This window comes from Procambarus clarkii, chromosome 31, assembly GCF_040958095.1.
Source record: "Procambarus clarkii isolate CNS0578487 chromosome 31, FALCON_Pclarkii_2.0, whole genome shotgun sequence".
NCBI lineage: Eukaryota > Metazoa > Arthropoda > Malacostraca > Decapoda > Cambaridae > Procambarus > Procambarus clarkii.
In genome coordinates, this window is record NC_091180.1 from 41,672,301 (window position 1) to 41,816,479 (window position 144,179).

Sequence of the window (144,179 nt, forward strand, 5' to 3'; positions counted from 1 at the left end):
TGCAGCCTAAAGCTCCCAAATAATAAAGGTGACGCTGAACCCCTCTCCCAGAATCAGACGCTTACCAGGGTGATCTCCCAAATAATTGCAAGCACTCCAGTGTCCATTGGTGGTCGACCGACGGTAGCAGAAGTGTGGCGGCCGGAGTCGGTCATTTTTTTGTTAGGGAGTGGTTGGGGTGCCTGTTTGACGGTAAGATAGTGTCAGGTTGGTTCAAATAACCAAGTTTCATTGCAACCCCCCCCCCCCCCGATACCAGGCAGATAGCCCGTCACCAATACTTGTATCTAAAAATGTGAGTATGGACGAACATCTGCTCTTATGTTATTCGTACCACATATGTGATCATACGAACCAATGTTCCATTCTCTTTTTGTTTTCACAGTGCACACACTATTTTTTTTGTGTGTGTGTGTGTCAGCCGGTGGCGTGGTGATATATAATCAAAACGAGGTAAATCTGTCCGAGAAAATTGGAACCAATTGTCAATATGAAAATATTTTTTTTCCAGTATTCTTGTCACAATACTCAGAACAATCCTTATATAAATCATTTATTCATTTACTATTTTTTTCACCTTGGTTCGTTTGACAGTGGTGTGTCAATCAATGAAACAGGTACGTCCACATTTATGGCAACTCACAAACCGAATCACTGATGTCAGGTATTTTTTAAAATGTTAAAAAATCTAGATTTTCTAATAAATAACATTTCCAGATTAAATTTTTGTGAATTTGCTGACTTACTCACAAACCATTTACTTAGAATAATATGTTACTTCGCCTGGTCTTACACAAGTCTCAACTTTCACTTACATGTTATTCAATCCATTTGCTGTCCAGCGGTGCTAGACGACTTGATGTATCCTTACGTGATAATGTTGATGTGAGGCACTTGGAAACGTTCAGTAAAATCTTTCTCTTATTCAAAATGCTCTTTAGTTATCCATGACGTATACCTACTTCTGATATTAAGTTGTATTCGAAGAATAAGTCTTGATTTGCAATTAAAAATTTTTCTCGATGAAATCTGTAATATTACTTGAATGATCTTAATGGAGAGAGAGTTAAAGTGCTTCGGAGTTCAAATGGTGCACCACAGTGGTGAACGTTTACATGCTGCACAACAGGAGCAAGAGCTCCACTGGTGCACTATTGGGGTGAGAGTTCCCATGCTGCACTATTGGGGTGAGGGTTCCAATGGTGTACTATTGGGGTGAGGGTTCCCATGGTGCACTATTGGGGGGAAGGTTCCCTTGGTGCACTATTGATATGAGGGTTCCCATGGTGCACTTTTGGAGTGAGGGTTCCAATGGTGCACAATTGGGGTGATAGATCCAACGGTGCACCATTACGGTGAAGGTTCTTACGTTGCAATAATGGGGATGAGGGGTTCCCATCGTGCACTATTGGGGTGAGGGTTCCAATTGAGCACTATTGGGGTGAGGGATCCAATGGTGCACTATTGGGGTGAGAGTTCCCATGGTGCACTATTGAGGAGACGGTTCCCATGGTGCACTATTGCGGTGAGGGTTTTCATGGTGCACTATTGGGGTGAGGGTTCCAATGGGGTACTATTGGGGAGAGGGTTCCAATGATGCACTATTGGGGTGAAGGTTCCCACGGTGCACTATTGAGGTGAAGGTTTCCCGGGTGCACTATTGGGGTGAGGGGTTTCAATAGTGCGCTATTGAGGTGAGGGTTCCCATTGTGCAATATTGGGGTAAAGGTTCATATGGTGCACTATAGGGGTGAGGGTTCCAATGGTGCACTATTTGGGTGAGGGTTCCCATTGTGCACTATTGGGGTGAGGGTTTCCATGGTGCACTATTGTTGTTAGGGTCCCCATGGTACAAGTGGGGTGAGGGTTCACATGATGCACTTTTGGGGTGAAGGTTCCCGTTGGGCACCATTGGGGTGAGGGTTCCCATGGTGCACTATTAAGGTGATGGTTCCCATGGTGCACTATTAAGGTGATGGTTCCCATGGTGCACTATTGAGGAGAAGATTCCCATGGTGCACTATTGAGGTGAAGGTTCCATTAGTGAACTATTTGTTTGAGGGGGTCCAATGGTGCACTATTGGAGGTGAAGGTTCCCATGGTGCACTAAAGGGGGGAAGGTTCCCTTGGTGCACGATTTGGGTGAGGGTTCAAACGGTGCACTATTGAATTGAGGGGTTCCAATGGTGCACAATTGGGGTGATAGTTCCAAGGATGCACCATTTTGGTGAGGGTTCCCACGGTGCACTAATTGGGTGAGGGTCCCATGGTGCACTATTACGGCAAAGGTTCCCATGGTGAACTATTGTGGCGAGGGTTCCCATGGTGTACTATTGGGGGTAAGGGTTCCCTCGGTGCACTATTAGGGTGAAGGCTCCCACGGTGCACCATTGATGGGTGGGTTCCCACGGTGCACTATTAGAGGGCGGGTTCCAATGGTGCACAATGGTGCAAAGGGGTAAGTATTTTAATGAAGCACTCTTGGGGTTAGGGTTCCCATGGTGCACTATTGGGGAGAAGGTTCCTATCGTGCACTATTGAAGTGAAGGTGCCCATGGTGCACTATTGAGGTGAAGGTTCCCATGGTGTACTATTGGGGTGAAGGTTCCAATGGTGAACAATTTGGGTGAGGGGTTCCCATGGTGCACTATTAGGGTTAGGGTTCCCATTGTGCACTATTGGGGTGAGGGTTCCCATGGTGCACTGTTGAGAGTGAGGGTTCCCATGGTGCACTATTGGGGTGTGGGTTCTCACGGTGCACTTTTGGAGTGAGAGTTTCAATGGTGCACAATTGGGGTGATAGTTCCAACAGTGCACCATTATGGTGAATGTTCCCACGGTTCACTAATGGAGTGAGGGGTTCCCATGGTGCACTGTTGGGGCGATGGTTCCCACTGTGCACTATTGGAGTGAAGGTTCCAATGGTGCACAATATAAGTAAGTTTACCTATGAAGCACTATTGGGGTGAGGATTCCCACGGTTCACTATTGGGGTGAGCGATCCAGCTGTGAACTATTGGGGTGAGAGTTCCTATGGTGCACAATTTGGATGAGGGATTCAATGGTGCACTATTGGGTGAGGGTTCCCATGGTACACTATTTGGATGATGGTTCCTAAGGTGCACTATTGGTGTCAGGGTTCCCACTGTGCACTATTGGGGAGAAGGTTCCCGGGATGCACTATTGGGGTGAGTGTTTCCAATGGTGCACTAGTGAGGTGAGGGTTCCCATTGTGGAATATTGGGGTAAAAGTTCTCGTGGTGCATTAAAAGGGTGAGGGTTCCCATGGTGCACTATTGGCGTGAGGGTTCCCATTGTGCACTATTGGGGAGAAGGTTCCCGGAGATGCACTTTTGAGTTGAGGGGTTCCAATAGTGCACTATTGAGGTGAGGGTTCCCATTGTGCAATATTGGGGTAAGGGTTGACATGGTGCACTATTGTGGTTAGGGTCTCCATGGTGCACTATGGGTTGAGGGTTTCCATGGTGCACTATTGGGGGGAAGTTATCTTGAGGTTATCTTGAGATGATTTCGGGGCTTTTTAGTGTCCCCGCGGCCCGGTCCTCGACCAGGCCTCCACCCCCAGGAAGCAGCCTGTGACAGCTGACTAACACCCAGGTGCCTATTTTACTGTTAGGTAACAGGGGCATAGGGTGAAAGAAACTTTGCCCAATGTTTCTCGCCGGCGGCTGGGATCGAACCCAGGACCACAGGATCACAAGTCCAGCGTGCTGTCCGCTCGGCCGACCGGCTCCCTCCGGTTCCAATAGTGAACTATTTGAGTGAGGGGATCAAATGGAGCACTATTGGGGTGAGGGTTCCCACGGTGCACTATTGGGGTCAGGGTTCCCATAGTGCAAAATTTGAGTGAGGGGTTCCCATGGTGCACTATTGGGGGTGAGGGTTCAAATGGTGCACTATTGAAGTGATTGTTCCAATGGTGCACAATTGGGGTGATAGTTCCAATGGTGCACAATTATTGTGGGTGCCCATGGTGCGCATGCGCAATAGCTTACCGTGAGGGTTCGAGCATAAAATATATTTATTTATTAAAGCTAAATAAGGAAGGGAGCGTTTACGAACACTCCTTATATTTTATGTGGTGATATTTGATTCTCACAGTGCAAGTCAGTTAATGTAAACTGCACAAATAAATCAGACTCTTTGTGGTGGAAATAATTTTAGATTATGATGTTATATACTGGAACAGCGATCAAGCTGGGTACAGGAATTTCAGTAAACTGTTGGATACTAAAAGTAAACCTATTACTTAATAATTATTCCTAATAAAGGAAAGTAATTGGTTACATCTGTGTTAGATCTACAAGTATGTGGAAATTTAGTCTCCGTGAGTGGCTGACGCAACACTACACAATTGGAGGAGAAATTACATGATGTTCCACAACCTAATACAGTAAATTCCACAATACTAAGCTACATATTTGTAGTGCTAGTTAACTATTACGCTTAATACAGGAAATATATCCTGTTATATTTAGGATTAGTAAATGAATATAAGATGTGTATGAAGCCTAATACAGGAAATACATCCTGTTGTAATAGGGATGAGAATAACTGTTGGAAATTTCCAACAACTATTGGAGTGAGGGTTCCAATTGCGCACAATTAAGGAAAGGGTTCATATGGTGCACATTTGGGGTGATAGTTCCAACGGTGCACTATTGGGATGAGAGTTACCATGGTGCGCTATTAGGGTGAGGGTTCCTGTGGGTGCACTATTGGGGTGAGGGCTCCAATTATGCACCATTGGGATGAAGGTTTCCATGGTGCACTATTAGGGTGAGGTTCCAATGGTGCACTTTTGGGGTGAAGGTTCCATTGGTACACTATTTGGGAGAGAGTTCTCATTGTGCTTTATTGGGGTGAGGGTTCCCATTATGCACTATTGTCGTAAGGGTGTCCATGGTGCACTATTGGGGTTAAGGTTCCCATGGTGTACTATTGGGGTGAGGGTTCCCATGGTGCACTATTAGGGTGATGGTTCCCATGGTTCAATGTTGGGGTGAGGGTTTTCATGGTGAACTATTGGGGTGAGGGTTCCCAAGGTACAATATCAGGGTAAAGGTTCCAATTGTTCTCTATGAGGGCAAAGGTTCCCAAGGTGCACTATTGGGTTGAGCGTTCCCATGGTGCACAATTGGGGGTATGGGTTCCCATTGTTCACAATTAAGGTGAAGGTTCCGATAGTGAACTATTGGAGTGAAGTTTCCAATAGTTCATGATTGGGGCAAGTGTTCCCAAGGTGCACTATTTGGGTGAGGGTTCTCATGATGCACTACTGGGGTGAGGGTTCTCATAGTGCACTATTAAGGTGAGGGTTCCCATGGTGCACTATTAGGGGAGAGAGTTTCCATGGTGCACTATTGGGGTGAGAGTTTCCATGGTGCACTATTGCGGTGAGAGTTCCCATGGTGCACTATTGGCGAGAGAGTTCCCATGGTGCACTATTGGGGTGAGGGTTCCCATGGTGCACTTTTGGGGTGAGGGTTCCAATGGGGCACTATTGGGGAGAGGGTTCCAATGATGCACTATTAGGGAGAAGGTTCCCTGGGTGCACTATTGGGGTGAATGGTTCCAATGGTGAACTATTGAGGTGAGTGTTCCCATTGTGCAATATTGGGGTGAGGGTTCCCATGGTGCACTATTGTGGTTAGGGTCCCCATGGTGGACTATTGGGGTGAGGGTTCACATGGTGCACTTTTGGGGCGAAGGTTCCCGTTGGGCACTACTGGGGTGAGGGTTTTCATGGTGCACTATGGTTTGAGGGTTCCCATGGTGCACTATTGGGGGAAGGTTCTCATTGTGCACTATTGGGGAGAAGGTTCCCATGGTGCACTATTAAGGCGAAGGTTCCCATGGTGCCCTATTAGGGTGAAGGTTCCAGTAGTGAATTATTTGGGTGAGAGGTTCCAATGGTTCACTATTGGGGTGAGGGTTCCCAATTTGCAGTATTGGGGTAAGGGTTCCCATAGTACACTATTTGGGTGAGGGGTTCCCATGGTGCACTATTGGGGGTGAGGGTTCTTATGGTGCACTATAGGGGGGCAGGTTCCTTTGGTGCACTATTGGTGTGAGGGTTCAAACGGTGCACAATTAGCGTGATAGTTCCCATGGATCAATATTAGGATGAGGCTTTTCATTGTGAACTATTGGGGTGAGGGTTCCCAAGGTGCACGGTCGGGGTGAAGGTTCCTATGGTTCACTATTAAGGCAAAGGTTTCCATTGTGCACTATTGGGGTGAAGGTTCCCATGGTTCATAATTGGGGCAAGTGTTCCCACGGTGCACTATTTGGGTGAGGGGTTCCCATAGTGAACTATTAGGGTGAAGGCTCCCACGGTGCACTATTGGTAGGTGCGTTCCCACGGTGCACTATCAAAGTGCGGGTTCCAATGGTGCTCAATTGGGGTAAGTATCTCAATGAAGCACTATTGGGGTGAGGGTTCCCATGGTGCACGATTGGGGAGAAGGTTCCCATAGTGCACTATTGAGGTGTAGGTTCCAATGGTGCACTATTGGGGTGAGGGTTCCCACGGTGCACTTTTGAAGTGAGGGTTCCAATTGTGCACAATTGGGGTGATAGTTCCATCGGTGCACCATTATGGTGAATGTTCCCACGGTTCACTAATGGGGTGATGATTCCCATGGTGCACTATTGGGATGAGGGATTCAATGGTGCACTATTGGGTGAGGGTTCCCATGGTGCACTATTGGTGTCAGGGTTCCCACTGTCCACTATTGGGGAGAAGGTTCCCGGGGTGCACTATTGGAGTGAGTAGTTCCAATGGTGCACTATTGGGGTGAGTGTTCTCATGGTATACTATTGGCATGAGGGTTCCCTTGGTGCACTATTGGGGAGAAGGTTCCCATGATGCACTATTGGGGTGAGGGTTCCCATGGTGCACTATTGTGGTTAGGGTCCCCATGGTGGACTATTTGTTTGAGGGTTCACATGGTGCACTATTGGAGTGAAGGTTCCCGTTGGGCACTATTGGTGTGAGGGTTCCCATGGTGCACTATGGGTTGAGGGTTCCCATAGTGTACTATTGAGGAGAAGGTTCCCATGGTGCACTATAAAGATGAAGGTTCCCATGGTACACTATTGAGGTGAAGGTTCCCCATGGTGCACTATTGGGGTGAAAGTTCTAATAGTGAACTATTTGGATGAGGGGATCCAATGGTGCACTATTGGGGTGAGGGTTCCCACAGTGCACTATTGGCGTGATGGTTCCCATAGTGCAATATTTGGGTGAGGGGTTCCCATGGTGCACTATTGGGGGTAAGGGTTCCCGTGGTGCACTATAGGGGGGAAGAATTCCTTGGTGCACTATTTGGGGTGAGGGTTCAAATGGTGCACTATTGAAGTGATTGTTCCAATGGTGCACAATTGGGGTGATAGTTCCAATGGTGCACAATTATTGTGGGTGCCCATGGTGCGCATGCGCAATAGCTTACCGTGAGTGTTCGAGCATAAAATATATTTATTTATTAAAGCTAAATAAGGAAGGGAGCGTTTACGAACACTCTTTATATTTTATGTGGTGATATTTGATTCTCACAGTGCAAGTCAGTTAATGTAAACTGCACAAATAAATCAGACTCTTTGTGGTGGAAATAATTTTAGATTATGATGTTATATACTGGAACAGCGATCAAGCTGGGTACAGGAATTCCAGTAAACTGTTGTATACTAAAAGTAAACCTATTACTAAATTATTATTCATAATAATGGAAAGTAATTGGTTACATCTGTGTTAGATCTACAAGTATGTGGAAATTTAGTCTCCGTGAGTGGCTGACGCAACACTACACAATTGGAGGAGAAATTACATGATGTTCCACAACCTAATACAGTAAATTCCACAATACTAAGCTACATATTTGTAGTGCTAGTTAACTATTACGCTTAATACAGGAAATATATCCTGTTATATTTAGGATTAGTAAATGAATATAAGATGTGTATGAAGCCTAATACAGGAAATACATCCTGTTGTATTATGGATGAGAATAACTGTTGGAAATTTCCAACAACTATTGGAGTGAGGGTTCCAATTGCGCACAATTAAGGAAAGGGTTCATATGGTGCACATTTGGGGTGATAGTTCCAACGGTGCACTATTAGGGTGAGGGTTCTCATAGTGCACTATTAAGGTGAGGGTTCCCATGGTGCACTATTCGGGTGAGGGTTCCTATGGTCCACTATTAGGGTGAGGGTTCCCATGGTGTACTGATGGGTGGGGATTCCTATGGTGCACTATTGGGGTGAGGAGTTCCCATTATGCACTATTGATGTGAGGGTTATCATGGTGCACAATTTGGGTGAAGGTTCCCTTGGTGCTCTATTAGGGTGAGGGGTTCCCATGGTACATTATTGGGGTTTATGTTCCCATGGGGCAATATTGGCGAGAGAGTTTCCATGGTGCACTATTGGGGTGAGGGTTCCCATGGTGCACTTTTGGGGTGAGGGTTCCAATGATGCACTACTGGGGTGAAGGTTCCCACGGTGCACTATTGAGGTGAAGGTTCCCATGGTGCACTATTGGGGTGAGTGGTTCCAATGGTGCACTATTGAGGTGAGGGTTCCCATTGTGCAATATTGGGGTGAGGGTTCCCATGGTGCACTATTGTGGTTAGGGTCTCCATGGTGGACTATTGGGGTGAGGGTTCACATGGTGCACTTTTGGGGTGAAGGTTCCCGTTGGGCACTATTGGGGTGAGGGTTCCCATGGTGCAAGGAGGCAAGAATCGAGGCAATTACAGAAGCACCATACTGTCCCCCGAGCTCAAAGCGGCAGCTAAAAGCCTTCGTGAGAACAAGGAGATAGTTGTCAGAAGAGGTGACAAGTCGCCAATATATGTCATTCTTAAAAAAGACGAATATCTGGCGAAAATGAACATCATACTCTCTGACCAAACTAAGTTCCAAAGGGTAACGAAGGACACTACAGCCGAATTAAAAGCAAAGGTCAACAAACTGATCGAAACTGTGAACGCCAAGAAATCCGGACTCCACCTGCCAAAGATCATTGGGGAATATAAACCTGGATATGCGTATGGAAATGTCAAGACACACAAGCCTGGAAACCCACTTCGGCCAATCATTAGCCAGATACCCACACCCACGTACAGACTGGCGAAGCGACTCAACGGCCTGCTGACTCCTTATGTTCCCTGCGCCTTCAGCCTGAAGTCTCCAAAGGAATTTGTTGACTTACTGCGGGGCACACGGGCCACAGGGATAAGAGCCTCGTTGGACGTAGAATCGCTGTTTACCAACGTACCTGTGGACGAGACAATCGGGATGATAGCCGACAGAGTGTATCGTGATCCAGCCTGTACTCCTCTTGACATACCAGAAAATTTTCTGAGGAAACTACTCCAAGCTTGTACTAAATAGGCACCCTTCTTGAGCCCGGATGGGCACATGTATAAGCAAGTAGATGGGGTCGCCATGGGTTCTCCCCTAGGTGTCCTGTTTGCAAACTTCTACATGGGTACCATCGAGCAAAAAGTCTTAGTCGACATGAACTTGAAACCGGCCATATACTGCAGGTATGTTGACGACATTTTTACACAGGTACCTGATGTCAGACATCTGCAGGAGCTGAAGGAGGCATTTGAGCAGAGTTCCGTGCTGCGTTTCACTTACGAGACGGAAAAGGATGGGAAGCTGCCTTTTCTAGATGTAACAGTCATGGAAAAGGGCGGAGGTTTCCACACTGCAGTCTACACAAAGGAAACAAACATAGGAATGTGCCTAAATGCCAACAGCGACTGCCCTGACAGGTACAAGAGGAGTGTTGTTAACGCATACGTCGACCGTGCTCTCAGCCACAGCTCAGAATGGAAGCAAGTCGACGAAGAACTCTGTAGGGTAAGGCAGGTTCTAGTCAATAACGGCTTCTCCAATGGTTTCATCGAAGACATCATAAGAAGGAAAGTGAAAAGCCATGCAACCTCTGAAGAGACAACTAACACAACACCTATACCCCCTATTAGACTATTTTACAGGAACTTCTTTTCCACAGCTCATAAAACAGAGGAAAGGGTCCTGAAAGATATTGTTAATAGAAACGTTATCCCTACAGACAAAAATCAGAGGATACAACTGACGATTTACTATAAAACCAGAAAAACGGCCAGCCTACTCATGAGAAACTCTCCAGACACGAAACAGAACGCTTTAAAAGAGACTAACGTCGTCTATGCCTTCAAATGCCCACTTGGGGACTGTAAGCTCCAAAAAACCCAGTATATAGGCAAGACAACAACATCTCTTTCTAGGCGTTTAACGATGCATAAACAACAGGGCTCCATTAAGGAACATATAATCTCTTCCCATAACCAAACCATCGCCAGAGAAATCCTAGTAAACAACACAGAAATCATCGATAGATACAGCGATAGCAGGCGGCTTGACGTTTGCGAGGCACTACACATCAAGAAGTCAACACCAGCAATCAACAGCCAATTATTGCACAACTATATTCTACCCACCTCAAGACTCCGCTCCAATATAGAAGCATCAAGAAATATGGACCAATAGGCTTTCTACAAACACTTCTATTCAATATCCATTGTTTCGTGTTCTGTCTTGTGTTGATACTTTTAATACCCTATTAATATCCTCTAATGCCACATCATCCTTCCCACCTCACTCAAATGTAATGCCACATCACCCTTCCCACCTCACTCAAAAGTAGATATAAAATCAGGGAAATGCAAGTTCTAATCAGTTGTGTATTTGTGAAGTCTTTGAAAATGTAATAAGTTTTACGAAACGCGCCCGTGTCGCGTCAGACTAGAAATAAAAATGAATTTTGGAGAAGTGATTTTTGATTTACCTCCAACAGTGAAGCATAATGTACGAAAGATTGAGAAAATTCGTGTTAGAATTATTAATCTTACTTTTTCGGTCATATTTAATAAAATATATATATATATATATATATATATATATATATATATATATATATATATATATATATATATATATATATATACATATATATTTTATATTTTTATAATTTATCATGTGGTGTGGCAATATCAGTGAGACAGGAGCGCGGTTGCTCTTCACATGTCTAATTCCTGTTAGATTCGGGGGAATTAGATTGCTGGACCTGTTCAGTTATGGGAGTTCCAGACGTCACCTTTTAATTTTCACATATATGTTAATTTACTATAATTAAGCAGGTAGCATTTTAACTTATATTATTTGAAAGAAACTATTATATTTTATTTGCATTCTTATGTATTTTGAGAACAATTGTTTGTTCAATTAGTTGTAAATAATTAAAAGTCCTGATTTACCATCCCTCATCCTGGATGAGGCGGAGAGAGAGTGCATTGTGGGTAGTGGCGACGAGAGTCCGTCAGTTGGCTGCCAGATCTCGTCTGGGTTACATAAGGTGAGTATTGCTATCTCGAGTATATAGGTAGATTAACTGTGTCTAGAGGACAAATTTCTTTTAATTACGCAACCATTTATTAAGTGATTGCCATCTGAAATACATTTAATAATATATGTTTTGAGTTATATGAAAATATATTACATTCTATATTAATGTTTGTTATAGTTTTAACCCCATCTGGTGAACACTGATTTATCTGTTTTTTCTTGTCTTGTGCCATATCATGGGACACTCTAGGAAATCATAATAATATACCGTTTTCCCCTAGAGTATTTAAATTATACGGTGACAGATGTCTGAGCTGTGTGTACGATAGGTAACAGCGGCATACTCTAAGACTGGTCTCACGTACCTGGTTGATACCTGGTTGATGGGGTTCTGGGAGTTCTTCTACTCCCCAAGCCCGGCCCGAGGCCAGGCTTGACTTGTGAGAGTTTGGTCCATCAGGCTGTTGCTTGGAGCGGCCCGCAGGCCCACATACCCACCACAGCCCGGTTGGTCCGGCACTCCTTGGAGGAATAAATCTAGTTTCCTCTTGAAAATGTCCACGGTTGTTCCGGCAATATTTCTTATGCTTGCTGGGAGGACGTTGAACAACCGCGGACCTCTGATGTTTATACAGTGTTCTCTGATTGTGCCTATGGCACCTCTGCTCTTCACTGGTTCTATTCTACATTTTCTTCCATATCGTTTACTCCAGTACGTTGTTATTTTACTGTGTAGATTTGGTACTTGGCCCTCCAGTATCTTCCAGGCGTATATTATTTGATATCTCTCTCGTCTTCTTTCTAGTGAGTACATTTGGAGGGCTTTGAGACGATCCCAATAATTTAGGCGCTTTATTGCGTCTATGCGTGCCGTATATGTTCTCTGTATTCCCTCTATTTCAGCAATCTCTCCTGCACTGAAGGGGGAAGTGAGTACTGAGCAGTACTCAAGACGGGACAACACAAGTGACTTGAAGAGTACAACCATTGTGATGGGATCCCTGGATTTGAAAGTTCTCGTAATCCATCCTATCATTTTTCTGGCTGTCGCAATATTTGCTTGGTTATGCTCCTTAAACGTTAGGTCGTCAGACATTATTATTCCCAAATCCTTTACATGCTGTTTTCCTACTATGGGTACATTTGATTGTGTTTTGTACTCTGTATTATGTTTAAGGTCCTCATTTTTACCGTACCTGAGTACCTGGAATTTATCACTGTTAAACATCATGTTATTTTCTGATGCCCAGTCGAAAACTTTATTAATATCAGCTTGAAGTTTTTCAATGTCCTCAGCCGAGGTAATTTTCATACTGATTTTTGTGTCATCTGCAAAGGATGATACGTAGCTGTGACGTAGGCAGAGTAAAGCGCCCTAAAAGCCTCCTCACTTAGATTTCTAAATGAAGTTCCAATTTTCGCAAGTGTAGAGTACGCTTCTGTCGTTATCCTATTTATATGTGCCTCAGGAGTTACATTAGGTGTTACGTCCACTCCCTGGTCTCTTTCTCGAATCGTTACAGGGGGGCAGTTCCCCCTCGCATCTAAGTGTGTGTGTGATGTGTGTGTGTGTGTGTGTGTGTGTGTGTGTGTGTGTGTGTGTGTGTGTGTGTGTGTGTGTGTGTGTGTGTGTGTGTGTGTGTGTGTGTGTGTGTGTGTGTGTGTGTGTGTATGTGCGTGTGTGCGTGCGTGCGTGCGTGCGTGCGTGTGTGTGTGTGTGTGTGTGTGTGTGTTGAATGAAGTGGAGTGACCACATTAACCTTAGTGGAGGGGGGGGGGGTTTGGGCATGAGACCTGCAGTGTTTCGTAATTATTTGGGAGAGGCGAACATGAAACATCGGAATGAAAAAGTGAATGCAAGTGAATGAATATTTGGTAAACTGATTGAAATCATAAGAAGTCAAATAAATAAATAATGTATTTGAAAATAAGTGTTGTATCACATTGTGACTCGTGGGACAGGGTGTGTCGGGTTGACCTCTCATTGACTTCTCACTTGTCCAACACAAACAGTGACCAGGAGTACCATGACGCCTGCCAGTATCATGGATGGCCAGGACACCTTGGAAAAGATACCTGGATATTCACTAACCTTCTTAGTAGGGCAAGACAAGGTAATTGGGATGTCTATTGGTAAAAGTAGTATATGGAAATGATAAAAACAGGAAGGGCGGCCAGATCAAGCGGAAGCAGGGAAGAGGAGGATAGGATTTTAGAGAAGGTGACAGCGGAATATGTTGAGAGCAGGTGCGATTGGATGGAGGATTTTATCCTCGAAATTAAAAGTAGATAATTCAACAAATACAATTTGAGATGGAGAAGCAAAGGCAGGTGCTTGAGGACTATATTAAGGAAGAAATCAGGAAGGTGAGGAAAGAGTGGGAAGACACAAGTTCAAGGATTGACAACGAGTTAGATGCGAAAAGCAAAACAGATGAAGAGATCGGACAAGTGAGGGATGGATTAGCAAGTAGGGAAGGAGCACACTGCAAATGGTGGTAGACAATGAGACAATGCACGACATTCAACTAGGAACGACAAGCAAGTAAAAAATACACAATCAGTAAGGACTGCACACACTGAGGGGTAAGAACCAGTATGGAAGTGGGTCACAGAGGAGATAGACAATTTTCCTCCATGGATTACTTGAAGTAAAGGCAACATCAAAACATTAGAGAATACAAATCAAAAAGCTTGAACTACGTGATATATTGAGGGGTATTATTGTTGAGATGGAATGAAACGAGATTGTACTAAGACACCTAACTGGGCCTTATAATGGTACAAGAATTAGACCTGTTCTGCTTCAGTTTTCTAAAGAAGTGGCAGTGGACTACATATTGAAGCACAAACCTTTACTAAGGGGCAGCAAAGGTTTTGCAATGTGTTTATTGACAGATACATGACCAAGGAAGAACAGCAAGAGTTCAAGGCAGGCGAGCTGGACGCCTCCGTGACCTGACCCATCCTTGCCGTAGCACTGAGCCAGGGTTGTAAGATACGAATTGCTGAAAGTAGCGAGTTGATGGTCTTAAAGTACCGAATTTGTAATTAGGGTTCCCCAGTTTTTTGTTTAATGACTGATACGGTTTTCAAAGTAATATATTTTAATACATAGAGTACACTGCACGATTTTAATGGTTTTAATAATATTATTTCTGCATATATATAATAAACAAAATATGATAATAAAATATCTTACAAATATTGGCTGAATAAAGCATAATGAGTGTAGAGTCCTCCCACGTCTTCACAGTTGAAGATTATCACGATCTTCTTCGTCTGCATCCACAACATCGTTCTTGTATATTGCAAACTCATATTTAAGCATTGACATGAGTGGTTCAAATGATGAGCAACAAGTTCCGTTTTCTTCAAGATATGTTTTGAGTTTCATTATTGATGTCAAAAGCTGAAGTCTCATTCGATTTCTCACTTTAGTTTTCACAGATGTTACTCTCGAAAATATCCGTTCAACCAGGGCATTACTGATTGGTAAACTGTATATTTACAATGCAAACTCAGCGAGACCAATCAGTATGGGCTCGGCAGCAACGTTCTTGACAGTTATTGCCTTTGTCCAAAATGACGATCCAGATGTTAGAATTTGTCCTTCACAAATGATGGCCCAGTCAATGGTTAACAGTAGGCGACACTGACTTTCAGTTTCACCAAGCATAGAATGGTCAGCTAGTACGAATGGAGTTCTGAAAATGGTGGCCGTGTGTGGCTAAGGCATATTCTAGGTGACAGATTTTTCATCTTTTTGAAAGTCTCAGCATCACTAGGAATACGAGAAAGAAGCTCTTTGCATGCTTTCACTAAAAAATTATGGCTTCTTTCTTGAATATTTTGAAACTTTTCCTGGGTTATGAAATTGTTTTGTCTGTTACTGTTGAAAATTCGTAACTAATGTTCACTTTCTCCAGGGGCAGATATATGGAATTGAAGTCCAAATTAACATGAAGCTTTGCCTGATAAGGATGCACGACTCATCTGAGCATTCCAAGAGTGAAGTTTTCTTCACTCTTGGTCAGGTGTAAAGGCAACACTGATCTGCTTCATCTTCTTGATAAAGTAAATTCATCCCTTCAAAGTCATTTAGGATTGGTTTGAGAAATGTGAAATGTAGGTTATTTGCGGGATCAGAGTACATTGAAATAGTTGCCTTGCAACATATTTATCACAAGAGGAAGAAGAGATTAGGTAATGAGTTGTTAAAGAATCCCACCGGTGTAAAAGCCGCTTTACACTTCCGTTCTTTGCCAACCATCGTGTTCCTGACAAAGGTATTAACTGTAAGGGATCTTTCCCATCATTTCAATCTGCAAATTTCTAGATAACTTTCTATCCTTAATGAAGATCTGTGGAACTAGCTGTAGCTCTCTTTTATCATGAACTCGATGTTGGAAGGCAATTCGTCACATGCATAAGAACAGGCCAAGTACAAGATGCTACGTGCACTTGATAAGAAACAAATTAAGGATATCCTTCTTCATCAAGGTGTAGAGTGAATGATGAGCTCCACACCGATTCAAGTTCATTGTATGCTAATCCACCTTAACGACAGTCATTTGATTCTTGAAAAACCAAAAGAGAAACTAAATATTTACAGTAGGCAACAGTGGGAAGTCACTTAACACAGACAGTACCCGGGATGAAGTATTAATGGCAATTAAGGTTGAGAAATCTATGGCCCCCCTGGGAAGGGTTACCTTGCCTTGCGATTACCTTTTATTTCGGAGGCTTCTAGGATAAACGTCCCCAAGGGGCCGGTCTCTCACCAAGCCTCCTGCGGTAAGAGGTCTAGTTAATCACGCTGTTGGACGCGGCTGTGATTTGAACACGCCCTAGTCAACTAAGAAAGGCATGGTCAAAAGGATTGCAACCTCGAGTACTACTGAGCTCACACGGGTTTTCTGTGGCTTCTACTTCCAGATTCCTTTAAGGCTTCGAAACTTCCAGGTTCGAACCCTCATCACGGCTCCTACGGATTTTCTCATTGACATATCACGTTAGTGTGATTACTCTATGTATAATATCAGTATTCCTGGTCTGTAATTCAGGTGGGCTAACAGAATGGTAAAACATTCCACTGTACCAACCCCTTTCCTATAAGCATTCATGTCCTGGTGCAATTTAGGCTTATCATATTATTAGGGCTTATTGCACTCAAGTCTGTTGAGTGCAATTTTGCCAGCCGTCTTGGCTGCACAGCTTTGGAGAGAGATGGGTCGTGGATTAGCTGGATCTTTGGATTTTGGGATCGGCCCTCTATCTGCCCTATACTAAGCTGTAGGTCTATTTTGAGAAGGGCAGGCTAAATTAATTAACCTAAGGTATGAAGCGTCTCCCTCTGGGCCGAGGTTTCTAATCATTTTATTGACTGTTTTGTCGTCTCCAGGGAATGTATCTTTGGAGTTTATCTTAGCCCGATTGAGCTCATTCAGTGTGAAAGGGGCATTAGTGTCAGAGACTTCTGCACATGCTGTTAGGATTCTGTGCCATCTTTCTTCTTATAATCTTTTCTGCGCTGCTAGTACCTCTGGGGGAAGCTGATTACTGGCTGCTCTGTCTGCAAATTTGGTAGCAAGTACTTCGGATTCCCGTTGAGGATCCTTAGGGTGTGGGGCTTTTGGTGTTTTCATTTCCTTTGACCCTGTTGATTTGCTGCCACGTCTCTCCAAGAGTTGTGTGTTCATTCAGATGTGAACACCATTCCAGCCACTTTTGTTCTTTGATTATTATGGGCTCATGAGGTACATGTTCCTTGACCTCACAAAGTAAGATTCTATTGCGATCACTTGGATGCTTTTTGTACGGCTTCCGAGTACAATTGACTCTATGATTGAGTTCTTTCACACGTTTGCAATAGTACCAGTAATCTTTGTGGTGTCTGGTGGACTGTTTTTTCAGTGGAATTGAGTGGTTGGCTGCAACTTGAATTACTTTTACAAAATGCTTCATCTACCAAATCAAGATTGAAGATCTTGATGTGTAGATGTGTAATGTCTTCAGGAACAACAGTTTCTATGCCACTCTGACATGAAGTTTTGAAAGCGGTCAAATTTTGCTTGAGCGAAGTTCTAGGCGTCTGGTGGAGGTGGGGTGGAAAGATCCAACTTTAGATCAATTTGGACCCCATAATGGTCGATTGTGAGTGTGGGTTCAACTGAACATGTTGCTGCGACTACGAGGGAGGCTGAAATAAACGTATGGTCTAGTCTACCTCCTTGGAAGTGGATGGGTTCATTCTTGTTTAGGATTTGAGTTTCTTGTAGCATGGAACTGTACTGGGCGTATTGAAATTATACCATTTGGGAGGTCAGGTACATCGAGCAAATAGGTGAGGAGTACGACGTAATGGGAGGAAGAATTGGGCATAAATAGGGGACGTAAATGGTGATGAATAAAACAGAAAAAAGGGATGAAGCACGTACAAAGATTAATCAGGTGAAGTGGGCGTGCCGTTTTAAGCATTGTCGTCTACGTTGGCATCTTCGTGTTCCGATGTTGTCCTTACTCTCAAAGTGGGTAGAGTGAATAGTTCCGTTATTTGTTTATTGTGGGTTGTTCAGCTTTTATATGAATGGCTTCAAGAATTTGTAATTTTCTTACATCCTTAGTTTTGTCATTTATGTAACTAAATATTATTTTGTCTATTATCATTATTTTTTATTATTATTAATATTATAATATTATTATTTTTTTGCCTATAACTTGCATAATAGACAAAACACAGGATGTAAGAAGACTACAAATTCTTGAAACCAGAAGACATCTACCTTACAATATATATATATATATATATATATATATATATATATATATATATATATATATATATATATATATATATATATATATATATATATATATATACTTATATATATATATATATATATATATACTTATATATATATATATATATATATATATATATATATATATATATATATATATATATATATATATATATATATATATGACTATTGCTGACTCCTTATGTCTCTTGCACCTTCACCCTGAAGTCTCCAAAGGAATTTGTTGACTTACTGCGGGGCACACGGGCCACAGGAATAAGAGCCTCGTTGGACGTAGAATCACTGTTTACCAACGTACCTGTGGATGAAACAATCGGGATGATAGCGGACAGAGTGTATCGTGATCCGGCCTGTACTCCTCTTGACATACCAGAAAACATTCTAAGGAAACTACTCCAAGTTTGTACTAAAGAGGCACCCTTCTTGAGCCCGGATGGGCACATGTATAATCAAGTAGATGGAGTCGCTATGGGTTGTCCCCTAGGTGTCCAGTTTGCGAACTTCTACATGGGTACCATCGAGCAAAAAGTCTTAGTCGACATGAACTTGAAACCGGCCATATACTGCAGGTATGTTGACGACATTTTTACACAGGTACCTGATGTCAGACATCTGCAGGAGCTGAAAGAGGCATTTGAGCAGAATTCTGTGTTGCGTTTCACTTACGAGATGGAGAAGGATGGAAAGCTGCCCTTTCTAGATGTAACAGTTATGGAAAGGAGCGGAGGTTTCCACACTGCAGTCTACACTAAGGAAACAAACATAGGAATCTGCCTAAATGCCAACAGTGACTGCCCAAACAGGTACAAGAGGAGTGTTGTTAACGCTTATGTCGACCGTGCTCTCAGCTACAGCTCAGGATGGAAGCAAGTCGACGAAGAACTCTGTAGGGTAAGGTAGGTCCTAGTCAACAATGGCTTCTCCAATGGTTTCGTTGAAGACATCATAAGATGGAAAGTGAAACGCCATGCAACCTCTGAAGAGACAACTAATACAACACCTATACCCCCTATTAGACTATTTTACAGGAACTTCTTTTCCACAGCTCATAAAATGGAGGATAGGGTCCTGAAAGATATTGTTAATAGGAACGTTATCCGTACAGACAAAAATCAGAAGATACAACTGATGATTTACTATAAAACCAAAAGAACGGCCAGCCTACTAAGGAGAAACTCTCCAGACACAAAGCAGAACGCTTTAAAAGAGACCAACGTCGTCTATGCCTTCAAATGCCCTCTTGGGGACTGTAAGCCTCAAAAAACTCAGTATATAAGCAAGACAACAACATCTCTTTCCAGGCGATTAACGATGCGTAAGCAACAGGGCTTCATTAAGGAACTTTTATTTACCTGCCTGAAACGCTGCGCGTACTAGTGGCTTTACAAGACTGTAATTACCATATTATGTATCCTCACATTCCCAATGTACATTCTTGTATATGCATAAATAAATAAATAAATAAATAAATAAATATTCTCTTCCCACAACCAAACCATCACCAGAGAAATCTTAGCAAACAACACAGAAATCATTGATAGATACAGCGATAGCTGGCGGCTTGACATCTGCGAGGCACTACACATCAAGAAGTCAACACCAGCAATCAACAGCCAATTAATGCACAACCATATTCTACCCACTTCAAGACTCCGCTCCAATATAGAAGCATCAAGAAATATGGGCCAATAGGCCCCCAGCAATTACTTCCATTCTTACCTTCAATACCCATTGTTTAGTGTTCTATCCTGTGTTGAAGGTTTTGTTCACCTCATCCAAAACTGTTGTAACATATCACCTCACCCAAAATGAGGGTATAAAATGAAAAATGAAATCTGTTTAAATCATAGCATAAGTAAGAACTCTGTTTAGTGTTTGCAGGTAATAGTTGTGTGTGTGTAAACTAAAAGTCTTTGAAAATGTAATAAGTTATTACGAAACGCGTTCAAGTGTTGCGTCTGACTAGAAATAAAAATGAATTTTGGACAATTGATTTTTCAGTTACCATCAACAGTAAAAAGAAACATAAGAAAGATCGAGAAAATTCGTGTTAGAATTATTAATCTTACTTTTTCGGTCATATTTAATAATATATATATATATATATATATATATATATATATATATATATATATATATATATATATATATATATATATAAGTATATATATATATATATATATATATATATATATATATATATATATATATATATATATATATATATATATATATATATATATATATATATATATATATATAAGTATATATATATATATATATATATATATATATATATATATATATATATATATATATATATATTAGTATATTTTGGTAGCAGTCTTTCCTGTAGACATATATTATTAAATATGACCGAAAAAGACGAATATCTGGCGAAAATGAACATCATACTCTCTGACCAAACTAAGTTCCAAAGGGTAACGAAGGACACTACAGCCGAATTAAAAGCAAAGGTCAACAAACTGATCGAAACTGTGAACGCCAAGAAATCCGGACTCCACCTGCCAAAGATCATTGGGGAATATAAACCTGGATATGCGTATGGAAATGTCAAGACGCACAAGCCTGGAAACCCACTTCGGCCAATCATTAGCCAGATACCCACACCCACGTACAGACTGGCGAAGCGACTCAACGGCCTGCTGACTCCTTATGTTCCTAGCGCCTTCAGCCTGAAGTCTCCAAAGGAATTTGTGGACTTACTGCGGGGTGCACGGGCCACAGGGATAAGAGCCTCGTTGGACGTAGAATCGCTGTTTACCAACGTACCTGTGGACGAGACAATCGGAATGATAGCCGACAGAGTGTATCGTGATCCAGCCTGTACTCCTCTTGACATGCCAGAAAGTATTCTGAGGAAACTACTCCAAGCTTGTACTAAAGAGGCACCCTTCTTGAGCCCGGATGGGCACATGTATAAGCAAGTAGATGGGGTCGCCATGGGTTCTCCCCTTGGTGTCCTGTTTGCAAACTTCTACATGGGTACCATCGAGCAAAAAGTCTTAGTCGACATGAACTTGAAACCGGCCATATACTGCAGGTATGTTGACGACATTTTTACACAGGTACCTGATGTCAGACATCTGCAGGAGCTGAAGGAGGCATTTGAGCAGAGTTCCGTGCTGCGTTTCACTTACGAGACGGAAAAGGATGGGAAGCTGCCTTTTCTAGATGTAACAGTCATGGAAAAGGGCGGAGGTTTCCACACTGCAGTCTACACAAAGGAAACAAACATAGGAATGTGCCTAAATGCCAACAGCGACTGCCCTGACAGGTACAAGAGGAGTGTTGTTAACGCATACGTCGACCGTGCTCTCAGCCACAGCTCAGAATGGAAGCAAGTCGACGAAGAACTATGTAGGGTAAGGCAGGTCCTAGTCAATAACGGCTTCTCCAATGGTTTCATCGAAGACATCATAAGAAGGAAAGTGAAAAGCCATGCAACCTCCGAAAAGACAACTAACACAACACCTATACCCCCTATTAGACTATTTTACAGGAACTTCTTTTCCACAGCTCATAAAACAGAGGAAAGGGTCCTGAAAGATATTGTTAATAGAAACGTCATCCCTACAGACAAAAATCAGAGGATACAACTGACGATTTACTATAAAACCAGAAAAACGGCCAGCCTACTCATGGAAACTCTCCAGACACAAAACAGAACGCTTTAAAAGAGACTAACGTCGTCTATGCCTTCAAATGCCCACTTGGGGACTGTAAGCTCCAAAAAACCCAGTATATAGGCAAGACAACAACATCTCTTTCTAGGCGTTTAACGATGCATAAACAACAGGGCTCCATTAAGGAACATATAATCTCTTCCCATAACCAAACCATCGCCAGAGAAATCCTAGTAAACAACACAGAAATCATCGATAGATACAGCGATAGCAGGCGGCTTGACGTTTGCGAGGCACTACACATCAAGAAGTCAACACCAGCAATCAACAGCCAATTATTGCACAACTATATTCTACCCACCTCAAGACTCCGCTCCAATATAGAAGCATCAAGAAATATGGACCAATAGGCTTTCTACAAACACTTCTATTCAATACCCATTGTTTCTGTTCTGTCTTGTGTTGATACTTTTAATACCCTATTAATATCCCCTAGTGTTCTGTCTTGTGTTAATGCCACATCACCCTTCCCACCTCACTCAAATGTAATGCCACATCACCCTTCCCACCTCACTCAAATGTAGATATAAAATCAGGGAAACGCAAGTTCTAATCAGTTGTGTATTTGTGAAGTCTTTGAAAATGTAATAAGTTTTACAAAACCGCGCCCGTGTCGCGTCAGACTAGAAATAAAAATGAATTTTGGAGAAGTGATTTTTGATTTACCTCCAACAGTGAAGCGTAATGTACGAAAGATTGAGAAAATTCGTGTTAGAATTATTAATCTTACTTTTTCGGTCATATTTAATAATATATATATATATATATATATATATATATATATATATATATATATATATATATATATATATATATATATAGATACATATATATATATATATATATATATATATATATATATATATATTTATATATATATTTATATATATATATATTATATATATATATATATATATATATATATATATATATATATATATATATATATATATAAATATATATATAAATATATATATAAATATATATATATATATATATATATATATATATATATATATATATATTTATATATATATATTATATATATATATATATATATATGTCGTACCTAGTAGCCAGAACTCACTTCTCAGCCTACTATTCAAGGCCCGATTTGCCTAATAAGCCAAGTTTTCCTGAAATAATATATTTACTATAATTGTTTTCTTATGAAATGATAAAGCAACCCTTTTCTCTATGTATGAGGTCAATTTTTTTTTATTGGAGTTAAAATTAACGTAGATATATGACCGAACCTAACCAACCCTACCTAACCTAACCTAACCTATATTTATAGGTTAGGTTAAGTTAGGTAGCGGAAAAAATTAGGTTACGTTAGGTTAGGTAGGTTAGGATGCGGAAAAACAATTAATTCATGAAAACCTGGCTTATTAGGCAAATCAGGCCATGCATAGTAGGCTGAGAAGTGCGTTCTGGCTACTAGGTACGACATATATATGTATATATATATATATATATATATATATATATATATATATATATATATATATATATATATATATATATATATATATGTCGTACGTAGTAGCCAGAATGCACTTCTCAGCCTACTATGCAAGGCCCAATTTGCCTAATAAGCCAAGTTTTCATGAATTACTAGTTTTCGACTACCTAACCTAACCTAACTTTTTCTGCTACCTAACCTAACCAAACCTATAGAGATAGGTTAGGTTAGGTTAGGTAGGATTGGTAAGGTTCGGTCATATATCTACGTTTATTTTAACTCCAATAAAAAAAAATTGACCTCATACATAATGAAATGGGTAGCTTTATCATTTCATAAGAAAAAAAATTAGAGAAAATATATTAATTCAGGAAAACTTTTCTTATTAGGCAAATCGGGCCTTGCATAGTAGGCTGAGAAGTGCTTTCTGGCTACTAGGTACGACATATATATATATATATATATATATATATATATATATATATATATATATATATATATATATATATATTCTTAGCATCAGGGCTTAATTGAAATAGGAGTTCTCCAAAACTCATTTTCGTACTTTTAAGGTGAAGAAAAGAAGTGATTTACTATAGAGTGTATTACACTTATTTGTATAATTTGCACGACGTTTCGAACCTCCATGGTTCATTCTCAAGTGAACAGATCTTACAATACTAGTTGATTTTATACCCGCATTAGGTCAGGTGATAATACAATGAAGGTGAAAACATGGGGGGATACATAAGGGATAAATGTGAGGTAAAACATTGAGGCTGCAGAAGGCTTATTGGCCCATACGAGGCATCTCCTATCTAAACACAAAGATTAATCCAGTGTAATTGGCCTGTTATGTTGGACATTGTCTTCTGTGTTGGCATCGATATGTTCTTGTCTTGTCCTTACTCTCATGGTGGGTAGAGTAAATAGTTCCGTGCACGGATTAATATTTAAATACACGGAACTATTTACTCAACCAACCATGAGACATTGCTGACATTGGGGTTGCTAATAGGAAATCACCTGCATGGGGAGCTGCTACAGCTCTAAGTCGGGCAGTGTCATGTGATGTTGTCGCAGCTTCTAGCAAAGTTGCAGCTTCTTGGTCGGCAATGGGGCGATCCCAGCTGGATTGCTTATGGGCTTCAGAAGGCGGTGGTTGGGGTGCTGGTCCTGCGAGAGAGATCCATTTGGTTGTGCAGTCTGTGAAGCTGGGATCATGCACCCCTGCCTGTTGAACTAGGTGCTCAGGTAGGATTTCCTTCACCAAGTTGTCAGACCCCACTGAAGAGGACAGGAACGCTGGTACAGCAATTTGTGTTGCTGTGCGCACGCCGAGGCCCCCGAGTCTGACAGGAAGGGAGGCCTGTTTCCACTGAGTCGCTGAGGGAAAGATTGAGGGCTTTTTCTAGTGTTGATTTCAGCAAGCTGTCATACTCTTCTAATTTAATATTGTTGAAAGATGGCGAACATCTTAGAAAGTAGGTCAAGTAGAAAGTAGAAAGTAAGTAGTGTGCTGTCCTCAGGGTTGGTTGTATGAATGTCAGGCAAAACAACCTTTATTTGCTCTATTATGTGCTGGTTGGTGGAGGTTATTTCGCACTTGGAAGGGTTCAGGGTGAGGCCTAGGCTTGCTCCTTGCTCCTGGATTATTCTTATGTCGTCCAAGAGTGAGGCTGGGGAGCCGGCTAGAGTACCATCGTCCAAAAACCAAATGTTGAGCTCACTGGACAGGTTATCGGTGACTTCCTTGATAACTAGGCAGAACAGAAAAGGAGCAAGGGGGTCACCTTGTTGGACACCTTCTTGTGATTCAATTTCATGTTCCCCAAAAAGCAGAGTTAGATTCTTGCTGTAGCATGAGTTTACAAACGGGTAGAGGGAAGGAAAAAGGCGAAGCACTGCACTGAGTACTGCATCCCTTCTAACCCGATTGAAAGCATTTTTGAAGTCCAGCTTTATCAGGGCTTTTTCATTCGTAATGTTGGCAATGTAGGCTCTAGCTGCACGAGCCGCTGCCTCACACCCTTGGGGAATGCCAAATCCAAGCTGTTTTGGCTTCAGCATGTCGGCTGCTGCCTGACTAACTGCTCTAGCAGCAGCCTTAGCGACGAGACGCCGGAGTGAATTGCCCACAGCTATCGGTCTGATTCCTCCATCTTTTTTCCTCAGAGCACAGAGGGTAGCGCCAAAAAAGAGAGGCCGTATGGTCTCTGGTATGTTGCCAGCTAGACATGTGTTGGCGAATCTAGTTAGTTCCACCAGGAGGCCCTGTGCAATGTCTCCCAGTGCAGGGTTGAGCATTTGTTTGATGTGGTTGGGTCGTAGTCCTGTGAACCCACCTTACTATCGTAGGTTTGTGAAAATTTTTAGTACGGTAGCGACACCATTGATTAATCTGACCAGCCCCAAGCAACGGTATCAATGGACCATTCAACAGACCGTTGCCTTTGAACAACTAAAATCTCTGCTTTGTTCTGATCTCATTCTCGCCTCTCCAGATATTACGAAGCCCTTCATCATCAATGACGACGCAAGTGGCATCGGCATCGGGGGCGTCCTAATGCAACATCGTGGCGAAGAGGTTCTTCCTGTCAGCTACTACAGCTACAAGTTGAAGCCTCACCAGAAGAACTATAGCACCATAGAAAAGGAACTCCTCTCCATCGTTCTGAACCTGCAACATTTCGAACCTTACCTACAGGGTAATCGGTCTAATACTATCTACTCAGACCACAATCCCCCTACGGTTCCTACAACAGGCCCAAATCAGCAATCAACGTCTTCTACGCTCGGCTCTGTACCTGCACAATTTTAACCTGGAGATCTTCTTCATAATGGGCTCGGATAACATCATAGCAGACGCCCTCTCCAGAGTCTACGAGGTAGAGGCTGCTACCTCTACCACTCTACCATCTACTGAAGTAACTTAACCCGTAAGAGCAGGCTTCGGGGGAGAGCTGTGACATTAATCTCTTTCAAGAGAGATTTTTGCCTGCTCTTTCCTAAGTCACATTACTTCAGTACGTCTGCAACATCAAGATACTACATGCAAGAGTAGTATATATAGTAGAATACGTTTCTACAGGGGGTAATGCGTACCATATACGTATCACTCACTCCACTCCCCCCCTCCTCGCTGTCGCCACATCATCCTCGTCAATCACCAAACGACCTCTTCAAGCCAGCACGCTTCCCATTGGTGAATCGGCGACTTCACGCGACAACAACGCCATCTGCTCCCCTATAAATAGTCTTGCACATGCAAGTGGACTCAGAAGTATTCTGTGCTCTCAAAGCTGACACGTCTACCTAGCGTACGTCATACGTATATTAGTGGAGGTCTTAGCCAGCCAAACATTCTCAGCACCATTTACTAATTTTTTGTCCTGTTCATTGTAGAGTAACGAAACCATTATTTTATTTTATATTGTGTTTTGTCTTTGTATTTACTCACACTGTACATAGCCAAGGGATTATCTTTGTTCATATTTATTTCAAGTCAATTAAAGTTTCATTGTTTATACGATTTGTTTTGCGTGTTTTTTCCCTTTCACATGACCACAGGAGACAACAGCCAAGCAGTCGACTTTTTTTTGTCTAATTTTTTTTCTACTAATGTGATTGGCATTTACACCAGCCATAGGGAGGACTGCCGTACACCTACATTTTCCCATCACAATATATATATATATAATATATATATATATATATATAATATATATATATAATATATATATATATATATATAATTAGTATATTTTGGTAGCAGTCTTTCCTGTAGACATATTTTATTAAATATGACCGAAAAAGTAAGATTAATAATTCTAACACGAATTTTCTCAATCTTTCGTACATTATGCTTCACTGTTGGAGGTAAATCAAAAATCACTTCTCCAAAATTCATTTTTATTTCTAGTCTGACGCGACACGGGCGCGTTTCGTAAAACTTATTACATTTTCAAAGACTTCACAAATACACAACTGATTAGAACTTGCATTTCCCTGATTTTATATCTACTTTTGAGTGAGGTGGGAAGGGTGATGTGGCAATACATTTGAGTGAGGTGGGAAGGATGATGTGGCATTAGAGGATATTAATAGGGTATTAAAAGTATCAACACAAGACAGAACACGAAACAATGGATATTGAATAGAAGTGTTTGTAGAAAGCCTATTGGTCCATATTTCTTGATGCTTCTATATTGGAGCGGAGTCTTGAGGTGGGTAGAATATAGTTGTGCAATAATTGGCTGTTGATTGCTGGTGTTGACTTCTTGATGTGTAGTGCCTCGCAAACGTCAAGCCGCCTGCTATCGCTGTATCTATCGATGATTTCTGTGTTGTTTACTAGGATTTCTCTGGCGATGGTTTGGTTATGGGAAGAGATTATATGTTCCTTAATGGAGCCCTGTTGTTTATGCATCGTTAAACGCCTAGAAAGAGATGTTGTTGTCTTGCCTATATACTGGGTTTTTTGGAGCTTACAGTCCCCAAGTGGGCATTTGAAGGCATAGACGACGTTAGTCTCTTTTAAAGCGTTCTGTTTCGTGTCTGGAGAGTTTCTCATGAGTAGGCTGGCCGTTTTTCTGGTTTTATAGTAAATCGTCAGTTGTATCCTCTGATTTTTGTCTGTAGGGATAACGTTTCTATTAACAATATCTTTCAGGACCCTTTCCTCTGTTTTATGAGCTGTGGAAAAGAAGTTCCTGTAAAATAGTCTAATAGGGGGTATAGGTGTTGTGTTAGTTGTCTCTTCAGAGGTTGCATGGCTTTTCACTTTCCTTCTTATGATGTCTTCGATGAAACCATTGGAGAAGCCGTTATTGACTAGAACCTGCCTTACCCTACAGAGTTCTTCGTCGACTTGCTTCCATTCTGAGCTGTGGCTGAGAGCACGGTCGACGTATGCGTTAACAACACTCCTCTTGTACCTGTCAGGGCAGTCGCTGTTGGCATTTAGGCACATTCCTATGTTTGTTTCCTTTGTGTAGACTGCAGTGTGGAAACCTCCGCCCTTTTCCATGACTGTTACATCTAGAAAAGGCAGCTTCCCATCCTTTTCCGTCTCGTAAGTGAAACGCAGCACGGAACTCTGCTCAAATGCCTCCTTCAGCTCCTGCAGATGTCTGACATCAGGTACCTGTGTAAAAATGTCGTCAACATACCTGCAGTATATGGCCGGTTTCAAGTTCATGTCGACTAAGACTTTTTGCTCGATGGTACCCATGTAGAAGTTTGCAAACAGGACACCTAGGGGAGAACCCATAGCGACCCCATCTACTTGCTTATACATATGCCCATCCGGGCTCAAGAAGGGTGCCTCTTTAGTACAAGCTTGGAGTAGTTTCCTCAGAATACTTTCTGGCATGTCAAGAGGAGTACAGGCTGGATCACGATACACTCTGTCGGCTATCATTCCGATTGTCTCGTCCACAGGTACATTGGTAAACAGCGATTCTACGTCCAACGAGGCTCTTATCCCTGTGGCCCGTGCGCCCCGCAGTAAGTCCACAAATTCCTTTGGAGACTTCAGGCTGAAGGCGCAAGGAACATAAGGAGTCAGCAGGCCGTTGAGTCGCTTTGCCAATCTGTACGTGGGTGTGGGTATCTGGCTAATGATTGGCCGAAGTGGGTTTCCAGGCTTGTGCGTCTTGACATTTCCATACGCATATCCAGGTTTATATTCCCCAATGATCTTTGGCAGATCCCCAATGATCTTTTGCATTGAACAACACCTCGACATCCTCACAGACCAACATCACCTCAGCACTGAAACAAGGATTATCAAGAAACTAACAACATTATATGGAGGACCTATGGCAATTCCACGACCAAGAGATGGCTTCCTGAACCTTGCAGGAATTAACCTCACTGAGGACCAAGTCACTCTCCTAAATCTGGGCATAAACTGTCATGTTATGTCCAGACCGAGTGAAATGGCCCGGAAAGTGGAGTTGGAAATTCTGTTGGACGACATATTCGACCTCGAGACACAAAAGAAGGTCACTACCAAAGATACCTTACAAGCAGAACTTATTGCAGAAGGAGGAAAGAATCGAGGCAACTACAGAAGCACCATACTGTCCCCCGAGCTTAGAGCGGCAGCTAAAAGCCTTCGCGAGAACAAGGAGATAGTTGTCAGGAGAGGTGACAAGTCGCCAATATATGTCATTCTTAAAAAAGACGAATATCTGGCGAAAATGAACATCATACTCTCTGACCAAACTAAGTTCCAAAGGGTAACGAAGGACACTACAGCCGAATTAAAAGCAAAGGTCAACAAACTGATCGAAACTGTGAACGCCAAGAAATCCGGACTCCACCTGCCAAAGATCATTGGGGAATATAAACCTGGATATGCGTATGGAAATGTCAAGACGCACAAGCCTGGAAACCCACTTCGGCCAATCATTAGCCAGATACCCACACCCACGTACAGATTGGCAAAGCGACTCAACGGCCTGCTGACTCCTTATGTTCCTTGCGCCTTCAGCCTGAAGTCTCCAAAGGAATTTGTGGACTTACTGCGGGGCGCACGGGCCACAGGGATAAGAGCCTCGTTGGACGTAGAATCGCTGTTTACCAATGTACCTGTGGACGAGACAATCGGAATGATAGCCGACAGAGTGTATCGTGATCCAGCCTGTACTCCTCTTGACATGCCAGAAAGTATTCTGAGGAAACTACTCCAAGCTTGTACTAAAGAGGCACCCTTCTTGAGCCCGGATGGGCATATGTATAAGCAAGTAGATGGGGTCGCTATGGGTTCTCCCCTAGGTGTCCTGTTTGCAAACTTCTACATGGGTACCATCGAGCAAAAAGTCTTAGTCGACATGAACTTGAAACCGGCCATATACTGCAGGTATGTTGACGACATTTTTACACAGGTACCTGATGTCAGACATCTGCAGGAGCTGAAGGAGGCATTTGAGCAGAGTTCCGTGCTGCGTTTCACTTACGAGACGGAAAAGGATGGGAAGCTGCCTTTTCTAGATGTAACAGTCATGGAAAAGGGCGGAGGTTTCCACACTGCAGTCTACACAAAGGAAACAAACATAGGAATGTGCCTAAATGCCAACAGCGACTGCCCTGACAGGTACAAGAGGAGTGTTGTTAACGCATACGTCGACCGTGCTCTCAGCCACAGCTCAGAATGGAAGCAAGTCGACGAAGAACTCTGTAGGGTAAGGCAGGTTCTAGTCAATAACGGCTTCTCCAATGGTTTCATCGAAGACATCATAAGAAGGAAAGTGAAAAGCCATGCAACCTCTGAAGAGACAACTAACACAACACCTATACCCCCTATTAGACTATTTTACAGGAACTTCTTTTCCACAGCTCATAAAACAGAGGAAAGGGTCCTGAAAGATATTGTTAATAGAAACGTTATCCCTACAGACAAAAATCAGAGGATACAACTGACGATTTACTATAAAACCAGAAAAACGGCCAGCCTACTCATGAGAAACTCTCCAGACACGAAACAGAACGCTTTAAAAGAGACTAACGTCGTCTATGCCTTCAAATGCCCACTTGGGGACTGTAAGCTCCAAAAAACCCAGTATATAGGCAAGACAACAACATCTCTTTCTAGGCGTTTAACGATGCATAAACAACAGGGCTCCATTAAGGAACATATAATCTCTTCCCATAACCAAACCATCGCCAGAGAAATCCTAGTAAACAACACAGAAATCATCGATAGATACAGCGATAGCAGGCGGCTTGACGTTTGCGAGGCACTACACATCAAGAAGTCAACACCAGCAATCAACAGCCAATTATTGCACAACTATATTCTACCCACCTCAAGACTCCGCTCCAATATAGAAGCATCAAGAAATATGGACCAATAGGCTTTCTACAAACACTTCTATTCAATATCCATTGTTTCGTGTTCTGTCTTGTGTTGATACTTTTAATACCCTATTAATATCCTCTAATGCCACATCATCCTTCCCACCTCACTCAAATGTAATGCCACATCACCCTTCCCACCTCACTCAAAAGTAGATATAAAATCAGGGAAATGCAAGTTCTAATCAGTTGTGTATTTGTGAAGTCTTTGAAAATGTAATAAGTTTTACGAAACGCGCCCGTGTCGCGTCAGACTAGAAATAAAAATGAATTTTGGAGAAGTGATTTTTGATTTACCTCCAACAGTGAAGCATAATGTACGAAAGATTGAGAAAATTCGTGTTAGAATTATTAATCTTACTTTTTCGGTCATATTTAATAAAATATATATATATAATATATATATATATAATATATTGTCACGTGGAGGTGGGCGGTCCGGGGCTCTGCTAACACTCGGCTGCTAGGGGCTCAAAAGGCCCAAATACTCAGCCCCTCCGACTCCCTGGATTCACCGGAGTCTCCTTGGTCACACAAGAAGGGACCAACAATGCCCACCTCCGCAGGTCTTTGCTTCCACCACAAAGGGGTGCCACTGATTCACCCTGGAAGCCCTTCAGTCAACCACGGGGAAACTGCTGTTAACAGTTCCGGCCTAGACCCGTGGGGGAGTGAAGGAAGACTCAGGCTTACCTATAAACATAACCTCCCTGAGTCTTGCCTGCCAGACAAAAAAAGGTTGCAGGAACTCCTTTCCCGCCTGTCTTCTCTATCTTCCTCTTAGCAAGGTCGCCAGCTGGGTTATTATATCTGCACCCCAGCAATGCAGTTCAGTGGGTGTATCATATATCGTTTGTAGCCAGAAATGTATGCTCATAGAGAAATATCACAAATGGAGGCACACTCAAACACAGTAATAAAATGTGTGGATTTACTGACGCAAATTACATGAACGCACACACACAATCACAAGTAATACATGAATATGGGAATATGGATAATAAGTCTGGAGATCGTCAGCCTCTTCTTCCACGACCTCCAACACTCCTTCAAATGGGCAGGAAGACCGGAGTCTCACACTCTCACAGGAGGGCCTCTTCACCACGTCGGCACCTCTTCTTCACTGTCCTGCCATCCATACACACTGTCCTCTCTGACAGTCCTGGACACAAGCTGCCTTGCAGCCTACTCTACTATTAAAGTAATAAAGTCTTGCTGCCACATACACGAGTAAATATTGTGGCCTAACTAGCCTACTCATACAAGGGGTAATGGGAGGGAAAAATGATCTACCTTACACTCCTGGCTCACGACGCCTGTCCCTCGATGGTGTGAGGTTCCCACGCTTCCTTGGGTCGATCCTCGACGATCCAGGGCGTTCCACAGGTCCTCAGGTGTCGTGAAGCCTTCGCGTCGTCGCCGTTCCAATCCCTGAGGTTCAGCTGCCCCAATCCTGGTTCATCGATGGGCGCTGAGCTAATCACTATTTTTCCCCACACTCGCCTCTCCCACAGGGCGTCGCTCCTTGTCCTAGGCACTGTGTCGTCCTTCAAGATTCTCAGTGGATGTGACCCCAGTCACAGCTAGCTTGCTCGCCCACCTTCCAGACCTCAACGTCCAGCCAGCGGCGCCGCCCAGCGTCGTCGCCGACTATTTTCCAAGTTTGGGCACTTCTCTGCTCACTGAACTTGGTTCCTCTTTGGCTTCCCAGAAGCGCAGGGTCTCCAATAACTATGTTGGCGGCGATGGTCAGCTCAATCCACTGGACAAGGCTTGCAGAGCCTCCAATTCTTGAGAGCAGACCGAGGCGCGTCCTGTCGCTTCCACGGTCAGTACAACTCTGACGTTGGCGCCGCCCGGGGCACTCGGTGACGTCATGGCGGGCCCTGATTTGTCGCCCGCGACCTACGTCGGCCAATCCGCGATCGGCATAGTGTCCCTTCCACAAGGTCACATCTGCCGTAGGGGATACTGTTTCATTTATAACAGGGCGCCAATTTTCCTTTATTTACAACTTATAATATAACTTCTTCCATTAAATGGCAGCCGGTCTGGTCGCCACATATATCATTAGACTCCCTGAACCTCAGAGAATCAGTAGGGAGAGCTGATATGACTCTTTAAGCCGGCAAACGAAAGAAATAGGAGAGGGCACCGTAACAATATGTATATATAATATATATATAATATATATATAATATATATATATATATATAATATATATGTCGTACCTAGTAGCCAGAACTCGCTTCTCAGCCTACTATGCAAGACTCAATTTGCCTAATAGGCAGTCATTTTCTTTATTTTCAATAAATTGTTTCCAATTCGTTTATTTGAATTATTATTATACTAGCGGTACCTGGCCACGCGTTGCTGAGCCACAGCAACTATCCTCGTTCCCCATTCTCTCCTCACCCGTCTCCTCGGCCTCCCAACCATTCCCCAGTCCACCATCCCTTTTCCTTCCCACTATGTCCAACTCCCCTGTCCCTTTGTCCTCCCCACCATTCTCCATTCCCCCTACTTCTCGTCCCCACCATCCCAAACTCCTCCGTCCCTTCGTCCTTCCCCACCATTAACCCCTCCCTTGTCCCCTCTTCCTCCCCACAATCTCTCACTTCCGGCCCCTAGTCAACCCCACCATTCCCCACTCCCTCGCCCGATGCCTTCCAAAATGGTTTGATGTTCACATCAGAAAATTGGGAACATCAAGTGATCTGATGTTCCCATCACTGAAATATAAGAAAAACAGTTAAAAAATTATATGAAAATATTAAAAAATAGATAAAAATAAGTATAGATCCCACACCTGTGACGGGTAAAACTATGCTTTTCCTGACAAACAGCGCCATTTTTTGCCTGTAAGAGCAACACACATGCTTTACTAAATATGGTACAATTCTATTTCAATGTTTCTGATTGCATTGATAAATTGATTTTTCATAGATTTTGATTTATTTTCATTTGGATTTAATTATTTTGTGTGAATTGCATTGGAATTGAACTGTGTTGTTTACCATACCATTCATTTCATGAGTATTGTTAATTTTTTTATATTTTAATCTATATAAATAAAAATGGAAATGTTTGATTGTTCAAAATCACTAAACTCCGAAAGTTTTTCACCAATTGCTTTGAAATTTTCACCTAAAGTTCCATTCGCGTCCGGCCAGGTTTTTATATACATACTATATAGATATGTGTGTATATCACAAAAATAAACACATGATTAAAAATGTGACAGTGTCAGACCACGGAGGAAAATTGAAACAGGAATTTCCTTAAGTACTTTCATATATATTTGTCCTTCTGAAGATGTATTAATATACGAAAGTACTTAAGGAAATTCCTGTTTCAATTTTCCTCTGTAGTCTGACAGTCACTATATAGATATCATGTCTATACCGGTAAAACATGTATTTTCTGAAAAACAGATTTTTTCATGTGAGGGAAATCTTCGAAACCTCTATACCGATTATTTTGAAATTTTGACACAATGTTGCATTCGAATACGCACGTCTTTTTACATATTTACTATATACATGCCTCACGTGTGTCAGTAAAAATCATGTTTTTTTTTTTTTTTAAACAGTACCATCTGTTGGACATAAGAGCAACACACGCTGTAATCTCCGAAAGTTCTTCACCGATTCCTTTGAAAATTTGACACAACGTTGCATTCGAATACGTGTCTTTTTTTTATACCTACTATATAGATGCCACACCTGTGACAGATAAAAATATGCGTTTTTGAATAACAGCGCCATCTGTTGCACATAATGGCAACATGCACGCTATACTAAATATGTCATGAATTCCATTTCAATGTTTCCGATTGCATTGATAAATTTAAGTTTCATATATTTCGATTTATTTTATTTTTTACTGAAATATTTTGTGACATTGTGTTGGATTTGAGCTGTGTTTACCATACCGTACATTTCGTAAGTATAAGTATAGATCCCACACCTGTGACAGGTAAAACTATGCTTTTCTTGACAAACAGCGCCTGTAAGAGCAACACACATGCTATACTAAATATGTTGCAATCCATTTCAATGTTTCTGCTTGCATTGATAAATTGAATTTTCATAGATTTTTATTTATTTTAATTTTGATTTAATTATTTTGTGTGAATTGCGTTGGAATTGAGCTGTGTTGTTTACCATACCGTTCATTTTGTGAGTATAGTTAATTTTTTTAATCTATATAAATAAAAATGAAAATGCTCGTTTGTTCAAAATCGCTAATTTCCAAAAGTTCTACACTGATTGCTTTGAAATTTTCACACGATGTTCCATTTGCATCCGGCCAGGATTTTATATACATACTATATAGATATCACGTCTGTGACGGTAAAAAAAATGCTTTTTCTGAAAAACTTTTTTTTCATGTGAGGGAAATCTTCGAAACCTCCTTACCGATTGCTTTGAAATTTTGACACAACGTTGCATTCAAATAGGCGCGTCTTTTTATATATCTATTATATACATGCCTCACCTGTGTCAGGAAAAACATGTTTTTTAAGGGGGCGTCTGTGGATTATAGATGAAAGTTGTTCAATGTCAACCAATATTAATTTTCAAGTTGTATATGAGAAGTGCTGAAATTGTCCCAAGTTTCAGTACTGCAGCCCCCTCCCCGCTCAGCTCGTTGTCGCCGTGTGGGGGCTTAGTGGGCGGCTGCCGGAGTGTGATGCTCCTTGGGACAGTCCTCTGTCCTTTTCTAGCCTTGTGCTCCTGCTGCCGTCCTCTCCAATTCTGCTGGGCATCTTTTCCTTTTCCTTCTGTTTCGTTTTTCTCCCCCCTCTTCTCCTATCTGCTTGCCGTTTCCTGCCGACCTTTTGCTCGTTCTGGTTCTTCCCTTGGACTTCTTCTATTTTGATGCCCGGTGCTTGAGGAGGCATACTCTTGCACCCGTAGAACTGTAGTACCCGACGTCGAGAGCGAGGGGAACCTTTTATTGTCAATCCCCCTTTCGTCACTGAACCTGATCTCGACGGACTGTCGGTTTCTTAAGGTGGCGTTTGTGCGGCGTATACTCACGACGCACCCCTAGGAGGCCCCGACAAGTTCGGCGATAGCTTCTTGTTGGGTGTCCTGCCTCTAACTGTGGCTCCATGGTGGGTGTGGGGGCACATTCGTGAATGAATTCTTCTTTTCGTCAAGATGATAACCCCTGTTTCGGCTTCTTCTGGTTTACCTTCTCAGGCTCGTGGGGTGGGCGACCAAGCCCCCGAGTCGGTCCGTATTGGAAGACCGGGCTCTGTAGCCTCCACTGCATTGGGCCCCGACCTTGCTCCTCCTTTGGCCTCTCTGACTCCTTCCCCTGGCTCCCCTCCCTCCTCTGTGGTTGGGTCGAGCCCCAAGCCCCCAGTGGTGACTACCTCGTCCCCTGGCGCTGCTCCTTCTCTAGTTGTAACTACTGCGCCTTTTAACCCCTCTCTCTCTGGGGGTTCTCACCGCCGTCCTCGTCACGGTCGCCCTCGCTCGATTCCTTCCAGTTCTGCTACCTATCAAGCCTTGTTTGGTCCCGCTTCGTGGGCCAAATATTTTGATCTCCTCCCTCTTGATTCTGCGCCTCCTGACGATTTCTCCCTCCATCGACATCTCATTGATTCCGTGGATGCCTCCATTACTTTCAACCCCACTCGTCTCGGTACACGTGTCGTTGCTGCTCCTTCTCAGGATGCTGCTTCCCGCTTGGCTGCCTTATCCTGCCTTGGCGAGACCCCCGTTCGGGTCTCGAAGAACGCTCAGTTGAATGCCAGTGTTGGCACTATTTTGCTCCCGCCCCATTATTGCGACCGGTGTTCGGGACCTGCGCGACTGCCACGACGATATTCGACATATCCTCGCTGCCCAGGGCCATTCTATTCTCCAGGTGGACACGTTTACTCGTCCCCCTCGTGGCAGTCGCCGTCAACCCCTCCGGGTTGTGAAGATTACCTTTGATGGTAGGACCCTTCCACCCTCTGTCATTCTTGCTGGTGCCAGGTGCTCTGTCCAGGAGTATATTCCTTCTCCTCGGCTCTGCAACAAGTGCTGGAGGTTTGGGCATGGTGCCCTCCGCTGCTCCGGGACTGTCTCTCTCTGTCCTTTGTGTGGTGGCGAAGGTCACTCTAAGTCGGAGTGCACTTCTCCCCAGGCTCGTTGCCTCAACTGCGGTGAGGCCCATCCTACCTTCTCCCGTGCGTTTGTCCATTACAAGCTTGAGGCAGCCGTCCTCAGTTTGAAGCACCGGGAGCGTTTATCTTTTCCTGAGGCGAGGCGCCAGGTTCGCCGGCTCCCGCCTTATGCTAATATCTCTTATGCTCGCGTGTTGCGCTCTTCCTCTCCTCGTCCTTCCCGCCTTCCTCAGACACAACCGTTTCCGGGCCTTGGACCCTGATGCGCCCACTGCCCCCTCCTCTGTTCCTTTGGGTTCTCTCCCGAAGGATCCTCCTCCTGGTCCTCTGTCTGGGGTTCCCCTTCCTTCTACCCGGTCTGTCGTGTCTTCTGTGTCTTCTTCCTCGTCCCCCTCCGATCCTCCTTCCCATCCTCTTCCTCCATCTATCGGCTCTCCCCACCGCCTGTCGGTGCGGGCGGATGTCCATCGCTCTCCTAACGGCCGTCGTGTGTGCTCTCGTTCGGCTTCTCCTGTTGAGACACTGGAATCCGTTGCCCGGTACGTAGTTGCTGGGACACCGGTCTCTTTAAGTCAGAAGCGTAAGCCTGGCTCCTCTCCTTCCTCTTCCCCGGCGGGTAAGAAGGCTTCGCTTTCTTCCTCAGCTCCTCCTTCTGGCTCTGTTGCTCCTTCCCCTCCCGTTTCAGTGCTTGCGCCCCCTGTTCCTGCTATGGAGGTTTCTTTGGCCCCTGCTTCCCTTTCGGTTGCTGCTCTTGCTGGGGTGCGCTCCCCTCTTTCTACTCCCCCTCTTCCTGCTGCTGTCCTTGACTGCTCCTCTCCGTTGTCTCCTCCTCTTCCTCCGGACCCTGCCCGCCCACCTCTGATCTGTTCTCCTGTTTCCTTCCCTCCGTCTTTGCTCAGTTTACCCATGCCCCATAACCCTGACTTTGCTGACCCTGATCCCGACCCTGATATTCTTTAACGTGCTCTGTTGCTCTTTCGCCTTTGTTTCTTCCTTGTTCTCTGTTTTTGTCCTTTCTCTTCTCGTCGTTGTCCATTCTTCAATGGAACGTTCGAGGTTATTACGCCAATTTCCTCGAACTCCAACTTCTGATTTCGCGGTTTTCGCCCCTTTGTGTCTGTCTCCAGGAGCCAATGCTTGGTGCTCGTCCTGGTCGTTTTCGTGGCTATTCCTTTCTCTCCCCCCCCCCCCAGCCATTGCTGGGGCTTCTAATTCTTCTGCTCTCTTGATTCGGGCTGATGTTCCCTTTGTTCCTTTACTTTTTCCTTCGCCTCTCCATTGTTCTGCTGCTCGTATCTTTGTGGGGAAATGGTACACAGTTTGTTCCATTTATCTCCCCCCAAGTGTCCCGCTCTCTCTTCCTGATTTGAAACACCTCCTAGACTCCTTGCCGGAGCCTGTGCTCCTGCTGGGTGACTTCAATTGTCGTCATTCTCTTTGGGGTGACGTTCTGACGAATACCCGGGGTCGCCTCCTTGAGCCGTTTCTCCTCTCTTCTTCCCTGTCTCTTCTGAATTCTGGTGAGCCCACTCATTTGGACTCTCGTACTCGCACCCTTTCTTGTCTTGATCTTTCTCTCTGCTCTTCTTCTCTTTACTTAGATTTCACGTGGCAGGTTCTTGATGACCTCCATGGAAGTGATCATTTCCCCATCCTTGTTTCCTTTTTCTCTTTTCGCCCTTCCCTCTCTTTTCCTAGGTGGCAGTTTGCTAAGGCAGACTGGACCCTATTTACCCTCAGTGCTGCTCTCTCTGACCTCTCCCTTCTGCCTCTCTTTCTCGCGCTCTCCTCCTTTTTCATGACACTGTCTTCAACGCTGCCCTCCGCTCTATTCCTCGCTCTTCTTCTCGGGGTCCACGGAAGTGCGTTCCCTGGTGGAATGCGGACTGTGCTCGGGCTGTCCGCTGTAAGCGTGCAGCCTGGAAGAGGCACCACCGTAGGCAGACGACCGATTCTTTTCTTTTCTTTCGGAAAGCGAGTGCGGTGGCCCGTAGGGCCATTTGTACGGCTAAACGTGAATGTTGGGCATCTTATGTCTCAACAATTACGTCCGAAACCCCACTGGCCCAGATCTGGAAGCGTATCCGCAAGATAGTGGGTAAGTTCGTTCCCGATGTTTCACCGGTCCTTCACCTCCATGATACTCTTGTGGCGGACCCGTTGCAGGTCGCTTCCGAACTGGGTTCCCACTTTTCTTCTGTTAGCTCTGGTCTTCATCTTCCCCAATCTTTCCTTCTTCGTAAACCTGTCCTTGAGTCTCGTCCTTTAGATTTCTGCGCTCATCTTCAGCTTCCCTATAATGATCCCTTCTCTCTCTCTGAACTTTGTTCTGCTCTGGCCCTCTGCGGTTCTACGGCGGCGGGCTCCGATGGTATTCATTATGAGATGCTTCGCCATCTCCCTCCGAGCACGTCTCAGTATTTACTGAGTCTGTATAATCGGATCTGGGAGTCGTCGTCAGTCTCTGAGGACTGGCTCGATGCCGTTGTCCTCCCTGTTCGCAAACCGGGGTCTCTGGGTACTTCCCCTAAGGACTTTCGCCCTATTGCTCTCACAAGTTGTGTCTGCAAACTCTTTGAACGTATGGTTAACGTTCGTCTGATGTGGTTCCTGGAACACCATCACCTCCTCTCCCCTTCTCAATTTGGTTTCCGCAAGTGCCGCAGCACGACAGATGTCCTGGTGAACTTGGAGGTCTATATTCGTACTGCTTTTGCTGCGAAGACCTCCGTTGTTGCCGTCCTTTTTGACCTAGAAAAGGCTTACGACACCACTTGGCGTTATCATATCCTATCTCAACTTCATTCTTTTGGCCTTCGTGGTCATCTCCCTCTCTTTCTCCGCAGCTTCCTCTCTCGTCGTTCCTTTCGGGTGCGCCTTGGTACCGCTCTCTCTCCCTCTTTTCAGCAATACGAAGGTGTGCCCCAGGGTAGTGTTCTGAGCACTACTCTTTTTCTGGTTGCCCTCAATGGTCTTCTTTCCTCTCTTCCTTCTGGTGTCTTCTCCGCTCTCTATGTCGATGATCTTACCCTGTGTTGTCAGGGTGATGATTCGCCTCTCCTTCAACGCCGGCTTCAACTTGCGATTGATGCCGTGTCGTCTTGGGCCACAGGTCATGGCTTCAAGTTCTCTACTTCTAAGACTTGTGCCATGACTTTTACGCGGAAACGGGTTGTTCTTCGTCCCTCTTTGTCACTTTATGGTCATCCCCTTGAATACAAAGATTCCGCGAAGCTTTTGGGGTTATTCCTTGACACTCGTTTGTCTTGGTCTCCCCATATCTCTTACCTCCGTGTTGAGTGCTCTAAGGCCCTTACCCTCCTTCGGGTCTTGTCCCATACTTCTTGGGGGGCAGATAGGCGCACTCTCCTTGCTTTACATTCCTCTCTCGTCCTGTCTAAGCTCGATTATGGTTGCCCTGCTTACTCGTCTGCTTCTCCTTCTACTCTTCGCCGTCCTGATGCTTTGCACCATACTGGGTTGCGCCTCAGTTCTGGTGCCTTTCGTTCGACTCCCATCCTTAGCTTGTATGTTGACACTGGCTTCCTGTCTCTCCAGGACCGCCGTGATCGCTACTGTCTTCGCTATCTTGCGCGGTCCTTGCAACATCCTTCCTCTCGCCTCTGTCGTGCTTTAACTTTTACCCCTCCTGCGGTTCCTGTTCCTCTTCACCACCTCCCTCTTTCTGTCCGGTTATCTCGCCTACAGGATTCTCTTTCCGTTCGTATTTCTGATGTTTCTCCTCGTGTTGTTCCTTTTTTGCCCCCGTGGAGGGTCCCTCTTCCGCGGTTTTGTACATCCTTGACCCGTATCACTAAAGCTTTTACCCCTCCTACGGTTCTAAAACGCCTTTTCCTCGAGCACTTTTCTTCTCACTCCCGCTCCGTTTCTGTCTTCACCGATGGGTCTAAGTCAGCGGACGGTGTTGGCTACTCTGTTGTTTTTCCTGATCGCACTTATATGTGTCGCTTGCCTCCAGAGACTAGCATCTTTACAGCGGAACTTTATGCTATTCTCTATGCTCTTCGTCTCCTGCTTTCTCGTTGTCAGTCTTCCTTTGTGGTTGTTGTTGACTCTCGTAGTGCCCTCATGGCTCTCGGGTCCTTTAATCCGGTTCATCCAGTAGTTGTCGAGATCCAGCATTGGCTGTTTCTCGTTCACAGTAAATTTAAGTCGGTTGAGTTTTGTTGGGTTCCCAGCCATATTGTTGCGTCTTTAAATGAGCGTGCGGATGCTGCCGCCAAGGAAGCTGTCCGCTCTTGTCCCATCTCTCGTAAAGGCATCCCGTATTCCGACTTTTACCCGGTTATCCATTCCTCAGTCCTTACCCGTTGGCAGGCTTCTTGGTTGTCTCTTACTGGTAACAAGCTACGTACTCTTAAATGTTGTGTTTCCTCGTGGCCGTCCTCCTTCCACCGTAACCGGCGGTGGGAAACAGCTCTGGCGAGGTTGCGTATTGGCCATACTCGCTTAACCCATGGTCACTTGATGGAGCGCCGCCCTGCTCCTTATTGTCCTAGTTGCATTGTCCCTCTTACGGTCTTGCATGTCCTTCTTGAATGTCCTGACTTCCAGGACGAGCGTGTGTCTTGCTTTCCGACCGCCCCTCGCGGTCACCTGTCCCTCGATAGAATTCTTGGTGACTCGGATACTTTTGATATCGTTCGCCTTATGCGTTTTTGTTCTCGTATTGGCATCCTTGGTGATATTTAGCGCCCTCTGATTATTTTGCGTATTTGATGGTGCTACATAGCCTCCCGGTTTGGTGCCTTCTTTTGATTATTACTTACTTACTCAGTACTGCAGCGTAAATAGAAAGGGAGTTTTTTTTTTCAACGTTTTATTACACATTTTCAAGTTCACACTTCAGAACAAACGTTTCAGATATAATTATTCTGGGACACTTTTCTGACACATTAGCATATAATAAAGGATTTGGGGCTTTAGAATTTCTAAAACATCTTTAGTTTTCCTAATACAAATGTTCAAAGTTCCCCCGAATTTTTTTGCAAATATGGCATGTTTATTGCTATTATAAAATCAATAAATGAACTTAGAGAAAAATGAAAGCCCCCCAATGTAGAGACATGCCCTCCACATATACTGTGTAAGTTTCATGTAAAATGAATAAAAAATGAATCAGTTTTGTAAACGTTTGTGTCAATTGAAAAAAAAACAGAAATGAATAAAGTCTAAGGTTCTAAAATCTGTGGCTGAGGTTGACATCAACCAATTTTCTCCAAAATTGGCATCCTTACAGATAGGCTTACGTTCAGTCAGGTGTGTAAGTTTGATGCAAATCGCCTTAAAAAAATGAAAAAAAAAAATATTGAAACAAAAAAAAAAAAAATTTTTTTTTTCTTAAATTTTTTTCCAAATAAATTAATTATAATATTTGTTTAATATATGCTATTGTGATAGCAAAGACTCGTAGCTATGATTTCAGTTGACACTTTTAATTGATAATCGATTTTGACCATTTTTGCATAATTTTCACAACTACTTCAATATTTTTTTCTCCCTTCCTATTTATGCTACGATGCTGAAACTTGGACCAGATGAAACACTTTTCATATAGAACTTGTCAAAAAAGTTTGATTGAAATCGAACGAATTTTCATTTTTGCATTTTTGGACCCAGATGCCAACCAGATGCCCCCTTAAGGGGTGATTTTATAGTTTGGTGACTACGTTCAAGAGAACCCTGTGAAGCAGGATGATAGGGGCTGGACAATATCTGAGTGATGTTGAATTCTTCCAGTGTCTTCTTGAAGAGATCACTGGTGAAGTTGGTGCCACAGTCACTTTGAATCTCCCGAGGAAATCCATATTGTGTAAAGATCTTCAACAAGCGTTTCACCACCGTAGCAGCCGTAATGTTCTTTACAGGAACTGCTATGGGAAATCTGGTGGTTGGACACAGGATGGTTAGTATATAAGCGTTGCCAGAGCTGGTCCGGGGTAAAGGACCAACACAGTCTATGATGAGTCTGTGAAAAGGTTCCGAAGGCACCGGGATAGGAATCAAAGGAGCCTTGGTAATCGGGATGTTAGGTTTTCCTGCCATCGGACATGCATGACACTGTTGTACATAAGTTTTTACATCTTTAATCATACCTGGCCAGTAATAGTCTTGTCTAATGGCGTGATTGGTTTTATTAAAACCGTAGTGAGAAAGCACTCCGTGGGCCCGGTGTAGAATATCGGGCCGTAGGCTGGTGGGAACTACTAGTTGATCGACATTAGCCCAATCGTCATCCTCCGTTAGTTTACTGGGTCGGTACCTGCGGTAGAGCAACTGATTCTCTATAAAGATCCCAGGAATACTGTCAGATTGAGTCTCGGCCTGGAAGAATAATGGTGTTAATGAAGGATCCTCCCTGTGTAACTTACGGAACTCCAACATAGTAAGATTCGGTGGTAGATTCTGATGGTCTTGAGGGACAGCTGTTGTAATAGAGTCAGCTGGTTGCGGGCGTGCAGCTTGCGCACGGGATGTCACCAAAACCGGTGGAGAGACTTCATCACTTTCTTGGACCTCTGCTGGAATATACTTCAAGATGGGGTTTTCCACTACAGAGTCACATACCTGGGGTTTGTTCATGATGATCAAGTTGGAAGGTTGCAGATCTTCGGCCAAGTCATTGCCCAGGAGAAGTTGTACCCCTGACATGGGAAAAGGCTTTTCCCGGATGGCGACTTGGACTTCACCTTGTACGAAAGGACAATCCAGGTGGACTCTGGTGAGTGGATACGGAGTGGTAGCAGTGAGGTCAGTGATAAGGACTGTCTCCCTGGTGTAGGTGATGTTAGGCACAGCCGATTTCAAAATGATAGACTGAAGAGCAGCTGTATCCCTCAAAATCTTCACTTTAGAACATCCCTCTGAATCTGTGCTGTTGGCAGAGACAGTTCCAGGGTATAGGTGTTTGCTGAAGAGAGAAAGATCATTAACAGGAACACCAACATTCATCACAGGCTTACCGGACTTAGGAGGAGTCGGTTTGGGTTTAGGAGTTTCACTATAGCCTTTGTATTGGGCTTTTCCACATTTATCTATGGTATGTCCATACAGCTTGCAATACCTACAATACAATTGAGAGTTTGCTTGATTAGTACTCACTTCGTCATAATCAGACCAAGACTTCTTACTGGAAGATGTATCAGTTGTTAACCTGTGTATAAGACTGTAGGTGTCAGCCGACTTCGCACATATGATGAGGTCGGTTTCCTCTTTGTCTGCTAAGTATAGACTGATGGAAGTGGGAACACGTCTAAAGAACTCCTCGACTAGAATGATGTTGACGAACTCTGAAAATGTAGAAACATGGGCTGCTTCCAGCCATTTCATGAAATATCTTTTCTCAGTATTGGAAAATTCTGAATAGGTGGTGGAACTTGCCTTTAGATAATCACGGAATCTTCGTCTGTAGCTTTCGGTGGAGAGAAGGTAGGCGTCTAGAACGGCTTGCTTTAGGATCTGGTAAGTCATTCTCAGACGCTAAGGTACTGAGAGTAACCGCAGCTCTGCATGTGAGATGCACTCTGAGAAGTATAGACCACTGATCTTCAGGCCAGCTAAGCTTTTTAGCTAGGGCCTCAAAAGTAGTAAAAAACACATCTATGTCTCAATGAATGGTGGCATTAACTTACTTGACTGAGAGACATTGAAGCTTACTGGAAGACTGGCTGCAGCTTGTTGGCGCCGAGTGTGGTGTGAAGTTTCCAAATCGAGTTCTTTTCTACAGTATTCCAGAACACTATCGGCTTGCTTCTTGTTGTGTTCACGTTGTATCTCTAGATCGCGTTCTTTTACTTCAAGCTGTTCCCTCTCACGCTCACGTTGTAGGGCAGCTTGTTCTTTCTGGAGCTGAAGAACTTCTTTCGCCTCGCGTTCTTTTAGGGCGGCCTTACGTTCCTGTTCTTTTCTTTAGGACAGCCTCGCGTTCCTGTTCTTCTTTCTTTAGGGCAGTTTCGCGTTCCTTTATCTGGAGAGCTTCTTTCTGCTGTTCACGTTCGATTTTTGCGAGTTCTTGCTTTAACTTCATAGCTGCCATAGCATGCCGGTCTGTAATAGAATACTTTTCGTGAGAATCAGAGTCTATAATTCCATTATCTAAAAGGTGGTCCAGGATAAGGTTATGAATTTCATTTTTGTTGGCTCCATGGGGAACATCTAGTTGGTACTCAAGTGCTAGAGTTTGTAATTTTGTCCTCTTGGCACGAATTAAGTTCCCTACTTCATTGACTGGATCACTACGAAATGCTGAGAGACGAAACATTTTGAGATAGCAAACAAATGTACAGAGAATATACCTGTGATATTATAAATGTCAGTAAAAGGATGACGTGGCAACTGGTGACTATCCTGTGGAAATTCAATCATTAATGTGAAAACAATTAACGTTAATATTAGATGTTAAATTATTAAATAATCAAAACGCAGGAAATCTTGTACCCGGTACTCAATATAAAAGAAATATAAGGGCAAGAAAATAGTCCTAAAATTAATGGAACTTGATAGTTTCAAAAGTGAAAGGGTAGTCCAAAAACGTAGGGATACCTTGCCGGGTCTCTATGGGACAGAAGCAAGGGGTTTCCTACCTAACTAAATGATACTTACAGAATTAGCGTTCTTTGTTCTCTGAAAAACAAAGCCAATATCCTACCTGAGTAAATATCATAATCTCTGACCGATGCGCAGGGGTGCGAGTGTCAGCTGGTGACGATAACTGCTGTTGAGGTCCCAACTCAACAGCGTAGTCCGTGCTAGAGGAACTATGGCCCTCTGTATCCTCCTTAGGTCGGATTGCAGAAGATAGGGTACGTGGCCCGAAGACAAACCAAAGTACCAGGGTACCAAAGTGATGATGTGCCGTAATTGAGATATATTCTAGGGACGAGAATAAGGTGGAATACACAAGTAATAACACCGAGGGATGAACAACCAATTAAGAGAGTGACTGAGGCCTCCAGACACCACGTAATCCACAGTCATCCAACACTCATAATGTGTTACACTCTGAAAGCACAAAAATACACAGCACCATAAAAATATTGAAAATTATGAAATTATTGAGAAGCAACTGTATCAAAGCCAAGTACACTTACCACAAATTGATTTTTTTTTATTTTTATTTTTATTTTTACATGCAAAGCATGCAACTTAAATACAATAAAAACAACACAGAATACAGAACAGAACAAAAGAAAACAATAGACCACCGGCCAGAAGGGCCGACAGCATGTCACAATAAACCACAAACACGAGAAAGGCACAGAAAAATACAGCATACAACAAGGTATAATACAATGGCATACAAGGTATAATACAACAAGGTATAATACAATGGCAAAGTATAATACAATGGCAAACTAGCAAGCACAATAACATCACAAAACAAAACCGTCATAAAACAAAACATACATCAAAGGCACAACAGGGAACATAACAGTACAAACACAATACATCCCAAACAAAACAGAAAGAACAAACACGTACAACAGGTAAAGCACGCCATAACAAACGGAAGGCAAAACAAAATGGCACAACCGAACAAAGAGCACTCGCCAACAGCCTGAAGGGCACACAATATGACATACACAAGCGCATACGACATCCACAACTGAACACACAAATACACAGGAACCACACACCCACCCACCAGCCATACAAAGAAAACCTACAACATACACCAGAGCACACAGGAACCGGGAAACAAAACCCACCCCACCCACTCACACACACACACCCCATCCGCACCGGACACAACAGGAAACAGAATACACAGAAATCATTTGCGAGGAACAGCGTGAGAAATGTACTTCTCCGGGAAAACAGCGGAGGGATACTTCGCCTTGTAAGCTTCCCAGACCAAATCTTCAAGGTCGGTAGGGTTTTTGATTCCCCTCTCCCGAGGAGGTATCATAAACTCAGGAACATCTATATCGGGCGGCATCGGCCAACGCCCGAGGTCACTGACGCAAGTCGCATAACGAGGCCGGGGAGCGCCATCCACGCCCATCGAGGAAGCAGACGACACTGGAGAAGCGGACGAGGGCCGCCGAGACTGCCACGCCGTCGCACACATAGGAGCAGGGGCCGGACGACGAGACTGTAGCACCTCCATGGATACCGCAGGAGACACAGAAGAGACGGCTGGAGACGGAAGAGGCGGCAAGACCGCTGCCGAGGAAACGGGTAACGAGGAAGGGGCCACAGAACTCTCAGAGCGAGCATTCTTTCTCAACACCATCACCAGGCCACCCCGCTCACCACCAACCACAGCAGGGGGAACCACTCCCCACGAAGAACCGGAGCCACCCCACGCAGGCAACGCACCTGAAGCAGGACCCTCGGACACCAGACCAGGAGGGGAAGCCGAAACGCCGGCACCGGCATCCTCAGGCAAGTGTACCTCTGCCACCACCGTAGTGTGCACCACATCCGGAGCCACCCCACCGTCAACGGAAGGACGACACTTGTCGAAGTCGCCAACTTCAGCCCACGCCGAAGAACGCCGGGAACGCTTAGGCTCGGGCCGCACATCATCAGACCTGGAGGCAGACTCAGCGACTCGCGCAGCACCAGCCGAGCGAACCGACGCACGCCGCAGTACGGCAGCCTCCTCAACCACATGGGGCACCAGGCCAGGCACAGGAGGGAATGCCGGATCCACCCCAGCTCCCAGCACAGCCGGAACAGACGGCGAGGGTGCAGGGACCGGGACAGACACAGCAGAGGAATAACTGGAAGACGAGGGGTCCGAGCAAACGGCAGTTAGAAGAGGTGCAGGGACACCAGCCGGAGCAGGCGGAGCACTAGGCGAGGACACAACCTCCGGAGGAGATGCGGCAACAACCGGGGGCGCAACAGGCGGAGCAACAGCTGATACAGAGGGCACCTCCTCAGCCGAAGTGACGTCCACACCCACCGAATCATCCCCCACAGGAAGGGGCGGAAAATCCTCCTCACTGAAGAGATTCACTGGTGCAACAGCAGGCGCAGAACAGTCAGCAGCCTGATGGCCCAAAAGACCACAACGATAACACGTCCGCGGCTGGCGGGCGTAAAACACCCGAACGTTGTACCCCATAAGGCGCACAGAGGACGGAATATCCGCCTGGAGTCTCATGCCCAGGGTGCGAATGTTGGACCTCACACCCTTAAGAGGACTAGAAGACACCACGTTCACCCTCACACTAACAACTGCGCCAAACCAGCCGAAATACCGCCGTAGCAGAGCCTCTGGAAACTCCAAGGGAGCCCCATGCACACTGATGTAAGTAAGTGCACCACTTCTATCCGAGAGGGTTACAGTGCCCGCACCATCCGGCAGGGGTAGTGTCCGCCCCTCGTATCGCCGGAGAAAATCGAGATATGCCACCTCCTCTGTGAACTTCACAATTGCCCTACGGGCTGTTACCAACTCGACCCCATAAATCGCAAACACAGGGACAGAGAGCATTTCACAAGCCAGGGCAATCTCCGGGTAACCAGCCCGCACAGAGAACTCTAGTCCCACAGACTGAGCCCGGACGACAGGGGGTAGAGGGACCCCCATCGTAACGCCACGTCAGCACAGGCGAGCAGAGACACACCCGCCCCCAACCGGCCAAAACTGGCAAACAATACCAACTGCTGGAGCGCCGATGCAACACGTCTGTCCCCTACCGAAGCTAGGGCCAGACTCTGAGTGTGGTGTGTAGTTTTCAAGGTGAGTTCTTGTCGACGATATTCTAAAACACTCTCAGCTTGCTGTTTATTGTGCTCACGTTGTATCTCCAAGTCACGTTTTCTTGTTTCAAGCTGTACCCTCACACGCTCACGTTGTATGGCAACATCTCGTTTCTGTTTTTCTTTCTTTAGGGCAGCCTCGCGTTCCTGTTCTTCTTTTTTCAGGGCAGCCTCGCGTACCTGTTCTTCTTTCTTCAGTGCAGCCTCTTCTTTCTTTATCTGGACAGCTTCTTTCTGTTGTTGTAGGGCTTCTTTTTGTTGTTCCCGCTCTATTTTCGTTAGTTCGAGCTTTAACTTCATAGCTGCCAGAGCATGTCTACCTGCAATAGGATAGTTTTCGTGATGCATCAGAGTTTATAATTCGTTCATCGAAGAGGTGATCCAGGATAATATTGTTCAAGTCATTTTTGTTGGCTCCATGGGGAACATCTAGTTGATACTCATGTGCTAGAGTTTGTAATTCGGTCCTCCTGGCATGAATTAAGTTCCCTACTTCACTTGCTGGATCACTACGAAATGCTGAGAGACGAAACATTTTGAAATAGCAAATAAATGTATAGCGAATATACCTGTGATATTATAAGTGTCAGTAACAGGATGATGTGGCAACTGGTAACTATCCTGTGGAAATTTAATCATTAACAATTAACGTTAATATTAGATGGTAAATGATTAGTCAATCAAAATCGCAGGAAATCTTGTACCCGGTACTCAATATAAGAGAATAAGGGCAAGAAAATCCTACTAAATAAATGAAACCGATAGTTTCTAAAACAAATGAAAATTTTAATTGTTTCAAAAGTGAAAGGTTAGTCCAAGAACGTAGGGATACCTTGCCGGATCTCTATAGGAGAAAAGCAAGGGGTTTCCTACTTAATTATATGATACTTACAGAATTAGCGTTCTTTGTGCTCTGAAAAAGAAAGCTAATTCCCTATCTGAGTAAATATCATCATCTCTGACCGACGTATAGGGGTGCGAGTGTTAACTGGTGACGAGAACTGCTGTTGAGGTCCCAACTCAACAGCGTAGTCCGTGCTAGAGGAACTATGGCCCTCTGTATCCTCCTTTGGTCGGATTGCAGAAGATAGGGTGCGTGGCCTGAAGACAAATCAAAGTACCAGGGTACCAAAATGATGATCTGCCGTAATTTGAGAAATATCCTAGGGACAAAAACATGTGGAATACACGAGTAATAACACTGAGGGAGGGATGACCAATTGAGAGAATGACTGAGGCCTCCAGTCACCACGTAATCCACAGTTATCCAACACTCACAATATGTTACCCTCGGAATGCACAAAATACACAGCACCATATAAATATTAAAAGTAATGAAAATATTGAAAAGCAACTGTATCAAAGCCAAGTACACTTACCACAAATTGATGTTCTAGTACTAGTACCTGAGTGAGGCTCCCAGACAGGCTCCCATTAAAGGTGAAAGTGATAATAAGTGAATATATTGATAAAGGATGAAGTGTCCTATTCTTTTCAACTCCCCCCTTGTTTTTTTTTACTTGCATTACCAAGCCTACTCCTTGAAAGCCACTTCCGACTTGGAATTGGATACTAGTACTTTGGTTCCTCCAGCAAAGAACCCATAGTAGCCATAACAAAAAATTATTACTGCAATGTTTCAAGGTCACTAACGTCTTCGATCGAAGAACAAGACAAACACGGCTCAGCGGTAGCATGGCGCAAGAGCTATTGTCGTTTACCTGATACACGTGTTGTTTAGGCCCAATAGGCAAGTGAGAAGGGGACGCCTGAGGCCTCATCAACAACCTCCCCTCGCAAGTAAGCAACACAGCTACAAATGCCACTTGTAATTCCCCAGTGCAGGTGATAACCAAGTTTCAGACACACCTGGTGTGTATGTGTGTCCCAGATTGGCTATTAGGCTTTGTAACTGCAGGAGGTACACTTACACCCCCCCCCCCCCCCCGATAACGAGTGCAAACGCAGGGGAGGATCCGCAAACGTTCGTCCCCTACGCTGCCTATGACACGACTGTCATAAGAACAAAATAAAAATTTTTATAAATTCAGGAAAACTTGGCTTATTATGCAAATAGGGCATTGCATAGTAGGCCGAGTACTGCGTTCTGGCTACTAGATACAACATATATTTATGTTGTACAACATATATATATGTTGTACATATGTACGTAAGTAGGGATTTTGGTGACAGATAGAGCCACCTATGTATGTAGATCAGATAAAAATCAGAAGCAGAGTGCCACATAGAGCCACTCCATATTAGGTCATCAGAGGTGGGTGTGTTGGTGGTCAAAAAAACTGTGAAGATAGGTATCTATTATGTGCTGCTATGACCATGTTCTTTTATACAGTAAAGTATGGTGATATGTCTAGGTAAAAAAATGAATTTAATTGTATAATAAACACACACAGATGAGTGCCAGTTACACCCCACATTCCTCTATGGGACAGGTGTAAAAACAGGTTTTCTCAGTAGGGGTGGTCGTCCGTACCCTCCCTCGCACCTAATGACCTTGACTTTACCGTAAGAGAGTTCCACACCCAGTGGGACCGTGTGGGCCTTATATAAGAGTATTTAAGGAGTATTAAATTATAAATCTCCCTGGGGTTAAAAAAATCAAAGAATTTATGAATGCTTTATTAGGTAAAAATCACAAATGATGTATAAGAAGTTAATTATGATAGTTAATAATTGTAGTTATGGATTCCTCACTCTTATTCCTCACTCCCCTCCACCTCCCCATCCTCATCTGTGTAGAATTCTGACGTCTCCCTGTCTGTGGTGAGTGGAGGAAGGTCTTGACCCCCTCCCCCCTCTTTTGGGGGTGTGAGGTGAGTTGGGTGGTTGCCTTTTGGCTGAGTTTCCTTCTCCCTTGCATCTGAAGTGTTCTGGAAAGAGATGGGAGAAATAATTTATAGTGATTGAAGGTTTTTATAGGATTATATCTTTTATTAAAAAAATATTCTATTTCCTCTAAGAACAGCTAGTACATACCTCCTTCCCTCTGCAGGAGCTGCCTTGTGTCCTCTACAGCAGGCCTTGTCAATTAGACTACGTAACAGCATCTTGTTTGGGGCAGACCCCCCCCTCCCATAGAATTACTACTCTACAAATGTGGACAGGTCCCAAGAACTGTACTGAGGAAATATTAGGAGGTAAAATAGAGGATATACAAACTTTTTATTGTGGGGAAAAAAATAAATAAAAATAAATCTTTACCAGAAAGTGAGGGTAATACTAACCAGGCCCTTCAAGGACTTCAATCTTCCCTGTGGGTGTTTTTGGAGAGACACCTTCCATTTTGTAGGAGGAGGAGGTGGTTGACGGTCTTCTGGGGAGGTTGTGGGGTGAGAGGGGTTCTTATAGGGGGTAATCCCCTCCCCGTGTTAGGTAGGTTGCCTAGCTAACAAAAATATTCTCTACATCACCTATAAGAACCAACCCCTACACCTCTACAAAATGTCTTAACTCAATGATGTTTCATAGGAAAATATCGTCTCGCATAAGCAAGGGCTCGTTTACCGTTTAATTTTAAAGTAACGCTGGAAAATACGTTATGTAAGTAATGTACTGTTGAAGGCAACCCCAGGTGGCTTATTCTGTAGACAAACATGGCGCAATAAAGCCCGCAAGCAAGAGTAAAATCACTCTGGAGTCTGTAGCACATTTCAAACACCTATGTTATTTTGTTAGTTTTAATAAATGCTTTAAAATAATGGCCTTCAGTAACTGCCGACATTGCATAACTATCGAAAAAAACATTCGACGTTTAACTTTATCAACATAAATAGCTACCCAATGGCCCATAGTTAATCTGCTGTGTGATGGTAAAATATTAGTTATGAAGACGATAGGTTTCCTTGATGAGATATTTAAATGTTCTATCTCGTCTGCATTATAACAACCTAGGTAGAGTAATCGATCCCCTAGATTATTTTTTAAATTAATATTTATATCATAACAATTCATTATGATTTTAAGCTCGCACGTCACATAGAACAGTTCTCTGTCCGTCGCTGGATAGTACACCGATCGTTTCTACAAACAGTAAAACCAGTCTGTTATATGTAACACCGCTACCAAATTCAAGCTCCATACACAAGTTGCCAGATTTCTCCACAGGGAAGGAATCCTTCGTTTGAGTGGTGCTTAAGGTAAAGGCGAATATTGATCTCCCTTTATTAAAAGTGTCATAGCCTAGTAGTGAATCACGCTCTAACCCTAATGTCTTCAATGTTTCGTAATAAAGACAGGAATAATGGTTGTCAAAATCACCGCCAATTCGTTAAATTGCATTATTGTTCAAATACATAGCAATATTTTTCAGCTTTGCATTTTCAAAATATAACCCATTACCTTGGTGAAGACCGGCATAATAATTCATTGGGACCATTATCATATATAACTTGTGTGGAATTACTTGCACCCAAGGCTGATCAATTAAGAGGCTAGTTTGATTCCCCGCTCAGACATATGTTTTAGAAATGGTTCTATTGAAAGTATAGCTTATGGGGTCAGGGGATGCTAACAGTGAGCTGTTTAGGCTAGGTAGGCACTTGGGTAGGGGAACACCCGCGTTACCCATAACTTAGCATAATCCATATGCAAGCGATACTTAGAGCCATCGACCACGCTTGTATTTAGTACCCAAGCGTGGGGGGAGAGCTCCAATCTTAGATGCACATCTATATTATCTAATATGTATTGGTCTAGAGTTGTTACATCCAATACTAGGGGAAAACACATTGACAAACCTTTACCTTTTAAATCAGCCATAATTGTTTTATCCTTGGTGGTTGCTCCAGTAAAATATTTATTTGTAAATTTGTTAGTGATTATACCATCATCATCACTCCAGTCCCTACGAAAGGCCCTAATTCTCCCCAAGGAAGATATTTTTGATGGAGGCAGGGAGGTAATTAATTTAATTAACGACCAATAATTAAAATTAGAATTTGTTTCAATTACCTGCTCTCCTAAAAACCCCTGAACACCTTTAAACATGGTATTTGACAACCCATTCACAAATTCCACATAGTAATCCTCTTCCAATTTTGAGGTATCGTCATCTTTCGTTAAAGATACCTTAAAATCTATAACAATATTAGCTAGATCTAAGAAGGCGCCCTAGGTACCAGGGATCCGGAATTCTGAGTAATTATCCCGCAAACGTTGATTGATGGGGAGGTTGACAGGTAGAATGTCTATTTGCTGCAGAGGCAATTGAACTTTCCACATTACGTATTCTGTTACTTCTAGGAAATTGGTCAATAATACTGGAGCTATAATATTCTAATGGTATTTTCACCCCTGCTCCACTAGCCTCCGCCATGATCCCCTCCGAAAGGTGACGTATGACTGCTTACTATAGTGAAAATACGTCATTTTTATACCCAAGACCTCGTTTACATTTTTCTTTATTCTCCAAGAGAGTCTTTAAATTTCCCCCCCTGTTACCAATTTCTTCCCCACAGTCTTAAGAGCACCAATACCGTGAGTTCTCAGAGCACTCTTTACATCGCGTTTACCACTGGTTAAATCACCAAGAACATTTTTCCCAAAATCGATAGCACTCGGTGTTACAGCTTTCATGAAAAATGATATGGCCCGTCGAGCCAAGCCGGCCAAGGTTCCAAAAAAGCCGCCACCAGATCTGACATAAGGTGCTTGGAATGTGCATATGTCATTCATCGCTCCCCCTCTCAAGCCATATCTCCTAGCAACCCGTTCTCACACAAGACAGCACATATATGACTTAATGCTTAAAGTCAATATGTTGAATGTGATTTAGTACATATGTGATATATTTCCAGTTACCTTTTTTACCAAGGCCCAAACTCTTCCTCACGTACCAATTTACGTCTCACAGTAACCGTCCATCAACGTAGATAGCAGAAAAGTCGTGATTGGTTCAATTATAAGGAAAATTGTAGTTTTCAGGTCCCACATGGGTTGTGAAATTTACCTACTATTGTCCATGCTCTTAGAATATGACAGATCAGCTACATCCTATTGAAGGCTCGTAGTTTTGTTTTGAGAAATATTAGTTGTTCTTAGTAAATTATAATAAGCACTATAAATTATTACATAGAATAACAGTGCTTCACCAATCAATATTATATACCATAGTTTGCGCTTTAAATATCTTTAAAGAATGTTTTGTAGGAACGCTAACAGAAAACGATGTTATGTTGGAATGTTTATGGGGTAAACTACTGCAAACTTGGGGATCACTTCCACCCACAGCAAGGGTATGGGGTCCAATACCATCCACTGGATGTGTATGGCGTCCACTACCACCGACAGGATGGGTATGGGGCTCACAACCACCCACAGGGTGGGTATGGGGTCCAATACCACCCACAGGATGAGTATGGCGTCCACTATCACCCACAGGATGGGTATGGGGCTCCAACCACCCACAGAATAAGTATGGGGTTCAATAACACCCACTGGACGTGTATGACGTCCATTGCCTACCACAGGATGAGTATAGGGTCCAATATCGCCCACAGGATTAGTATATAGGGTCCACTACCGCCCACAAGGTTGGTAGGGAGTCAACTGCCTCCCACAGGGTCGGTAGGGGGTTCACTACCGCCCACTGGGTCGGTATGGTGTCCACTGCCACCCACAGGGTCGGTATGGAGTCCACTGCCACCCACAGGGTCGGTATGGGGCCACTACCGCCCACAGGGTAGGTAGGGCGTCCACAGGGTCGGTAAAGGTCCACTGCCGCCCACAGGGTCGGTAGGGGTCCACTGCCGCCCACAGGGTCGGCAGGGGGTCCACTATGCCCACAGGGTCACTATGAAGTCAACTACCGCCCATAGTGTTTGTATAGTGTCCACTACCGCCCATAGTGTTATTATGGGGTCCACTACCCCTCATAGTGTCGGTATGGGGGTCCATTACTACCCACAGGGTGTCTGGGGTCTATTTTTTTCTGTATAGCAGAGGTGGCAATACTGCATTTCCAATCTCATTTGTTGTTCAATGTAAAATATTTGTTGCTCGATTTGCAACAATTTATATATATATATATATATATATATATATATATATATATATATATATATATATATATATATATATATATATAAATATATATATATATATATATATATATATATATATATATAAATATATAAATATATATATATATATATATATATATATATATATATATATATATATATATATAATCTTTGGACAACACCCACCAGTGGGACTCGAACCCAGAAAGCACAACTACCTTCCAGTAGCTGTCATAACTAGTATGCTTTAACCCACTACGCCATCAGACCTTACAAAAGAAGTAGATAGTTCGAGATATATATATCTCAAACATCTCTACCTCCCGAAGGCACCAGATGAGTGAGGGGTCAGTCTGCAATTTTCGTCAAGCCACTGTCAATGTGAGAGAACTCGTGTCCAGCTTATAAGCCTATACTTGCATAAACCACAAGTGAAGATAAACAATCTTTGGACAACACCCACCAGTGGGACTCGAACCCAGAAAGCACAACTACCTTCCAGTAGCTGGCATAACTAGTATGCTTTAACCCACTACGCCATCAGACCTTACAAAAGAAGTAGATAGTTCGAGATATATATATCTCAAACATCTCTACCTCCCGAAGGCACCAGATGAGTGAGGGGTCAGTCTGCAATTTTCGTCAAGCCACTGTCAATGTGAGAGAACTCGTGTCCAGCTTATAAGCTGGACACGAGTTCTCTCACATTGACAGTGGCTTGACGAAAATTGCAGACTGACCCCTCACTCATCTGGTGCCTTCGGGAGGTAGAGATGTTTGAGATATATATATCTCGAACTATCTACTTCTTTTGTAAGGTCTGATGGCGTAGTGGGTTAAAGCATACTAGTTATGCCAGCTACTGGAAGGTAGTTGTGCTTTCTGGGTTCGAGTCCCACTGGTGGGTGTTGTCCAAAGATTGTTTATCTTCACTTGTGGTTTATGCAAGTATAGGCTTATAAGCTGGACACGAGTTCTCTCACATTGACAGTGGCTTGACGAAAATTGCAGACTGACCCCTCACTCATCTGGTGCCTTCGGGAGGTAGAGATGTTTGAGATATATATATCTCGAACTATCTACTTCTTTTGTAAGGTCTGATGGCGTAGTGGGTTAAAGCATACTAGTTATGCCAGCTACTGGAAGGTAGTTGTGCTTTCTGGGTTCGAGTCCCACTGGTGGGTGTTGTCCAAAGATTGTTTATCTTCACTTGTGGTTTATGCAAGTATAGGCTTATAAGCTGGACACGAGTTCTCTCACATTGACAGTGGCTTGACGAAAATTGCAGACTGACCCCTCACTCATCTGGTGCCTTCGGGAGGTAGAGATGTTTGAGATATATATATCTCGAACTATCTACTTCTTTTGTAAGGTCTGATGGCGTAGTGGGTTAAAGCATACTAGTTATGCCAGCTACTGGAAGGTAGTTGTGCTTTCTGGGTTCGAGTCCCACTGGTGGGTGTTGTCCAAAGATTGTTTATCTTCACTTGTGGTTTATGCAAGTATAGGCTTATAAGCTGGACACGAGTTCTCTCACATTGACAGTGGCTTGACGAAAATTGCAGACTGACCCCTCACTCATCTGGTGCCTTCGGGAGGTAGAGATGTTTGAGATATATATATCTCGAACTATCTACTTCTTTTGTAAGGTCTGATGGCGTAGTGGGTTAAAGCATACTAGTTATGCCAGCTACTGGAAGGTAGTTGTGCTTTCTGGGTTCGAGTCCCACTGGTGGGTGTTGTCCAAAGATTGTTTATCTTCACTTGTGGTTTATGCAAGTATAGGCTTATAAGCTGGACACGAGTTCTCTCACATTGACAGTGGCTTGACGAAAATTGCAGACTGACCCCTCACTCATCTGGTGCCTTCGGGAGGTAGAGATGTTTGAGATATATATATCTCGAACTATCTACTTCTTTTGTAAGGTCTGATGGCGTAGTGGGTTAAAGCATACTAGTTATGCCAGCTATTGGAAGGTAGTTGTGCTTTCTGGGTTCGAGTCCCACTGGTGGGTGTTGTCCAAAGATTGTTTATCTTCACTTGTGGTTTATGCAAGTATAGGCTTATATATATATATATATATATATATATATATATATATATATATATATATATATATATATATATATATATATATATATATATATATATATATATATATATATATATATATATATATATATATATATATATATATATATATATATATATATATATATATATATATATATATATATATATATATTTTATTAAATATGACCGAAAAAGTAAGATTAATAATTCTAACACGAATTTTCTCAATCTTTCGTACATTATGCTTCACTGTTGGAGGTAAATCAAAAATCACTTCTCCAAAATTCATTTTTATTTCTAGTCTGACGCGACACGGGCGCGTTTCGTAAAACTTATTACATTTTCAAAGACTTCACAAATACACAACTGATTAGAACTTGCATTTCCCTGATTTTATATCTACTTTTGAGTGAGGTGGGAAGGGTGATGTGGCATTACATTTGAGTGAGGTGGGAAGGATGATGTGGCATTAGAGGATATTAATAGGGTATTAAAAGTATCAACACAAGACAGAACACGAAACAATGGATATTGAATAGAAGTGTTTGTAGAAAGCCTATTGGTCCATATTTCTTGATGCTTCTATATTGGAGCGGAGTCTTGAGGTGGGTAGAATATAGTTGTGCAATAATTGGCTGTTGATTGCTGGTGTTGACTTCTTGATGTGTAGTGCCTCGCAAACGTCAAGCCGCCTGCTATCGCTGTATCTATCGATGATTTCTGTGTTGTTTACTAGGATTTCTCTGGCGATGGTTTGGTTATGGGAAGAGATTATATGTTCCTTAATGGAGCCCTGTTGTTTATGCATCGTTAAACGCCTAGAAAGAGATGTTGTTGTCTTGCCTATATACTGGGTTTTTTGGAGCTTACAGTCCCCAAGTGGGCATTTGAAGGCATAGACGACGTTAGTCTCTTTTAAAGCGTTCTGTTTCGTGTCTGGAGAGTTTCTCATGAGTAGGCTGGCCGTTTTTCTGGTTTTATAGTAAATCGTCAGTTGTATCCTCTGATTTTTGTCTGTAGGGATAACGTTTCTATTAACAATATCTTTCAGGACCCTTTCCTCTGTTTTATGAGCTGTGGAAAAGAAGTTCCTGTAAAATAGTCTAATAGGGGGTATAGGTGTTGTGTTAGTTGTCTCTTCAGAGGTTGCATGGCTTTTCACTTTCCTTCTTATGATGTCTTCGATGAAACCATTGGAGAAGCCGTTATTGACTAGAACCTGCCTTACCCTACAGAGTTCTTCGTCGACTTGCTTCCATTCTGAGCTGTGGCTGAGAGCACGGTCGACGTATGCGTTAACAACACTCCTCTTGTACCTGTCAGGGCAGTCGCTGTTGGCATTTAGGCACATTCCTATGTTTGTTTCCTTTGTGTAGACTGCAGTGTGGAAACCTCCGCCCTTTTCCATGACTGTTACATCTAGAAAAGGCAGCTTCCCATCCTTTTCCGTCTCGTAAGTGAAACGCAGCACGGAACTCTGCTCAAATGCCTCCTTCAGCTCCTGCAGATATCTGACATCAGGTACCTGTGTAAAAATGTCGTCAACATACCTGCAGTATATGGCCGGTTTCAAGTTCATGTCGACTAAGACTTTTTGCTCGATGGTACCCATGTAGAAGTTTGCAAACAGGACACCTAGGGGAGAACCCATAGCGACCCCATCTACTTGCTTATACATATGCCCATCCGGGCTCAAGAAGGGTGCCTCTTTAGTACAAGCTTGGAGTAGTTTCCTCAGAATACTTTCTGGCATGTCAAGAGGAGTACAGGCTGGATCACGATACACTCTGTCGGCTATCATTCCGATTGTCTCGTCCACAGGTACGTTGGTAAACAGCGATTCTACGTCCAACGAGGCTCTTATCCCTGTGGCCCGTGCGCCCCGCAGTAAGTCCACAAATTCCTTTGGAGACTTCAGGCTGAAGGCGCAAGGAACATAAGGAGTCAGCAGGCCGTTGAGTCGCTTTGCCAATCTGTACGTGGGTGTGGGTATCTGGCTAATGATTGGCCGAAGTGGGTTTCCAGGCTTGTGCGTCTTGACATTTCCATACGCATATCCAGGTTTATATTCCCCAATGATCTTTGGCAGGTGGAGTCCGGATTTCTTGGCGTTCACAGTTTCGATCAGTTTGTTGACCTTTGCTTTTAATTCGGCTGTAGTGTCCTTCGTTACCCTTTGGAACTTAGTTTGGTCAGAGAGTATGATGTTCATTTTCGCCAGATATTCGTCTTTTTTAAGAATGACATATATTGGCGACTTGTCACCTCTCCTGACAACTATCTCCTTGTTCTCGCGAAGGCTTTTAGCTGCCGCTCTAAGCTCGGGGGACAGTATGGTGCTTCTGTAGTTGCCTCGATTCTTTCCTCCTTCTGCAATAAGTTCTGCTTGTAAGGTATCTTTGGTAGTGACCTTCTTTTGTGTCTCGAGGTCGAATATGTCGTCCAACAGAATTTCCAACTCCACTTTCCGGGCCATTTCACTCGGTCTGGACATAACATGACAGTTTATGCCCAGATTTAGGAGAGTGACTTGGTCCTCAGTGAGGTTAATTCCTGCAAGGTTCAGGAAGCCATCTCTTGGTCGTGGAATTGCCATAGGTCCTCCATATAATGTTGTTAGTTTCTTGATAATCCTTGTTTCAGTGCTGAGGTGATGTTGGTCTGTGAGGATGTCGAGGTGTTGTTCAATGCGGGTACGGATACTATGGTCGATGTTGCTATTTCTCCACTCGTTTGTAGCATGAAGTAGTTGCGTTTTTTTGTCTTTGATTTCATTCTCCGCCTTGTATATCTGATCACGAATCAGATCCTGGCGATATTTTATCGTGAAGGCTTGATTCCTTGCTGCTGGGTCGTGCACTTTAACATTAGTATATTTTGGTAGCAGTCTTTCCTGTAGACATACTTTATTAAATATGACCGAAAAAGTAAGATTAATAATTCTAACACGAATTTTCTCAATCTTTCGTACATTATGCTTCACTGTTGGAGGTAAATCAAAAATCACTTCTCCAAAATTCATTTTTATTTCTAGTCTGACGCGACACGGGCGCGTTTCGTAAAACTTATTACATTTTCAAAGACTTCACAAATACACAACTGATTAGAACTTGCATTTCCCTGATTTTATATCTACTTTTGAGTGAGGTGGGAAGGGTGATGTGGCATTACATTTGAGTGAGGTGGGAAGGATGATGTGGCATTAGAGGCTTTAAAAGAGACTAACGTCGTCTATGCCTTCAAATGCCCACTTGGGGACTGTAAGCTCCAAAAAACCCAGTATATAGGCAAGACAACAACATCTCTTTCTAGGCGTTTAACGATGCATAAACAACAGGGCTCCATTAAGGAACATATAATCTCTTCCCATAACCAAACCATCGCCAGAGAAATCCTAGTAAACAACACAGAAATCATCGATAGATACAGCGATAGCAGGCGGCTTGACGTTTGCGAGGCACTACACATCAAGAAGTCAACACCAGCAATCAACAGCCAATTATTGCACAACTATATTCTACCCACCTCAAGACTCCGCTCCAATATAGAAGCATCAAGAAATATGGACCAATAGGCTTTCTACAAACACTTCTATTCAATATCCATTGTTTCGTGTTCTGTCTTGTGTTGATACTTTTAATACCCTATTAATATCCTCTAATGCCACATCATCCTTCCCACCTCACTCAAATGTAATGCCACATCACCCTTCCCACCTCACTCAAAAGTAGATATAAAATCAGGGAAATGCAAGTTCTAATCAGTTGTGTATTTGTGAAGTCTTTGAAAATGTAATAAGTTTTACGAAACGCGCCCGTGTCGCGTCAGACTAGAAATAAAAATGAATTTTGGAGAAGTGATTTTTTATTTACCTCCAACAGTGAAGCATAATGTACGAAAGATTGAGAAAATTCGTGTTAGAATTATTAATCTTACTTTTTCGGTCATATTTAATAAAGTATGTCTACAGGAAAGACTGCTACCAAAATATACTAATATATATATATATATATATATATATATATATATATATATATATATGTCGTACCTAGTAGCCAGAACGCACTTCTCGGCCTACTATGAATGGCCCAATTTGCCTAATAAGGCAAGTTTTCCTGAATTAATATATTTTCTCTAATTTTTTTCTTATGAAATGATAAAGCTACCCATTTCATTATGTATGAGGTCAATTTTTTTTATTGGAGTTAAAATTAACGTAGATATATGACCGAACCTAACCAACCCTACCTAACCTAACCTAACCTATCTTTATAGGTTAGGTTAGGTTAGGTAGCCGAAAAAGTTAGGTTAGGTTAGGTTAGGTAGGTTAGGTTGCCGAAAAACAATTAATTCATGAAAACTCTGCTTATTAGGCAAATCGGGCCTTGCATAGTAGGCTGAAAAGTGCGTTCTGGCTACTAGGTACGACATATATATATATATATATATATATATATATATATATATATATATATATATATATATATATATATATATATATATATATATATATATATATATATATATATATATATATATATATATGTCGTACCTAGTAGCCAGAACTCACTTCTCAGCCTACTATGCAAGGCCCGATTTGCCTAATAAGCCAAGTTTTCATGAATTAATGTTTTTTCGTCTACCTAACCTACCTAACCTAACCTAACCTAGCTTTTTTTGGCTACCTAACCTAACATTACCTATAAAGATAGGTTAGGTTAGGTTAGGTAGGGTTGGTTAGGTTCGATCGTATATCTACGTTAATTTTAAATCCAATAAAAAAAAATTTACCTCATACATAATGAAATGGGTAGCTTTATCATTTCATAAGAAAAAAATTAGAGAAAATATATTAATTCAGGAAAACTTGGCTTATTAGGCAAATCGGGCCTTGCATAGTAGGCTGAGAAGTGAGTTCTGGCTACTAGGTACGACATATATATATATATATATATATATATATATATATATATATATATATATGTATATATATATATATATATATATATATATATATATGTATATATATATATATATATATATATATATATATATGTATATATATATATATATACATATATATATATATATATATATATATATATATATATATATATATATATATATATATATATATATATATATATATGTCGTACCTAGTAGCCAGAACTCACTTCTCAACCTACTATGCAAGGCCCGATTTGCCTAATAAGCCAAGTTTTCATGAATTAATGTTTTTTCGTCTACCTAACCTACCTAACCTAACCTAACCTAGCTTTTTTTGGCTACCTAACCTAACCTTACCTATATATATAGGTTAGGTTAGGTTAGGTAGGGTTGGTTAGGTTCGGTCATATATCTACGTTAATTTTAACTCCAATAAAAAAAAATTGACCTCATACATAGTGAAAAGGGTAGCTTTATCATTTCAAAAGAAAAAAATTATAGTAAATATAATAATTCAGGAAAACTTGGCTTATTAGGCAAATCGGGCCTTGAATAGTAGGCTGAGAAGTGAGTTCTGGCTACTAGGTACGACATATATACATATATATATATATATATATATATATATATATATATATATATATATATATATATATATATATATATATATATGTATATATATATATATATATATATATATATATATATATATATATATATATATATATATATATATATATGTATATATATATATATATATATATATATATATATATGTCGTACCTAGTAGCCAGAACTCACTTCTCAGCCTACTATGCAAGGCCCGATTTTCCTAATAAGCCAAGTTTTACTGAATTAATATATTTTCTCTAATTTTTTTCTTATGAAATGATAAATCTAGCCATTTCATTATGTATGAGGTCAATTTTTTTTTATTGGAGTTAAAATTAACGTAGATATATGACCGAACCTAACCAACACTACCTAACCTAACCTAACCTATCTTTATAGGTTAGGTTAGGTTAGGTAGCCGAAAACGTTAGGTTAGGTTAGGTTAGGTAGGTTAGGTAGTCGAAAAAACATTAATTCATGAAAACTAGGCTTATTAGGCAAATCGGGCCTTGCATAGTAGGCTGAGAAGTGAGTTCTGGCTACTAGGTACGACATATATATATATATATATATATATATATATATATATATATATATGTCGTACCTAGTAGCCAGAACTCACTTCTCAGCCTACTATTCAAGGCCCGATTTGCCTAATAAGCCAAGTTTTCCTGAATTAATATATTTTCTCTAATTTTTTTCTTATGAAATGATAAATCAACCCATTTCATTATGTATGAGGTCAATTTTTTTTTATTGGAGTTAAAATTAACGTAGATATATGACCGAACCTAACCAACCCTACCTAACCTAACCTAACCTATCTTTATAGGTTAGGTTTGGTTAGGTAGCCGAAAAAGTTAGGTTAGGTTAGGTTAGATAGGTTAGGTAGTCGAAAAACAATTAATTCATGAAAACTTGGCTTATTAGGCAAATCGGGCCTTGCATAGTAGGCTGAGAAGTGCGTTCTGGCTACTAGGTACGACATATATATATATATATATATATATATATATATATATATATGTCGTACCTAGTAGCCAGAACGCGCTTCTCAGCCTACTATGCAAGGCCCGATTTGCCTAATAAGCCAAGTTTTCCTGAATTAATATATTTTCTCTATTTTTTTTCTTATGAAATGATAAAGCTACCCATTTCAGTATGTATGAGGTTAATTTTTTTTTGGAGTTAAAATTAACGTAGATATATGACCGAACCTAACCAACCCTACCTAACCTAACCTAACCTATATTTATAGGTAAGGTTAGGTTAGGTAGCCCAAAAAGCTAGGTTAGGTTAGGTTAGGTAGGTTAGGTAGACGAAAAAACATTAATTCATGAAAACTTGGCTTATTAGGCAAATCGGGCCTTGAATAGTAGGCTGAGAAGTGCGTTCTGGCTATTAGGTACGACATATATATATATATATATATATATATATATATATATATATATATATATATATATATATATATATATATATATATATATATATGTCGTACCTAGTAGCCAGAACTCACTTCTCAGCCTACTATTCAAGGCCCGATTTGCATAATAAGCCTAGTTTTCCTGAATTAATATATTTACTATAATTTTTTTCTTATGAAATGATAAAGCAACCCTTTTCTCTATGTATGAGGTCAATTTTTTTTATTGGAGTTAAAATTAACGTAGATATATGACCGAACCTAACCAACCCTACCTAACCTAACCTAACCTATATTTATAGGTAAGGTTAGGTTAGGTAGCCCAAAAAAGCTAGGTTAGGTTAGGTTAGGTAGGTTAGGTAGACGAAAAAACATTAATTCATGAAAACTTGGCTTATTAGGCAAATCGGGCCTTGAATAGTAGGCTGAGAAGTGCGTTCTGGCTATTAGGTACGACATATATATATATATATATATATATATATATATATATATATATATATATATATACATATATATATATATATATATATATATATATATATATATATATATATATATATATATATATATATGTATATAGTATAATGCCTTAGCAATAATGTACCAATGTGTGTATTTGTTGTATTGTATTGTTGAAATACATTGTTCACATGAAATACATGTGAAATATTGTTTAAAACATCTTGATGACTTATTAAACCAAAATTATTTATTAGTCAGAAGAAAGACAAAAACGCGATCTATATGTTAAACCTCTACCAGACAAATATTTTAAGTAAAACCGAAGATATTTGTAGTTTTATACAAGGGGCAGTTTTCATTGCTCGTCGAGCTCAAAAGGAATGAAATGAAAACCGCAGCATTCATTTCAGAACCATGCCTATTTCACACAGATTCCTTAATAAACGTAAGAGTTTTATATGTCACAAGAAAGATATAAATATAAGCTTCATTCTAAATACCTTACCATGGGCATATTTAAATTTAAAGCGAAGATACGTGTACTTTTATAATAGCCGAGCTTTGACCCCGGACAGATTGATCAACCGAGCAACTCTCTCTCAGAACAATGTTTATTTCACGTGAATTCGTTAATAAACATATATGTTTTATATGTCTTAAGTTAGTTAGTTTAGTTCATTTATTATGCACCCCATACCCATCTTGTGGGCGGTAGTGGAAAGGGTTACAGAGGCACATAATGGGCTAAGGGACTGAATCCCACAATTCATTTAGCTAAGCAAGTTACAAAATTCAATATAAGTCATCACATCAACAATGGGTTCGAGATCGACCTCAAGTACAAGTTCTAAATTAAGCAACTGACATATGTGGAGAGCTAGTGTCAAAATTTATATGTTTGTCCTGCACACCGCCCCCCATCCAGTGGGCAGTGGTGGATAGGTTACAATCACTTAGTTGTTATCTACAGTTAGCAAACTGGGGATATTTGGCTAAAATTTCTGGTAGCAGATCATTTTGAATGAAATATTGACACATCGCGGGAACATTGGTTATAGAATTGTGTCTAAATTCACGTATCTTTTCGCACTCCATCACATAGTGACGGAGGGTGTACGAATAATTTTGTTGACACAGTTTACATTTGGTCAGGTCTACATCAGCAGATAATGAGAATTCTCAGAGATACTTCTAACCGAGTCTAAGCCGAGCAGTAGTAACATCTAGAAGTCTGCTGATTTTATTGGATGATCCATAGATGTGTTAAGCAAGATAGAAATTAGAGCTTCATTTTAAATACATTACAATATACATATTTATAGCTCAAGTGAAGATACATATGTTTTTATAGTAGCGCTCAGTAGCTTGTCGGGCATGGAGTGCAGACGCCTACGCACTTGCCGATATATTGTATAATTAACAAAGATACGCTAATAAAGCCTAAAATCTTATATGCCTCCAGAAAGACCGAGATATGAACATTATTATGATTGCACCAAATGAAATATATCATGTTCGAGAACAAAGATATATAAATTTTTAATTAAGTTTCGACTCCTACTCGGGCGAGAGAGATGGGGGCGACTCTCGCCCGAAATTGGAGATTCTGTCCACTATAGACCCAAAGCTATTCAAACCCTCCTAGCATTATTTAAGTAATGAAGGAATATGGAATATTTACTCACTATAATGTGGGTGCTGAATACAGAACATGAGAAAACATATATTTACTCCAAACTAATATAATTTCATTATAAAATAAGTAAATAAGTAGCATCAAAGGAAGTCGACAGTCCAAGCGTCAATGTTGTGGAGCGACTTATCCAAGATATATCGTTGTTTGGAAAGTGTTTGTTGGCATATCCAGTTGTCGCACTTCTCTGCACAGATTATCACAAATAACATAACTAGCCAGAAAACATTTAACATTTTTTAAAAAATATATGTTTGGAAGTTAAATCGACTTCATAGGACAATAGTTTTGTTATATATACTCGTTATTCGTTGACATGCGTTCGCTACTTAAACTACCATGTACAGTACTTATGTAAAATCTCCCATGTCTCTTCGCTCATCTCACCGAACCATACAGGCTCTGTGATATATTGTTTAATTAATTGAGATTCACAAATAAAGCTTATAATTGTATATGTTATCAAAAACGCAGAGCTTAGTTTAGTTCATATATTATGCACCCCATACCCATCATATGAGCGATAGTGGAGTGTTACAGAAGCACATAATGGGCTCAGGGACTGAGCCTCACAATTCATATAGCCAAGCAAGTTATAATCTTGATAAGCTAGTTACAAAAGTCAATGCACATTGTCACATCAACAATGGGCTCGAGACCGACCACAAGTACAGTTTATAATTTAAGCAACTGACATATATGGAGGGCTAGTGTCACAATTGATATGTTTATCCTACACATAACCCCCTCTCCCCTATCCAATGGGCAGCGGTGGATAGGTTACAATCAAGTCGTTTTTTGCGTTTTATTCAGAGATTAGATCTTATTGGGTGAGGAAAGATATTCATATTTTAAAGAAGGCTTCTTGGCTGATACTCTCCATTGATGGAAAATATACAACCTTTTGAAAATCAATGTTAGTTTGATCTAGATATTGTAATTAACGAAAGTATTTATGTCATCAGAAAGATAGAAAGATAGGCTACATTTAAAATCCTTTGTCATAAATATAACTGAAGTGAAAGCGAAGATATATGCCTTATGATAGTTACTTGATGGCTAGCTCTGAGAGTGTGAAGCCCTGTACACCAGCCAATAAATTGTATAATTAGTTTCCATATATTTTAATTAATCTTAAAAACCTATATGTCAGAAGAAAGGAAGATGTAGCCGTTAATGTGACAACATTTAAAAATATATATATCTCTTAAGTTAAATAAATAATACCACCTTATCGCCGGTGTCCGGACACATGAAAACTAGCTAGGTATCAGTATCCAGCCAGGCGGGGATAACAGGCTGCACAATACTGATAAATTATGTAATGCACTACTTGTGGTCCATCTCGAACCCATTTATGATGTGACGACTTATAGTGAATTTTGTAACTAGCTCATCAAGATTGTAACTTGCTCAGCTAAATGAATTGTGGGGTTCGGTCCATTAATTTTCTTTCTTTATTATGCACCCCATAATACACATCCCGTGGGCGGTGGTGTAAAGGATTACAGAGGCACATAATCAGTTCAGGAACTGAACCCTCTAGTTCGTTTAGCTAAGCAAATAACAATCTTTTGACGCTAGTTACAAAATTATTAATGTACACATACTTATGCATACATGTACATATTCATATGTATACATATATACATACACATACATATTTAATCACCCACACAAATACACACATCAGTAGTCTTTTGTGTCACAAGTGATTCAACAAGAGGCTCACAACAGTCACTATACAAGGCACTTTACATCTATGAGGAGTCGCACAGTTACTAGTCTTGCTCCACACCCACCCAACTGGGCGGCAGCTTTACAGTCATGTGCTCCACACCCACCCAACTGGGCGGCAGCTTTACAGTCATGTGCTCCATACCCACCCAACTGGGCGGCAGCTTTTCAATCATGCGCTGCACTCTTACCCAACTGGGCGGCAGCTTTACAGTTACCTGGTGTTATTCTTCACCTATATCTTTTCTGGTTAATCCCTATTTACATTATGCAGTTCAGGTTTCGTCGCTATACTATAGTTTTTAGTTTAGTTAATTTATCACATAATGGGTTCAGGGACTGAACACACAATTTATTTATCTAAGCAAGTTACAATCTTGAGGAGCTAGCCACAAAATTCATAGAACCTCCTAGGTACTATACTGTATATATATACTGGTAAGAAGTATAATAATCCTGAGAAATCGTGTAAATTATGTTGTACGAGTGCTTCCAGTTAAGTAACATAGTTCATTTGTGTGTGCGTGCTTGAAGAGGAAATGTTATCCACCCCCCCCCCCCCCCATTGTAAATATTTGTGGGTTTCAGACCATACGGCCGCGGCTAACCCTCGCCCCGGTCGAGGGTAAGAACACTGGACTGGATGTTTATACACAGTATTACAAGTAAACATTATCAATAACAATTATGGAAAGCTCCTTCACCTATACATAGACAAGAGACTGAACTTCAGCACCCACATACAACACATAAGGGAATGCTCAGAGAGAAAGAGAGAGGAAGAGTAAAAATATCCACTGAGGTCTGATTAAGTCCTTTTGGGGACCTTAATCATTAGGACGTTCAATGATTAACGCAAAGTGAAGCGTATTCAGATGGTATATTGACAATATTCAGCATATCTCATAATGACCTAGTAGTACTTGGTGCACAAATACTTTTACCAAAGGAATTGCAAAATATAATTAAACACAACTGTACCGTACAGTGTTATATATTTATTTCAGTTTGAACAATTTTTAACATTAAAGGATAAATCCTTTAATTGGTTGAATTTGGTTATAATATTCGAAATCTAATTTGTTGATGTTAAATAATATAAGGTTCAAATTTATTAAGATACATACTTTAAAAACTATTTCTATTTGAAATTTAAATAACAGAAAAAGAGTACAGAATATAACAAATACCGACTATATAAAAGACCTGACACTTGCAGCACTTAATTATGCTATTGTAACACATTGAAAGTAATAACATTATTTGATTCAGCAAAGCATTTGGTAAGGATATATAATAATAATAATAATAATAATAATAATAATAATAATAATAATAATAATAATAATAATAATAATAATAATAATAATAATAGTAATAATAATGTATCAATTAATTATTTTAAATTATAATTCACAATTTGCTAGCGCACAAGAAACAAATCCACGAATCATCATTACATTCTGTAACACCTACACATGATCCATGGTTCCAAATATTGCAACGGTCACAGCATACCATCAGCTTCAAATCATTTGGCTTTCTGCAAATGCAGTACACTTCCATCGAGCATGACCAGATAATTCGTTTTCTTCTCAGTGTCTGAGCTGCAGGGAATGAGATGAGACACTTTCCTTTAAAGTTCTCTTGAAGATGTTGTCTCATTCTGCACATCATACGAGGTTCACCGGATCTACACCACTTGCAAGTGATGCAGCAAACGCCACAGCATATACCCCACTCATACTTGAGTCCCTGTGTCTGCTGACATTCATTATATTGCATATCAGCTTATCATCCTGGCAATTAGCAAGAGCACACAAGATAACTGCAGTAGATTTGGATGGTAATTTATGCCTGGTGTCGTATATGTTAATTTGTCCAGTTACTCCAATGTTGGAAACGTTGATGGTTGGTGACCCAGTGACAACCATCAACTTGGATAATTTGAATAAATTTACCAATTGTAACTGGCCAGGAGAGGTCCCGCTACAACGCTGGGTCATGAAGGCCTTCTACGCTTGGCACAGTTTCATGAGGTCACATGCAGATTTTATATGAAGGTCAGAGAGCTGTACATTTGTTCCAATGTTCATTATCTCGTCATCTGTTAAATAATTTAACATTGTCGAATGTGAAGCACTGTTATCACTCTCCTTATTGTTACATTGGTGTGAGGAGTGGCAGTGATTGGTACAGTTTATTTTTCTTTAAATAGGGACATATATTTGTACTCCAGATACCAGTACAGTTGCACTGTTTCTTTATATATTTTATACTTGGGTTAGCAAGGCGAGACGCTTCTCTTAACGTAATACTGTTGGTATCAAATAGAAATAGTTTTTAAAGTATGTTTCTTAATAAATTTGAACCTTATATTATTTAACATCAACAAATTAGATTTCGAATGTTAAAACCAATTTCAACCAATTAAAGAATTTATCCTTTAATGTTAAAAATTTTTCAAACTGAAATAAATATATAACACTGTACGGTACAGTTGTGTTTGCCTGCCACAGCCTGCCACAGCCTTGAAAGCACGGAGCCTCTCTCTACATTGGTGACCCAGTCTGGCTAAAACATTGCGATACAGTAGAACCTCAAGACCAAGGTATTTGTATCTGGTAACATAGTCGAGCAGAGAGCCATCATCCAACTGCATTTTGCGAACGGCCCCACTCCGTCTGGGTGGGTGTCGGTTCAGGATCTTTGTTTTCTCTACTGAGATGACTAAGCATAGTTCCTGACATGTGTACAATACAGAGTTCAGAACATTTTGGGTGTTGGTATACCCATTGGTGTGGATCAGTATATCATCCACATAGCTAATGATGTGTTCGCTGGACCTTCTAGTTACTAAGTTTAAAAGTGCTCAGATGGCTCAATGAAGGCTCAGATGAACTGCACCAATCTGACACATGAACAACAAGATTGTCTCGTTGATCGATGGGCACAGCCAGCCTCTTCCGCTTGAACATTCCACCGGGGAGGATAGAGCTGCCAATGCTTACAGTGGCTAATATGGCCAGATGATCAGACGCCATATCTGGCACTATTGACGAGGCGCACACGGTGTGGGAGACGTTGACACCGAGACATAGATCAAGAATACCTCCATAGATATTCGTCGGTTCAAGGTCACCCACAACCTGTGCATCATCGTGACTACCTAATAGTGACACCAGTTGGTTGCCGTTACGATTATTTAACTGCGAATTACCAATATTCCTATGCCTAGCGTTATAATCACCTATAATGATGGTAGGCTCAGTCTGAATACAGATAGGACGGTCAGCATAATTAAAGTTACAAGGAGTTGATTATTTAGTACATAGTTGTTTTTCTCTTTAATTGGATAATAGAGGGGGAGTCTTTAACGTGATTGGGAATACATACATACACACATACATACATACACATACATACATACATACATACATACATACATACATACATACATACATACATACATACATACATACATACATACATACATACATACATGCGTACATACATACATACATACATACATGCATACATACATACATACATACATCCTTACATACATCCATACATACATGCATGCGTACATACATACATCCATCCATCCATACTGTGACGATAATCTCCTTCAAGAGATTGAGCCTGCTCTTCCCTCCAAAAATACGTCGATACATCTATATAAAACTACTATGGAAGAAATGTCCAACAACGACAACAACACCAGCAAGGTTTGCCAGAGCGCAAAACGTATGCAGCCAGGAACACCTGCTCAGCCTCAAACTGCCAAACTACCTGTCTTGCTGCCGGCTCCTCGCTGATTGGCCGCCGGTCTGGCTGCAACTGCACTCCACCCCCCCATACTACTTGATGTCTGGGGCCGCCACGACCTCAGTCCTCAGAATATTCAGTGCTTTCATACGATTAACACTTCTTCCTGGTAGACTAAAGCTTTGGCTTACGTGTACTGAGAGAGGTGATAGCTTAAAGCCAATATTCCTGCACCCATTTTTTGTATATTGCACTTCTTGTTATTTTGCTCACTTGTCTTAACGTAACTTTTCATTGTGTCATTTAATTATTCTTATTATTTTGATTGATTGATTTTATTATACTAATTTGTATGTCCATTTTATTCATGTTTTGTTTATCTAACGTAATTAAAATTCCATTGTTAAAATTTACTTGTTTTGTGTGTCTTCTCCTTACTTTACCACAGACGAAGTTCCAGATTTTCTATTTTTTTTTAATACTATGTGACGAGGCCATACCCCTAGCTTTGAACAGCCGAACACCAACGCGTTACCGTCACAATACATACATGCATACATGCATACATACATGCATACATGCATACATACATACATACATACATACATACATACATACATACATACACACTCATACACTTACACCAGTTGATTGACAGTTGAGAGGCGGGACCAAAGAGCCAAAGCTCAACCCCCGCAAGCACAAATAGGTGAGTACATACACACATATATACATACATACATACATACATACATACATACATACATACATACATTATATACATTATATACATTATATACATACATACATACACGTCCAGTCAGCATATAGCTATTTCGGGACAAAATCGAATACAGTTTAGATTGGTGAGACGCCACTGTGATGAGGAGTTTAAATATCACAGGAACTGTAGGTTAATGTGTGACATAGGTGAGGTTAGATGAGGCATCTACAAGCATCAGCTGGAGGCTGATGGAGTGTTGTGGAGGTTGCTGGTACTATGTCCAGATGTTGGAGGGTGGATTTGACTCTCCCCCCCTCCCTCCCCCCCACATTGACCACAGAACGTCTAAGGTTACTTTCCACTCTCGCTTACCAAGGGTATAACCCCCCCCCCCCCTCAACACACACACATGCATCAGATTCTTAACTTACAATATTTATGATTTACCAATTTATGTTACTACACTGACTCTCAATTTCACAATATTGTATAAACTTTGATGAATCGCACGTCTATGGGTCATCCAATAATGTTAGCAGACTTCTAGATGTTACCACTGCTAGGTTTAGGCTCGGCTACAAGTACCTCTGGGAATTTGTAACATCTGATGATGTAGATTTGACTAAATGTAAACTCTGTCAGCAGAACTATTCGCATACTTTGCGTCATTATATAATGGAATGTGAAAAAATCGCGGAATTTAAAGATAACAACATCAATAGTGTCCATGAAATGTGTAAGTACTTCATTCATAATGATGTGCTGACCGAAATCTTAGCAAAGTATCCAAAATTTGCTTACTGTAGGTAATGCATGCACATGACTGTACAGCTGCCGCCCAGTTGGGTAAGTGTGCAGCACATGACTGTAAAGCTGCCGCCCAGTTGGGTGGGTATGGAGCACATGACTGTAAAGCTGCCGCCCAATTGGGTGGGTGTGGAACACATGACTGTAAAGCTGCCGCCCAGTTGGGTGGGTGTGGAGCACATGAGTGTAAAGCTGCCGCCCAGTTGGGTGGGTGTGGAGCAAGACTAGTAACTGTGGGACTCCTCATAGATGTAAAGTGCCTTGTATAGTGACTGTTGTGAGCCTCTTGTTGAATCACTTGTGACACAAAAGACTACTGATGTGTGTATTTGTGTGGGTGATTAAATATGTATGTGTATGTATATATGTATACGTATGAATATGTACATGTATGCATAAGTATGTGTACATTAATAATTTTGTAACTAGCGTCAAAAGATTGTTATTTGCTTAGCTAAACGAACTAGAGGGTTCAGTTCCTGAACTGATTATGTGCCTCTGTAATCCTTTACACCACCGCCCACGGGATGTGTATTATGGGGTGCATAATAAAGAAAGAAAATTAATGGACCGAACCCCACAATTCATTTAGCTAAGCAAGTTACAATCTTGATGAGCTAGTTACATCATAAATGGGTTCGAGATCGACCACAAGTAGTGCATTACATAATTTATCAGTATTGTGCAGCCTGTGATCCCCGCCTGGCTGGATACTGGTGCCTAGCTAGTTTTCATGTGTCCGGACACCGGCGATAAGGTGGTATTATTTATTTAACTTAAGAGATATATATTTTTAAATGTTGTCACATTAACAGTTACATCTTTCTTTCTTCTGACATATAGATTTTTAAGATTAATTAAAATATATGGAAACTAATTATACAATTTATTGGCTGGTGTACAGGGCTTCACACTCTCAGAGCTAGCCATCAAGTAACTATCAAAAGGCATATATCTTCGCTTTCACTTCAGTTATATTTATGACAAAGGATTTTAAATGTAGCCTATCTTTTTATCTTTTTGATGACATAAATACTTTCGTTAATTACAATATCTAGATCAAACTAACATTGATTTTCAAAAGGTTGTATATTTTCCATCAATGGAGAGCATCAGCCAAGAAGCCTTCTTTAAAATATGAATATCTTTCCTCACCCAATAAGATCTAATCTCTGAATAAAACTCAAAAAACGACTTGATTGTAACCTATCCACCGCTGCCCATTGGATAGGGGAGAGGGGGTTATGTGTAGGATAAACATATCAATTGTGACACTAGCCCTCCATATATGTCAGTTGCTTAAATTATAAACTGTACTTGTGGTCGGTCGAGCCCATTGTTAATGTGACAATGTGCATTGACTTTTGTAACTAGCTTATCAAGATTATAACTTGCTTGGCTATATGAATTGTGGGGTTCAGTCCCTGAGCCCATTATGTGCCTCTGTAACACTCCACTATCGCTCATAGGATGGGTATGGGGTGCATAATAAATGAACTAAACTAATCTCTGCCTTTTTGATAACATATATAATTATAAGCTTTATTTGTGAATCTCAATTAATTAAACAATATATCACAGAGCCTGTATGGTTCGGTGAGATGAGCGAAGAGACATGGGAGATTTTACATAAGTACAGTACATGGTAGTAGCGAACGCATGTCAACGAATAACGAGTATATATAACAAAACTATTGTCCTATGAAGTAGATTTAACTTCCAAACATATATTTTTTAATAAATGTTAAATGTTTTCTGGCTAGTTATGTTAGATTTTATTAAAAATACGTATTCCACTTGTTAACATTATAATTTAAATTTGTGATAATTTGTGCAGAGAAGTGCGACAACTGGATATGCCAACAAACACTTTCCAAACAACGATATATCTTGGATAAGTCGCTCCACAACATTGACGCTTGGATCGTCGACTTCCTTTGATGCTACTTATTTACTTATTTCATAATGAAATTATATTAGTTTGGAGTAAATATATGTTTTCTCATGTTCTGCATTCAGCACCCACATTATAGTGAGTAAATATACCATATTACTTCATTAATTATATTCATTGCTAGGAGGGTTTGAGTAGCTTTGGGTCTTTAGTGGACAGAATCTCCAATAGATGGGGCGAGAGTCGCCCCCATCTCTCTCGTCCCGAGCAAGAGTCGAAACTTAATTTAAAAATGATATTTCTTTGTTCTCGAACATGATATATTTCATTGCATGCAATCATAATAATGTTCATATCTCGGTCTTTCTGTAGGCATATAAGATTTTAGGCTTTATTAGCGTATCTTTGTTAATTATACAATATATCGGCAAGTGCGTAGGCGTCTGCACTCCATGCCCGACAAGCTACTGAGCGCTACTATAAAAACATATGTATCTTCACTTGAGCTATAAATATGTATATTGTAATGTATTTAAAATGAAGCTCTTATTTCTATCTTGCTTAAGACATATAAAACATTTGTGTTTATTAACGAATTTACGTGAAATAAGCATTGATCTGAGAGAGAGTTGCTCTGTCGTTCAGTCCGTACGGGGTGGAAACTCCATAATTTTTAAAATACATGTATCTTCATTTGAACTTTAAATATGCCTATGGTAAAGTTCTTAAAGTGAAGCTTATATGTCTGCTTTTCTTGAGACATATAAAACATATATGTTTATTAACGAATTCACGTGAAATAAACATTGTTCTGAGAGAGAGTTGCTCGGTTGATCAATCTGTCCGGGGTCAAAGCTCGGCTATTATAAAAGTACACGTATCTTCGCTTTAAATTTAAATATGCCCATGGTAAGGTATTTAGAATGAAGCTTATATTTATATCTTTCTTGTGACATATAAAACTCTTGCGTTTATTAAGGAATCTGTGTGAAATAGGCATGGTTCTGAAATGAATGCTGCGGTTTTTATTTCATTTATTTTGAGAACGACGAGCAATGAAAACTGCCCCTTGTATAAAACTACAAATATCTTCGGTTTTACTTAAAATATTTGTCTGGTAGAGGTTTAACATGTAGATCGCGTTTTTGTCTTTCTTCTGACTAATAAATAATTTTGGTTTAATAAGTCATCAAGATGTTTTCAACAATATTTCACATGCATTTCATGTGAACAATGTATTTCAGCAATACAATACAACGAATACACACACACACACACACACACACACATATATATATATATATATATATATATATATATATATATATATATATATATATATGTCGTACCTAGTAGCCAGAACGCACTTCTCAGCCTACTATGCTAGGCCCGATTTGCCTAATAAGCCAAGTTTTCATGAATTAATTGCTTTTTCGACTTACCTAACCTACCTAACCTAACCTAACCTAACTTTTTCTGCTACCTAACCTAACCTAAGCATATAAAGATAGGTTAGGTTAGGTTAGGTAGGGTTGGTTAGGTTCGGTCATATATCTACGTTAACTTTAACTCCAATAAAAAAAAATTGACCTCATACATAATGAAATAGGGTAGCTTTATCATTTTATAAGAAAAAAATTAGAGAAAATATATTAATTCAGGAAAACTTGGCTTATTAGGCAAATCGGGCCTTGCATAGTAGGCTGAGAAGTGCGTTCTGGCTACTAGGTACGACATATATATATATATATATATATATATGTCGTACCTAGTAGCCAGAACTCACTTTTTGGCCTACTATTCAAGGCCCGATTTGCCTAATAAGCCAAGTTTTCCTGAATTAATATATTTTTTCTAATTTTTTTCTTATGAAATGATAAAGCTACCCATTTCATTATGTATGAGGTCAATTTTTTTTTATTGGAGTTAAAATTAACGTAGATATATGACCGAACCTAACCAACCCTACCTAACCTAACCTAACCCATCTTTATAGGTTAGGTTTGGTTAGGTAGCCGAAAAAGTTAGGTTAGGTTAGGCTAGGTAGGTTAGGTAGTCGAAAAACAATTAATTCATGAAAACTTGGCTTATTAGGCAAATCGGGCCTTGCATAGTAGGCTGAGAAGTGCGTTCAGGCTACTAGGTACGACATATATATATATATATATATATATATATATATATATATATATATATATATATATATATATATATATATATATATATATATATATAAATATATATATATATATATATATATATATATATATATATAAATATATATATATAAATATATATATATATATATATATATATATATATATATATGTCGTACCTAGTAGCCAGAACTCACTTTTTGGCCTACTATGCATGGCCCGATTTGCCTAATAAGCCAAGTTTTCCTGAATTAATATATTTTTTCTAATTTTATTCTTATGAAATGATAAAGCTACCCATTTCATTATGTATGAGGTCAATTTTTTGTTATTGGAGTTAAAATTAACGTAGATATATGACCGAACCTAACCAACCCTACCTAACCTAACCTAACCTATCTATATAGGTTAGGTTTGGTTAGGTAGCCGAAAAAGTTAGGTTAGGTTAGGTTAGGTAGGTTAGGTAGTCGAAAAACAATTAATTCATGAAAACTTGGCTTATTAGGCAAATCGGGCCTTGCATATTAGGCAGAGAAGTGCGTTCTGGCTATTAGGTACGACATATATATATATATATATATATATATATATATATATATATATATATATTTATATATATATATTTATATATATATATATATATATATATATATATTTATATATATATATATATATATATATATATATATATATATATATATATATATATATATATATCATTGAAACGACAAGGGACCCAAGAGCTGCAAGCTTTCTTTTCCAGCGCCTCAGTGTGGCGATACAGAGGGGAAATGCGCACTGCATCCAGGGTTCCTGCCCGCCATCTGAGGAGCTGGAGGAACTCGACAACCTATGATAACCATCTTTGTAACCCATATGTAACTTCTTTTTTGTAACAAAGTTCAAATAAAGTAAATATATATGTGTACATACAAAAGAATGGGGGTGGTAGGAGAAGATAATATTAGTGTTCAGTGAGAAACCACAAGGTCTCCTCTGAATACTTTTTATTTTCTTCTCCGAGGCTATGGGTCCCCACATTGGCACCAGAGGTGGTACCCTTTTTATATACATATATATATATATATATATATATATATATATATATATATATATATATATATATATATATATATATATATATATATATATAGGGAAGGGAGTACCACCTCTGGCTGGAAGAAGGGGGACCCATAGCCTCGGAGGAAACCACACATAACGCATTGGAGGGAATGTGGGTCCCCTCCAATACAGTTTCTGTGTGCTTTTCTCCTACCACCCCCTTCCCTTTTTTTTTTTTTCCTTTATTGTGTATTTAAAGGTTACAAAACATACAAGACCAATGCCTAAAGGTTATGGATCTCTTGAAGCTCCTCCGCTTCTGGACAGGAACCGAGGACGCAGCAAGCATTTCCCCTCTGGATCGCCACACTGAGACGCTGAAATAAAAAAACTGGAAGCCCTTGGGTCTCTGGTGACGTCAATGAGCTTGGACCCCAATTCCTTGAGAAATCCCAAGGCACTCTTGCCCCAGGGGCCATGCGTCTCAGACGCTATGGGAACAAAGAGGTATTGACCTTCCAGTCGCCTGTACTTGAGTGATTTTGCTGTTTCCCTGTGGTTGGCCGCCCCACCTGCTTGATCAGCTCCGAAGTGTACATAGGTGTCAGCCAGGGTGGATACACATGTGTAGTCCCACACCAACTGTCTACCCTCCTTCCATGAGTATATGGTGATGCCATCAGGGCGAAGTGCTGGGAAATCCGGGTTTTGGACCCCTAGGATGCGAGGTTCTCTCTCCACTGGGCACCCAGCTGAGACGAGGCTTCTCTTGATGATGTCATTGACCTCGTTGTGTCTTGCATGCCAGCCCTTTGTGCTTCCGCAATGCAACCCATGCAGTCCGTATTGGTCTGCTTCCACCCTGTTGCAAATACACTTGTATTCAGTGTGAATTGGGGCACCAAGGCGGAGGGCCACTGCTACACGAAGGGATTCTGGATCTCTATATATATATATATATATATATATATATATATATATATATATATATATATATATATATATATATAATATATATATATATATATATATATATATATATATATATATATATATATATATATCTATATATATATATATATATATATATATATATATATATATATATATATATATATATATATATATATATATATATATATATATATATATCTGGATCTGGATCTGGATTCTGGATTCTATATATATATATATATATATATATATATATATATATATATATATATATATATATATATATATATATATATATATATATATATATAAAATATATATATATATATATATATATATATATATATATATATATGTCGTACCTAGTAGCCAGAACGCACTTCTCGGCCTACTATTCAAGGCCCAATTTGCCTAATAAGCCAAGTTTTCATGAATTAATTGGTTTTCGACTACCTAACCTATCTAACCTAACCTGACCTAACTTTTTCGGCTACCTAACCTAACCTTACCTATAAAGATAGGTTAGGTTAGGTTAGGTAGGGTTGGTTAGGTTCGGTCATATATCTACGTTAATTTTAACTCCAATAAAAAAAATTTACCTCATACATAATCAAATGGGTAGCTTTATCATTTCATAAGAAAAAAATTAGAGAAAATATATTAATTCATGAAAACTTGGCTTATTAGGCAAATCGGGCCTTGCATAGTAGGCCGAGAAGTGCGTTCTGGCTACTAGGTACGACATATATATATATATATATATATATATTGTATATATATATATATATATATATATATATATATATATATATATATATGTCGTACCTAGTAGCCAGAACGCACTTGTCAGCCTACTATGCAAGGCCCGATTTGCCTAATAAGCCAAGTTTTCATGAATTAATTGTTTTTCGACTACCTAACCTACCTAACCTAACCTAACCTAACTTTTTCGGCTACCTAACCAAACCTAACTTATAAAGATAGGTTAGGTTAGGTTAGGTAGGGTTGGTTAGGTTCGGTCATATATCTACGTTAATTTTAACTCCAATAAAAAAAAATTGATCTCATACATAATGAAATGGGTAGCTTTATCATTTCATAAGAAAAATACTAGAACAAATATATTAATTCAGGAAAACTTGGCTTATTAGGCAAATCGGGCCTTGAATAGTAGGCCAAAAAGTGAGTTCTGGCTACTAGGTACGACATATATATATATATATATATATTGTATATATATATGTCGTACCTAATAGCCAGAACGCACTTCTCAGCCTACTATTCAAGGCCCGATTTGCCTAATAAGCCAAGTTTTCATGAATTAATTGTTTTTCGTCTACCTAACCTACCTAACCTAACCTAACCTAGCTTTTTTTGGCTACCTAACCTAACCTTACCTATAAATATAGGTTAGGTTAGGTTAGGTAGGGTTGGTTAGGTTCAGGTCATATATCTACGTTAATTTTAACTCCAATAAAAAAAAATTGACCTCATACATAGAGAAAAGGGTTGCTTTATCATTTCATAAGAAAAAAATTATAGTAAATATATTAATTCAGGAAAACTTGGCTTATTAGGCAAATCGGGCATTGAATAGTAGGCTGAGAAGTGAGTTCTGGCTACTAGGTACGACATATATATATATATATATGTCGTACCTAGTAGCCAGAACTCACTTCTGAGCCTACTATGCAAGGCCCGATTTGCCTAATAAGCCAAGTTTTCATGAATTAATTGCTTTTCGACTACCTAACCTACCTAACCTAACCTAACCTAACTTTTTCGGCTACCTAACCTAACCTAACCTATAAAGATAGGTTAGGTTAGGTTAGGTAGGGTTGGTTAGGTTCAGTCATATATCTACGTTAATTTTAACTCCAATAAAAAAAATTGACCTCTTACATAATGAAATGGGTTGCTTTATCATTTCATAAGAAAAAAATTAGAGGAAATATATTAATTCAGGAAAACTTGGCTTATTAGGCAAATCGGGCCTTGCATTGTAGGCTGAAAAGTGAGTTCTGGCTACTAGGTACGACATATATATATATATATATATATTGTATATATATATATATATATATATATATATATATATACAATATATATTGTATATATATTTATATATATATTGTATATATATATTGTATATATATGTATTGTATATATATATATTGTATATATATATACAATATATATATATATATATATATATATATATATATATATATATATATATATATATATATATATATATATATATAATTCTAACACAAATTTTCTCAATCTTTCGTACATTACGCTTCACTGTTGGAGGTAAATCAAAAATCACTTCTCCAAAATTCATTTTTATTTCTAGTCTGACGCGACACGGGCGCGTTTCGTAAAACTTATTACATTTTCAAAGACTTCACAAATACACAACTGATTAGAACTTACGTATCTCTGATTTTATATCTACATTTGAGTGAGGTGGGAGGGGTGATGTGGCATTAACACAAGACAGAATAGGGGATATTAATAGGGTATTAAAAGTATCAACACAAGACAGAACAGAAACAATGGGTATTGAATAGAAGTGTTTGTAGAAAGCCTATTGGTCCATATTTCTTGATGCTTCTATATTGGAGCGGAGTCTTGAGGTGGGTAGAATATAGTTGTGCAATAATTGGCTGTTGATTGCTGGTGTTGACTTCTTGATGTGTAGTGCCTCGCAAACGTCAAGCCTGCCTGCTATCGCTGTATCTATCGATGATTTCTGTGTTGTTTACTAGGATTTCTCTGGCGATGGTTTGGTTATGGGAAGAGATTATATGTTCCTTAATGGAGCCCTGTTGCTTATGCATCGTTAAACGCCTAGAAAGAGATGTTGTTGTCTTGCCTATATACTGGGTTTTTTGGAGCTTACAGTCCCCAAGTGGGCATTTGAAGGCATAGACGACGTTAGTCTCTTTTAAAGCGTTCTGTTTTGTGTCTGGAGAGTTTCTCATGAGTAGGCTGGCCGTTTTTCTGGTTTTATAGTAAATCGTCAGTTGTATCCTCTGATTTTTGTCTGTAGGGATAACGTTTCTATTAACAATATCCTTCAGGACCCTTTCCTCCGTTTTATGAGCTGTGGAAAAGAAGTTCCTGTAAAATAGTCTAATAGGGGGTATAGGTGTTGTGTTAGTTGTCTCTTCAGAGGTTACATGGCTTTTCACTTTCCTTCTTATGATGTCTTCGATGAAACCATTGGAGAAGCCGTTATTGACTAGGACCTGCCTTACTCTACAGAGTTCTTCGTCGACTTGCTTCCATTCTGAGCTGTGGCTGAGAGCACGGTCGACGTATGCGTTAACAACACTCCTCTTGTACCTGTCAGGGCAGTCGCTGTTGGCATTTAGGCACATTCCTATGTTTGTTTCCTTAGTGTAGACTGCAGTGTGGAAACCTCCGCCCTTTTCCATGACTGTTACATCTAGAAAAGGCAGCTTCCCATCCTTTTCCGTCTCGTAAGTGAAACGCAGCACGGAACTCTGCTCAAATGCCTCCTTCAGCTCCTGCAGATGTCTGACATCAGGTACCTGTGTAAAAATGTCGTCAACATACCTGCAGTATATGGCCGGTTTCAAGTTCATGTCGACTAAGACTTTTTGCTCGATGGTACCCATGTAGAAGTTTGCAAACAGGACACCTAGGGGAGAACCCATGGCGACCCCATCTACTTGCTTATACATGTGCCCATCCGGGCTCAAGAAGGGTGCCTCTTTAGTACAAGCTTGGAGTAGTTTCCTCAGAATACTTTCTGGCATGTCAAGAGGAGTACAGGCTGGATCACGATACACTCTGTCGGCTATCATTCCGATTGTCTCGTCCACAGGTACGTTGGTAAACAGCGATTCTACGTCCAACGAGGCTCTTATACCTGTGGCCCGTGTGCCCTGCAGTAAGTCCACAAATTCCTTTGGAGACTTCAGGCTGAAGGCGCAAGGAACATAAGGAGTCAGCGGGCCGTTGAGTCGCTTCGCCAGTCTGTACGTGGGTGTGGGTATCTGGCTAATGATTGGCCGAAGTGGGTTTCCAGGCTTGTGCGTCTTGACATTTCCATACGCATATCCAGGTTTATATTCCCCAATGATCTTTGGCAGGTGGAGTCCGGATTTCTTGGCGTTCACAGTTTCGATCAGTTTGTTGACCTTTGCTTTTAATTCGGCTGTAGTGTCCTTCGTTACCCTTTGGAACTTAGTTTGGTCAGAGGTTTGGTCTCTTTCTAGGCGTTTAACGATGCATAAGCAACAGGGCTCCATTAAGGAACATATAATCTCTTCCCATAACCAAACCATCGCCAGAGAAATCCTAGTATACAACACAGAAATCATCGATAGATACAGCAATAGCAGGCGGCTTGACGTTTGCGAGGCACTACACATCAAGAAGTCAACACCAGCAATCAACAGCCAATTATTGCACAACTATATTCTACCCACCTCAAGACTCCGCTCCAATATAGAAGCATCAAGAAATATGGACCAATAGGCTTTCTACAAACACTTCTATTCAATACCCATTGTTTCTGTTCTGTCTTGTGTTGATACTTTTAATACCCTATTAATATCCCCTATTCTGTCTTGTGTTAATGCCACATCACCCCTCCCACCTCACTCAAATGTAGATATAAAATCAGAGATACGTAAGTTCTAATCAGTTGTGTATTTGTGAAGTCTTTGAAAATGTAATAAGTTTTACGAAACGCGCCCGTGTCGCGTCAGACTAGAAATAAAAATGAATTTTGGAGAAGTGATTTTTGATTTACCTCCAACAGTGAAGCGTAATGTACGAAAGATTGAGAAAATTCGTGTTAGAATTATTAATCTTACTTTTTCGGTCATATTTAATAATATATATATATATGTATATAACTTGTTCAGGCTTGTATTCAGGCTTGTTCGCATATATGTATATATATATATATATATATATATATATATATATATATATATATATAATTAAATATTTATTATTTAATTTACATATATGACAGATTTTTTAAATATGTATATAATATATATATATATATATATATATCTATATTATATATCTATATATACATATATATACATATATATACACACATATATATATATATATATATATATATATATATATATATATATATATATATATATATATATATATATATATATATATATATATATATATATATATATATATATTGCCTGAGCCAGCCAAGACTTGACCTGTGTAGGTATGAATACCTGCTGAAGGCCCCGGGGGTGACAAGAAGAACCGTATCTCCTTCATTCCCACACTATGAACGTAGAAAGGGGCGTTGTCTGAGCTTTGTGTATGGCGAGGCAGGTACAGTGTATGGGTGAGGTGAGGGTCGCCGCCGTCTCAGTGCCGCCACCAACCAGCCCCCGGGGGGCGGGGGGAGGGGGGAGTGATGAGGGAGGCTCTCGAGCTGCCTACAGTGATGTTAGTGGAAAGTTAGTGCGTTCATAAGCAAATCGGTAAGTGTAGTGTTAAAAACAATGTGCACTAGTGATTTCCCCGAGTGTTGATAGTGTGTAACAAGTGTGACGGTGGCCTCCCTCGCGTGCCTCCCCTCCACCACCCCCGCCCGCCATCTTCCCCCACCCTGCTACCTGCGCCCGACCCAGCCAGCCGCCCATCAACACACAGCCTACCCACACACGGTGCCCAGGCCATGCCCAACTCCCCCAGGAGGGTAATGCTTGCCGTGTTACTCTCCACCTGGGAAGGAGAGGGTGTACTCAGTAGGCAGCCAGGCGTCATCACATCTAGGCATGGCACATGTCGCACCTGACACACAGCCTCTTTCCAGCCAAGAAGATGACTACCCAAGAGGAAACTGTCAAGTGTGTGACAGACGGTATCGTCTCAATTCAAATGGAACTGTCCGCTATCATACTGTCAATTCAGGTGGTTGTCTAGGATCAAGGCGCCTGCCCCGGGGCAGTGACGATGGACAACCTGCTGCAGGAGCGAGGAACAATACCTCCCTCAACTTCATTTCAGCAGATAAGCTGCTTGAAGCAGTCAAAGCGACGTCCACCAGGACCTTGCCCCACATCCCCAAGGCTGCCCGTCATCAAGCAGCAGCCAAACTCACCAGTCTGCTGACAAAGGTCAACAATGCTCCCAGAACCTCTGGATCGTGGCACAATCTCCTTCTATTTGGGAATGCATGCCTAGCATTACCGCCCAGGAGAGACAAGTCATTAGCAACTACTGTAATCAGTGCACTTAATGAATTCCCCAGAGCAGACAACCTGGTCCGCCTCCCCCCTCGTGCCAAGAACACCAGCCGCAGGACCACCAACAATAACTCATCTGAGAACCACAAAATGAGAGCACAGATCACCAGGAAAATAGAAGAGGACAATACCACAGGTGCCATCAGAATCATGACCAGCGATGACACTATTGCCCCCAGGAACGCCACGACAGCAGAGGCTCTTCAAGACAAACACCCACCCAGAGCCTCAGACAGCAGCAGGGATCCCCAGGAGAACAATGCTGGCATAGAACCCTTGACTGTCCGAGAACCTGAGGTTTACAAAGCAGCCATGTCTTTCCCAACAGGTTCAGCAGGGGGCTTTACAGGCCTAAGACCCCAGCACATCAAACAAATGCTGAACCCGGTGCTTGGAGATGCTGCAAAGGACCTTCTAGTGGAACTTACCAGATTCTCCAACATGTGTTTGGCTGGCGGCATCCCTGAGGACATCAGGCCTGTCTTTTATGGAGCAGCACTCTATGCTCTAAAGAAGAAGGATAGGGGTATCAGGCCCATTGCCGTTGGCAACACCCTCCGACGCCTCGTAGCTAAGGCTGCAGTGAGATCTATCAGCCAGGAAGCAGCCACCTTGCTGAAACCTCATCAGCTCGGGTTTGGGATTTGGGATTCCAAATTATCCTATTTTTCCGCAATGGTTTGAAGTTGGTACAGTGGAGCACAGATTGAGTGAATTCCACAGCCTGAGTTTTGAGTTGAGTCATAGGCGGCTGTTGAGAGAGAGAGGGAGAGAAGCGCCAGGTCCTGTGTTTACCAACATTGGCGACCATTCCTGTGTTGCTAATGTTTCATTTAGGTCGCTTTGTGTCAAAGAGAGTGAGCGAGAGGCACCCCCACCTTGCTTGTTGCCATGTTTGGGCATGATTACGGTGCCAAATTTGGGCATATTTGGTAATGTTTACAAAATTAGATACGTGGAGCTTGGTAGTGGAGGTGGTTTAGGTGTATGGTGTACGTCTGGCCGCAGGGTCATCATAGCCAGGCACAATGAAAATTGGTTATTTATGTTGATTACTGTAAACGTTCACTCTGAGTTATGTCATATGAAGTCTCCATGTACTTATTTCTTGTACCTTACAGCACCACATGCAGTAACCAAGTCTGAGCTGCATAATCATATTCCGGATTATTTAGTAGCAAACTACACCATCACAGAAGAACAGCAACAACAATGTTACCTCCAAGAAACATCTACACAAGTATTGATGAAGATGAAGCTCAAACTTGTGAAGATTGAAGCAGAAGCAGAAAAAGAGTAATGAGAGAAGACGACATGCTTGCCCTGCGACAGCGAGAACACGAATATGAACTAAAACGAAACAGGAACAAGAGAAAGATGAACTAGAACGAAACAGAGAACAAGAGAAAGCTGAACTTGAACAACCCAGAAAACAAGAATGAATTCAACTAAAAGAACGAGAACTTGCCATCGCCATCCAGCAAAATGAACAAGAGTTGGAACTAGAACAAGGAAAATAACAAGAGAAAGGGATCTAGAACGGCAGCGAGACAACTTGGAAGTGAAGGTTAAGCCCGAGAAAGCATACATGGTGATCAGCTTGAAGGACCATGACTTGCCACTAGAGACCACACACCACGAAGAGAGACAACACCGTAAAAACTGTCAACCTGTACGTTTTCGACCCAACTCTCTGTGTCAAGATGAGGCTGTCGACCCAACTCTCTGTGTCAAGATGATGCCGTCGACCCAACTCTCTGTGTCAAGATGAGGCTGTCGACCCAACTCTCTGTGTCAAGATGATGCCGTCGACCCAACTCTCTGTATCAAGATGATGCCGTCGACCCAACTCTCTGTGTCAAGATGATGCCGTCGACCCAACTCTCTGTGTCAAGATGATGCCGTCGACCCAACTCTCTGTATCAAGATGATGCCGTCGACCCAACTCTCTGTATCAAGATGATGCCGTCGACCCAACGCACTGTATCAAGATGATGCCGTCGACCCAACTCTCTGTGTCAAGATGATGCCGTCGACCCAACTCTCTGTATCAAGATGATGCCGTCGACCCAACGCACTGTATCAAGATGATGCCGTCGACCCAACTCTCTGTGTCAAGATGATGCCGTCGACCCAACTCTCTGTATCAAGATGATGCCGTCGACCCAACGCACTGTTTCAAGATGATGCCGTCGACCCAACTCTCTGTGTCAAGATGATGCCGTCGACCCAACTCTCTGTATCAACATGATGCCGTCGACCCAACGCACTGTTTCAAGATGGTGCCTCCATTTGCGGAGACCGAGGTCGACTCAGTCTTCACGTCGTTGAAATCCCTTGCTACTCAAGTGACCTAAGGAGCAGTGGTCTATACTGTTCCAAGAGCACATCGCAAAATCATATTAAAGTTAACCTATAATTCACATTCACATTTTGGAATTTACAAGACTTATTCTCTATTGTTCAAGACTACTTTTGGCCAAGAATGTCTCGGAATGTCAAATACTTTGTAAATTCATATCTTACAAGTTAACTTGCTGGCATGTCTCATGCTCCTACCATAAAGGCAACTTTAATGCATATTACAGTCCAGTCAGGGCCGTTCACCAAGCTCATTATTATGTTGGACCATAACCCAAGACCAAGAATCGCAATCACTATGTCATAACTGTGGCATACCACAAAATCTCTAATAGCTTTATCTATAAGAAATATTGCTGCAAAACTAGCAAATATCTGTTAAAGTTGTTTACTCCTTATGGTTTCTCTAAGGAAATCCAAAGCAGCTGTGGAACCAATTTCAAGAGAGACTTGTTCAAACCAAATTTCCAAGAGTTTCACATCACTCCAGTCTTGTCTAGTCGGTACATGCAACCTCTCGGGGTTCTTCACAACACTGTCACCAAACATTTAATTCTTTGCTTAAGAAATACTGCATTGAAACAGGTAATGAACGGGACGACCAGTTAGACTTACTAATGCTAATGTTTTTATAAGTGCTCCCAGTGAGTCACTAGGAAGGGAAGGGAACTATCAGAAAGCGCCAAGCCATTACGACTATACAGTACTTGGAATAGGGTCAGGATGCGAATTTGGAATGGGACGGGGAGGAGGAACGGTGCCGAACAACTAGGACGGTCCAGGATTGAATGCCGACCTGCATCAAGTGAGACCGTCGCTCTACCGTCTAGCCCAAGTGGTTGGGAATCACTAGGAAGGAAACTATCAAAAAGCGCTAAGACATTACGAATATATAACGCTGGGAAGGAATACCAGGAACATCTCCTTATAAGATGCTCTCTGGTCCTAAGTGCCATCGACTTCTCAAAGCTTTTAAGGATTCACTTGAAAATATCGTAATTGATTCCCTTAATGTTACTCAGTTTCTTCTAAACTTGAGAACGAAACTAGAGAAAATTTTAACTTTTACCCATGCTAAAATCAGAAATCCCAGACTAGCATAAAACATTTTGATGTGAGGTCCACAGCTGGAAAATTTCATATTACAGATTTTGTCCAGACATATTTTCCTCTTCCAGGTTAGTTAGGTTATTTGTACTCAGTACTTACTACAGTAAGTACTTCCATTCAAAAGTAAGTTCTCAGGTCCTCATAAAATCACAGAGTGAACAACAATGTGCTAGTTATTGTTACCTTGACTTGACCGGCGCCACACGATACAACTATGGCAAGTAAACCTGCCCAACTTTGTCATGTAATCCTGCACAAAAATGTCATGTAATCCTGTCCAACTTTGCCATGTAAACCTGCACAACTTTGTCATGTAATCCTTCCCAAGTTTGTCAAGTAATCCTGCTCAAATATGCCATGTAATCCTGCTCAACTATGCCATGTAAACCAGCCCAACTTTGTCAAGTAATCCTGCTCAAATATGCCATGTAATCCTGCTCAACTATGCCATGTAATCTTGCTCACCCTGGACCTCACCCTACTTATTAGATAAACCTTGTGAGTCTGCCTGGGCCTCACCATGGGCCTCATCCTGCGCCTCACCCTGGGCCTCACCCTGGGCCTCACCCTGTGCCTCACCCTGGGCCTCACCCTGGGTCTCACCCTGGGCCTCATCCTGCGCCTCACCCTGGGCCTCACCCTGGGCCTCATCCTGCGCCTCACCCTGGGCCTCACCCTGTGCCTCACCCTGGGCCTCATCCTTGGCCTCACCCAGGGCCTCACCCTGGGCCTCATCCTGGGCCTCACCCTGGGCCTCACCCTGGGCCTCACCCTGGACTTCACCCTGGGCCTCACGCTGGGCCTCACCCTGGATCTCACCCTGGGCCTCACCCTTGGCCTCCCCCTGGGCCTCACCCTCGGCCTTATCCTGGGCCTCACCGTGGGCCTCACCCAGGGCCTCACCCTGGGCCTCACCCTGGGCCTCACCCTGTGCCTCACCCTGGGCTTCACCCAGGGCCTCACCCTGGGCCTCATCCTTGGCCTCACCTTGGGCCTCACCCTGGGTCTCACCCTGGGCCTCACCCAGGACCTCACCCTGGGCCTCACCCTGGGCCTCACCCTGGGCCTCACCCTGGACCTCACCCGGGGCCTCACCCTGGGCCTCACCCTGGGCCTCACCCTGGACCTCACCCGGGGCCTCACCCTGGGCCTCACCCTGGGCCTCACCCTGCATGTTGACCAAACCACACACTAGAAAGTGAAGGGACGACGACGTTTCGGTCCGTCCTGGACCGTTCTCAAGTCGATTGTCAAATCTCACCCTGCATATTAGTGCCAAACCCTCACGGAAATGCAAGGTTGTGTAGTTACCATCGTAAACTCAACGGGGTCACCGTGAAAAAATCATTCTGTTTACCTCGCCTTGATGACATCTTAGATGCGCTTGGTAAGTGTTATGGACTCTCTTAGCTCTTTACACGGGTTGGTTTTCGTCTCTCTCTCTAGGGCCATAATGCCCTGAACTTCCCTGATCGAGCCCCAAATCAGGGAAAGTTATCAAGAACTGAGCACCAATGGACTACCAAAAGGGAAAGAAGATTAAACAACATTAGACGAAACCAACACCAAATGTACTTACATGCTATGTACAGGTAATTATTGACAAGAACCCAACCCGTTCTCGCAAATTTAATAGGTCAATATTGACTTATTAAATATGTGCATAGGTGACATACTTAACATAATAGATACCCTTAAAAATATTCATAGAAAACACCGACCTTACCTAACCTTGTTAGTATCTTAAGATAAGCATCTTATTGCTTCGTAATTACAATTATTACCTAACCTATAATAGGTATAGGTTAAGTAATAATTGTAATTACGAAGCAATAAGATGCTTATCTTAATATACTAACAAGGTTAGGTAAGGTCGGTGTTTTCTATGAATCTTTTTAGGGGTATCTATTATGTTTAGTATATCACCTATGCACGTAGTTAATAAGTCAATATTGACTTTACGAATTTGCGAGAACGGGTTGCAAGAACCATACAGTAAGATGAACACATGTCAAATAACACCTTACGGGGTCACCTTCACTCAGGACACCACGAAATCTCTGCGGTCTTCCAGCACGGTGAGTCCTCCCTCTAGCACAACACTCAGGGCTCCCTCCCCTGTGTCACAGGCCAGTCCACAAGTCACGGGCCAGTCCACCGCAGTATTACCACAGGGTCTAACAAGTCACGGGCCAGTCCACCGCAGTATTACCACAGGGTCTAACAAGTCACGGGCCAGTCCACCGCAGTATTACCACGGGGTCTAACAAGTCACGGGGCAGTCCTCCACAGTATTACCACAGGGTCTAACAAGTCACGGGGCAGTCCTCCACAGTATTACCACAGGGTCTAACAAGTCACGGGCCAGTCCTCCACAGTATTACCACAGGGTCTAACAAGTCACGGGCCAGTCCACCGCAGTATTACCACGGGGTCTAACAAGTCACGGGGCAGTCCTCCACAGTATTACCACAGGGTCTAACAAGTCACGGGGCAGTCCTCCACAGTATTACCACAGGGTCTAACAAGTCACGGGCCAGTCCACCGCAGTATTACCACGGGGTCTAACAAGTCACGGGGCAGTCCTCCACAGTATTACCACAGGGTCAAACAAGTCACGGGCCAGTCCACCGCAGTATTACCACAGGGTCTAACAAGTCACGGGCCAGTCCACCGCAGTATTACCACTGGGTCTAACAAGTCACGGGCCAGTCCTCCACAGTATTACCACAGGGTCTAACAAGTCACGGGGCAGTCCTCCACAGTATTACCACAGGGTCAAACAAGTCACGGGCCAGTCCACCGCAGTATTACCACTGGGTCTAACAAGTCACGGGCCAGTCCTCCACAGTATTACCACAGGGTCTAACAAGTCACGGGGCAGTCCTCCACAGTATTGCCACAGGGTCCAACAAGTCACGGGGCAGTCCTCTACAGTATTACCACAGGGTCCAACAAGTCACGGGGCAGTCCTCTACAGTATTACCACAGGGTCTAACAAGTCACGGGCCAGTCCTCCACAGTATTACCACAGGGTCTAACAAGTCACGGGCCAGTCCACCACAGTATTACCACAGGGTCCAACAAGTCACGGGGCAGTCCTCTACAGTATTACCACAGGGTCTAACAAGTCACGGGGCAGTCCTCCACAGTATTACCACAGAGTCTAACAAGTCACGGGGCAGTCCTCTACAGTATTACCACAGGGTCTAACAAGTCACGGGGCAGTCCTCTACAGTATTACCACAGGGTCTAACAAGTCACGGGCCAGTCCTCCACAGTATTACCACAGGGTCTAACAAGTCACGGGCCAGTCCACCACAGTATTACCACAGGGTCTAACAAGTCACGGGGCAGTCCACCACAGTATTGCCACAGGGTCCATCAAGTCACGGGGCAGTCCTCTACAGTATTACCACAGGGTCCAACAAGTCACGGGGCAGTCCTCTACAGTATTACCACAGGGTCCAACAAGTCACGGGGCAGTCCTCTACAGTATTACCACACGGTCTAAACACTAACCCTAGCCGCACACTGGCTGGCTTCTTCTCAATGTTTAACCATAAACCAGCGTTGAGAGGACTGTGGACTGTGGTGGACTGACTGACGTTCACTCCATCTACACACACAACTTGGCCGGGATGTGTTCTTCCGACACCAGAGGCTCGCTGGCTACCACAGACAGGACACTGCCTTCAACGACCAGACCCTTCTTATTCCAACCCAAACCAGCCTTGTGTTCCTGAGGACTGGCCATGCCGGCCACTTCATGTGGACTGCCTTCCACTGCCCAGCTTACCTCTCACATCACCTCTCAGGAAAGAAAATAATATATTACGAGGAGAAACTACAACTGTTTCAGTGAGACCTCAGCCTTCCACCGGGGAACACAGGCAAATGGGTCAGATGCCGTCGACAAATTGCATTAACATCGACACAGTAGTGACAAGTACCTTATCCAATTAGCTCTGTTAATCACCAAACATATATGGTACCATGACAGAGTAGAAGATGCTGTACTTATTCCTCCAGGCACACACATCCACCCCGACGATGATGGTGGACTCAGGCAAATGTCGCATGAGGCTTATTAGGGGATGATGATGCAAATAGTGATGAGTGTTGCACGTCGCTCAAGACGTAAGTACGTCCATAACGTATTCCTGCACAGCTAGAGAGCTCAACCTGTCACCCAGACCACTTGTATAGCTACAACCTTTAACTGGAAAACACAACGAATTAACACAATAATGTTACCTCCCCTTGCTACTTCTCAGCTCACACAGAGCATGGACGCTCCAGCTGCCTAGCACACAAACAAGGCCGTATGACCTCTAACCACCTCAGGTTAGCATACACAAACCACAGCGTATACACACTGCCCTGGGTACACTGACTAGACGCATGGTCACACACTGCCCTAGGCATAGTGTATACACCCCTTCGCCACGATACTGTCATCCCCACACATAGATCACACACTTAGAGCCTACCACAACGGCTCTGTGGCAGAACGTCACAAAAAGTTCCTTCAACAATGACACGTCCCTGATCCACTTGCAATCGCTTGCTCGATGACGAATCACTCCCGCTGAGTCATATGAGTCGTTGAATTAGACATTCATGCATACATACATACATACATTCATACATACAAACATACATACATACATATTTACATACATACATACATACATACATACATACATACATACATACATACATACATACATACATACATACATACATACATACATACATACATACATACATACATGCATGCATACATACATACATACATACATACATACATACATACATACATACATACATACATACATACATACATACATACATACATACATACATATGTACATATGTACATACATATGTACATACATACATACATACATACATACATACATACATACATACATACATACATACATACATACATACATACATACATACATACATACACACATACATACATACACACATACATACATACATACATACATACATACATACATACATACATACATACATACATACATACATACATACATACATACATACATACATACATACATACACTGATACACACTATTGCTGCACAGCCACATAAGGAGAAAAACAGTGAAGGAACAGGTAATGAAATTGAGGATAGGGGCAGACAGATTCACTACAGACGACAAGGAAGTGTTGCGAGGAACTCAATAAGAAATCCAGGAGGTCTTCACAGTAAAGCAAGGAGAAGTCCTAGAGATAAGAGAGGAAATATCTAACCAGACACCTCTAGAAGAGTTTGTGACTACCAGTGGGGAGGTGAGGAAGGATTTGCTAGAATTGGATGTGACAAAAGCTATAGGTATGGATGGAATATCACCATGGATACTAAAGGAAGGAGCAGAAGCTCTGTGCCTGCCACTCTCCATGGTGTACAGCAAATCATTAGTAACAGGTGAACTGTCAAAAATTTGGAAGACGGCTTATGTAGTCCCAATATACAAGAAGGGGGATAGACAGGAGGCACTGAACTACAGGCCAGTGTCCCTAACCTGCATACCATGCAAGTTCATGGAGAAGATTGAAAATTGTGCGAAAAAAGCTAGTGGAACATCTGGAGCAATATAACTTTGTAACACAACATCAGAATGGGTTCAGGGATGGCAAACCATGCCCCACAGGATTAATTGAATTCTATGACTAGGCAACACAAATCAGGCATGATAGAGAAGGCTAGGCAGACTGCATCTTTTTGAATTGCCAGAAAGCATTTGACACAGTACCACATAAGAGAGAAGTGCACAAGCTGGAGATGCAGGCTGGAGTGAAAGGGAAGGTACTCCATTGGATAAGGGAGTACCTAAGCAACAGAAGACAGCGAGTCACTGTGAAGGGTGATGTCTCAGATTGGCGAGGCGTCATCAGTAGAATCCCGCAGGGTTCAATCGTTGGACCTATTCTGTTTCTGATATATGTAAATGATCTCCCAGAGGGTATAGACTCTTTCCTCTCATTGTTTGCTGAAGATGCAAAAAGTATGAGGAGGATTAAGACAGAGGAAAATAGTATGAGGTTACAAGATGACCTAGACGAACTGAATGAATGGTCCAACAAATGACTACTAAAGTTCAACCCAAGTAAATGTATAGTAATGAAACTAGGCGGTATTAATGGGAGGCCAGACACTTGATACTGATTGGGAGATGAAGTCCTTAATGAAACGGACAGAGAGAAAGATCTAGGAGTGGATATCACACCAAACCTGTCTCCTGAAGCCCATGTAAAAAGAATAACATCGGCGGCGCATGCAAGGCAGGCTAATATCAGAACTGCCTTCAGGAAGCTATGTAAGAAATCATTCAGACCCTTGTGTACCACATATGTAAGACCAATCCTGGAGTATGCGGCCCCTGCATGGAGCCCATACCTTGCCGACGAAGACGAAGCTGGAAAAAGTTCAGAGGTATGCCACTAGGCCTGTCCCAGAATTAACAGGCATGAGTTATGAGGAAAAGCAACAAGAAATGCACCTCACAACACTGGAAGAAAGAAGAATAAGGAGAGACATGATCACTACCCATAAAATTCTCCGAGAACACAGATGGTACTCAAACAAGGGGACACAGGTGGAAACTGAGTACCCAAATGAGCCACTGCGACGTTAGAAAGAACTTTTTCAGTGTCAGAGTAGTTAACAGATGGTGGTGACAGACTCCATACACAGTTTCAAATGTAGATATGATACAGCCCAGTAGGCTCAGGAACCTGTACTCCAGTTGATTGACAGTTGAGAGGCGGGACCAAAGAGCCAGAGCTCAACCCCTGCAAGCACAAATAGGTGAGTACATACATACATACATACATATGCACACATACACACACCCATACATACATAGTGGTGTATGTGGTGGAGGCTGACTCCATAAACAGTTTCAAGTGTAGATATGATAGAGCCTAATAGGCTCAGGAACCTGTACACCTGTTAATTGACGGTTGAGAGGCGGGACCAAAGAGCTAAAACTCAACCCCTGCAAGCACAACTAGGTGAGTACACATAACACGTCACGAGAAATGCACCTCACAACACTAGAAGACACAAGACTAAGGGGGACATGATCACTACCTACAAAATTCTCAGAGGAATTGACAGGGAAAATAAAGATAAACTGTTTAAGAAGGGGGGGGGGGTATGCGACCAATGGGACTCAGGTGGAAACTGAGTACCGAAATGAGCCACAGGGACGTTAGAAAGAAAATTTTCAGTGTCATAGTAGTTAACAGATGAAATGCATTAGGCAGTGATGTGGTGGAGGTTGACTCCATACACAGTTTCAAATATAGATATGATAGAGCACAGTAGGCTCAGGAATCTGTACATCAGTTAATTGACAGTTGAGAGGCGGAACCAAAGAGCCAGAGCTCAACCCCTGCAAGCACAATTAGGTGAGTACACACATACATACATACTTACATACACATACACATATTCGTACCTTGTTGTTCATGCTTGTTTCGTTGCTGAAGAGATACACACTGTAGCTTCGTTGTTTTTATTGGGTAAGGTAATAATATATATCCAGTGCATTGAGGACCTAACCCCTGTCTTAGGTCTAGGAGATACTGGAAGCCTACTTGAGAACGTACTGCCACTCTATGGGAAATGACACCATGGGCCTACTCCAACCGTCTTGGAATTTGATAGTTAACACCGCTCGGACATGCTATCATGTCGACGTCCCTTGTCGACAAAACTCTTGCAGCTAGATACAATGATTCTGAAAGACCTCGGTGAAGGACCTACAATAATGGCTTACATGTAAAATATCAGATTAATCATTTAAAGATGGATCAGGTGTGCATTAATACTAGCACTACCCAGCATCTGCACAAAAATAAGATCATAATTTACTCAGTGAAAATTCAGGGTAACAATACATTAATTGGAACAAAAGCATGAAGAACATAAGTGTGTCCATGGATTAGGTATGGACAATACAATTCAAGAATTGCATAAAATATTAACAACATCATGTGTCAATGACATGGAAATAATACAAGATAATCATCTTAAATAATGGAGCAAGATTTATGACCTAGTAACCACAATGAATTTTATAATTAGATGACAAGAAAAAAAATAACGTAAAATATTTACAATATATTTACAAGGACTGGATCGAGAAGGGAAACATCTTTGTGATAGCAGTTAGGAATCACTGGTCTCAGTGTGCTTGCTAGAACATTAATGGAACTCTTCATGATATGCACTGTAAAAAAATACAAATGGTACAGTAGACTTATTAACAATGGCTTATGATTAAAGACACAAAATAAAGTTGAAAGAAGTATATACAACGCATTATACAGTAATAATAGGACGCATGGGATAGAGGTACTGGGAAGTATGGCAACAAATAAGAGAACTCATCCACCCAGGAGACTATAATTCTCTGGTTTGGCCAAACAAAAACAGAAGAATAACTGCGGAATACACTTAATAAAACTTTCGCCCACTAATAAAGAAGAATGGAGTATGGGATATGAAGTATGGAGGCCTAACACAAAAAAATAAAAGTTGTTCAATTTCAATCAAACTTTATTTGCTAGTTGTATATGAAAAGGGCTTCAACTGGTCCAAGTCTCAGCATCGTAGCATAAATATGAAGGGAGAAAAAATAAAAAACCTATTATTAAAAAAAATTTCATCCTTTTTTAAAATACCTGGACTAACACAAGTGTCAACTACAATCATTTCTATGACACTCAGCTATCACATCAGCATATAGTAAAGAATTTATATTAGCAATTTTATCAACAAAATTGTTTAGTGCAATAATACAATTTTTCCAATGTTTTCCCCCAGAAATATGCAACAAACTGATGTATAAATATTTATAAAATCATTAAACTGACACAGGAATAAAGGGTTTAATGGCGATTGTAGAAACACAAACTCTGCATAGAATGTGTAATTTTCATGTAAATTGAATAATAAATGAAAGAGGCCACGCACCATGAAGTTGTTAATTACTTGACTAAAATAAGTTTAAAGTTTGGCCACCTGTGGCTGATGTTGACGTTGACCGATTTCTTTCAAAATTTGCATCCTTGCAGAAAGGCATGCGGTCAGCAAGGTGTGTAAAGTGCTTAAGAAAGGTAAGGTGTAATAAAGGGGGAGAGTAATAGGAATAAAAACATGAGAACAAAGGTAACTGCAGAAGGCCTATTGGCCCATATGAGGCAGCTTCTATTTATATCCTCCCAATAAGAAGGGGATATCCTTCCAATGGTATCCTTCTCGACTATGCCATACACATAGGAATAAGAAGACGATAGTAATAGAAATAGACAAGGGATCGTAAGAGAAAACAAGGGAAAGAAAAAGAAAGAAGGAAAGAGAAACAAAGATAAGTGGAAGGGAAAGCCTTATTAGGTCACGTTTGTTAGACGACGAAACGTCGTCGTGCCTTCACTTTCTAATGTGTGGTTTGATCAACAATGAGTGTATTATTTATGCATAAGAAGCTATTTTCTACGTTATTATGAAAAAATTTACGTTTAGAACGTACGCCTCAATACCCTTCCAGGCACCCGAGCCGTGGGTCACCGGATTCTGTACAATTGCGGTTGGAAATTTACCATAAATACGTAAGTTTTTATCATAAAAAGAATCGGTTTTCACCACGGTGTTGCCAAAATTATGTAGTAGTTTTACATATATATATATCAGCATTTTATGAATTTTACGAATTTTTTCGTCATTTGGCCCCTTTAATTATATAGATTCTGCAAATGTCAACACCTAATTCATAAGGAGCACTATACAACTCTGGCTCTGACAGACGGTCAGGAACAGATGAAACTGCATGTGTCAAGCTCTCATCTGGGAAGTTAATCTCATTAACATCTAGTCAATGGATTAGTGGTGAGTGCACAGTTCAGATGAAAGGTCTAGATCTAAGATTATTGGTGCTGGCATGGGGTAGCTCTACATCAGGTGGTCTGTCAGCCACAGTAGGTGGTGTCCCAACAGAAGAATTTGTCTGGGTAGGGTCATTGTCGTCTTCCGATGACATTGACAAACTTCATGTGGTCTAGATGTTTGTTCATATACTCTCCTGTTAATAAATTCTTAAGTTTGTATTTGTTACCCTTGATAAGCTCTATTACTTTATATGGACCCAAAAATTTCTTAGCTTGTACATAAGGACAAGACCAGTGTTGGTTAAGTACCATTACTACAGATTCGCCAGTTATCTTACTGGGCTTAGCATGTGCATTCCTTGCTTGAGTAAATTCCACTGTTGCCATGGACAAGTGTTCTTGTATTTTTTTGAAAACTAGTTGCATTTCTCTACACTATATTTGAACAAAATCATCTAGGTTATACAAAGGAGTAGGGGATACATTAACCTCTATCTCCTGTAGAGGCATTAATTGAAGAATTTATGGCACACTGCACTAAGGGTATAAACTCTTCCCAATTACTGTTATCAAAATTCAACGTGACTCTCGAGGCATCTAACATTTTTCTGTTAGTACACTCTGCTAACCTATTACTTGCTGGATGATATGGCATCATACTACACTTTTTAATGTTATAAAAATCACACAAACTAATTAAGATACTATTACTGAACTTGGGACAATAGTCTGAGAGAATTACTTTTTACATACTATATCTACAAATTATTTGGTCATGGAATGCACTAGCCATAGTCTCTGCTGTTTTGTTCAGGATAGGAAAGTTCGCAATACAATGAAAAATTCATAACCATTATGAGCAGGGGTTTGTTCCCCTTTTTTGTTTCTGCAAAATTTGTCAACAAATCCATTGATACTCGTTCCTAAGGTGCTTTAGTCACTGGGTACACATGAATTTGGTTAGATCCCATGACGTGTCCCTTGTGCTGTAAGCAGGTTAAACATCTGTCAACAATCTCTTGTTAACAGAAAATCTCTTTAGCCATTTTGGGCCAAAAATACTTCAATTGACCTTGCTGGAGTTTATGATCCTTTCCTAGATTTGCACTTGCAGTAGCATCATGGATAATCTTTAACACAGTTGGTACCAAGTCAGCTGAAGCATCTAACAGACAACATTTCCTTGGGGGGTGTCCCTAGCTTTACTACTCTCACAGTAAATTGCCTAACATCACTAACTCTTTCAATGGTACTGGGGGTTTGTTAATCGGGCGAGTATCTTGCATAGCCAAAATCTTAATGATGGGTGCCCATATGGGATCTTGTCTCTGTTCTATCTCTACTACTGTAGCGTCTAATGCTGGGTAATATAACTGAATTGCAGCTACGTGTCGAGAAAATGCATCAACTACAACATTTTGCCTTCTTAAAATATATCCAAATGTGGGATTAAACTCTTGAATTCTGTGCAAATATCTAGCAAACTTTCTGATGGGATTCTTATTCTTGAACAAAGGAATTAAAGGTTGGTGATCTGTAAGAACATGAACTGGGTAATTATAAATTGTATCCCTGAAATGTTTAAGAGCCCATACAACTACTAAAGCTTCACGTTCTTTCGCGCTATAATTTTTCTCTTCTTTAGATAATGTACGGCTTGCATAAGCTATTGCATGATCTCTGTGACCTTCGGTTTGAAGTCATGCAGCACCTAAGCCTATGTTACCAGCATCTGTAACCAATGTAAAAGGTTTAGAAAAATCTGGATACCTAAGGACATTTGATGAGATCAATGCTACTTTGAGCTTTTTGAATGATTGTTCTTAGGCTTATTCCCACACTAAAGGTTCATCTTTTCTTTGCAACTGGTAAAGTGGAGCGGCCATGATAAAGAATCCTGCAATAAATGAACAATAAAGTCTTACAAGAGCTGTGACCTGCCTCACGGCTTCTGCATTACGAGGTGTTGGAAAATCATGGGCAGCAATAACTTTTTATTCTTTCAAGGTGATGCCTGAAGGGGTGATTATATGACCTAGGAAATTAATCTTCTCCTTTAAAAATGAGCACTTCAAGAGTTTTATTTTTAAATGTGTTTCTGCGAACTTTGCAAGTAATTTCTCAAGGTTCTGGAGGTGAGTCTGAACATCTTGCAACATGATGATGAGATCATTCAAATACACCAGAAAAGTACTACCTTTCAATCTACGAAACAGTTTTGTTATGAGCCTTGAACAGGTTATTGGTCTACTCCATAGTCCAAATGGCATTCTTTTGAAATGAAAATGACCATTGGGAGAACTAAAGGCCATCAACTATTTACTTTTCTCATTGAGTGGGATTTGCCAGAATCCCTGCAAGAAAACTAAAATTGAAAATACTTTGTTTTGACTTATGCTTTGCAACAAATTATTTAGGACTGGAAGTGGGAAACGGTCAGGTATTGGGAGAACTAAAGGCCATCAACTATTTACTTTTCTCATTGAGTGGGATTTGCCAGAATCCCTGCAAGAAAACTAAAATTGAAAATACTTTGTTTTGACTTATGCTTTGCAACAAATTATTTAGGACTGGAAGTGGGAAACGGTCAGGTATGGTTACATTGATAAGCTTCCGGTAGTCGATTATCGGTCTCCATGTCCCATCTCATTTTGGTACAAGTATCAATGGAGCAGTCCATGGCGAATTGTTCGACTTAATCATGTCTCCCTGCAACATATCCTCTATAAGTGTATCAGCTTCTAATTTCTGTGAATGTGGTAGATGGTAAGCTGGTACATAAATTGGTCTAGTTCCTGGTTCAAGGGGAATTTTATGCATAATATGAGGAGTTAGGTCTCACTCCTCACTGGAGGAGTGAGACCTAACTTTTCTCCTGGTAGAGCAACAACTGCTTTATTCTTGTTCAAAATTTCCAAAAGTGGAACCACGGATTAAGGGAAATCAGTAGGACTGAGGTGGCGCTTTTGCACCTCTGGCTGAGATCCAAACCCGTTCTTGCAAATTTAATAAGTCAATATTGACTTATTAAATATGTGCATAGGTGACATACTTAACATAATAGATACCCTTAAAAAGATTCATAGAAAACACCGACCTTACCTAACCTACTTAGTATGTTAAGATAAGCATCTTATTGCGTCGTAATTACAATTATTACCTAACCTATAATTGGTATAGGTTAAGTAATAATTATAATTACGAAGCAATAAGATGCTTATCTTAAGATACTAACAAGGTTAGGTAAGGTCGGTGTTTTCTATGAATCTTTTTAAGGGTATCTATTATGTTTAGTATATCACCTATGCACGTAGTTAATAAGTCAATATTGACTTTACGAATTTGCGAGAACGGGTTGGAGATCCACATTCTCCTGTTGTGAGTGAACACATAGCATGGTCTAAGGAGACATCATCAACCACTCGCACCAGTAACGAGTTATGGGCAAAAGCTACAACGTTGATGCCAGACAGGAGATGGATGTAGACATTACTAGTGTTTGTAGTGTACAATGTAACGGTACCATCTTGCACTAAATGCCAGGAAGGTTCAACATATGTACTGTTCACCTTACCTTTTCACTTTCTTCAAGGACATCTGAAAACTCGCACTTCCTCAATCTTAACTCTTATTCTTGTGAGAGAATTAGAGTGCAGCACTGTAAGCAGCAGTTGTAGAACCACTGACCTCAAAGATGGATGCCATTAGGAGAGCAAGACAATGAGAATCCATGAGGGCGTTCCCCTCCAGAAAAGTTTGATACTCACTCTCCTGAGCAACTGCACAACTACGATGCTTCAATTGAGTGCCTGTTTTCTCGGGTATGCTAGTGGAACAAGGATCTGACAAACAAATGCTAGCAAGTTTGTCAGTTTTTCTTTGTCAGGCAGAAGTTTTTCTGACAGTTGAACTCATGACCGTTCCTAAACATACTACATAGTGGTATGACGTGATCCTTGATACTAATGTTCCAACGATAGGGAAACAATGTAATATTTTCATTATTCATGGTGTACAAACCTAGAAAAATGTCACCAGGAAAATGGATACTGTCAACAGCTAGGCATGTTATAGAGAGCGTGATGCAATTTAACGCGAGTGGGAGTTCAATTTCCCTCTTAACTGTTACTATATTTCCTGAAACACCCTTCAGGAAAGGTATGGGTGATTTTCTTACTGTGACAGTGCTTACTTGCAATATATCTAAGAGTTGAAAGCTTGACACTATTTATCTCGGCACCTGAATCAACAAAATCTTTTAAAACTCTACCATGTACTAGGGCCAATACTAGTGGACCATCACTAGATATTGAAATATTCACTGCTTGTGATGTGTGTTGCTTTGGTTGTCTGGGTCTGGTCTGGGTCAAACTCACTCTGGTGCCATCAACATCTACAACTGGTTTAGTGTCAGTGTCCTCCTCTGTCAAGTGTCCAAATCTATTTTGGGTAGCTACTGAATATACAAGGAGGGCACTAGGGCTGGCTAACTTGAATTGGTTAGAGGATGGCATTGAGGGTTTCCCAACGATGTAGAATGAACATTCTGAGCTCCAGCATTCTTTGACCTGGTATTGTAATTTTACTGATTTTTGTAGTTATGGGAATACTGATATTGTCTTGGACTCTGTGCACCTTGCCAAGACTGACCATGGGGGCTACGAGGTATGGATGACCATTGCCGAGCTTTACAGTCTGCAGGTGGCGATCAACTTGTTTATGATGCTTGCAATATGGTAGCCAAGAGTCATTGAAATGCTGAGAAGGCCGAGAACATTGTCTAGGGGGTGATGACCTAGGTGTGGACCAGCAATCCTTTGCTAGGTGGTTGGTCTTGCCACAATGCGAACATGAGGCAGTAGGTAATCATGCACTATAGCGTCTCTGCAACTTATGAGGAGGAGAATTTGACTGCGAGCTACGACCATTGGTGCGGTTCTGCAACCAAGAATTTTGTGAGTTTGTGGGAGGAAGGCGCTGAAGGCTTGTTACTACATTTACATTATCTAGGGGTGGCAACAGTTGGGCATTTCGGGGAGCAAATTTATTTGCCACATTATTCATAGCCTCTATCACTTCCCTAATTTCATGTTGAGATCCAAAATGTTGCTGTTCTAGGATAGGTTTGGTGCATTCTAGGACAAAATGCAATAATGTCCTAAAACCTATCATTTTGGTCATTGCCACTCGAGTTAGTGATTTGTTTTTATCCACCCCATGATGAACTCAACATCACAGTCTCCAAAGCATACAAATACTGATCTAGATGGCTAGTAAATGCATTATACGATTCATCAGGTTGCATTAGGCATTGTCAATTTTCTTAACTAATCTGTATGGGTCCAGGTCTCCTTTGTTAACAAAACGACTGCGGATTTTTTTTTTAAATTCTGCCCATGACTGGAGGATAGTTATGGATTTCTCATCGACTACAAAACATGCATCATCTTTGGTGGTGTCAACAGACGACCTAGAAAATGCTAAATAATCAACATCAGAAGGCTCAGAAAATGAGGTTTGGCCTTCGCCTCAACTGTGCGGAACCATGATTCCAACAAGCAAGATTCTCCAGCAAAAAGTAATATAGCCATCTCTTGTGCTGAACGCTGGACATTAGTATGAGCAACTGCTCAATTTGAGTCAGAAAGAGCTGCAACAGGGTTAGACAAAATTCCACTAGAGTGGAATTTTCTTTTGAATGTAGATTATAATTAGGCACACTATGTATGAAAATAGAACGTACTAAAAAATAACACAATACTTAAAATATCAAGCTTGGCTCAAGAAAAAATGGCAAAAACAAAATTTTAAATTGTAGTTAGGCAAAACAAAATAAATGAGAATCTACAAAATTGTATATTAAATATGCAATCTGGAATTAATATTACTTGAAGTTTACTTTCTGTAAGAGTTTGAATCAAATGGATTGGTGAAAAGAATAAAAATTACTTTGCCATGTTATAACAACTGCTATAATTAACTGGTTAAAAGTACTATATACACATTTAATTTAATGAAACTTAAATTAGTAACATATTACAGTAACAATTAATATAAAATACTGAGAGAATAAACTTTAAATTAAGGTCTGGGCAGGTATAAAAAATAGACTATAGAACACTTCTTACTGCTGGGATAGATATTTATTTCTTACCTAATGCTCTGGATCAGAAAGTACTTGATAATCCTTGGAATATTACTAATGCACAACGGAATTGTTACAAAACACCTCAGATAAGCTATGTGTGTGGAGTGGGCAGCCAACTCCTATGTTATCAGTCACTGAAGGTGGCAATACATAATATACAGGTTTTTTCCCTGTTACAACACCGTTATTATATAGCAAAGTGAGTACCAGCTATCATTTTCTTAACTCAGGAGTATAGGATATGCAATTCAATAGGAGCCAACAGGAAAAACAGCGTCAAAGTGTGAGGAGGGTTAAAGCAGTGGCTTGTTTTACATCTGGGACGACAGCAGCGCACCTTTAGGCAGTGGCTTGAAGCTTGGGTTGACGCCAGAGTAGAGATGACGATGTCAGGAGAACGACGATATTGCAGAGACGATGTTATGATGATAACAGAGAAAGAAGCACAGGTGATGTGCAGGAGTGTAGACAAATGTTCAGTGATGGATGCTGAAACAGTAGCGACGTGAGAAGCGGTGGTGATGTTCGAAAATCGCACGGGAAATGCAAAATGGCTGGCGCTGGAATTGACTGATGGGAAATTGTGCTTGCTGCAAAATATCGTGCCTTACTTTGTGAACGTTGACAGAGCAGTGGTTGATGGTAGGACCTTGGACTGGTAAAATAAGATGAATATTGATGATGAGTGGGGATAGCTGTGGCGGTGGTGGCTTATGGCGTGATGGTATGAGAAGGCACTTGAGTTTGTGGCTCAGAAAAAAAATACAGAGATTCGAACACTGTTACCAGTATTCATACCTAGGTTTCATGCTTGATTGGTTGTTGAAGAGATACACACTGTAGCTTCGGTGTTTATATTTGGTAACGTAATAATATATATATATCCAATGCACAGAGGACCTAACCCCTGTCTTAGGTCTAGGAGATACCGGAAGCTTATTTGAGAACAGGTACTGCCACTCTATGGGAAATGACGCCATGGGCCTACTCCAGCAGTCTTAGAATTTGATAGCTAACACACACACACACACGCACACACACACACACACACACACACACACACACACACACACACACACACACACACACACACACACACACACACACACACACACACACACACACACACACACACACACACACACAGAAGGTACTAGGAAACTAGGAGGAGGAACTAGGAGGCCAGTCACTGGATACCGAATGGGAGATGAAGTCCTTCACGAAACGGACAGAAAGAAAGATCTGGGAGTTGATATCATGCCAAACCTGTCTCCTGAAGCCCACATCAAAAGAATAACATCAGCGGCCTATGCGAGGCTGGCTAACATCAGAACTGCTTTCAAAAACCTGTGTAAGGAATCCTTCAGAACCTTGTATACCACATATGTAAGGCCTATCCTGGAGTATGCAGCCCCAGCATGGAGTCCGTACCTAGTCAAGCACAAGACGAAGCTGGAAAAAGTTCAGAGGTATGCCACTAGGTTAGTCCCAGAACTAAGAGGCATGAGTTATGAGGACAGACTACGTTAACTGCTCCTCACGTCGCTGGAAGACAGAAGAGCTAGGGGAGACATGATCACCACATACAAAATTCTCAGGGGAATTGACAGGGTGGACAAGGATGGATTATTTAACACGGGTGGCACACGCACAAGGGGACACAGGTGGAAGCTGTGTACCCAAATGAACCACAGAGACATTAGAAAGAACTTTTTCAGTGTCAGAGTAGTTAGAAAATGGAATGGACTAGGAAGTGATGTGGTGGAGGCTGACTCCATACACAGTTTCAAATGTAGATATAACAGAGCCCAATAGGCTCAGGAGCCTGTACATCAGTTGATTGACGGTTGAGAGGCGGGACCAAAGAGCCAGAGCTCAACCCCCGCAAACACAACTAGGTGAGTACAACTAGGTGAGTACACACACACACACACAAAAGGAAAGATGTGAGAAAAGCTGTTGGGCCGGATGGAATCTCGCCATGGGTATTGAAAGAGTGTGCAGGAGCACTTTGCCTACCACTCTCCATAGTGTATAGTAAGTCACTGGAAATGGGGGACCTACCAGAAATATGGAAGACTGCTAATGTAGTACCAATATACAAAAAGGGTGACAGACAAGAGGCACTGAACTACAGGCCAGTGTCCTTAACTTGTATACCATGCCAGGTGATGGAGAAGATTGTGAGAAAAAACCTAGTAACACATCTGGAGAGAAGAGACTTCGTGACAACCCATCAACATGGGTTCAGGGAGGGTAAATCTTGCATTACAGGATTGATAGAATTCTACGATCAGGAGACAAAGATTAAACAAGAAAGAGAAGGGTGGGCGGACTGCATTTTTTTGGACTGTCGGAAAGCCTTTGACACAGTACCCCATAAAAGGTTGATGCATAAGCTGGAGAAACAGGCAGGAGTAACTGGTAGGGCGCTCCAGTGGATAAGGGAGTACCTAAACAATAGGAAGCAGAGAGTTACAGTGAGGGGTGAGACTTCAGACTGGCGTGAAGTCACTAGTGGAGTCCCACAGGGCTCTGTACTTGGACCTATCCTGTTTCTGATATACGTAAATGATCTCCCAGAGGGTATAGACTCATTCCTCTCAAAGTTTGCTGACGACGCCAAAATTATGAGAAGGATTAAGACAGAGGAGGACAGCTTGAGGCTTCAAGAAGACTTGGACAAGCTGCAGGAATGGTCGAACAAATGGCTGTTAGAGTTTAATCCAAGCAAATGTAATGTAATGAAGATTGGGGTAGGAAGCAGGAGACCAGATACAAGGTATCACTTGGGAGATGAAATACTTCAAGAGTCCGAGAGAGAGAAAGACCTGGAGGTTGATATCACGCCAGACCTGTCTCCTGAAGCTCATATCAAGAGGATAACAGCAGCAGCATATGCCAGGTTGGCTAACACAAGAAAATCGAACCCGCGCTACAGAATTACGAGTCCTGAGCGGTATCCACCAGGCTACCAGGCCCCCAGTCCCCTTTAGAAACTTGTGTAAGGAATCTTTCAGAACATTATATACCACATATGTCAGACCAATCCTGGAGTATACGGCACCAGCATGGAGTCCATATCTAGTCAAGCATACGACTAAAATGGAAAAGGTTCAAAGGTTTGCCACCAGACTAGTACCCGAGCTGAGAGGTATGAGCTACGAGGAGAGACTATGGGAATTAAACCTCACTTCGTTGGAAGACAGAAGAGTTAGGGGGGACATGATCACCACATTCAAGATCCTCAAGGGAATCGACAGGGTTGATAGACAGGCTGTTTACCACAAGGGGCACACGCACTAGGGGACACAGGTGGAAACTGAGTGCCCAAATGAGCCACAGAGATATTAGAAAGAACTTTTTTAGTGTCAGAGTGGTTGACAAATGGAATGCATTAGGAAGTGATGTAGTGGAGGCTGACTCCATACACAGTTTCAAGTGTAGATATGATAGAGCCCAATAGGCTCAGGAACCTGTACACCTGTTGATTGACAGTTGAGAGGCGGGACCAAAGAGCCAGAGCTCAACCCCCGCAAGCACAACTAGGTGAGTACAACTAGGTGAGTACACACACACACACACACACACACACACACGCACACACACACTGGGGGCCTGGTAGCCTGGTAGATAGTGCTCAGGACTCGTAATTCTGTGGCGCGGGTTCGATTCCCGCACTAGGCAGAAACAAATGGGCAAAGTTTCTTTCACCTGAATGCCCCTGTTACCTAGCAGTAAATAGGTACCTGGGAGTTAGTCAGCTATCACGGGCTGTTTCCTGGTGTGTGTGTGTGTGGTGTGGGAAAAAAGGTAGTTAGTAAACAGTTGATTGACAGTTGAGAGGCGGGCCGAAAGAGCAAAACTCAACCCCTGAAAACACAACTAGGTGAATACACACACACACACACACACACACACACACACACATTTTTTTTGTGGAAAGGTGATAAGGCCTCAAACACTCATACTCCACCCCCTCTCTTACCCCCCCTCTCACAAACCAACAACACCCCCCCCCCCCACTCCCACTCCTTACAACTGACCTGAAGTGACCATCTCTGCCCCCTCCCACCTTACCAGTTTTCCACGCATCCCACCCCCCCTTACAAACAAACACAAATTCACACGCACACACACACACTCCCCCACCTCTCTCTCTCTCTCAATCTCTCTTACTCCCCCACCTCTTTCGCTCTCTCCCTCTCCACCTCTCTCATGCAACCCCACCTCTCTCTTTCTCTCTCCATCTTTCTTGATCCCCCACCTCTCCCCCCTCCTCTGAACTACCTTCCTCTCTATATCTCTTCCTATCTCCCTATCTGTCTAGCTCACTTTTCAGGCCCTGTTGACCAACTATACACCTTACCTCCCCCCCCCCTCCCCCAGCATTCCACGCCTTAGCACTATACAAATCTCCCGCCGGCCCCCCCCCCCCCACCTAAGCACTGCCCTTCCTTCCACCCCCTATTCCTCCTCTATTTAACTATTTTCCACTCCACTCTTTCACCCCCTTCCACTCCCCCCTCTCTCTCTCACACCTCTCTCACTCCACTCTCACCTCTCTCTCTCCCACTCCCTCACCCCTCTCTCTCACCCTTCTCTCTCTCACCCCACTTTCTCACCCCAGTCTTACCCCTCTCTCCCACCCACTCTCTCTATCTTTCTCTCTCTCTTTATCTCTCTCTCTCTCTCTCTCTCTCTCACCCTGCTTGCCCTCCTTCTGACAAATCCTATCACAGCATAACAGGAACAGGGGCAAGAATGATAGCCAGAGGTAACAGGGGAAACATGGAAAAGTCAAGGCGATGAAATGAAAGAAATGATCGCCCAGTTTTTGGAGGATATCAAGAGTGAGATGCTGGGAATGATGCAGGAAATGAAGTATGAAGTAATCAACCTGAAAAGAGAACTGACAGCAGCAAAGTAAGAGATTAGAACCTTCAAAGAGAACAGTGTTGATGCTGAGACTCTGATTATCATTCAGGGAGAAGGTGGAAATAGTATACTGTAAGAGAATGCCACTATAAAAACAACATTTGCAGAAATGCTTTAAAAATAACTCTGAAGTAATGTCCACAATGATGGAGTTGGCCATGAAAGCAGCCACCTCACAGGAAGCGGCATGATCCACTAGCCAGCTGCTGGAAAGAAAATGATCACTGGTAGCTGTGGGTATTAAAGAGCAGGAAGGCTCTAATAGGACAGAGGGAATGATTAGAACAATGCTGTGAGCAGTGAATGAAATACTGAAGGCACTAGAGATGGAAGGGGCTGAGCATAGAAGTGAGAAGGTTTCCAGGCTAGGCAGGTACAACAAAGACCAAGACCGTTTGTTAAAGATAGTGTTTGCCAACGAGAACACAAAGAAGATGATTCTAACAAGGAAGACCCACCTGCAATATGTGGGAGAATTAAAAAAAGTATTCCTCTAGAGGGACATGATGAGGAAGGAGAGAGCCATTGCGGCAGAAGCAAGGAAGAAGCGCAGGATGAGAGGGGGAAACCAGGAAATCACAGCCCTCAACATAACATCCCAGAGGTGAGGGGGGAACCCACAACCAGCTACCTAGTAACACCAGAGGGGAGGGCAACCCCACCACCCTGCTCTGTATAGAAAACCCCCTTACCCCAAACCCTCCCTGCCCCACTCAAATACTCAGCTAAATCTCTCTCCCCCTGCACCCTATTCCCACCCTGTTGTAATGGCATATGCACACCATAGCCCCTTCCCCCCTTTCCCCTTCCCCCTTTCTCTTCTCCTTCCTCTTCCCCTTCCCTTCTCTCGCTTGCCTACCCCTCCCTTGGGTCATTTCTGTCTTTTGTCACGGGGGTCATAAACAGCTTGAAGCCACTTGCTCACCTCTCTCTCCTGTAATTCAGGCCAGTGACGAATTTGGGTATATTACCCCCAGGGCTAATAAACTTGTGATCTCAAGTTACACGTGGGTGCCCAGCCAGGAAAGTCGTTGGTGTCTTCCCAGTTTTTAGAGTTTTCTGTCAAGAGGAATTGACCCTTATGGTCAAGTCTGATCCGGATTGGTTAAAGACATGTAAGCCTGGGGAGGTGGGGCCTCACAGGGTAGTGCCTGCCCATGCCATTGGCCCGGTTTCTAGAGCACCTAGTCATGGTAAAATCCATTGGTCATTGGCTTGGGATAGGCGGAGTTAATGTGGGCCTAGGAACTAGGGGGGTGGAGCCTGTCCCACTGGTGAGCGTTTTCAATACAGTAAAAGTTAGTGTGTCTGGGGATCTCGGCTGAGGTACATACAGGTCAACTGACCTGTGGGCAGCCAATCAACATCCTTTGGCAATCTGCAGTATTTAAGGTTAAGTTTACTTGAGTTGTAACACTGGTATTACAGGCCGCGCCTCATAGGAGATTTTAATTTTTATTAGAGTAGGCTATGTTTCAATTTTCATTTAAATATGCTGGTTCCAATAAATAAAAAATATTAACGTAATTTTTTGTTTAGTTATCTGTTCCCTTTGATTAATGACTGTGTTATTCATTCTTGTGATTCTTATTTATTGTGCTAGAAATTCCCCGGTGTTCTCCATCTTATGAATAGTAAAGTCGCTCTAGAATCTCCCGTTCAGTTCCGTAAGACTACAGGTTTAATCCATTAAGAGTCATTTACTTTGAGTTCCCTGATTATTGAGTCCCTTCCTTCCTAGGGTCTCAACAATTTTAGACACATTCATTTATGTTTGGAAGGTGGTGGCAGTGTTTAATGTTTTTTTTTTATTTTATAATTAGTAATAAATTAATAACCCCTATCCTTGTTATGTCCTCCTCATTTAATATTCAGTTTATATTCGTGGCCGTCCAGTGAGGGGTCATACTGGACTGTAACAGAGTTAAACTGGGGTATTGAGCGAAGAGAGAGCCGATCACAGAGTACAGAGAAGGATTACAATTGAAAGGTTCAGGGTGGTAACAAAAGGGACATTGAGGATTATTACAATGGTGGCAGCGGTGGGATTCAATAATTTCTTGACGATTATTTAAGCCTCACGCGTCTGTCCGTTCAGTTATGCTGTGTGGTGAGAGTCAGCCTAGTGCAACTTTCTAGAGTTTCGACGGTAATCCTATGTGGTGCGATTCGCATAGAGTAGGCGATTCTAGTGTCGTGAAGGGCTGGGAAGTTTAATTATATGCAGTAAGCGTATGCGCTAAGCAGGCAGTTTAGAGTGGAGGCCAACTTGGGTGGTTGGAAAGGGTGTTATTTACTCGACCCTCTGCAACTACGGACAAGGGTGCTGTGTGGTGGTTTTCACAGCAACAATTCTAGGTTTCGAATTGTCGGGGCGGGGAAGTATTAGGACGCTAATTATTATCCTCGAGGGCGTGTTAGGCGACCCAATCGCTAGATTTTTACGGTACAGCCATGAAGGTACCAAGAGTTCACTGAGGTATGGCCTAGTAGATTCTCTAGCAACGGAATTACGGTGGTGTCGGACAGTTAGATCCGTCGGTTGTTCCACTATCTAGTCTAACCGTTGACCGCGAAGGACAGGATTATTTGGTACTGTTGGGATCTAGGTGGATGTGGTTACCTAGGCTTGGAGAAGCGACAGGGCGGGCCGGGACGGGACAGTTATAGGTTAAATCGAGATTTCATTAAGTACTAAATTAAGTTCCCTGTATATTAAGTTCCCTTTCAGGTTAAGTATCCCTTCGGTAGTTAAGTGTTCCCCCTTGGTTATGTAATTCTCGTATATAAGTGTTACTATTTTTCTAAGTATTTGTTTTACATGTTTTAAGTCGGGAATTTTTGTTTTCGTATTGTGCAGTATTAATTCTTTGAGAGAAATACTAAAAAATGAGTGGTTTACTGTTTTCAAGTGAATTGCGGTGCATTAAGTGAAGTCAGTGAAAGAATTGAAATCAGTGAAATCGTGGAAAAATTTTTGTGATGACATTTTTCAAAGTCGCTTGGAAAATCTACATTTCGGAATAAATTTTAGTTTTGTGCCTGGCCATACGATCATCGGGTCGTCAGTGTTAATTCAAGTGTGCGATTAAAGTGATCCGAGTTAGAACTTTGAGAGACCAAAAGTCGAATTTTGGTCATTTAAGCGAATTAGCGTTGGGACTCTGAATTTTCTAGCAGTTTTACTCAGCGCCCAGTGTGACAGCGCTCAGTAATTGTTTGCGCTCAGCCAAGTGTCTAAGGGTCCCGCGAGTAGTATATTCAGTTCAAGTAAAGCGAACTACACGTCGGTATATAATTTATAATTTTGACAAAAGAAATACTTGGTTAATGAAGAATTAGTGCGGAGACTACTTTCTGAGGATTCGACTTCATGTCAGTGAGCGCGCTTTCAATTTTTGTATACTTACCAACGTTTTGTATACTTACCAATTTTTGTATACTTACTTAACCAAGTGGTTAGCGAGTGTTATATTCGGTTAAAGTAACAAGTCAACTACGCGCCAGTATTTAAATTATAATTTTGGGATATTAATTACTAATTTTTACTTAAGGTTCAGCGCGACTCTGTCTGTAGCCGTGAGCGTCGCAGATATCAGTGTATATTTCTCAGTATTCTACAACGCGACCGGCGGTGAACAAGTGTATGCTAGGTAAACATCGAGTTCATGCAGTAACCTAAATAATTAATTTAACATTAATTTGGTTTAACTAATAATACTTATAACTATGTCCGAGCGCCGTTGTTAGCGTCGGGCGTTACGGGCGTTACGGAATTAAAAATAATTGTTGAAGATATAAACATCGCGCTAGTGTTAAATTAACGATAACGTCATTCATTCCTAGTGCGCCTAAGATTTTCAAGAAAATTTAAGAAATTCAGTTAAGGTAAAGTGTTGTATTTATTGTGCGCTGGTAAACAAGACTTTGATTATTTTCGATAAATAAAAACAGAGTTGAAACTAAATTATTTACAGTAAATTCAGTGTAATTTCTTTCGCGTAAATATTCACTGTATAATTTCAGTATATTTAGTTCAAGAATGCGGTAATTATCAATACTTTTCTAAGATTTATATTGGATTTGCATTTAGAGACAAGAATTTTTTACTATAATTCTTTTTATAATTGCGTTACCAGTCATCTTCGAGTGTCGATGAAATATAGTGGAAATTAATTACATTTTTTCAAGTTTATTCTAGTAGTTCGATCATTTAATAATTAACGTAACCTTTTTATGTAGTTCTAATTGCGCATGTAGTTTTATTCAACATCGTATACACTGTTTTGTTTCACACGTGATGAATGGTAGTCGATGCCGTTGTGTATTCTATCTGTTTGCGTATTAATTTTACGAATGGGAGACGAGGTTAATAAGACACGAAAATTCCATTCATTTGTGAAGTCTAGTCAGCGAGATTCTGCCGCGGTCATCTGTCATCGCCTTGTCAACGGGCGATGGTTCTCACTGGGGCTGGAGAAATTGATTAGGAAGGGTGGCGATATATGGTACTTCCGGTTTGGTCACACGGAACATTTTTTTTAAGGATTGAGGTTAGGAAACATTTTGTGTTTTACTAGAAGTTATTGATTAAACCAAATCGTGTGTTAAAATTTCACCCTGATCCGACGACGGGTCTTGAAGTTACGTTTTGGGGTGAAAATGGTTTTTATCAATGAATGGACAATGTATACAGACGCACCCTCCCCAATACCCCATCCTTACCCAAGCACCCCTCCCTGCCTACAACCCCCAACCTCAAACCCTCCCTACCTACAACCCCGTTCCCCAACCTACCTCTAGGCCAACCCATGTCCACCCCAATCCCTGGCAGACCCATACCAACCCCAGCCAAATACCACCCAAACCCTTGTCGACGCGTTATTAGAATTGTGGAAAACTACATTTCCCGCTCAACCCCCACCCTTACAACCCCCTGTTTACAACCCCCCTCCACATGCCACCCCCGGCCTGCCCTCACCCTCCCACCTACCCCCCAACCCCTCCAACCAACCCCTCCAGTTACCCACCCTACCCCCTCCATTAATCCTACACCTTGCTCCTCACCTCCCCTCCACCCCTCTTCTCTCCCTACCCCCATTCCTAGGGTCGCCTCTACAGAAGTTGCTGGGGAATGTAGCCAGCGGGCTTCTGGGACGCGTAAAATTGGAGATGAAATTTGTTGGAGGTGTCATGGCCGAGGCCATTACAGGTATGTGTGCACGAGCACATGGGTCAAGGGTGACCCAGAACAGGTCAGTACGTTGGCTGGCAGACCTACGTTTGAGATGAAGGTTGAAGGTGTGAGATTGACAATTTTTGTGGACACCGGAAGTCAAGCAACTCTCATTAAAAAGTCAGCCTTCAGCACACTTAAAGAGACACGCCGTAAGCGTTGTGGGAAGCATTTAACAGCAGTTAATGGTCAACATATTAATATCTTGGGCCAGGCCACTCTCAATTTTGAAGTGGTTAAGGAAGAAGCTTACCCACAAAATTGCACGATTGTCGAGAATCTTGCATTCCCTGGTCAGATTTTATTGGGAATGGATTTTCTGGGACGAGTTAACTTTTCTTTGTCTGCTCAAGAGGGAGCAAGGAAGTGCAGATTGAAGTTAGGCCAGGTAGTTTATCCCATTAAAATGGTAGATCATCCTCCAGTAATTGCTTCCATTAGTAAGAAACAGAAATACAACATTCACTACCCTAAGTTGTTGTTTAAGTCTCTTCCAGACACAGATAAGAAATCATGTGGGTTACATACCTTGGTAAAACAATGTTGCCCGCCACATTCAGTTAAATTCATTAAAGTATCAGTGGGACGTCACATTGCACCAGGTACCACCCTTCAGGTGGCTGGGAGATGTGACAGGTTGTTGATCCCTCAACATTTGATCACAGTGCTTGATAAAGGTGCCCTTATTCCAGTTGTCAATCTCTCGCACAAAACCTATCGTTTCAGGGCAGGTGATAGGGTGTCTCAGGCTACAATTGTAGAAAATACAGGAATTTTTCAGTATCAAAGCCAGGAGATGCCAGCCACCACAGCACAATGTAGTGCGCTTAATGTTACACAAAGTAGTACACAGGGTAAACACAAGACCGAGACAGGAAAAAGTAGTAATATTCAAGAAGTTGATAAGTTAATCTCGGCTCTGGATTTGCAACATGTGCAACAGTCAGATAGGAAACTTTTGAGAGGGATTTTACGTAAATTCCCTAGACTGTTTGCAACAGAAGACGATCAGATCGGGCTTCTGGATAGGATCGAGCACGTTATTCCTACAGGTGACCATCCTCCTATTTACACCCGTCAATGGAGGCTTCCGGAACGGGCGAAGGAAGTAATTAGGGATGAGTGTCAGAAAATGTTGAGACAGAATGTGATAGAGCCTAGTACATCACCATGGTTGTCGCCAGTGGTGCTGGTACGTAAACCGGATGGTAGTTATAGGTTTTGTGTTGACTACCGAAAGATAAACGAAATTACTAAAGGTGATGTGTATCCTTTGCTACGGATACAAGAAATAATAGATCAGTTTGGGGCAGCCAAATACTTTTCCACTCTGGATGCGAAATCTGCGTATTGGGCCATCCCAGTCGCTGAGAAAGATAGAGAGAAGACCGCCTTTTCTGATGGGGTTCATACTTATCAATTCAAGCGGATACCTTTCGGGTTAAAGACAGCGCCTTCATCATTTCAGAGGGCTATCAATTATATACTAAACCCAGTTCTGGGAAGGCACTCATTAGCGTACCTGGATGATGTGGTCATCTATTCCAGGACGTTTGATGAGCACTTACGAGATTTGACTGAGACGTTGACACTGTTAGATAAGGCGGGTTTCAAACTCATTGTGGGGAAATGCACTCTGGCATCGCAGAAATTCAAGTTTCTGGGATTCCAGGTGAGCACAGACGGTACCCGACCTGACCCTGACTCCTGTCGCGCCATTGCTGACATGCCAACACCTTAGACAGCAAAGGATGTTCGAAGGTTTCTGGGGGCAGCCGGATATTTCCGTCGCCACATTGAGGGTTTCGCAAGTACATCAGCACCGTTAACTGAGCTTACTAAGAAAAATGTTAAATTCGTTTGGAAACCAGAGCATGATAACGTTTATGCAAAATTAAAAAGTCAACTCATTACCACCCCAGTCTTGGCAGTACCTGATTTTGATAAGGAGTGGGAAGTACACACTGACGCCAGTGGCATAGCTATTGGTGGGTGCTCAATGCAACGTGATAATGACAATCTTCCTCACCCAGTTACATATTTCAGCAGGAAGGTTAAGGGTCCGGAGGTCCGCTATTCTGCAACGGATAGGGAGGCTTTGGCGGTGGTAGAAAGTGTCAGGTACTTTGAACCGTATCTTTTCCAACGACGTTTTGTCATTTATACAGATCACAGGGCGTTGACTCATATTTTTAAGAAAAGAACTAAGTGCCCTCGCATGTCACGTTGGTCTCATGAACTAGCTGCTCACTCATTCCAAATACTTTACAAGCCGGGTCCATCACATGTTGTACCCAGACACTTTGAGTAGAAACATTGCTACTATTAACGTAAATCTTAATATTGAAAATATTTCCAGTGAGAAAATGCGAGAATTCCAGATGAACGAACCAAGGTGGAAAGAAATTATTGAACATTTGGAGGGAGGAAAATATCCGTCGAAGAAACGTAATTTAGCAATTCATGATTTTGAAATGAAGGATGGAGTCTTATTTTATGTAAAGGGACAGAAGGATCGTGCAGTTTTTCAGTTGGTTATCCCAGAGGTGCTGAAGAAGTCGGCGTTGAGACTCGCACAGGCGTCTAAGATTGCAGGTCATCCGGGGATTTTTAAAACTCACATGAAAGCCAAGTCACTCTTTTTCTTCCCCGGTATGTTAACAGGGATCATTAACTTCTTTTAAGTCCTGTGGTCACTGTCAAAGGAGGAAAGGTACCCTTAAGGTACAAGCTCCATTGCAAGAATTCCCAGAAATTTTGGAACCTTTAGATCGGGTGGGGGCTGATCTGATTGATCTGCATCACAGTCATTCAGGAAACCGTTACGTATTGGTGTTGGTAGATCACCTGTCCAGGTACACCACACTGATTGCATTGCCTCAGAAGGATTCACGGACTGTTGCAAAGGCGTTCTTAGATAGGTTCGTCACTGTATTCGGTCCCCCTAAAGTGTTAGTTTCTGACCGAGGTCAGGAATTTAATGGGAATATTTTTAGAGACGTATGTAAAATTGTAGAAACCACTTCAGCATTCACTACGGCATATCACCCTCAGGCTAACGGCAAGACAGAACGGACGAACCGGTCAGTTAAAGATATGCTTGCAATTCTTGCAGAGCATGATGCGAACGCCTGGGACGAACAACTCCCCTATGTCCAGTTGGCTCCGAACACTGCCATCCATCAGTCCATTAACACCCAACCCCTTTTGCTGTTCACAGGTCATTCATGTAATTTCCCATCAGGTCTGCTTAACAGACATAATATTGTATATGGGGAAGATTACCCATCAGAAGTTTTAATTAAGATGAAAAATGCATGGAGAATTGCAGCTAGGGCTTCCAAGACAGCACGAGACCGCTATGCTCAGCATTATGACAAAAAGGTACGACCTCTTGAGTTGAAAGTCGGGGGCCTTGTGTTGAGAGTTAATGAGGCGGCTCCTGCCAATCAGAGTAGGAAACTTGCACCTAGATGGCGGGGCCCTTACCGAGTAATTGAAAGAAAAGGTTCGGTTAATTTTGTTATTAAAGGTATTTTTGAAGACCAAGTTGAGAGAACGATTCACATTAATAAGTTAAAACCTTATCACGCGAGGGAGGAACTAGAGCTGCCTTCATCAAGTCTAATTCCTGACCTGTCTAATGATCCAAGTGCTGAGTCAGATGATGAGGATGACCTTCTGTCAGATCTCATCAGTAGTCAAGTTCAATCTTGTCACCCCATGGTAACAAGGTCGCGAGCAGTACAGTAAATTGTTAATGATCTCCCCTAGTCAGGTTTAGTAATTTCATAATAATTATCCTGTAGAGGCACTGGTGTGTATTTACTGATGTACATGACTCAGGTAGCATGCTTGCCTTGCTCTGGGGTTTCCAACTACCTATACCTCAGAGTAATATCCATGCTTCCGCCATTTGTTGTTGTCTGTCTTTCTCAGGTCTGATGGTACACCAGTTCCAGCCTCCCAGTCACACGTGAACCAAGGATCGAGATCAGCAGGTCTGGGGATGACCCACCTGTCTGATAAGATCGGGGTCTGATGTAACACGGGTTAGGTTCCTCTCTCTTTTTACTTCCCTACCTTCTACTCCCTCTACCCGTATTCTTACTTTTATTTCTAAACCAAGGGACTCCAAAACTTTTAACAAAGCCAACTCCACGCCACGTGGTCCTAAGACGATTGACCGACTTAGGATTCTACACCCAGTATGACGTGACCTAAGCTCTGAACAAAACCCTAGAGTCACCTCTGCTGCCACCACCAGACCAGTAATACAAGAGCAATGATCGAGGTCTGGATCGATCACGCTAATTAATCAACCTAGGGGCTTGATCCCCACTATAAACGATGACCTTGAGTGTGGAATAAATTACACGGTAATGATAATTCCGATTCGATGTTAGAATCGGCGCCCAATGCAACTCTGCCTCGTGTGGACCACGTGACCAGGACAAGTGTACACATAAAACACATGGAAACAATAAAAATGCAAATTCTTAACTTAATTAATTTATTAAAAGAAAACTAAAACAAAAAGCTAAATGTGTTCACTCCCTATCACTTTAACACTCCCTACTTGACCTGAATGGCAAATGAGAAGACTATTTCTATACTTAACAATAGCAACTATACCTTGGGCGACCAGCTAGATGTCTTGGCTGGTCTTGGGGAGAGGTAAGATGTTTGACCTCTCCCAGCTGCTTCCGTGACCACACTGATCTCTCTCTTGTCTGGTCTACCCCAGACAGAGCATTGTATCCTTCCGCCTAGTCAGTCAAAGTTCTACCAAGTTACTAGCCAGGTTTAAGTTATAACAATTAACCTCTGTTGTACTTAATTGATCCAGACTGGTTGAATTATTTTACTGAATTAAATTACAAACATCTAACGGCAGAGCTGTTCCCGATCACAAAAATGGTTATTAAAACTTTGAGAAATATTAGACATGTCAACCCTGCTGACCTATGACCGCCGGTCACTCCGCCTTAAAAGTTAGATCTGATTCGTGACGTCACTGATGGTGACTTAAACTCAATAATTAGAATACTCTTGATATTGTATCCAGTACTATTATACAATACAATTTTAATGCAAAATGAATAAAGGCTAATTTTCTCTAAATTACTGAATACTATAGGATGATTCATTATACGCAGCTATGAACAAAGCGTCGGTTATTTCCACCGCGAATTCCCCTGGGGGTCAGGTCACCATGCGGCTCAGCTTCCCATTCTCTTTTGTCGATAAACCACTCTGGATAATTCTTACAACAGCCTAGTTTGTTACACTGAGGCACGTTACATAAAGTCCTCCCCCTTGTACCCGGTAACTCGTCAATTGGTTATCTGGAAGGGGTGACTGGCGTACAGTCATCCGGCCGACACCTCACGTCACTAACGAGGTTGTCCCAGTCCAGCCATGCTGTCGTCACGGAGCAGAGTCCAGTCACCATCACAGCTGTGGGCAAGCTGTCTCAAAGTCACCAATCAAGCCCACCAGCCGCGTAGTCAAGACTGCGGGAAAACCGGAAGTGGAAGACGAGTGGTCTACGAAGAAGAACGCTAATTGCAACGACTTGTCAGCTCTCTCAAAACCTGCGGTTGCGTCGTCTGTGGAACACAAAGAGGGAACGCGGTGGTCCCGGGTACGAACAGCACTACCCCTACAGAGTGCTGCTGAATCGCCAGAAGAGGTACAACCCTGTACATCGGCCCAAGTTCAGCTGCACGAGGGGTTGCACGGAAAGGTGTACCGGCCCAGTTGTACCGGGATAACAAGTAAACGCCGGTAGATGACGTCGCCCAGGAGCTGAGGCAGGGCCCACCTGTCCTGTCACCATGCCACCCTCTTCAACGCTACTCGAACCTCACTACCAACGCGAGATATCGTGACACGTCGAAGCTGTGCTCTACTGTGGCAGCCATGGTTAACAACAATCCATCAAGATTGTTTGGGGAGCGATAAGAAGAGGTGAACCCGGGTTCCTGTTAGCGGGGTCCACCTGAGCTGACAACCGCCAGCTGTTAGCTGTCACTCAAGCCAGGTGCGGGTAGTACGAGACCCCCTGCACTGTGTCCGTAGTTGGCCAAGGCCGGAAATGGAACTTCCAGACGACCAGGATCTTCAAGCAACATGAGGTAGTCGCCGGAATCTATAGCACCGAAATGGCACCAGGAACGAACGATAGAAGATATTTATAGAAAAGTTTCATATAAAAATAAATGCTATTAATATAGTAAACTGTGCTAACTCGGAACAGTTAGTTCAACTTTCTTAATTTTCCATCTGATAGTAAGCACCTATACACCTTCGGAAAGTTCTCTGGACCAGTATTAAATGTTGAAAACTAGAACTAGTGAAATAGAGAAATAAATCTAGAAAGTGAACATCTAGAAAATTGTTACTAGAAAATGACCCTGTATCTAGATAAGTTGTATGAGTAAACTGGTTTGAGAACCATCTAGTAGGATCTCTAGAATCGTGGATCAGTGGGGAACTTTATCTAGATTTTTCTAGACCCTAGATACTGATAGTTATATAAATATATTTTTTAATTTTTTTTTGTAGTTTACTGAACAATAAGGGTGTGGTACACAGTCTGAAAAATGTGTTCACCCGCTGTTGTTGTGGACTTGAGTATGAACTCTGGGATATTGGGAGTTGAGGAACTTATATCCAGTGTGTTATTGTTGGTTAAGAGACATGTCTGTGGACATGTTTTATGTATTATTACTGTGTATGTATACATGCTGGGGCACATCTTTTAGGGGTGCCATTTTTGTTTTGGAGGATTGTATGGAATTAGCTAGGATTAGATAAGTATTTCTGTTGTTTTGAGGCATTGGGTCATTTATTGTTGAGTTAAATGTTGTTTTTGGAGTTAATGATTATGATAGGGCAGGGTTCTGGATAAGAATTTTGTGCCTTAAACTTCTTTACACACAAATTTCTTAATTTCCGAAGAGGGGGGAGTTGTAATGGCATATGCACACCATAGCCCCTTCCCCCCTTTCCCCTTCCCCGTTGCCCTTCCCCCTTTCTCTTCTCCTTCCTCTTCCCCTTCCCTTCTCTCGCTTGCCTACCCCTCCCTTGGGTCATTTCTGTCTTTTGTCACGGGGTCATAAACAGCTTGAAGCCACTTGCTCCCCTCTCTCTCCTGTAATTCAGGCCAGTGACGAATTTGGGTATATTACCCCCAGGGCTAATAAACTTGTGATCTCAAGTTTCACGTGGGTGCCCAGCCAGGAAAGTCGTTGGTATCTTCCCAGTTTTTGGAGTTTTCTGTCAAGAGGAATTGACCCTTATGGTTAAGCCTGATCCAGATTGGTTAAAGACATGTAGGCCTGGGGAGGCGGGGCCTCACAGGGTAGTGCCTGCCCATGCCATTGGCCCGGTTTCTAGAGCACCTAGTCATGGTAAAATCCATTAGCCATTGGCTTGGGATAGGCGGAGTTAATGTGGGCCTAGGAACTAGGGGGGTGGAGCCTGTCCCACTGGTGAGCGTTTTCAATACAGTAAAAGTTAGTGTGTCTGGGGATCTCGGCTGAGGTACATACAGGTCAACTGACCTGTGGGCAGCCAATCAACATCCTTTGGCAAGCTGCAGTATTGAAGGTATAGTGCACTTGAGTTGTAACACTGGTATTACAGGCCGTGCCTCATAGCAGATTTTAATTTTTATTAGAGTAGGTTATGTTTCAATTTTGATTTAAATATGCTGGTTCCAATATATAAAATATATTAATGTAATTTTTTGTTTAGTTATGTGTTCCCTTTGATTAATGACTGTGTTATTCATTCTTGTGATTCTCATTTGCTGTGCTAGAAATTCCCCGGTGTTCTCCATCTTATGATTGGTAAAGTCGCTCTAGAATTTCCCGTTCAGTTCCGTGAGACTACAGGTTTAATCCATTAAGAGTCATTTACTTTGAGTTCCCTGATTATTGAGTCCCTTCCTTCCTAGGGTCTCAATAATTTTAGACACATTCATTTATGTTTGGAAGGTGGTGGCAGTGCTTTAATGTTTTTTTTTATAATTAGTAATAAATTAATAACCCCTATCCTTGTTATGTCCTCCTCATTTCATATTCAGCTTATATTCGTGGCCGTCCAGTGAGGGGTCATACTGGACTGTAACAGTGTTGAGCTGGGGTATTGAGCGAAGAGAGAGCCGATCACAGAGTACAGAGAAGGATTACAATTGAAAGGTTCAGGGTGGTAACAAAAGGGACATTGAGGGTTATTACAGTGGCACCTCAAGCAACACGGTTGTACTCATGTGAGATGATTATGGTGGTGGTGGTGGCACCTCAATCAGCATGGGTGTACTCATGTGGGATGATGGTGGTGTACCTGGTGGTGGTGGTGGTGGTGGTGGTGGCACCTCAAGCAGCACGGGTGTACTCATGTGAGATGATTATGGTGGTGCTGGTGGTGGTGGCACCTCAAGCAGTATGGGTGTACTCATGTGGGATGATGCTGGTGTAGCTGGTGGTGGTGGTAGTGGTGGCACCTCAAGCAGCACGGGTGTAATCATGTGAGATGATAGAGGTGTAGCTGGTGGTGGTGGTGGCACCTAAAGCAACACGTGTGTACTCATTTGAGATGATGGTAGTGTAGCTGGTGGTGGTGGTGGCACCTAAAGCAACACGGGTGTACTCATGTGAGATGTTGATGGTGTAGCTGGTGGTAGTGGTAGTGGTGGCACCTCAAGCAGCACAGGGTGTACTCATGTGAGATGATGATGGTGGTGGTGGTGGCACCTCAAGCAGCACGGGTGTACTCATGTGGGATGATGGTGGTGTAGCTGGTGGTGGTGTTAGTGGTGGTGGCACCTCAAGCAGCACTGGTGTACTCATGTGGGATGCTAATAGTGTAGCTGGTGGTGGTGGTGGTGGCACCTAAAGCAGCACGGGTGTACTCATGTGATATGATGGTGGTGTAGCTGTTGGTTGTGGTGGTGGTGGTGGAAGTGGTGGTGGCACCTCAAGAAGCACGGGTGTACTCATGTGGGATGATGGTAATGTAGCTGGTGGTGGTGGTGGTGGTGGTGGTCGTGGTGGTGGTCGTGGTGGTGGTGGTGGTCATCGTGGTGGAGATGGTGGTGGCACCTCAAGCAGCACGTGTGTACTCATATGGGATGATGGTGGTGTAGCTGGTGGTGGTTGTGGTACCTCAAACAGCACGGGCGTACTCATGTGGGATGATGCTGGTGTAGCTGGTGGTGGCGGTGGTGGTGGAACCTCAAGCAGCACGGGTGTACTCATGTGAGATGATGATGATGGTGGTGGTGGTGGTGGCAGCTCAAGCAACACGTGTGTACTCATTTGAGATGATGGTAGTGTAGCTGGTGGTGGTGGTGGTACCTTAAGCAGCGCGGGTGTACTCATGTGAGATGATGGAGGTGTAGCTGGTGGTGGTGGTGGTAGTGTAGCTGGTGGTGGTGGTGGTGGTGGTGGCACCTCAAGCAGCACGAGTGTACTCATGTGGGATGATGGTGGTGTAGCTGGTGGTTGTGATGTTGGTGGTGGTGGTTGTAGTGGCACCTCAAGCAGCACGGGTGTACTCATGTGGGATGAGGGTGGTGTAGATGGTGGTGGTGGTGGTGGTGGTGGCACCTCAAGCAGCACGGGTGTACACATGTGGGATGATGGTGGTGTAGCTGGTGGTGGTGGTTGTTGTGGTGGTGGAAGTGGTGATGGCACCTCAAGCAGCACGGGTGTACTCATGTGGGATGAGGGTGGTGTAGCTGGTGGTGGTGGTGGTGGTGGCGGCACCTCAAGCAGCACTGGTGTACTCATGTGAGATGACGGTGGTGTAGCTGGTGGTGGTCGTGGTGGTTGTGGTGGAAGTGGTGGTGGCACCTCAAGTAGCACGGGTGTACTCATGTGAGATGATGTTGGTGTAGCTGGTGGTGGTGTTGGTGTTGGTGGTGGTGGTGGCACCTCAAGCAACACGTTTGTACTCATGTGAGATGATGGTGTTGGTGGGGGTGGCACCTCAAGCAGCACGGGTGTACTCATGTGGGATGATGGTGGTGGTGGTGGTGGTGGTGATGGTGGTTTTACCTGAAGCAGCACGGGTGTGCTCATGTGGGATGATGGTGGTGTAGCTGGTGGTGGTGGTAATGGTGGTACCTCAAGCAGCACGGGTGTACTCATGTGGGATGATGGTGGTGTAGCTGGTGGTGGTTGTGTTGGTGGTGGTGATAGTGGTGGTACCTCAAGCACCACGGTTGTTCTCATGTGGGATGATGGTGGTGTAGATGGTGGTGGCACCTCAAGCAGCACAGGTGTATTCATGTGGGAAGCTAATGGTGTAGCTGGTGGTGGTGGTGGTGGATGTGGCACCTAAAGCAGCACTGGTGTACTCATGTGAGATGATGATGGTGTAGCTGGTGTACGTGGTGGTGGAATTGGTGGTGGCACCTCAAGAAGTACGAGTGTACTCATGTGGGATGATGCTGGTGTAGCTGGCGGTGGTGGTGGTGGTGGCACCTATGCAGCACGGGTGTACTCATGTGAGTTAATGGTGGTATAGCTGGAGGTGGTGGTTGTGGTGGTGGCACCTCAAGCAACACGGGTGCACTCATGTGAGATGATGGTGGTGTAACTGGTGGTGGTGGTGGTGGCACCTAAAGCTGTTGTAATCCACAAGTTAGTAGAGATTATTAGATAGAGGATCATTACTACAACACTTAACGAATGATGATTGGAAGTACATGTTAAGTAGACAGACTATGGATCACATATCTAAGAAAGGTCAATGGATTAAGACCGCAGCTGCTTAGCCAAATTAATAATTCCTGGAAAGAGGACTCAGGCTTCTAGGAACAAGGTTACCGCTCTAGGGATAAGGTTAATCGGATTATACCTTCCTTGAGAGGCGGGGTAAAATGGTTGACGTAGATGGCTGACAGGAGGCAGTCTTGATGGGGGAGTGGAACCGGAAAGTCCTCTGAGGTCTCCGTTTGTGGCAGCATCAAAGTGTAGCAGACAGCTATGTGTGTGACATTTGGGGCTTGACTCTAATTATTTAAATATTAATATAGTAAATTCAATTACGAAGGACGACCCACTTTTATAGTAAAAGAGGGAAACTGAGAAAATATGATCATTGGAAAATTCTAGATGAACCAGTAACTATGGATAAAATACTAGAGAATATGATCATTGAAATAATTAATGGGCTGTATAATTAAATGAATCAAAGCCTCAAACACCTACATTGGGGGGGTATTACTGGAACTCAGTACGTCCAGGAACTAGTGTGGTTCGTTCACTAATCCAATGTACAATAATCTAATCCTATGAATACTTATGAAATCATTATCATTATCATTAAGGGGAACATAGATTATGAATATGTATAATAATAATTATAATAAACACATGTTAATCCAATGAACAGAGTTCTGCATGTAAAAGAGTACAGATAATAAATTCGAGGAATACAAAAGGAATCTTAGCTTAATGACGATTCCTTAGAAGTTAGTCACGACGCTTCCTCTGATTCTCCTGGACTCGTCATGGAACACTGGGAGTTGATTAACATGGGAAATGACAGCTCGGAGAATTCTTCACACACGCTGCAAAACAATTGTTTCCAGTAGCAACAGATTAAACTACTGGATTTCTATGTTCAATAAATGGATATTAATAATAAGAGAAAGATAATGACCTGTGATTTTCAGTTGTTATACGTCGTCACGACAAGCTACCCAGCTATAAACCCACCCCCGATCTGATGCATCAAACAAGGATAAGGTACTTAGCTAATATGGGCACTGTGTAAGTTAAGGCTTGCCGAAGGTCGCGTCCTAGGCTCTAGACTTGTCTATCCTAGATACTGATGCGCTCCACTGGCCGGTCACATGGAGTTACATAGAACCAAATTTAACAGGTTCCGTAAATGACACTGACACCAAGTGAAGGTATTGTCTGCAAGGTTCTTCACACCTCACAGTGGCGACTTTCTTCTGGAGATTTGATAGCATTTACCCTGGTGGCTGGGTAATGGTGTCTCCTCGTGAGCACCACGTGAACACGTCTACTCGTGAGCGTTTCAACACGTGGACTGGCGTCTCCTCCTTCCCTCTCCGCGTCCCGCGTTTGTTACTCAAATTATTTATTGTGAATATTATCATTTCTCACAGTTGTGATTGAAATGCACGGGTTAGGACAAGTTTATTATTTAGAGGAGTTAAATATTATTATTCGCCAGTTTTATGATAGTAAACGAACAATGGAGATGAATTAAAGTCTCTCCAGGGCATTCACGCGTGACGTTAAATTTAATACTAGATAACAGTTATAACTATAAACGCTCTATTTGGCTTTAGTTGGAGAACAGTTTATCTGTAATTAATTATCACACAGAACACCGTTGTTTATAGAGAATCAAATTCAATTCTCAGACACAATGGATATAAATGTGTTTATTACAATGGAATCTGATGCAATACTGGCGTCGGGTGACGTAAGAATTCTAGCCTTATTGTACAGATGTAATTATTAGTACATGTGAACTCTACGCTTGGTTAATTTGAATCACTACAATGATTAGTAGAATTAGTAATAATTAATGAGAATACAACAGTGTTGTATTAAGTGTTGGAAATTTCCAACATAACTCCGGGGGGAGGATTCTAGGGTCGTAGTGTAATGTGGAGTACTGACACCTATCCCGAAGTTGGTATTAATATTAGTATATTAGTATGTTAATATGTTAGTATGTTAGTACACACATAACGAATGTCCCGTATTTGTTAAGGACTTGCAAGAAACTTAGGTCTTGCTAATTTCATGTCAAATGAAACATGTTATTATGAATTACCTAAAGCTAATAATTAAGAAAGTATACAATAACTCTGAGATTGGTGTCGCTATGACATGTAATGTGTATGTTACAATTCTCTAGTCTGTAAACTCTCAAGTACTCTAGATAAATAATGTTATTTATAGCCTACACAATAATTAAAGATTTAAATCACACAATTTAAACAACAGAATCTACTGTTATGGGAATGTCCTGGGTCATAGTGACTTGTAATGGTTTGTTACTTCACATCACCCCGCAGTATCATCATAGTTATCTAAATTGGGTGTAAAAGACACCCTCAGGACACCTTGATGATCTGGATGAATGGCAACAATTTTGCCTATGGGCCACTCTGACCTTGGTCCATCACTGTCGACTAGTACTAGGTCCCCTGGTTTTAATTGCACTTTATTGTAAGGACTCGAAGCTCCGTAGTGGTACTCTCGTCGAGCTGTGAGGTACTCTCGAGTCCACACCTCATTCCACCTGTTAATAACTCTGGAGAGATGCTGGTAGCTTTCCACCAAGTCACCTCTGGTCACATGTGACGGGTCTACGGGGTCCTCTTCGGCTAAAGGGATGAGAGGGCTCAGTAGACCTCCATGGATCAAGTGTGAGGGACTCAGAGGTTCTCTCTGGGTGAAATCATCAGACAGGTAGGTTATTGGGCGGTTATTGACTCGCGCCTCGATTTCCACAACAATTGTTTGGAGTTCGGAGTAACTGACCTTTTGTCTGTGTAAAGTTTTCCTTAGACACTTCTTGACTGTGCCTACCATTCGCTCATAGAACCCACCTTGCCAAGGGGCTCTCGGTGCTATGAATTTCCAGTGACATTGTCGTCTCTGTAGAACCGACTGTACTTCTGGGTGGTTCCAGACTTCTCGTAAACAAGCTTCTCCTGCCACAAAATTGGAACCATTGTCCGATATCATTAATTTGGGACAAGATCTGCGAGCTGCAAATCGGCGGAAGGCCTGGATGAAGGCTTCAGCACTCATGTCTGAAGTGACTTCTAAATGTACGCCTCTGGTTGTAGCACACGTAAAGAGACAAATGTATGCTTTCACTGGTATATTATCTGGGTTGCCAGTGAGAAGTAAGGCTCCTGTGTAGTCAACACCAGTGGTTTCGAAAGGACGAAGATGAACCACTCTTTCCTCAGGGAGTGGTGGAGGTCCTGGGTAAGGACATACTCTGGCATCGTATCTTTTACAGATTACACAAGATTTAATAATTGACTTAACCGTCTGACGACCTTGAGGAAGCCAGTACTTTTGTCTAAGGTCGGTGAGAGTATCTAACACTCCACCATGTAAAGTACCATATTGATGGTGATGTAAAACAGGAAGTTTAGTGATGACGAGGTAGAAGAATTGGATTCTTTGTCTCCAAGTCAATTTTTGCATGAAGCAAACGTCCTCCACATCTTAGTATATTATGAGTGTTGGCATCATACCAGATACCTAGAGACTTAGTTAATTTTTCTGGAAGATTTTCATATTCGCTTCCATATGTCTCTTGTTGTGCACGTTTGATCCAGTAGAGGATAGGATTGGGAAACTTATGTCGAATTCCTATCTTAGCAAGAAAATCAAACACATGTGCAGTTACTCTTAATAACTTGCTTAAGTTAGAATAATTGTGAGGATCAATGGCTAAGATTCGTTGAGGTTCTGGTTCTTTCATGGGAGTGGTGATATTGGTCACTATGACTTGTGGCTTTTGTTTGGGCCACTGACCACCAACAAGCCATGAAGGTCCATTGAACCCCAGCGAAGACTTGATAAGTTGTTTTAGTGTTAACCCTCGAGATAAATAGTCTGCAGGATTGTCCTTAGTAGGAACATGTCTAAATTTATATCCAGCAGATAACTCATGAATCTCCCTGACGCGAGTACTGACGTAGGGAGTTTTGTTGTTGTTGTTTCTTACCCATTGTAAGACTGCCTCGTTTTCTGACCACACTACAATCTCACCAAAGTGGATATTATTGAGTGTCTTTGTCAGGCAATGAGCCAATCTTACTCCCACCAGCAATGCAGTCAACTCCATTTGAGGTAAAGATCTCTTCTTAATGGGAGCAACTCTTGCTTTAGATGTGAGCAAAATTGATTGCGCACTATTAACTAAGTAGGCTACTGCGCCGTAGGCTTTGCCAGAGGCATCGCAGAAAACGTGCAAATTGGTGGGTAAGTTTGGTCCTGAAGCATTACAAGGAAATTTCAAAACGCCTAACTGATTAAAATCCATTGAGAGTATCTGCCATTTAGCTTGTAACTCACTTGGTAACGGATCATCCCATCCCATATGTTTCTGCCAGCACTCCTGCATTAGGAGTTTGCCCCTTATTAATATAGGACTAAGTAGGCCTAAAGGGTCAAATGGTTGACTGACAAACGAGAGCAGTGTTCTCATGGTAAGGGTTGAGTTATCAGTTTGTACTGACTTGACATTCATCTCGTCAGTACTGGTGTTCCATTCCACGCCTAGAACCTTTAATTGATTGGTTACCTGATAACCTGGAAATTCTTTCTCGATTACCTGGTTGAGTAATTCATTATTTGAGGCCCATGACTGTAGTGGCATATTGGCTCCTAATAGTTCACGGTTAGCCTCATGGTAGATTTCTACCAGATCAGTTTGATCATTAGTTGTCCCCTGGAAATTGTCGACATACAAGTTGTCGCTAATGTCTGCCTTATAGGGGCTGTTTGATTTCCTCAAATGTGTGTCTAATGTTGCTTGCAAAAGAAACGGTGAGGACGTAGCTCCAAATAATACTGAGGCAAAACGATATGTGATAACTTCATTGTTAGGATCCAGTGGATCCTTAATCCAGAGGAATTTTGTGTAGTTACGATCCTCCTCCTGTAAACCTACTCGGAGAAAAGCTTTGCTGATATCAGCTGTATAGGCGAAAATACCAGTGCGAAATCGTAACAGCACATCATGTAGCCTTTGTGTTAGGCTAGGTCCCATTTGGAGACATTCATTTAAAGACACACTGCTTGGCTTTACTTTAGCACTACAGTTAAAGACAATACGAATAGGTGTTGTCAATGAGTCTTTCACCACAGCGTGATGAGGTAAATAACGACCTATTTTTCGGTCATCGTTATCAACAACTTCAATAAATTTACTGTTAAGTTGTTGTTGGATGAGTTGATGATACATGTTCAGTTTGTCTGGCTGCTTCTGTAGTCGTGTTAATTGAGACTGTAATTGTGAGGCTGCCATAAAATAATTTACTGGAAGTTGTGGATGATCCAACTTCCATGGGAGTCTTACCCAGTATTGTTTTTTTTCATAGACAACTGTATCCAGGTATTGCTGGTAAGTCCACGTATCATCAGGACTTGGTTGTTGAGGGATGATGCCTAAAGTGTCTAAATCCCACAGACGATGTATTGGTGGGTCAGACTCAATATCCTCAGATATTTCCCTGAAACGTAGGGGTGACTGTTCCAAGCCTAGTCACGCCACTATTATGTTATTAGATTGTTGGTTTGTGGACGTCGGATTATGTCTGAAAAGCACCGGTCCTGTAAGCAATTTGCCTCCTGCGGACTACAACAAATTCATTCCGTGTTGTCTAGTGCATCCAGTTATAAACTTGTAATAATGATCCGCGCCTATAAGTATTCCAACATCTGTGAGGCAGTCAGAATTTATTTTATAATCTGCTAGCCTCATGCGGTTTCGTTTAAGATGTCTCGCAGTGCGAGCTAACCCAGTGACTTGTAAGTCTGTAGGAAGTTTATCCACTACTACCGCGTGTATTGGACTAGTAGAAGATCCGAGTCTCACTAATAACTTAACTACTTTGTAGTCACGAGGTCCACTATTTGACAAGAAACCAGAAATATTTAACCTCACACTTTTGGCAGGTTTTAAATTTAACTCATCTACCAACTGTTGTGTAATGAAGGTTTTCTGTGAACCCTGGTCAAAAAGACCTCTAGTGTTAATTCTAGATCTTCGGTTTATTAGTCTAAGTTGAGCTGTAGGCAGAGTGGTATTATTGCCTGACTCAGTAGCAAGTACATTTACTTCTTGATGCACTTTGCAATATTGCACTGCGGTAGAATTCGTGGAATTCTCCCCAGTGGTCATAGTTGGTGTAGAAGATTTTCTACATAAGGCGTATTGGTGTACACCTTGGTTGCATCGGTTGCAGGAGCGTAGCTGCACTACACATTTTTTGGGATCATGAGAGCCCATGCACTTGGTGCACTTGTGTAATTCTTGCAACCTTTTAACCCTAACATTATAAGTAGGATAAACAGAGCATTGATAAGTGGTGTGTCCCTGATTGCAGAACAGACACTTTCTCTGGTTAATAGACTTGGTCTCTTTAGTAGACAAGTCATTGGTTATTTCAGAAGGAGACACCGAATATGTACCTACATTTCCACTCCTTTTCCCAGTGGATGGAGTAGTTTTGGATTTATATTTATTCGACTTATTCAAAGTCTGTTTAGGTTTGACTGAAGAGTCAGTATTAGTTGGTTTGGACTCAGGTTTAATTTTTTCATCTCAGGTCTTCAACCTGTTAACCGTTATTCTCAATCCCTCGAATATTTGGTCAAGAGTGAGAAACTCGGTATTATAATGTGAGCAGAGCTCTGTCAAGACATTTCGAGGTAATTTCCTCTGCAATAGTAACTTGATAGACCATTCTGAAGCAGGTATATTAACTTTAGTACCTAAGGCCTTTACTAGAGACTCTACTTCTAGTCTGAAGCTTTGAAGTGACTCTGGTTTACTATTTGGTGCATTCAGATCTAGTAATTGATAATAGAGGTTAGCTATACTTAACTCTTTGTTGCAATAGTTCAACTTCAAGAGTTTTATAGCTTCCTCATAATTACTCTCATCAAGAGTAAGGTTATGTATGACCATTTTAGCCTCTCCTTTGAGAAGACTAAGTAGGTATGAAAATTTAGAAACCTTGTCCAAGGACGGTTTCTTATGGATGTGAACTTCAAATGAAGTCCAAAAATTGTCCCAATTTTCTGTATCTAATCCTGAAAATGTAGGTAAGTCTAAGGTAGGTAAACGAATCTCTGGTAGTTGGTTATTGAATTGAGACCTTGTGTTACTGGTATTGGATCCAGATTGAAATTGAAATTGAAATTGAAATAAGTTTATTGAGGTAAAATACACACAAAGGGATGAGGTAGCTCAAGCTATTCTCACCCCGTTCAATACAACGTGTTAGTACATACATAGACACACATCACAAACAATAAACCTGTTACCAAACATTCTGAGAGATAAACATGTACATTTCCTCCTTCACAAGTGGTATGGTATCAGACGTACACAAATACTTTTATGACCTAGTTATACGGATAATTCAACAAAATATTACAGTCTTGTTGCAAAATTCTTATATCTCTCAAGAATATCATCAACCTTTCCTTTGTGACACATCCAGGCTATTTGCTCAGGAACAGTCCTTATCTCAGTGTTTCTATATACATTAATCAACGGACAATCAAGAACATAATGGGCAAGGGTGTGAGACCTTAACATACCACATAGTTTACACTTCGTGTCATTATCATGAACGCCTATCCCATATTCCCAGTAATATTTGTACCCAAGCCTGAGCCGCATGTACACAGAGTCACTCCAAGCATTTCTCCTTTTACCATAAGTGAAAAGGGTGTTTTGACTCACATACATGTAGTGTTGCATGGTTAGACTTCTCTCATACATTATCCCTCTCCTCTCCACTCCTGCCTGTGCCTGAATATTTCTGATTTTGCTTCTTATTTGTCTCATTGTGAATTCACATTCAATGTCAATTTGTGGTTTTGATGTGGCACGTTTGGCCAAGTCATCCGCCACCTCGTTGAGCACTTTTCCAACATGAGATGGAATCCACATGAATTTCACACTATGACCTTTCAGCTGTATTTCAGCTATTCTTCTCTTACAATCCTCAACTATAGACATGAAGACTGGGTTTCGACTGTTTAAGGACTCCAGTGCTCCTCGGCTATCGACAAATACAAAAACATTTTTGTCGTCATGACGTACTTCCTCCAAACACGCCAGAATGGCCTGCAGTTCAGCTTGTGTGGATGATATATAATTACTAAGCCGGAGTTCAATTTTCCTGTCCACAGTCCCAAACTCCGTATATTCCCTTATTAGGACACCACACCCTGCCCTGCCATCCTCCGCCACCGACCCGTCGCAGTATACATGTAAACTGTTGCCTCTTGGTAACCGGGATATCATGCTTCCATACATACACCGTAATTGTCCCGGTTCATGATGAATCTTTTTCACATTGAGGGGTACAATTTCGACGTCTATTTTCTGTACTTTCCAGGGAGCAGACATATTACCCTGTCGAGAGGGTTTACAGCAGTCAAGTACATCGTATTCCCTGAGGTCATGAGCTAATCCCCTCGTGTAGCGTGTCTTCCTCAGTTTCCTGGAAGTGTGTACGTCACTCAAGCAGGTCTGAACGCTCTCAAACAGCTTATCCCCTCCTTTTCTCCGCATGAAACGAATAGCTACTCTAGTGTTAATGTCACGGACTCTATCACACACACTCTGTAAATTTTATTCCATTCTCATTATTTCAATCATTGCATTTCTTTGACATCCAAGAATAATCCTCATAGCCTCGTTCTGTATCAGCTCTATTTTTTGAATTCTGCCTTGGCCTGTGTAAGACAAAACGGGTGCTGCGTAGTCTATCAGGGACCGAACAGTGCTTATGTATAACATCCGTAAGATAGGTACCCCAACACCTTTACCAGAAAAAGCCAAAGCTTTTGGAGGATGCAGACGGGCTTTACATAAGGTGCTGATATGATTTATTTCAGCATTTTTACTCTCACATGTGTATCCAACATACATGCCCAGATACTTGTACTTCTGAACACGGCTCAGTTCCACACCATTTAGAGTAAGTGTTATATTTCTTCGTTTCCTATACTCATATTTGGTTTTATCTGCATTTATAACTAAGCCTAACTTGTGACAGGTTGTACCAAGTATGTTAAGAGCAGTTTGAATTTTGTTCCCGGAAGTGCCTTGTATAAGAATGTCATCAGCATATATGATCGTCGTGACCCCTGGAGGATACATTTCTGATGCTAATCTGTTCATTAATACATTGAATAAGATGGGACTTAATACTCCCCCTTGTGGGGTACCTAACTGAAACCTCCGTTCCTCAGACATGCATCCCTGATAATACACCTGACCTTTTCTGCCTTGTAGATAATCCCTTATCCAGTGTAACAATCTCCCTGTTATTCCCAGATTGGCTAATTCGTATAAGATTACTTCCCCATTGGCTTTATCAAATGCTCCTTGTAGATCAACAAAAACTCTACAATTGTCATCCATATTAGACAAACACTTTAAGAGACAATCCGCAGTACTTTTGCCTTTGACAAAACCAAAGAGATTACTGGACATGTTATCACCTACAAGGTAGAGTAGCCTATTTAACAAAATCCTTTCCATCATTTTACAAAAGCAGGATATTAAGGAGACAGGTCTGTAGCCACCGTTTGACTTAGGGATAGGATTGATGACTGCCTCTTTCCATTTTCTTGGTAACTTTCCCTCTCTATAACTCATATTAAACAAATCAAGTAAGGGACTAGGTTTCATACCGGCTAAATAATTAAGAATGTCATACGTAACTCCATCTTTCCCAGGAGCAGTAGAGCTGCCACTTTTTATAGCATCCAGTAGCTCATCGTGAGTTATCTCAGTGCACGCTATAGATCTTGTATTTAAGGCACATAAAGTTACTCCATTTCTAATATTTTCCCATGACTCAATGGTGATTCTCGTGTCTGCAGGTAAGGACTCCATACCAGCAGCACTAGCCCATTTATCTACTAACTCATTAGCAACCTTCCCTGGATCTGAGTGAGCAATGAATTTGATCTTACAACCCCTGACTTTATTTACTGCTCTCCATATGTCTTTAAGGTTCTTAGTATTACCAATGGACTGAGCAAAGTCTTGCCAGTATCTGTCCCGCGCCTCCTTCCTCACCTGACTGCATTCCCTAGCCACTTCCAACATTGTATTTTTCTCTTCATCCCTCATTCCATTTTTTTATCCATTCTCTATGTGCACTCCGTAGCATTCTCTCCCACCCCTTGACTTGCTGATCATTGGAATATTTAAATTTCTTAGGTCCATGCGTCTTGCTTCCCCTGCCCCCGTTATTTTCCCTCTGTACTAATTTCTCTATGTTCTCGACCATATCCTCGTAAAAACTATCAACGCAGAGCGGCGTGTATTGTTGATACCAATCTCCCATATTTTGAATAAAATAATTTTTCATATCTTTATTAATATTTAGCCTTTTCCTTTGAAAGTGGACTTGTTTTTTCCCCAGTGGTAATTCAACGTTCAAGTCAAAGTGGTCACTAAGTAGTTCCCGAACAACCCGAGCCTCCCCCATAATCCCCTGAGAGTTTAAAATGCAGGCATAGTCAAGCCGTCCTCCCCTGATGTGAGTTGGTTCATTGTTTCCCAATAGACAGGTATCTGGATGATCTTGTAGAAACTGTAACCACTTGACCCCATTAGTACTAATGCTACCCACTGTCCCAAGGCTTGTGTGCCGAGCATTAAGGTCCCCAATGACCAGTGAAGGATCAGTATAAATGCAGTCAGGTAGATAGTTGGCGTCGAAGCAGTTCCTGGATACATACAAATTAACTACAATAAATTCCCCTTCCCTTAATGATAATTTAACACAGACACTCTCTATACCTTGCGTTTTTGATGGCGGTTCTACTAACTCTGCTGGTATGGAGTTCTTTACATAAATTGACGTGCCTCTGATGTTATTTGCGGCGAAGAGGTGAAACCCTTTATAACCATTTAATTTCAATAAGCCTTCATTCCTATCCCCTGTCTCCTGGAGAGCTACAACATCAATATCATTTCCCATCACATAATAATGAACATCTGTAACCCTGTTTCTTAAACCATTAACATTCCATGACAAAACTTTCAGTCTAGGGTGATCCATTATTAATCAATTCACTGCCTAAGTCATCCCCTATAAATTCACTAAATGATAGCCATACCTGGCATAACATCTCCCACCTCCTCCCAAGTTCACCAGTAAAAGCGACATTGCGATTCTCAAGAGATTTTTTCAGCCCTGAGACGTCCATTATTGGCCCAAATGATTCCTTCATTTTATGTGAAATTATAGGGTTCTTCCTTTCACTACGACTACCATCATTCACACACACTTCACTTTCTTTCATTTCAGCACTCAATATTTCATTATTGCCCTCAACCACTATATCCTGATTTTCTTTCACAGTTTTGTGAATTTCCTTGACCTCCTGAACGTTTAATTTCGCCTCGATGGACTCGATTCTCTGCCCAAGATTTTGGAGGAACTCACCAACTTTTCTTAGTTCAGCCCACACCTCCTTGGCCATATTATTATGACCCTCTTTCTGAGCCACAGTAGCCACTTCACTCACCGTTACATTGTCACTGCCGGAGTCCTGAGTGGTGGCGTGGCTGCTTGTTGCTTGAGCCTGACGAAGTAAAGGAGACTCCTTTACCCACGCATTCGTCCGGTTCACTGGTGCTGTTTGGGGCAGACTGTTTTGCTGTGCTCCCGGTGTCTGGGTAAGAGCTCTTGCTTGCTCTGTAACATTCACCGGCCGGATAACACCCATACTCGGCCTCTTGCTACACACAGCTGAGCTGGCATTGTGAACGCCTCCACAGTTGCAGCATCTGGGAACTATTTTCTCACCCAGATTAAGTCTGTTTCTACACACATTAGAGAGGTGAGACTTTCCGCAGAAACGACATCGTGGATCATTTTGACAGCTCCAGGATTTATGCCCCCATCTGCAGCATTTCAGGCATATTATGGGCTCTTCCACATACTTTGCTACATGCCTGTAGCCAGCCCCGGTGATGAACACTTTCTCGGGAACTTCACCTCTCACTAAAGCCACCACCTGACTCCTAGCTTCACCTTTAATAAGGTGACGCTTGGCCCACACAAATCGTTGGTCGTCGAGGATGAATTCGGGGTCCAGAATCTGAGGGTATTTATAGATAATTACCTTCGTCAGCTTCTCGTTCCCCTCCGGTATTGCCATAACAATTCCATCATATCCTTGCTGGGTAAGATACTCCACTGCCTCCATAGAACCTACCGTTAAGTAAGGTCTGTTTACACCTTCCTTCAGCAGGGGCTCGAACTTGCGGTGTTCTCTTCCAAGTGTGACTGTCCACAGCAGCTTCTGATGATAGGCCAGCGTGCATGAGGCAGGGAAGAGAAGCCTCCATCTCCGCTGACCCTCACCTTCCTGACATCGTTCCGTCCGTTTGTCGACATCAGTCTCGGCGTCGTTCTTCATTCTCTTGTCGTTTCCGTTAAGTGTACCATTACTGTCAACACTACGCCTTGCCTCCTGTCTTATCCGTTTCTTCTGTTGCCTTGTTAGAACGTCTTGATACTCACCCTCCTCAACTGACTGGCTGCTTTCTGAGTCCATGTTAATATTGCCGTGGGAAGTAGCCAGTTCTTCTGGTGACTGAGTCTCCATCGGTGGTGGGGAGGCCTGTGGTTGTGCTGGCCTCCACCCCTCACACACACACACACTAAATATATGAATCAGCAAAATTATAAATTAAATATGCAATCTGGTATGCACATGACTTGAAACTGGAGTTATGTAAATTAATTGGATCAGGTAAAGCATAGTAAATTTTAGCATAAAACTGAGAAATATTACACACACACAAAATATAAAATATATAAATCAGCAAAATTGTAAATTAAAATCTGGTATGCACATGACTTGAAACTGGAGTTATGTAAATTAATTGGATCAGGTAAAGCATTGTAAATTTTATCATAAAACTGAGAAATATCACACACCCACAAAATATATAAATCAGCAAAATTGTAAATTAAATATGCAATCTGGTATGCACATGACTTGAAACTGGAGTTATGTAAATTAATTGGATCAGGTAAAGCATAGTAAATTTTATCATAAAATTGAGAAATGTAAATTTCATGAAAATAATTAAACAAGTATACAACACACAAGTATACAACACCCCTCACACACACAAAATATATGAATCAGCAAAATTATAAATTAAATATGCAATCTGGTATGCACATGACTTGAAACTGGAGTTATGTAAATTAATTGGATCAGGTAAAGCATAGTAAATTTTATCATAAAACTGAGAAATATCACTGAGAAATATCACACACCCACAAAATATATAAATCAGCAAAATTGTAAATTAAATATGCAATCTGGTATGCACATGACTTGAAACTGGAGTTATGTAAATTAATTGGATCAGGTAAAGCATAGTAAATTTTTTCCTGAAACTGAGAGATGTAAATTTCATGAAAATAATTACACAAGTATACAACACTCAACATGTAGTACAATATGATACTTAATAATGGATAAAATGTAGAAAATTTACACAAAAGAATTAACATGTAATGCAGAACATGTAGCAATAAGGCATCAAGAATTTAAAACAAATTAACTTTCTGTAAATGTGTAAATAATAATAATAATAATAATAATCACTGTGGAAAGAATACAAGAATATTCTGCAATGTTATAGCAACTGCTGTAATTAGCTTATAATAAAGTTATAGAGTACAGTACTATAAACACATACTGTAACATTTAATATAAAATGCTAAAGGAAACTTCAGATTAAGGTCTGGGGAAAACATAAAATTTGTCTATAATGCACTTCAACTGCTGAAAAAAAAATATATTATTTATACTTAATACACTGCACCAGAATGTACTTGGAATCACTTAACATAACATTACTAATGAACAATGGAACTTGTAGCTCCAAACACCACAAAAAGGAATTGAGTGAGGAATGGGCAGCTAATTCCTCTTATCAAGTCACTGGAGGAAAGAATATTTGATATACAGGGTTATTTCCTTATTAAATCGCAATTATTGTATAGCACAGTGTGTACCAGCTATAGTTTACTTAGCTTCGGGCTGTGGTATCTTGAGAACAACTTTGGCTATCGTGGAAAACAATCCACGAGGAGTCGTGTGGGGAGAGGTGAGTGGCGGCGTTGTTTACATCCGGAGGCGATCCTGGCGTCGGTTTCCTGAACCTGGGCTGACGTCATGGACTGGCGTGACGTCATGGGCTGCCGTGACGTCATGGGAGGACGAGGGCGACGATTACAGAAACGAAGAGTACAGATGAATGTTGCATTGTAGAAAATACTCCATCCAGTGAGCAGTACACTTCACTTCAAAAGGCGCTGGAGTTGACACTCGGCGGTGTTAACAGTAGCTAGGGAGCACCAACTAAAATCTGGGCGGGTAGGCTGCAGCGTCACTGGACGTTTGAAGTTCAAAATGGCTGGGTGAAAGCTGGCCTTTCCTCCTCCCTGGATGAAGTAATGTTCTTGTTGGCAATAACTGCCTTACTTGGAGACGTTGACCTAGTACAATAGTTGTCTGGTAGGACCCTGGACTAGTAAGGTTATCGATGAAAGCAAGTGCTGCTGTGGTAGGTGGGTTGTGCTTGCTATGGCGTCGTGAGAGGCACACGAGGGGAGGTTTTGCTTGAGAAATATCCCTCCCTGCTCACCAGTATTGTGTGTTCCACTTTCCTTTTTGTTTGTATTGTTACTTCCTTATGTGTAGATCTTGCTTAGGGTCTTGGAGTAACACTTCTTGATAGTATTACTTGAGGTAGGATAAATATCAGCACACAAGGTCCTGTACGTCCTGCCTCTAGCGTTGTCTGAGAGGAACTGGGATCCAGATTGTTTTGCTAATTTAGATAGCCTGTCAATTATATCTTGAGTCTCATCTTCATACTGGGAGATGTCGTCTACAATTTGACTTACTTCCTCAGGATCAATTTCTACAGTATTTAGTAGATCAAGATAAGATCGACTTGCAGATTTGACTTGATCAAATTTCAGATCAGCCACTCTAACTGATGTCTCTAAGTGATAAGAGTCAATGGGAATATCTTTAGATAAGTTCTCAGCCTTGTTAATTAATCTGGTCAAATGACCTTTAAGGCCAAGGTAGGTTCTCCTTAATTGCTCAGGAGTAGCCATGTTGGGCTTAGGTCCAAACTTCATGGGATTAGTATATGTATTACTAATGAAGCTTGGGTACTTGTTCATTAGTGGACAAGTAACATTAAATGTAGCCTAATTTAAGGTGGCTAATTTATACTTTACCTCACTTGAGGTTAAATGTACCTACCTAACAACAAGTAGCTAGATATTTTGTGCACTGTCTGAACTTCACCATTAGTTCTCGTCCGGTTAGCTCTTCTATATCACCATCAGAGTTAATGGAGATTATCCAGCAATACACAAAATAGATACACGAAATAATGAGTACAAGAGAAATATTATGGAGACACTCCAATCAGAGTTATCTCAAAGTTTAATCCCACCCTGTTTAGGGTCAGCACAAATAGTATAATACATACACTACTGACTAGCTTAGATCTAGTCGTGATAATTCCTAACTAACAACTGTAAATTTATTTAGTCTGGGCTTGTACCAAATTCAGCACAATCTCAGCCTAAATTCTACCTAATAATATTGGTAAAGATTATTGTGGTGCAGTAAGGTGAATATAATTGTGCTGTATTTTTGTTTTTTTTGGTTTTATAAGAGTGCACTTGCACACGCAAGTGAAACAATTATGTACAGTTATGTTTAGCTTGCCAGCCACAGCCGTCTGTGATAGTTGATGGTGTTGATTAGCTTGTCAACCACATGCAACCTAGACTCACCTGACAAGTGTACACCATCTCTGGTCAGGTTCTGTCTATAAGGTCTGGCTGTAAATTAGATATATGTGGCATCCAATCTCACTCGTTTTTTTCAGCCTGAAATTTATGTACTTAGCAGCTCTCTGGTAGTATTCTGGGGTTACTCCCCAACGATTATCTTGACTTGGTTGGCGAGGTTCCGCTAATGTGAATACTACCGAATTACTGATTAGCTTGAAAGAAGAAATTATGGCTTTAAGGTGTTTGATCACCTCAGCTGGATGACGAGTGGGATGAATGTCATTACCACCTAAGTATATAATGGTTAGATGGTGAGGCCACTCTAACGCAGGTGTTAGCGTGGAGTTGTTATAAAAGTTATGAGCTGTTGCTCCTGGTGACCTAAAGATTCTCACTTCTGTGTGAGGTATAGGTCTAAGTGTTGTGGGTAATTGGCTATGACCCACTAAAGCTCCCTTATACATGAGGTAAAAGTAGCAATATGTTGGTGTGACTTAGACTAACTGATGTGTTACACTGTTGGTTGACACAATTAATTAAATAGTTAGTCTAGCTTACATCACACAAGGATTAGTTATTAATGATTAATATTTGTAATTATAAATTTAAGCCTATCCGGTTCGATAAGGACCATAATGTGGGACATTTGGGGCTGGACTCTAATTATTTAAATATTAATATAGTAAATTCAATTACGAAGGACCACCCACTTTTATAGTAAAAGAGGGAACTGAGAAAATATGATCATTGGAAAATTCTAGATGAACCAGTAACTATGGATAAAATACTAGAGAATATGATCATTGAAATAATTAATGGGCTGTATAATTAAATGAATCAAAGCCTCAAAAACCTACATTTGGGGGGTATTACTGGAACTCAGTTCGTCCAGGAACTAGTGTGGTTCGTTCACTAATCCAATGTATAATAATCTAATCCTATGAATACTTATGAAATCATTATCATTATCATTAAGGGGAACATAGATTATGAATATGTATAATAATAATTATAATAAAC